We start from the raw sequence: 144,179 nt of genomic DNA on the forward strand, positions 1-144,179 counted from the left end.
ACCGTCGGTTCCTGGGAACTCCTGGGGATTGACTACTGCTACACAGAACGAAGTGCGTCAAAAACGTTGCGGACGGTTTTAGAGGATGGCTTTCTCAAAGCTGTTGGATTTGGAAAAAGCTCAGGCCCAAAGATTCAAGCTCCAGCAAATTACTCGTACAAAATGCTTTATGTTTCAGGTGTTCCTTCTGTTTCTAACTGTTTCCTCGTTATTGGCGGGTGGGGTGTATTATATGATACAGTCCTTCTTACCTTCTGCCTTACCTACCCCTACTTCTGAACCTAAACCTACCTCCACTGTTTCTCCTCATTCCTTCCACATCCTACCCCAACACGAGCAGGTTAGACGTGCGGAATTCATGAACAATTCCTTCGTTCAGCTCCTTCATCAGCATCAGTTAGTGGTGAACACTACCAATTGTTGGGTGTGTGGGTTAATGCCACATACCACGGATAAGGGAATTCCGTACTTGGTCCTTCCTTATAGTTCCCAGGGTTCAGCTCGAGCATTGCAAACAATGTTTCGAAGTGCACTAGATTCCTACCCCAATCGAGAGCCACGTCCTCCGCACTTTGGTCCCGGCCCGTACCATAAGTCTTTGGTGATAGCGATTGCTGATTTAGATAGGGATATCTATGAGTCTTCGCTCATCCCAGAGGAAGAGGTGCGAGCTTATAGGGATCTGAGTAAGGTTGTGTATAGTGCGCTCGTAGGCGATAGACAGCTCAGAAGTTCGTCTCCAATATGGGTCGTACCCCACCTTGGTAACTTCTGCTTGAAAGGCCGTGGCCGAAGCCCGAGAGCTTACCTTGGAGAGAGTGCTTGCTCTGAGACGTATGTCTTACCGATGCTCTCTTCCCCTGTTCTCCTGACTGCCAAGGGTACGTACTTTGTCTGCTACGACCGTGCGTATACATGGTTGCCCCTGGACTTCGCGGGCACATGTTATATTGTAAACTTGTTGCCACCGACGTTTACCGTTGATGCAGATTACCACAAGACTAGAGTTGTGAGGGGCGTGATTAGCAAAGAGGACACTGCCGGTCAAGAGGCAGGAGACTTTTTCAAGGGTTTCTTTCCGTTTTGGGGGCCTATGGTCAATAGTAGGAACCTGAGACAGTTGACTCGAGTGGTGGAATCGACTGCTAATATCACTGCCAGTGCCCTTGGCAACATTACGGCAGAGCTTCAGGCGGATAGGCTTATGACGTTGCAAAACCGTATGGTTTTAGACGTTGTCTTAGCAGATCGAGGTGGAGTATGTAAGGTGATCCATTCGAGTTGTTGTATATTCATTCCAGACAACGCTCCGACTGTCTATCAAGCCATCTCAAAGTTGCACAAGATCTCCGAGTCCATACACGTGGACGTAGGGGATTGGACGTTACTTGGGTGGTTTTGGGGCCTAATGTCGACCTGGGGTTGGAAAAATCTGATGATCGTCGGGGTTGTTGTAGCATTTCTGTTCACGTGTTGCCTTTGTGTGCAGTGTGGTCCTGCCTTATGTGGCCTCTGTGCTACAACGTGTATGAGACAGCCACCTGTTACCAAAGGAACTCTGATGGATAGAGTTATGTTGCAGCAACATCTAGATGGTCTGATGAATATCGAGATCGATTATGATTCCGACTAGTGCTTGCCTACATGAGGGCAAAAGGAGCGTCTGAGGTTCCGTGAAAATCGTAAGTGATGTTTTCGACTCGCACGAATATGGTCGAGTCTGGTATCTATGAACCGCAAATGACGAGTTTAGTGGGTGTACGCGTTTTCGCTGTGCTAGCCTAAACCGTTCGTCTGTTTCGTGGGTTTCTCCATCTGAACCCACGGGTTCCATCTTAGATACGGCATCCATTTTGTTTCTTGCCCTCAAGTAGCCAGCGAACGGACGCTGTCCGCTTCGCGACCCTGGGATTCCCAAGACTCTTGCGGAAGACACGTTTCCTTTGAAAGTGTCTTTATGATGAGGGGGATGGCACTGTAAGGCAGATGGCCCCGCTCGAGGCTCATCTTGCCGTGCCGGTCTATTGTCTTAGTTGTGCATTCATTAAGCACGTCCCCTTTGATGCCTGCAGCTCATGTTTCCCGATACCACCCCTTTTACACCCTTTTTCGTTCTGCTCGCTGTTTCTGTCTTCCTCTGCACCTGTTTCTGCCTCGATTTGTTTACTGCTGATTGGAATGTACTGATGGTGGGAAGAGGTGCTTTTACAGTTGGGAACTACCAAATGCCACTGTACTTATGTTCCGGGCCCTGAATACATGAAAGCGATCCCTTATGGTCTTTACGATGGGAACCAAGTTGTAAACCTTTGTGTACCATGTTAACTTGTGAGAGAAAACTGTATAAAAGGAGCGATCCACAGATACAATTCGAATCAGGCTCCACGAACCTACACTTGCTGTACTTCTTGTGACTTCTGTGTTCCCTGCAGTAATAAACCTCGAATCTTTGACTCCGAAGGAAGTGTCCCGTGTCTCTGTCATTTGTACGCCGGAACAGGTTACCCACGAAGGTTTTAGGTGTTATCCCTGGCACCGCTGGGTCTTAGAAAAACCCAGTCCTTCACACGATCGAGCTAATCGATGTCCCTCTCAGTACAACCTTGAAAGCCTCCCACTCCACGACTGGTGAGCAGGCCGTATTGGTATTGTCTGCAAAGTAGGTGTCCATGGTTTTGGCTAAGGTGTCATGGGAGATGCACGGAATACCCAGTCTTCTAATAGGCAAGGGTTAAGCCTCCATGTAGTAACAGGGGTGGGCACTCTGCCTCAGGGCATTGCCAGTTCCAAAGGATTGTGATCAGAAAGGGTTTACCCTAGATAGATGATATGTGTAACATGAGCAAGGAGTGAGGAGGTGCACAGTATATGGTTTAGTCACGTGTGTAATGCGCTTTATGAGGAAAAGAAGGAATATTCACTCATACCCCCATTTTGGCTGCGCCAGGCATCTGAAAGGGTACATCCCTGCACCCAGGATTGGACAGCTTTAGACTGCTAGATTCTGGGCTGTGCCTGGGAGGAGGGGGGTGAGCAGTCAAGATCAGTGTCTAACACTGCATTAAAATCCCCTCCTAGGATCAAAGGGTAGATCATCCAGTCTGCGAGGACCGATGAGAGATGTGCGAGAAATGCGTCCTGTTCCATGTTCGGGCATATAAACAACCGTGCACCACAGGCATGCCATCCAGTGTGCCCCGGAGTAAGGTATATCTGTCGTGTATGTCTATTCTAAAATGGGACCCCTGTGTGAATCCACACAGCTGCGTCGAATGAGCTGGGTGTACATTCTATGGGGGTTTATGTATGGAGCCCATCACCTGGGCATTCCATGGGAGTATATTATATTGGTAAATAGCAAACATGGGTAATTATCTCGTGGAGTGTTGAATATGCATACATGCGCTGACAAGTCATCATGTGACAGGTGATGCAGGTGGATGAATGTCAGTAGAACAGTAACACAAACATGAATATCCCCCAATGCACTGTCCAATGTTGAAACCCCATTTGACCAAACATACAAAGCAAAACATTTTAACATTGATACAAGTCATGCAATGTAATCAAGGCGGTAAGAAGACATACTGATAGTGCGAGTAGAGAGCGGAGCTTGGCTCTCTGTGCCTAGATCAATTCAATAAAATCCACAAAAGTTCATGCAAAACCTTTTATTTTATATTCTGACTCCAAAGTAAACAAATATTGGGTAAAAGCATGCCTCCTGATCTCTTTAACACTGTTTTCTCTCTTCTACTTCTTCGAAGATTAACATCGTGGAAAAGAAAGAGGGACACCAGTGTTCAACAGTGCAGGCTTTTGAGCAATGCCACTGGCACCGATTTTAGAGCACAAATGCCGCCCCCCTGACCTTGGCACACGGTGCGGTGGCACCACCCAAAAGCCCGCATTACGTGGGCCTCACCGCATAACTAAGCATTTCCCTGTCAGGATCACTCCTGCCGCTCCACCAGGGCTGCTCCTCACCTCTGCCGTTCGTAACAGCCCGATCCGGTAGCCAGTTTCCACCGACGGCGATGCGGCATGCATTTGGTTTGCAGCAGCGTCTGGTTCCTCATTCACGGGGCCACCACCACCATGTGGTATACTCCTCACACACGCTACATTATCTACGCCCTATATCGCTATCGCCTAATTGCTTCCCTTCATCTCATTTTCTCCCTGAAGGGCCTTTTTCGTGTAGGTCTTGTCATACTCAATTTGTGACATGTAACGCTTCACTCCAACAACGCTCTGATTACTTCTCGACTACTGTACCTCTTGGAGGTAGCAACCTACTGTGTAATGTTAGATCTTTAGTTAAGCATTCTACTGAGGTCTGGGATCTTATCTCCACTTATAAACCAGATTTATGTTTCCTAACAGAAACCTGGCTTAAACCACACACTACCCCCGCTATTACCCTTGGCATACCGGTGGGTTATAAGATTGTCAGACTGGACAGACCTAAAAAAACTGGTGGAGGACTAGCAATCATTTTTAAAGACGATATTTCTGTTTCAGTTTCGGACCAATGTTGCAGTCCTGATTTAGAAATGTTGACATTTAGGATTGATTCATCTTCTAAATGTGGTAGGAAAGGAGCCCTGGTTTACCGTCCTCCTGGCCCTTTAAAAAATATGTCCAAATTGTTAATGGAAGCTTTAGCGCCACACATAAGCCCTGATAAAGACTTTTTACTACTTGGGGACTTTAATATCCATAGTGAGGAGAAAAATAACAGTGAGGTACAATCCTTCATGACCGATATCTCTCTTCTGGGATTAAAACAAAACAATAATGGACCTACACATCAAGCAGGACACACCTTGGATATGATAATAACCAATTTCCCGGGCACCGAATGCAATGTACCTAAACAATATCCCTGGACAGATCACTTCATGCTTGAGTTTTTCATGCCAATAAATGGCCCTCGACCCACTCCACATGTCCATATTCCATCTAAACGAAGGCAGTGGCATAACATTTCTAATCCTATCTTTGAACAAACTTATCTCTCCCCTCCTGTTGTATGTACAGATGATATAAATAGCGCCCTTTCTAAGTGGGATTTAGCAATTAGTGATGCAGTACAACAAATTGCCCCGATAAAGACTTTTAAAACGAGTCTTACTAAGAAACATGAAGTCTGGTATTCGGAGGATTTGCGCAGCCTTAAACGAACAGCTAGGAAGTTCGAGAAAACCTGGAGAAAATCTCACTTGGAAGGAGACAAAACTAACTATAAGAGGGCTCTCTATACTTATCACAAAGCCATACGTTCTACTCGCAAGAACCACATCACCGCTCAGCTAGAGGCAGCTGGTAACGATTCTAAGACCTTATACCAGATTGTCAATACCTTTCTGAAGCCCACAGCTTGCGAAAGTGCTGATATGGCCTCACAACATCTCTGTGATAGTATTTCAACCTTCTTTACTGATAAAATTGATGCCATCTATAAGAAAATAGAGACAGCTATCATTGATAAAAGCAGTCAAGATAACTCTGCTTTGATACAAATGGCATCTACTAAAGTTACTAACTCTCATTCCTTTAATGAGTTTCCGGAAATATCACTAAGTGAGGTCCAAAGACTACTCACGGATATTAAAAGTGGAAGCCCTGCAGACCTGCTACCTGCCAGACTTATGGGTCCACTAGGGAGCACTCTGGGCCCTGACGTTCAGAGGCTAGTGAACCTCTCACTTACATCTGGAGTTGGTCCTCAATGCTGGAAAAAAGCTCTTGTTAGACCTATCAGGAAGAATACAACACTTCCCTGGACTAATTTGTCTAATCTCAGACCTATTTCCCTGTTACCATTCTTAGGGAAACTCATCGAAAAGCATTCCAATAAACACCTATCCACCTATCTGGAACAATCTGGCAGCCTCGATCCATCAGTCAGGCTTCAGGCCAAAATATAGTACAGACACGGCCTTGCTGTCGATAACAGACAATCTTAGGCTGTACCAGGACAAAGGCTACTCTGTGGTCCTGGTGCTGCTAGATTTATCGGCAGCGTTCGATACTATTTCTCATAACATCCTTATCGAACGCCTGTCTGGGAGTGGAATCGGTGGTACAGCACTGGAATGGATCAAAAGCTTTCTCTCCAACCGCACCCAATCTGTCACCATGGGTGATTTTAGGTCGGAGGAGGTTGACATCACCAAGGGGGTCCCGCAGGGTTCATGCCTAAGCCCGACCCTATTTAATACCTATGTGGCCCCCCTGGCAGATGTAACCAGAGCTTTTGGTTTTCATCCAGTGTCATACGCTGATGACACGCAGCTGCTCTTCCCGTTTAAACATCTTACTCCGGAGATAATACAATCTTTCTCCGATGGGATGAAGGCAGTTGCAAGGTGGATGTCCTCCAATTTCCTCCAATGCAACGTTGGAAAAACGGAGGTGATGCTTTTCGGGGAAGTAAAGGTCCAATGGTCTCCTGACTTGTGGCCTCTTGATCTGGGCCCAGTTCCCGAGCCCAAAACAGTAATCAAGAATCTAGGAGTCAGATTGGAACCGGAATTGACCATGAAACATCATGTCACCACTACTGTAGGAACATGTTTCCACGTAATAGGTCTCCTCCGGAGGATTTTTCCTGTCCTCCCTGACTCATATAGGAAAACCTTAGTCCAGGCTCTTGTTATCAGCCGTCTTGATTACTGTAATGGACTCCTGATAGGAGCTAACGAAGAGGTTCTGGACCGCCTACAGGTGGTACAAAATACAGCAGCTAGGTTGGTGCTTAATGCACCTCCTATGTCCCCTTCGAAACCACTTCTCCACAAACTACACTGGTTGCCTATTCGGCAACGAGTAAAGTTTAAGGCTTGCTGTATTATCCATAAAGGCCTTAATGAATTGGGACCAGAGTATCTGGCCACTAAATTTGTTCCATATGCTCCCACCCGTAGCCTCAGGTCCAGTGATCAGCTGCTGCTAAATATTCCTAAAATAACTAAAGCTAGGTTAGGAGGCAGGGCTCTGTCTGTGGTAGGCCCTAATCTCTGGAACTCTCTCCCGCTTTTCTTAAAGCAATGCAGGAATCATCTTAAGTTCAGAAAATGTCTGAAAACCTTTCTGTTCAGCTCATATTAATACGCATCCTGTTGGATCTGAATAGTCCCCTGATACATTCTCCATTACTGTGGCCTATTTCCTGTTTTATACCTGGTGTCACAAGCGCGGAGATACTCCTTCGGGAGTTTATTCATAGCGCTCTATAAACCAATAAATAAATAAATAAATCGGCAGGCCCCCAGGGAGTCAGATTGGGCCAAGCACGGCTGGGGCAGGTGCAGGCAGTCTCCCCCCAACTCAGGCACGGACTGAAATGTTTTCGGTGGGTTGCCCAGCACGCAGGCCGCACTCCGGATTTTTGGGCCCACCACAAGGCTGCCGTTATTACGGCCTAAGGGGTTCTATGCAGGCCTACCACCAAGGCCGCCGTCCGTGGCTGGAGGTCATCTCCTCCCCGGGCATCAGCGGACAAAGTTACACATTTTCACAGTCAGATGGTGTCCCAAAAATATAAAACATCACTAGCTCTCTATAAAAATGTATTATTAGGTACAAATCACTGTACTATGAGAGGAGGATTAGGGAAGCAACAAACGTCCAGAGAGAGACTTAACATACTCCAAGAACTGAGTCGCACAAAAGAACAAAATATTGTGGTACACCAAGCAGAATGCGAAAGGGTACAGGATTTCTTCCTAAACAAGGTGAAAAACATTTTCAGTGAAATAAACATTACTGGTATCACTCCCTGTCCCCTATTAGTAGCGGACCGTCCAGAACCCCTGGATACCTCGCTTTCTACCTTTCCGACACTCGATTCTAAGGCCCTAACCCACATTATGGCCAAAGTAAAGTCTGGGTCTCCCGAAGATCCCTGCCCTCCCCCGGTGTTTAAAAAGGTCGTCTCTGAAGTAGAGTCAGGAGTACTATCCTTACTAAATCTCTCTCTAACTACAGGGAAGGTACCTCAAAAATTTAAAGAAGCCACAGTTATCCCACTGCCAAAAAAAACTGGGGCAAACCTGAGCAACCTGAAAAACGTCCGACCGATTTCCCAGCTGCCTTTCATGACAAAGGTCCTGGAGCAACATGTACTTAAAACCCTTTCGACCTTCCTGGAAGAACATCAGCTGCTACATACACGACAAGCAGGCTTCAGGGCCCACAACAGCACTGAGCTGGTGATGCTCTCAGTGCTGGATGAATTGAGGCTAGCAGCTGACAAGAGGATCCCCTCGGCACTGATCCTACTTGATCTCTCAGCTGGGTTTGACACGGTGGACCATGCGCAGCTGCTGGCCCGTGTCCGGCGGCTGGGAGTCGGTGGGAGGGTACTTCAATGGATTACTTCCTTTTTGGAAAGTCGATCTCAAAGAACCCAACTTGGGGACTGCAGGTCCAGGTGAGGTGTCCTACCCTGGGGTGTCCCACAAGGCTCAGCGCTATCCCCCTTCTATTTAACATCTATCTTCAACCTCTGGGCGAATCACTGGTAAAAGTAGATTGCCAAGTGTTCAACTATGCTGACGACACCCAGCTAATAGTCCGAATTAATAATTGTCCTCAAGCTCAGCTCAATGTCCAGAATATACTACGGTTCACTATGAACTGGATGACCCTGAACTCACTAAAGGTGAATCCTGATAAGACAGACGTGCTGGCCCTAACTACAGAGACCTCACCCTGGTCAAACCTTTTCTGGCCCCTAGAGCTCAGTCCCACCCCAACACCAGTACCCGTTGTAAAGAGTCTCAGCATCAAATTAGATGCTAAACTTACCCTAAACAATCAGGTGTCAGCAGTGGTGGGGAGCTGTACAAATTTGCTGTGACAACTTCGAAAGCTGGGTGCCCTGCTGCCACTTTCTACCATGTGTACCGTTGTGACAGCCTTAATACTGTCACGCTTGGACTATGGTAATGCAATATACACAGGGCTCCCTGCAAAACTTCTGGAGAAACTTCAGGTAGCCTTAAATGATACAGCAAGTCTGATCTTTAAATCTCCAAGAAGAACATATGCCACCCCCCTGCTGAAACAGTTGCACTGGCTCCCTATTAGGCAGAGGATCAGGTTCAAGGGTCTGTGCATTGTGCACAAAGCCAAATATGGAATGGCACGGAAATATATCACAGACCGCCTGAAGCCCTATGTTCCTAGTAGGCATCTTCGGTCATCGGAGGCCAGCTTGCTGGCCTGTCCGCGTTTCAATAGAACCACCATGGGAGGACAGGCTTTCTCTGTCGTAATCCCCCAGGCCTGGAATAAACTCCCAGTTAATATACGAACGGAAACTATGTTACTGCCATTTAGGAAAAAACTCAAAACCATCTTGTTTACTGAGGCTTTCGGCTAAATCCACACAGTGCGCTGACTACTCCTGGGACCAATGGACCTCGGTCCATGCTACTAGCGCCTACAGACCTATTGTGATTGGCGCTCTACAAATATAAAATACCAATAACAACAATAACCAATGTCAGCAGTACATCGGGATTGCCCAGTCCAGGCCAGGGAGCTCTCCGATCAAGCGGGCACCGTTTTTGGCAATTAGCTACACCACTGCCAATAAAAAATGCTTTCAGTGCGCGCCGCCTTTAATCACCATGCCCTCCTATCCCAGCAGAGCCCTGAGCTCTAGCATGGGAGGCAGAACCAGCTGTGTGATGCCATTCACACTGTTGTCAGCAATACAGGTGAGAGGACAGAAAAGAGAAACAACATTGTCTCAACTCCCATGAAGGCAGCTCCCTCAGCACTGCAATAGCTATGCCACCTGCAGCAATCTAAGCACTGCAGAGATCACTGGCTAAGCTGGCCCATAAAGACAACAACCATTCAACAAAACGCCACACAATTAAGTGCTGCATAATTTCACAACACACAAATCCCCACCACATAATTCAACTACAAACAACACATTTAAGCATCTCATAATTGTACGCCACACAATTCACCTACACACAATTCCACTCCACATCATTCCACTTCATGCCACATAGTTGCAATACAAAATAGTGAACACCACATATTTGCAGTCTGCTCCATGCCACATAATTTCACTCCACTCCAAACCATATAATTACACTCCATGAAACACAATTCAACTCCAGATAATTCCATTACACATAATTCTAATCCAACCTACATAATTAAACTACACGCCACCTATTTACACTCCACATATATCCACTCAACTTTAAAACAGTTATACTCCACAAAATAAAACTCCACAACATGCCACATAATTCCACTCCACACCATGCCACCACAGAATTCCACACCACATAATACCTCTAAACACCACATAGTTAAATTCCACATAATTACACTCTTCTCCATACCCCATAAATACAGGCCACATTAATCCATTCTATGCCACATAGCAACACTCCACATAAATACACTCCACACCATGCCCCATAATTGCACTCAACATAATTTCACTCAATGCCGCACAGTTCCATGTCACACAATCCAACTTCACACAATTACATTCTACACCACAAAATTCCACACCAAACCAAATAATTCCACTCCACAACACATAATTCCTCTACACAACATATACAGCCAATCCACACCACAGAATTACACACCATGCCACAAAATTCAACACCACACCACATAATTCCACTCCACTACATGCCGCTGCACGACATACAATACCACTCCACATAATTCCACTCCATGACACACAATCCCGCTCCACATAATTCTACTCCACACCTTGTCACATAATTTTACTCCACATAACTGCACTCAACACCACACAATTCCACAACAATCAATTTCACTCCAACCCTCATGATTCCACTCCACATTACACATATCCACTCCATAACACATGGCTAAAAGACATTGACAACACCAATAGTTCTCGGATTGCCGAGACCTGGTGCCTTTGCCAATGCTTGTTAACAGGGTCACCTGACTCATGTCGCCTGTGTTTGATGGGTGTGGGGTGGGTGTAAGTACTGCCTCTAAGGAGTGGCTTCTGTATGACGAGTCTAGCAGGACACTGCACATATAAAAAGTGTCATATCCACTAAAGCATGTTTGTTGTAATCATATGGAGTTTGACATAAGACCACCAGAAGGACACAGACATCTTGGATGGGGAGTTTCAGAAGCGAACCTGAAGGTCACATGCTTAGACTCCGGTTTGGTTCCTGGAGCACGTTCTCTTTTAAACGTTTGTTTTTCTTTCAGACCACATCCCCTTTAGCATGCATATTTATAGGAGAGTATGTCACATGTCTCTTTTGAAACTTGAGTCTCATGTGATGTTTAATATTTTATACAATGTGCATTTGACTGCATATTATGAACATTACATCGCAGACTCCATCAGAATGCCGAGATAATGACATAGGCTGCACAGCTTGGTATCAAATCACCGTTTACGGCAGCAGTTGCTCCCTGGCATGCGTGTGCTCTGACTGGGAAATGTGAATACCCATCACACACCTACTTTCACCAGGGCTACTGGCAAGGTTACTGGGTGTAAGTTGTCAGGACAATGAGCTGGGCTATTTGGAAACAAGGGGAGAGTTCTTTGGACCGAGGACACTCCTTTTCCCTGGGCAGGGCCCTGACTGAAGATTGCAATAGTTAATTATATAGCACTTACTACCCCTGACGAGGTGTCGATGTGCATTTTAGCAAGTAGCATGCTACTCCAGAACCCAAAAATGATTACTGGTGGATTAGTGTAGGGAAATATGAGTTAATTTGAGCGGATGTCATGTGACTTTGTTAGATGGATTGAATAGGATAATGGAGGGATAGAAGAGGGAAAAACCTAGAATGTGTTTTTTTGGAGGTCATAGTAGTAAGATGAGGCTTGGGATGAGTAAATGGAAAGATGGAGGAGGAAAGATTCTCTAGAAATGGGTTAGGGAGATAATAGTAGTAAGATGAGGTTTAGGACGAATTTAGATAGAGAAGAGTCTAGAAAGGGATATCATAATGTCATGTGGTTAGGATAAGCTTGGTAAGCAAAACCACAATTTCTATGCTGATATTCCTTAATCTGCATTCTCTTTTACGCACAATAACTTTTGACATTGTGGGAGTGCGGGCTTGATAAACAGGCGGGAAGGCTGCAATAAGGGTTTAGAAACGGGTTTATTGATAGTAAGGGGAAGTGGAAAGGGTTGGGAAGTTTAGATTTCTTCTTCCTCTGACGATTCCTGGGATGAGCCGGATGAACTTGAGGCGTGCAAAGTTGTTTTCTTGCCCTCCGGTTCCTCTGGACCGGGTGGTTTTTCCGGGGGTTCATTGAAGGATATACATAGACAATGTAGGGGTATCGTCAAAATGGAATTCTTTATACATTTGGTTTCTTTTCCCTTCACCACACCGTTGTGACTTTGCAGGGATTATCACGGTTACAGGATGGTACCGAATTTTCCTATCTTAATACAGGAACGTGGGGATGGTGAATTTAAGTGCCTACGGAAGAATCTTGAAACATGAACGTGGGGATGGTGAGCTTAGGTGCCTAAGGAAGAGAGAACCATGTATGTTTGCCCGTGTAGTCTATCTCCAGGTATTCTGCCTTAGTACATTACACAGTACAGTACACAGATTCTATGTGATGCCCCGTTGTGCTTTACCCTCCCGCTATATCTTCTTCCGCCCCCTCCCTCTGTGTCCCCGAGCCGGTTACACTCACCGACCCCGCCGTAACTCTCCTCCGAGTTACGGCCACCTTCCAGCCTCCTCCGGACACCACCAATCCTCCGACCAGCTTTCCTCTCCGTCGTCCGGATTTTCGGGATCCTCCAAGTCGGGCCCTGCGTCTTCACCACCGGGTCCCGCGTCTTCTCCACCGGGTCCCGCGTCTTCACTACCGGGTCCCGCGTCTTCTCTTTTCTGCTCCGTCGCAAAACCTCGTCCTCCTTCCCCTTCCGCATCCGCTCTCCCCTTGTGCCCTGACCCAGCGCACTTATCATTGGCTCTCCTTTCTCCCTTCCGGGGTATGGGGGTTGGACTTCCAGGTCAAACCGATGACCGGCATCCTCCTGTGGAAACACGGGAGATGAACATGGGCGTTGTAGTCCCATGGAACTTTGTTGACACCACGGGCGCATCTGCATATTCCCGGTAAGTGCGGACTCTTTCTCACAGACATATATTTGCATGCGTGACAATGCTTGATAACATTCTCTGAATCGGCATTGCTTACATTTCTACTTCGTAGACACTTCGAACATTGAGTACAAGGGATAAAGTTCATTGCCCAAATTTCATTATTGTTATTGTCCAGTAGGCGACAACGCTATCTAACTAGAATAAACAATTGCCGCCTGACAGGGTTTGTGATATGACCACATGGGTGCTGTTTATTATATATACAGAACGACTTCCTTGTTGAGGAAAGAGGAGAACTCTGCTGACACCGCAAGGTCACTGCATGCTAGATTTCCAGCTCAGCTGATTCTTGTTTACCAACACAAAGGATGTCGGGCTCTACACCAAGACAGACAGACTGATAACACTTACCCGCAGGTAATGGGGGGATAGTCCACCCAGCAGGGATTTGGCAGATCACACACCCTAGGCAAGTCTAGGTGAGTGAGCGCTAGGTAGGAGTGCGCTATCACACAGTACTCATATGCCCACATATATTCAGTGTCTTACCACAGTGGTGGAAATGTTAACCTTTTTCACTATTCTTGCAATGCTAGTTACGCTAATCTGTTTCATTCTATTGATTATCAAAGCACACATATTTTATGCAAGTATCACAATGCTTCAATAAATATTGAAATGCCTTGCTGAGTATTTCTTGTGTGTTTATTTGGGTATGCAGGAGAGTCCAAACAAAATGGTTCTAGATCTGTTACCATGATTTCCTTGGGGATCAGTGTTGTCCTGTTCTAAGGTTACACGCACATTTGTTACCATGTAAGGTTAGGAGTGCAAATGGTGCACTGTGGGCTAGCAGGGATACAGGCTAATATATCCTGAGAGTGTGCACAGAATCAGTCTGGCATAATCCTAACTTTTATGTTGTCCAACAAACGCACAGTTTTACCGGAGAGGAACAAGCTGTACAACATAGCGCCCAACGTTTTAGCCTGGGCTCTTATTGAAAAGATCACCAGAGTAGCTTTATTTTGTGTATCCAAAGAATCCTTTTCACCTATTAACAGAAGAAGTCCTTGATGAGAGGGCAAAATCCTACTCAGCTGAATAGGTAAACTCTATTTATTGGCTGTAGGTTGTTCAAGCTTGAACCTTTCAAAAGATCCCCTCATAGGGGTACCCTCTCTGAATTCACAGCACATTCCTATGGTTGAACCAGCAGCATAAACATACCTAAGAATTGCAGGCATGCAGTTACTCAGAAGATGCTACAACATGATCTTATACGCACGTGTTGGGATGTTACTTTCATGGTTGAGGCACATTAAGCATTTAAGACAGGGATATTCTATTCATGTTTTACATTCCCAGCAGCAAATAACCGCACGTTTGTTCCACTCTTACAGTGCAACTGACGTTCCAAATAACTATACAGCTTACAAAGCTTTACAAATACCATTAACATACTAAGAACCTCAAACCTGGTTTGAAGGCACCCTACAGCACTTTATAGAAGAAGGTGGACTAGGTCCCCTTAGTAATGAGGGAGCATCATGTCCAGTCTTAGCCGGTTACACACCACATCCAAACATAGCTGAGAGAAAAGGAGCGAGAGTTATCTAAAATTATAGAAGAAACCTATGCATCCATAGGTAGAGAAAATTTAGAAGAAAGACCTACAAACCTCAAATTAAGAGAAATTCTAAAAAGGATAACTCAAAGTGTCATTTAGATATACTTTGCTTATAGGCTGTGTTAAGTTAGCATGAGCTTATTAGGGGTTTAAACGCCATTTTACCTTTCTTCTGCTTCTGCACACAACACATAGCTGTTGATTTAGCTTTGAGCCTAGTAGAATGTTTTGATTCATGCGAGAAAAATATGTTGTTACTCTGATATCAGCCTTGCCTGGTGAGCTGTGTCTGTACAGTGAGTGCAGAAACCTTCAAGGATATCTCAACACAGTGGTTGTTGTGAGGTCTGATCTTCACACGTTCCTAGACATAACATACATGCAGCCGCGGCCAAATTCTGGCTTTAGGCGCGTTTTATATTGATTTGCATGAGAGCATAGAAAACACTTGATGGTACTTTGCATGCAGAGAGCTGGTGGAAGATGATGTGATCCCTTACCACTAGGATCTTGAGGTATGGGGCCGCCCTGCAAAAAACCCAAAGAGACCTTCTTAGATAAAATATAATATACTAGCTAGGGAGGGTGAGAATCAGGTGTTGCTGAACCCTATTCGTTTTCGCATTTTACCATGCTTTCACCTTTTGTATTCTATGGACTAGTGACTATGCTGATTACTTTGTTTCTTATAATATGTTTGCTTGTATTAGCTAAGATACTTCATTTGAGAACACTGCATTAGTAAATAAACATTTCAAATGTGCACGCGTCCTCATTTACTCCTTGTTCTGGCTTGAAATGATTGCATAACGAAAGAGTGTTCATGTGTTCCACGTTACCTGAGGTGTACTAAGTCCATGTTCTGGTTTGTCTAAGCATTGGGAGTTTGTGATAACCAATGAGACACTGTAGCTAGTCTGGTAGGGGATTTTGGGTACTAAGGTGAGTTTTGATACACCCTAATTTACTGAGGTTCCAAGTCTCTATGCACAGTTCTGTATGAGAACGGAATCCCTGCGACATAGCACCCAACTTTGGTGGCCTTATTACATGACACTTGAGCAGTACAGTATTCAGTCCTTAACCCCTTCACTATTGTTTCCGGTTATTAGTGGTGTCGGACAAACCTACCTATATTTATATAGGTCTTTTCAAACTTGAATCTTTCTAAACGGTTTCCTTTAATTACTACTAAGCATGGGCGAATTTTGCGAATCTGGCGTTCGTGAATTTTGCGAATTTGCGAACTCGCAGTCCGCAAAATCCGCGAATTCTCGCAAATTTTTATTTTTTTTGTGTTCGCAAGGGTTTCTGCCAGTTCGCAAGGGTTTGGTACTAGTTCGCAATTGCGAACTTACTTGTCGGCTCGCAACGGTCGCGACTATGTTGTTTCTACGTCTGATTCATCATCACAGCCTCCCAGCACCCTCTGTTTCACCACTGCCACCCGCTTTCACCCACGCCACCCTCTGTTACATCAATGCCACCCTCTGGTTCATCATCACTGTAGATTATGGGGGGGGAAAGCAAGCACACCTTCAACTGACATGAATTAATTTGGGGTTAGTTTATTAATGTGTCACTGTTTTAAAATTCCAGGTCTGGCACCTGCTTCCTTATCAGTAATTTGCTTTCTGTTGCAGTGCAATTTTTTTTCCCAGGACCTTTGTGGCCTACTTCTAGCTATTCTATGAGCCTGCTGCGAGGGTCAGAGCAGGGTCATACAATTGTTGCAACTAGCAACTGAACTCTGGAGGGGCCCCAGTCAGGAAGCACTACAGGGAATGGTTACTAATGATGAGTTTGAACTCTTGCACCTGCCGAGTGCTTTCAGTTTTGCAAAACTCGTTTTTCTGCAATTTCGCGGGATTCGCGGGGTGCGAACTTGTGCGAGATCGGATTCGGAAGCCGCAAATTCGTGCGAATATGCGATTTCTTTTTTTGCGGCGTGTTAGTTCGCAAGGTTTTGTGCGTTTTCGTGAGCCGCTTGTAGCGCAAGGCGCGAAGTTACCCTCGCGGTTGTTCAAGGGCGCGGCCATCTTGTTTGTATGACGTATTTCCGTTTCCGGGCACGAAGTGTAATCTCGCAAAGTGTGCGGCTCGCCAGTACAATTTCGCGAGTGTTCGCGAGGAACATCTCGCGCGAACTTACCCGCGCGGTCGTGAACGGGCGCGGCCATCTTGTTTCTCATTCATTGCTATGGTTCTGGGCATGCTTCTTGTATCCTCTCTAAATCTCTGCCATCCTTTGCTTGTTTGAAGTTTTTTTTAATCTATTTTACTTATTATCTATCCCTCTATTTTTCTAGCCTTATATTTTTGTGTTTACTGCTACTTTTTGTTAATTTTAACTACTTTTTTAAACTCTTTTCTTCTCTTCCCTATTCTGTTTTCTTTATTCCTTTCCGCCCAGACCATGCTGAAGGGAGCCGGGAAGCATCCCGAGAAGGGGAAGGGTCCCGCACCCCGTGCCCGGCTCCCGTGCAGGTGTTTGAGGGGGGAGACAGTCGCACCCCGGGAGATTTTCAGCCCGGAGTAGGTGGGCGCACTAATGTTTTATGTACAGCGCCACCTCCCCAGGACCATAATGGCAGGCGGCAAGATCAGAGGCGGGTACGGGATGTGGGATCGCCGGAAGTGGTGGGATAAGGTGTGCCGGGCCATGTACCACTTCTCTCGGGTCCGGCGCACCTACAACCAGGCCACCCACCGCTGGACGGATGTCCTGACCCGTGAACGAGATCTGCTTGACCTGCTTGGCCTCGAGATCCCCGGGCTTGGTGAGTAGTAGTAGTAGCTATTTCTTTACTACTCTGTTTTCTCCTGCTGTTTTATTATATTGCAATTTTTTTTTTTTACCAAGAGCAATAATGCTGCTCATTACATTGTAGGTATATTATATTTCAAAATCTTCTGTGCATTTCAGGTGCACTGCTCTCCTTCTCAGTATGTTGCTACTATGCTTATTTGTTTTCGATTTTGTGTTCATTTCATTGGCCTGTGAAATTATGTATGAGTGTAGTTTAAAGAACTGCGTAATGCTACACACTAAGGTTCGGATGTTTAATTACCGGCGCATCCCTGCAAAGTAGCAGGGATGCGCCAGTAATTGTGCGCCACGCCACTATCACCCATGGTGCGCCGTATTTACAATGCGGCGCACCATGGGCCCAAAACGTCACCAAAGCGTTACTCATCTGTGCCGTAAGGGCGGCGCATTGCTGGAGTTGTGTCGCAACGATGGCGCAGCTCCATCAATGCTCTCGGGTGCCCTATCTCCCCAATGCTGCGTCAAGCCGTACGTCTGCTTCAAGCATGCGCAGGGTTTGAGTCACGCATCATTGTCGTTAAAGTGAGTGATTGAAATCTTGTAGATTTCCCTCAGCCACTTTTAGGATGCGTTCCTGCGCAGGAACGCCCTCCCTTGCGCCGGAACGCCCCCTGATGGCGCAGGGCTTTACAACGTGATGCATCTCCCATATGCGTCACGTTGTTAATATACGCCGCACCATTGCGCCTCTTTTGTGCTGCCGCTGCGTCACAGAAGTCACGCAACAATGGAGCAAAAGAGCCGCAAGGGGCTTCTAAATCAGCCCCTACAGACTCAAGTCCAGTCCTTCCTTTGTACACATGGCGATAAGAAGAAATAGTGGTGGTGCATTGATAGTTAGAGTATTTTAATGACTGGTTAATGTAGTAGGAAACTTTAGTGTTGTCGCTGATCTGCAATCACAATGGACTTTGGCTGTCACTTCGCGTGCTGCGGACTGCTGCCTGCCAATCCTAGGCAAACCTTTTTAGTACTTTGTGTAGTGAGTTACATAAGAAGTTTCCAATTCGAAGGTCCGCAAATCAAGCAATACTAATAACGTAGTAGACCACATGAGATTGGTCAATAATATATCCCGTGGAATAGTTGTCTATTTGCTATTTCGCCAAAATATTTTGTTAGTTCTTTTGAAATGTTTGATTTGGTTGACAAATATCATCCATGTTTTCTGTTTTTCTTTCTTTCATGTTGTACATCAGCTTCCCCCAGGGGCAAGAGGAGGACACAGGAGGAGGAGGAGGGTGCTGTTGAGGATGCAGGCCAGGATCGGGCAGACGAGGGCTCCTTTGCTGGCCCCAGTAAGTTTTAATTTTAATATAGAGTACTTATATTTTCCCAGCGTTCCTCATTCGATTTTTTTTCTAAATCGTCTTTGATATTCTTGTAGACTGGATCTAAATTCTTATCCTGCCTTGACTATGACTCCGTGTGGTATTACTAGATTATTCTTATTAGTCTGTCTGTGTAGCTAACTAAGATTGCACATTTGGCAATTCCATTGGACTCCCATTGTAGTCAGCAATAGCTCTATGCACAGAGTGCAGTCCTCTGGGATTGTCCATAATGTCTTTTCAAGTCCTCTAAATGTTTATGCTTTGACAATTGCCAACAATAAAAAGGTGAATGACCACCAAGAAAGAATAAGATACTACTTTACTTTTGGTTTGGATAGGAGGACAATCCATTCTACTACTGTTGCAGGGACAAATCTGCACAAACAGAACTATGGACACTAAATAATGCATTGCTTAGCTTATCAATTATAATAGGTGCTGTTAGACTTTCCACATACCTCAGTGATAACAGACTTTGTAGTTGAACCCCCAATCTCCTTACTGACTAGATAGTGTGGCAGAGTCATTTAGCTCCCAAAGTCACAGATGATTATTCCCCAATGATGTCAGAGGCACGGACTCATGCTTGCAAAAATTGCAAAACCTTTAGCTCATCCACTCTAGTCTGGAGGACCAAAAACCACAGTCTATTTAAGTTTAAAAGCTTTATTAAAAGTAAACACATTTATTAAAATCAAGTTTGTCATAAAAGTAAACGTTTAACTGAAAATGGAAAAGTGCTTAGTGCTGACGATTAATTTGACACATTTCTTGTGGTCGAGCCGAGCTCTCACCTGGTTTGAACTTGATCCTGCTCGTGTTCTTAGAAGTCAAGCTTCAGTCTGTTAGGAGAAAAAGTGGTGCGTGTTAAAAAATAAAAAGCAAGCATTCATCAGTTGTGCCAAAAAGTGCAGCAAGACAACAGCCTTCCCTGGAAAAAGGGACATTTTTACTTTAGAGTAGACAGTCACAAATTATTAAATTGTATACTGTTTTTTTCACATTTCTTTCTTCCTCCTAGACCAAATATTATATAGTAGTGAGTGGTGTATTCTAACATTATTAAATGTACTTTGTAGGTGGAACATCTGGAGGCGGGGCCAGCGCGGAGGTGTGGTGGCATTGGACGAGGAGGACAACTCTGGGGAGGAGGCGGTGGAAGTGCCGGACAATTCTGTGGGGGATGACACAGTGGTGGCGGGCAGAGGTAAGCTATATATTCCTTACTCATTGATTTTGAAGACTGCAGAGTGTGCTTTCTGCACGGGTGTATTTAAATAAACCAGGTAGTAGCCTCCTCTAAATGTACTTCGACTTAGCTGTGAAGTTTTTGGCGAGAAGAATCCCAATCAGATCTGAGATGAACTTGATGGATGAGATGAACGAAAAGCGAAAGAAGGGTGTAAGTAAGTGTGGAAGGACGAGAAATGTAATGATGACTGGCAAAGAAGAATGATATGTGTTTGCTTGGTCCCCGAGGTGGCTGGGAAGGAAAGAATATGGTATGGTGCATGGCTGGCTGGGTGAATGATGAAGCAAGGATGGGTGGAAGGAGAACAGCCTGGGTGGGTGAAACAAACTGTATGTGTGCATATACTTTGGATGGATGCCTGGATCATTCATGGTACTATCTGACTCTTAGATAGCATATGTGTATCTAGAGAGAGTAGACGGTCACTGGATGAACTAAGTGTTACTTTGAAGAGCATGTAACACCGCACCCGCACGTCTGTTCCAGTGTAGGAAAGGCAAGGAAAAGAAGTTGTAATTTTGTCCAAATACTACCATGAATAGTAGCAGTAGTTTGTATTGCAACTGCAAGCACAGCATATATCCGGTTATTACAGTGGACACTCCCTACCTCTCTTAATAACTTTAGTTTAGTAGTAGTACGTCATTCATGTGTGGGTGTATCACTGTTCACTCAATAATAAGCAAAGCACCTAAAGTCATCCCATATGTCATCAAATACATCCCATGTGAAGTGATAGATAATCAGATTATTTAGCTTCTTCATTTTCCTTTTCTAATACTCATTTGCACTGTAGGGTGAAAGCTAAATTAATTAAGCAGTAGCCCTTTTTAACAGAGTATTCTCAGTGCCACCCGTAATAGAAAAGTAAGAGCTTCACCACCTGCATGTACTGGACCGGTACAGTAACGCAAGTCTGTCTCACTCACCATGGTGCGCGTCTGTTTTTCTCGGGTGCAAGTTCACTGCGCTGGCATTATGCCGGCTTGCATAAGATAACGTACCAATTTTCCTAAACAAGAGAGAAGAAGAAGAAGAAGACTGGTGTACTGTCATAGTCGGCTGTAATGGAAGTCCATAGTGCTCGTAGAATTTGTTCCTTAAACTCCCACTAATGTTAGAGCAAGGATGAAGAAGTCGGAGGTTACATAGATACTGTCCTCAATAGTTATGTACTGTGCTTTCAATTTGCTACTTGTACTGTGACAACTTTCTGCTCAATCATTTTGTGTTAATCTTAAGGAGCATTGGTTACAGACTATGTCTTTCTTTCTTCATGTAGTTGCTCCTTCCAAATCCAAGAGACCATCAAGGAGGAAGGAGCTGGCTCGAATGGCCCGGCAACGGAGGCTGGATGCCACTGTCGCTAAATATCGGCGGCTGGTGGCCCTGGAGGAGGAGGAGACGCAGTCTGGTACTACAACAACGTCCACTGGGACAGCTGCATCCTCCTCCGTGCGGGCTGCCAGCCAGCGCAGTGCTCCAGCGGTACGGAACCGGGCTACCAAAGTCAAACGTCACCGCCGAGCAGCAAAGACAGCAGCTGACCCCCACAGGATTTGCAAGGCACGCCGGCGCCGGTTATCCCTCAGACTGTCCTACCTGGAGCAGGAGGTCCTGAACTATAAGAACTTGGTGGAGGGCCTCCGCTTCGAACATGCCACCCTCCGCAAGGAGCATGATGCCCTGGCTGCTAAAGTCAACAGCACCCTGCCATAGTGTCCCTTGCCCCTTTTTTAGAGACTTTTTGGGGGTGGGAATTGGGAGTTGGGTTTTTTGGGGACTTTTGAAGGACAATCGTTGGGGTTAGGGAGGGTCTTGCGGGAGATTATTTTGTTAGGGCTATAAAAATATACTTTTTGAAACTTTATCTGACCATACCTGTTTTTTACTGCTTTTGAGTCTGGTGGGTGGGGGTTTAACAGTAAGTTTGTTTTCCTGAATAGTCCTAGGACTTTAGTAGTACTACCGTCAATCTCTCGTCTCTCCTAATACTCCATTATACTACCTCCAACCAAACGCTTATCTTACCTGTAATTTCTGTTTGAAAGTAGGGCTAGGCCCAGGGCTGGCTCCACGGGAAATGGCAATTAAGGTTGCAATCCAGGGCGGCTGACATTTCCTCCTCATTGCGGTGGTACTAGTGGTGTGACACAGTGGCAGTTGCATGGCTATGGAAAAAAAGAAAATGAAACCTGGTTTGTCCTTACTGTAGCATTACAACGGTACGATAGAGAATATAGCAGGTGACAGTACACTAGACTACAACAGTGCCACAATGTAGCCTAACAAATGGTAAAGTATTTATAGTATAACTTGTACTTGTGTAGGATTTCTTTGACATTGGCTAATACTACAAGAAATAGTACTGAAGCTGAGTAAGTCTAGAATATATCCTCGGATTCCTTCACCAGCCTGTTGCTATGACCTTATCCTCCCCAGCAAGTGTGTGGAATTATTGATGTGATTTAGTCACACATCAAGCAAAACCACACAACCCGGGGGAAGAGGGTTAGGGTTTGTAAAATGGATAGGAATGGGGGTTTCTTTTTGTGTAGGTTTTGTTGAGAGAAAAAAAAAGCACAGCATGGACAAACAATAATTGAACAAAGAAATTTTTGGGTACAAAGCTAACCATAAATCTTTTACATGACATAAAGGAAGTGCATGCACTACTGAATGCATTGTTACAGAAAACTAAGTAGTACTTTCGACAACCGTGAATGACAGAATGCGACAGTACAGGGCTACATTAAATTAGGTTTAAAAAATAGCCGAAGTAAAACCTATAGAATGGCTGTAGGGATCAATTTAGAAGCAGAGAGAGATCCAAGAAATGCAGTCACACACACTCATTGAATAAAAGAATGGATACTGTATCTGTATTGTTGTAGTTGTCCTGTTGAATTTGGTAAGTAAGTTGCATGCAGCAAACAATTCCTCTTATTAGCGACACTCCATTCCAGCTGACGCTTCGTCCATCAATGTTGGTGACCAGAAGACACCCTGTCCACTGCCTGCCTGGCGGATGCTGAATTGCGGCTCGCTAATGTGAAGCCTGACTCCATCCTTTTTACCCCATTGCAGACTGAAACCCGGCCTGTAATTATTGAACGAAAAACAGCACTGATAAATAAATATAAGGTATGTACGCTGTGTAGGGCAAAAAGTCACACTTTGATTTTCCTAATAGACAGTACAACATTTTTGAAAGTGCGTACTCTGTCTGAGTCACCTTTTCAAGGATAAATAAGTAAGGGCAAATGAGAAATTTTTGCTGACCCACTTCAGGTTTAACATCTTTCATCAGCTTTTAATTAGACCCAAGTCGGACATTTTTAAGAAACCAGCAGCTCCCTGTGGCTGCGACGGGAAGTCTCCACAGGACATGCTGCATTTTATATTTTTATGTACATTTTATGAATATCCACGAAAGCGGTACCTGGTTACTCTTTTAAAGAAATTAAATTTTAACCAAATCAGACCCGCCCTTATGTACTTACAGTTGCTGCATTCGGACAGTGTCCTCCAGGTGCTAGAATTCTTAAAAATGACTATGAGACTAAGAAATTGTTTGGATGAGTAAATGTGCATTAACTGTAGTTTATGGCACTATTGCACTTTATTTCGTATATTCTGTATATGGACTTTACTTGCATCTCTTATTTTTAATTCTGTCAATGCACTCCCTTTTTTATGATATATTTGTACTGTGTGTAATTTAAGATTGACTTTGTGAGTATTGTGATGTTTTTATTATGAATTGTCTAAATTGTGTGTACTTTTATGGATTGCAATATATCCGAAATAAAGTCAATTTGAATTTGAAGTATGGGCAAATTAATTTAGCGGATCTTTCCCCTCAAGCTAGGTGTACTGTAAACTGTGTTTTTGAACAAAATTAGACCTTCCCAGCAGTGCTTCCACCCAGACCCTTACTAAAGCCAGTTGCAAAAATGTAGAAGACCCCCAATCAGATCTCAAAAAACGAGGCCTAGCAGAAAACTGGTGACAAAACGTACTTCGAAAGTGAAAGTAGGCCCAAATACCCCCTTACCCACCATGGATTGTATTCAAACCACTTGCAAGCAAGCAAAAGTGTCCATAGCCAGCATCGCTCCAAGACTCGAAAACCCCCCCACCCAAACACATGCAATAGAAATACTGCTAACCCTAACGAGCCCTAAGTTAAGAATAGTGGCAGAGGCTTTCTTTAACTATGCCAAATCCCCCCTTCCCCACCATGGATTTTCTTCAAATGACTTGCAACCAAAATTACACATTCTCACGAGTGCTCTAAGACCCCAGAACTCAGTTGCAAAAATCTAGAACACCACAAAACACATGCAATCCTGCTGCTAGGGCTAACCCTAACGAACCTTAAGTTACAAAAAGTTTCAAAAGTCTTTTCCTTATGGATTTTGTCCCAACCACTTCTATCCGGTATTAGACCTTCCCAGGAATGCCCCAAGACCCGCCAACCCACCCGCCAAAAAGCACAACACCCCCAAATAGCCCAAAAGTAAAATCTCATACTTACAATATTTCTCGGCCTTCGGTCCAAACTCGCTGTGTAGCTAGGCCTTAACTCCGGTTTACCACCACGGATTTCCTGAAAAGCAAATGCAATCAAGATTAGAGTGTCCCAGCAGTGCTCCCAGACCCCGAAACTCACCCACAAACAGCCGGAACCCCCCCAAAGAGCTCCTCAAAGGCAAACAAGTCAGAAAAAACACAAACAAATTTCCGCCTCCGATTTGGTTCAAACCACTTTTATCCGGTATTAGAGCTTCCCAGCAATGGCCCCAGAGCCGTCAACCCAGGAGAAAACGAGTAGAAGACCCCCAAACAGCCAAAGAGCAAAAGTACAAAAATGGGGACTTAGTCATTTTTTTGCCAATTTCCCAAATCACTCCGCGCGCGCTCTGCAGCTAGGCCCTAACTCTCCTCTGCCACAATGGATTTGCTTCAAACCTCTTGCAAAGTAAAGTATCCATAGCCAGCAGTGCTCCCAGACCCTGAAACCCACCCACTAACACCAGGAAGCCCCCCAAACAGGCCCCCGAAAACGCTACATTGAGCAAAATGTCAGAAATAGCAAAAACAAAATCAGCGTGGATTTTGTCCCAACCACTTCTATCCGGTATTAGACCTTCCCAGGAATGCCCCAAGACCCGCCAACCCACCCGCCAAAAAGCACAACACCCCCAAACAGCCCAAAAGCAAAATCTCATACTTACAATATTTCTCGGCCTTCGGTCCAAACGCGCTGTGTAGCTAGGCCATAACTCCGGTTTACCACCACGGATTTCCTGAAAAGCAAATGCAATCAAGATTAGAGTGTCCCAGCAGTGCTCCCAGACCCCGAAACTCACCCACAAACAGCCGGAACCCCCCAAAGAGATCCTCAAAGGCAAGCAAGTCAGCAAAAACACAAACAAATTTCCGCCTCAGATTTGGTCCAAACCACTTTTATCCAGTATTAGAGCTTCCCAGCAATGGCCCCAGAGCCGTCACCCCAGGAGAAAACGAGTAGAAGACCCCCAAACAGCCAAACAGCAAAAGTACAAAAATGGGGACTTAGTCATTTTTTTGCCAATTTCCCAAATCACTCCGCGCGCGCTCTGCAGCTAGGCCCTAACTCCCCTCTGCCACCATGGATTTGCTTCAAACCTCATGCAAAGTAAAGTATCCATAGCCAGCAGTGCTCCCAGACCCCTAAACCAACCCACAAACACCAGCGTGGATTTTGTCCCAACCACTTCTATCCGGTATTAGACCTTCCCAGGAATGCCCCAAGACCCGCCAACCCACCCGCCAAAAAGCACAACACCCCCAAACAGCCCAAAAGCAAAATCTCATACTTACAATATTTCTCAGTCCAAACGCGCTGTGTAGCTAGGCCATAACTCCAGTTTACCACCACGGATTTCCTGAAAAGCAAATGCAATCAAGATTAGAGTGTCCCAGCAGTGCTCCCAGACCCCAAAACTCGCCCACAAACAGCCGGAACCCCCCCAAAGAGCACCTCAAAGGCAAGCAAGTCAGCAAAAACACAAACAAATTTCCGCCTCCGATTTGGTCCAAACCACTTTTATCCGGTATTGGAGCTTCCCAGCAATGGCCCCAGAGCCGTCAACTCACCCGCAAAGAAGTAGAACACCCCACAAGTGCTGAGTCTTTCTTCATTGGGCGTAATCCAGTCCTCTGCTTTGATGGAAAATAGGAGTCTGGAGGAGGAGGATAGAGGAGCATGTTCTTTTGAACTTGTGAACCTGAGGAATGCAGACTGCGGCACCTTCAAATCAATAAGCAAACAAGTGAATACAGTTCTGCTGATGGGCTTGTTTTGTGATTGGGTGATTAAAGTTTGAATTATATTAACTGTGCACAACAAAGAAAGACAGACCTACAGGAATGAAAGTGGATAAGGAGGAAAAACAAAGTTATTGATTCATTGTCTCATTTTCAGGGCTCAGTGTTAAGGTCCAGGAATAAGAATAAGGCTTCGTCATCTTACTCTGCGAATTCAGGCAGGGTGAGCTCAGTGTCACCTGACAGGGTAGAAATTCCCTCATCTACGTTGCTGTCCACCTCGTCTTCATCCGGCGCGCTTTCTCGTACTCTGTAATCTGGTGGTATGAAGTGCTGATTCATCTTGATCATTGTTAACCTCTCCACATTTTTGGGCGAGAGGCGGCTCCGTTTGGGAGTTACAATGGCTCCAGCAGCACTGAAAACACGTTCAGAAGACACGCTTGCGAGTGGGCAAGACAAGTTTAAAGCCAGGTTGGAGAGCTGTGGCCACAATTCTTTTTTCCCATGCCAATACGCCAATGGGTCAGCATTAACATAGACCTCTGTTGAGTCATTCAGATAGTCCTTCACCATCGACTCAAGGTCCTCCTCCAAGGTTCCTCCACTTTGCTTAGCTGTTGCTGTGACCTTTTGAGAACCAAACCCAAGCCGAGCTAGCCAATCCTCTTCAGCCTCCAATGTTTCTGTTGGGTCTGGTGCAGATGATCCGGTTGCCGGTGTCTTTAACGGCTGAGAGGTCACTTGTGCCACAGCCACAGGTGCAGAAGTGGATTGTTTTGACTGGGGATGGCCTGCTGATGCTGATGTACTGCCTTTTCCTTCAGTTTTCTGCCGTTCTCTTTCAAACCTCTTGGCTGACAAGGCTAGCCAACGTTTGTACTTTGGAACATGTTCATCATCAAAAGGAAAGAATGCTCGGCCTGCCAGGGCCTTTTTGTACCGTGGATCCAGAATAGTAGCACAAATGTAATGCTGGTTTGAGTGGATCATTTTAAGACGTTCATCACCTTGTAGGCGCTCTAATAATTTCTCCGCCAAAACAAAAGGGTCTTTGTTTTTTTCATCTTTTTGAAACACAGAACACACCTCCTTCAGTTGGTGCTCCAGCATGTACAACAATGGGATAGCTTTTCCCAAATTACAGTCCTCCTTGCTGACTGCACGCGTGAAGAGTAGACCTCAAAAGGACGAAGCATGCGTGTAAGGCTTTTAACTATGTCCCGTTGCGCCGCACCCATCCTCAGGTCCTTCTGAGCTGTACCCTGTGTTAAGAAATAGTGATCGAGTACCGTATACTGCTCATACAGACGCTCAAGCATGTAGAAGGTTGAGTTCCAACGTGTTGCCACCTCCTGGATGAGTGCTTTCACTGGCATTCGACGTTCATGTAGCAGGCTCCTCAGATGCTTCCGGGCCTTAAAAGAATGGCTGAAATGGTTGCACATTTTTCGGTAGGTCTCCACTACCTGGTACGCTGGACTGTCTTTATCACTCAAGAATTTTTTGAAACCAGGTTTATACAGTGCGCCAAACACGGCACTCTGAAATACTGACCCAGCTCCATGGCCTTAACTACATTGGCGCCATTATCCGTGGAAACATAACCAATCTGGCGTTTTTTTGGGGACAGCCAGTCAAGGACCTTTGTGTTAAACTCATCCAAAATGTTTTGTGCTGTGTGACGTTTCTCCAAACCAAACATGGCTAGTGTTGCATGTTTCCGAGCAGCTTTAAAAACTTGGTCTGGGTCAACACCTGCGTTTAGCTTTGCTTTAACCCCTGAAAAAGAGACCCAGTGTGCAGTGATGCACATGTAATCAGCGCCTGCGCCACTGGTCCACATGTCTGTTGTCAGATGTATAGTGTGAACAGCACTCTTCTGCAAAGCTGCCCCAATCACCTCCAGCACATCTTCATGTAGTGCTGGAACCGCAACTCTGGCAAAATAGAACCGGCTATGAACCTTCCATTTAGGGCAGAGCGCTGCCACTAATTCTAGAAAACCAACCCCTTCTACAAAAGAAAAAGGGAGAAGGTCCAGAGCTAGCATTTTAGCCAGCTTAGTGTTATACAGACGCGTCAGTGGGTGGTTGCATTCATATTGCGCTTCTGTAAACAACATCTTTTTAATGTTGCCCTGGACCAAGCATTTACGGGATGATGATGATATCTTCGACCCAGTTACGCTCGCTGATGAACTTTTTCGCATTGGTGTTTCACTCTCTCCCACACTCTTAGTGTGGCTCACATGGGGTGTGCTGCTGACAGGGGTACTGGGTGTAAGTGAAGTGTTTGACACGTCTTCTTCCTCCTCGTCATCATCAGATGAAACAGCATTACGTGCAATTCGGGCTTCCTTGATCGCCTGTAGGTGCGCAAACCATTTGACAGCGTGCTTTCTTTCAAGATGACCTCTCTGGCCTCCGGTACCATAGTTTGAACCAAACTTACCATGACTAACTGCCAACTTACAAATGCTACAAATGGCAAAGTTTTCCTTTTTTGGGCAAACACTGAAGAAGTCCCAAACTGCGGACTTGAAATGTCTTTGGGGGCCGGAGGAGGCGGCGATACTAGTGGTGGTGGTCCTGCTGCTAATGCCAGATGAAGTGGAGGATGTGGATTGCCAAACTTCAGTACGTTTTGCACTTTCACCACCACTAATTGAGGTCGAGGTGGATGGAGGTCCCTTCTGGCGACTAAGAAATATGGAAGCGGTAGGTGTTGGTGTACTAGTTAACTCCAATGATTGTGGTGTTTCTTCCATTGCCTCCTCGTCGACAACATCATCACGCTCAGCAGCTTCTCGGGCTAGGGTCAAAATGTCTTTTTGCTGCATGCCCGCTGGGGCTGCAGTGACCTTTATGATGACTGCGTCGTCGTCGTGAGAGTCTTCATCAGCAGGAGTATCTGCCACTTCTTGTTGAGCCTCATCACACTCCATAACTATGAGTTTTTCGACGACCTTCCTTTTACGCTTAAGTATCTTTGTCAGATCATGGTGTGCCTCACTCTCAGACGGCAGTGGTGCTGGTTCCCAATTGGGATTCGTATCATCAGAAGGAGGTGGGCTTGAAGAAGATGTAGACACCAACCTTGATCTTTTCCTTGCTAGGGATGTGGAAGACAATGAATGATCATCAGGAGGAGTGGCTTCCAATGATACCTCGGCTTAATTGTCGATTTCCTGATGTGCCCCTACTTCGGGAGGAACAACTATTGTGGGCACCTGTGACCCTCCATGCACCTCTGCTTGCGCATCTCCTTGCGCTGCCTCTCCTTCCACATGTACTTGGGCTTGTACTTGCACATGTGGTTGTTGTTGCGGCTGTGGTTGTTCAACACTTGTCAGATGAGTTACAACAACCTGTGTTGATTCAGGGACATTGCTGCTACTTTCTTGCGATGAGCCAACATCACTGGTCGATGGTGATTGAAGAAGTACACTGACTGCCTCTGCAGCACTCAAGGGCTTGGACTTAAGTTGGCGTGGTGGTGGTGGTGGAGGCACTGAGCCCAATGGAGCGGGGGTGCTGCTCCCAGCTTGGTCCCCAGCAGATCCCGCTGCTGCTGCAGGCGTACTTTTTTTTTTACTCCCAAAAAACGCGGCGGCCGGCACACCAGCCTCCTTGGTAACTTGCTTCTTCTGCTCCTTACCGGCAACTTTCTTGCTAGAGTAGCTACGGAGAACTTTTTTTGGGGCCATCTTCTTCAGAGCAGGTCAGAACAGCAGGTCGCAGTTGCACGAGTTGCAGAGTTGTCTGTGGCCAGACGTGACGTCGCGTGACGTTATGCTGCAGACACACACCGCTGCAGGACTTCTTTCTGGCACTGGTGGTTCTCTTGAGTCTTGTGCACCTAAAAGCAATGGAAGACAGAGGAACATCAGTTCAGTTATACACCCCAAAAAAAACAGAACAATCAGCACAATCCCATGCCCTCCATGATGTTTAAATTCAAGACACCCCACAGAAAGACTAGGCCCATGCAACACTCACTAGTCACTACCCCTGGTGAAAAGGCCACAACAACAGGCCAAAAAAACGAAAATCACAGAAAAATCAGCAGAGTCCCAAGCCATCCAGCCCCTCCTTGATGTTTAAATTCAAGACAACACACAGAAAGACTAGGCCCATGCAACACTCACTACCCCTGGGCATAAAGGTTGAAAACTAGGCAAAATGGTTGCAGGCCTAACAACACTGCCTGTATTAAAAATGACCCCTCCCTCCCAGCACATGGCCAGGGCCTGTAGCAGCACTCAAAATGGCCCCCACCCACATGGCCTGTCCCCATGAACACCCCAAAAAAACGAAAATCACAGAAAAATCAGCACAATCCCAAGCCATCCAGCCCCTCCATGATGTTTAAATTCAAGACAATCCACAGAAAGACTAGGCCCATGCAACACTCACTACCCCTGGGCATAAAGGTTGAAAAGTAGGCAAAATGGTTGCAGGCCTAACAACACTGCCTGTATTCAAAATGGCCCCCTCCCTCCCAGCACATAGCCAGGGCCTGTAGCAGCACTCAAAATGGCCCCCACCCACATGGCCTGTCGCCATGAACACCCCAAAAAAACGAAAATCACAGAAAAATCAGCACAATCCCAAGCCATCCAGCCCCTCCATGATGTTTAAATTCAAGACAACCCACAGAAAGACTAGCCCATGCAACACTCACTACCCCTGGTGAAAAGGCCACAACAACAGGCCCAAAAAACGAAAATCACAGAAAAATCAGCACAATCCCAAACTATCCAGGCCCTCCATGATGTTTAAATTCAAGACACCCCACAGAAAGACTAGGCCCATGCAACACTCACTACCCCTGGGCATAAAGGTTGAAAACTAGGCAAAATGGTTGCAGGCCTAACAACACTGCCTGCATTCAAAATGGCCCCCTCCCTCCCAGCACATGGCCAGGGCCTGTAGCAGCACTCAAAATGGCCCCCACCCACATGGCCTGTCCCCATGAACACCCCAAAAAATCGAAAAACACAGAAAAATCAGCACAATCCCAAGCCATCCAGCCCATCCATGATGTTTAAATTCAAGACAACCCACAGAAAGACTAGGCCCATGCAACACTCACTACCCCTGGTGAAAAGGCCACAACATGCCAAAAAAACGAAAATCACAGAAAAATCAGCACAATCCCAAGCCATCCAGCCCCTCCATGATGTTTAAATTCAAGACAACCCACAGAAAGACTAGCCCATGCAACACTCACTACCCCTGGTGAAAAGGCCACAACAACAGGCCCAAAAAACGAAAATCACAGAAAAATCAGCACAATCCCAAACCATCCAGGCCCTCCATGATGTTTAAATTCAAGACACCCCACAGAAAGACTAGGCCCATGCAACACTCACTACCCCTGGGCATAAAGGTTGAAAACTAGGCAAAATGGTTGCAGGCCTAACACTGCCTGCATTCAAAATGTCCCCCTCCCTCCCAGCACATGGCCAGGGCCTGTAGCAGCACTCAAAATGGCCCCCACCCACATGGCCTGTCCCCATGAACACCCAAAAAAATCGAAAAACACAGAAAAATCAGCACAACCCCAAGCCATCCAGCCCCTCCATGATGTTTACATTCAAAACACCCCACAGAAAGACTCAGTGCACCCACCACTGAGTACCCCTGGGTAAAAGGCCCCAAAACAGCCCAAAAATCGAAAATTCCAAAATTGTAGTTGCAGCAGCTGTAATGCCCCAAACAAACTTACTTGTGGAATTTTTAATCCAAAAGTGATCCAAAGAAAGTCAAAAATCCAAATATCCAGCAGCATCCGCGAAAAGTAATCCTTCCAGCTCCAGATCCAAATGAAAAGTGACCAGGAGATGGACAAAGCACTGGGAGGAGCCTGCTGGACAGGAACAGGAAGTTGAAGACTGTGGGGCACTTCCTTCCTCCCACCCCCCTCCCCAAAATGGACTCCTCGCAAAAAAAGTGCAGGCAAATGTCAACCTGAGGAGTAATTCAGATAAAAATCATCATTTCCGGAAGGTTTATGCTGCTTGCTGGTGGATTTCTTGTGCAGAATTGCAAATTTTGTATTTTCCCGAGTGCGAGATTGTTGCTGTTTGCCGCATCTACAAGCTCGCAATTGCGAAGTCCCGCGATACGTGATCATGGCGTACTCGCGTTGACAAACTCTCGCTGTGCAAGTTGGCAAGCCGCAATGACGAAAACGCGCTCGCCAAATTCCCGCAGGATCCCGCAGCAAGATCCAAAATGGCGCAGCACTCGCAAAATATCGAGAAAAACAACTCGGCAAACGCTGAATGACGGTAAGTAAACGCAGCGCGCCGCAAAATTGTATCACCAAGAAAAAAAAATCCGCTGCGTGCGAATTTGCGGATTTTCGGTAAATTCGCGAGCGTTCGCGGATTGCGAATTTACCGAAAATCCACAAAATCCGCGAGCGGAACGGATTTTCCGCCCATACTTAATTACTACCCAGTTGTGCTACAAAGTTTACTTTGTACCTCTTTCTTTCTGTGTCGATATGGCCGCGGTGAACATTCCGCAACATAGTCGCATTGCAGTGCGCAATCATTTGCAGACTTATAATGTTCCCGTGGAAGGCATGGCCGTAATTATGGTAGTGAGTGCAGAGGTGGCTTACCCATACGAAATATTTTACTCGTCGGTGACCTTCCCAGCTGTGAACGCAAATACTAATGTGTTCGACACGTACACTCCCACGGCCATGCCACATGAATATGCTCTATATAAGGCACAGGAAATTCCTATAGATAATTGGCAGCACCTCGTTTGGTTTGATGGCGCCCTACCCCATTCTTTGGCAGCTCCGAGGTTAGGTCCTTTGTCCATTCCAGGCACAAATTGGCCTGTTTTGGCTGGATTTACACCTCATCCTCAACACGGGGCATGTACCGTGGTTGAGTTAAGACGACTACATGTAGTCGCAATTAGCGTGATTAGGTCGTTAGTGCAATACATAACCCGTAATCTCCCAGGCGGGGCCCCGGGTGGTGCTGCGCTTCCTCCCGGACAGGGCAGAATGAAACTCAGTCCCGTTATGGTCAACGCTGTGATGGGCAAGCGCCCCCAGGAAAAGGATGATTTTCCTTTCTGGCTTGCCTAGAAGTTTGACCAGCCTGAAGCAGTATTTTCTAACACAACTCCTGGTGAAAAACACAGGATTCTGACAATTAGCTTACCGAAAGACTTGACTCCTGAAATCGGTGACTGTGAGACCAGGGGTAAAACATTTGCGGCGGTCTATAGGAGGTATTATGGCACTCCGTCTATCACTGTCCTGCCGACGGTCCTTAAACGGGTTCAAGATGAGCAAGGACCTGAGGCTGCTGTTGAATTGGGTATGCGCCTCTGTGGCTCCTTTGATGTGGTTTCCGATCTCATACTTGCTAATGTCAAGGGGGATGCGGTTTCAGGTAGCCAATGCTTTTCAGGCAATTCCCGATGCCGAAAAACCCCGACAGTTGGCAAGGATTATTGTGGCGGCTTATAAAACCGTGGTCCGCAATAGTAGGGGTCTCAAGCCTTTTTCTACTAAAGAGAAAAAACAACCCCAAGGGCAGAAGTCAGAAACTGACAAACAGCCCAAGACCAAAAAACAGAATTGGCCGAAAAAACAAAAACAGGGAAAGCAACAACAGAAACAGGAGTCTCGTACTGCGTCTCTATTGCCTGCGCCCCCAGAACGTGTTTATGATTTGCCCAATCGCGCGATGATAAAATCACCTGATCGATTTCAGGTTTCTGATCAATGCTCTCCTTGTTCTTTTCAGGAGTTATCGGCCTCATCGACCGGTGGTGGAGGAGGCGGCAGGGGTCAGGGTGGCCAGCAAGGACGCGACCAGCCCAGCCAGAAAGACGGTAAAGTCAAGCAGGACATTTCTACACCGAAGAGACCCCAGTTTCAGAAAAAGAAAGTTGCCGCTTTATCAGCGAGATATGCCACAGATAGTGAGAACGCAGCTTTGGAATCAGACATAGGCTCTGACCTTGCTGGACAGCGCGGCGGAGATTACCATAGTGCGAGAGGCCCTGCGTCCACTACTGAAGGTGACAGCGACTGACCGTTAAGTTGTTATGGAGACAGCTGACACTAGAGTAGCTCCCCCGACAGACTTTATGAAATGGTCTTGTTCATTGAAGGTGACATACAACGTACCATAAAAGGGGTATTTTGGGAGAATCTTACAACTACCTATGACATTTTGTTAGCGGAGGCTGACTGGCCCCCACCTTTTGTTCTCGCAGCTCCAAGAGGGGAGAAGGTGATCCTCCCTAGTTTCGCGCACACTGTCTCGAAGGAGCATGCGCTGAATTTTGCAGAAGAAAAGGTTAAAGCCCTCGTGCCAGTTCTGTACCGTACACACTCTGGTTGGGATACATTTTCCCCACACAACGAGATTCCTTTGCGGTCTATGCCACAGCCTCAACCTCAATATCCCATAAGACGCGAAGCAAAGGCTTCCGTTGCGGAAATCCTTGAACAATTGGAATATCAAGGAGTGATTGAAACTTGTGTGTCACCAATGAATAACCCTCTTTTTACTGCGACCAAGCCTGACGGTTCATATCGTTTGGTATTGGATTACCGGCATTTAAACTCGCATTGCCGTACCTGTGCAGTACAGAATACACACGGCTCTGCATTAGTGGATAGTCTTGTGCGTAATCAGTTTATAACTACGCTTGACATTTCCAACAAATTTTTTGCCCACCATTTGGATGGTCTGAGTTCCCAATGGACCTTCTTTACTTGCAGCAGTGTCTAAAACATTTCAATCAATCAATCAATCAATCAGTGACACTTATAAAGCGCGCTACATACCCGTGGGGTCTCAAGGCGCTGGGGGGGGGGGGAGCCGCTACTGCTCGAACAGCCAGGTCTTCAGCTTCTTCCTGAAGGAGAGGTGGTCTTGGGTCAGGCGCAGGTCGGTCGGGAGGGAGTTCCAGGTCTTGGCGGCCAGGTGGGAGAAGGACCTTCCTCCTGTAGTCGCTCTTCGGATGCGGGGGACGGCGGCGAGGGCGTGGTTGGCTGATCGGAGGTGGCGTTTGGGAGCGTAGAAGTTGACTCGGCTGTTGAGGTAGCTCGGGCCTTGGTCGTGTAGGGCTTTGTGTGCGTGGGTGAGGAGGCGGAAGGTGATTCTTTTGTTGACGGGGAGCCAGTGAAGGTCTCGCAGATGTCCGGAGATGTGGCTGGTTCGTGGGATGTCGAGGATGAGTCTGGCTGAGGCGTTCTGGATCCGCTGGAGTCTCTTCTGGAGCTTGGCGGTGGTCCCGGCGTAGAGGGCGTTGCCGTAGTCCAGTCGGCTGGTGACGAGGGCCTGGGTGACGGTCTTCCTGGTCTCGGTGGGGATCCACCAGAAGATCTTCCGTAGCATGCGTAGGATGTTGAAGCATGCCGAGGAGACGTTGTTGACTTGCCTGGTCATGGAGAGGGAGGAGTCCAGGATGAAGCCCAGGTTGCGTGCATGGTCTGTCGGTTTGGGTGCGGTGCCCAGGGCGGGAGGCCACCAGGAGTCGTCCCAGGCGGAGGGAGAGGAGCCCAGGATGAGGACCTCCGTCTTGTCTGAGTTCAGTTTCAGGCGGCTGGTCGTCATCCACTCGGCTACCTCTTTCATCCCTTCGTGCAGGTTGGCTCTGGCGGCGGCGGGGTCGTTGGTCAGGGAGAGGATCAGCTGGGTGTCGTCGGCGTAGGAGATTATGCTGAGGTTGTGTTTGCGTACGATGGCCGCGAGGGGGCTCATGTAGACGTTGAAGAGGGTGGGGCTCAGAGATGATCCTTGGGGGACGCCGCAGATGACTTCGGTGGCCTCTGACTTGTACGGTGGTAGGCGGACTCTCTGTGTTCTCCCGTCGAGGAAGGAGGTGATCCACTCCAGCGCCTTGTCCTGGATTCCGACGTTGCTGAGGCGCCGTACTAGGGTGCGGTGGCAGACCGTGTCGAATGCCGCGGAGAGGTCTAGGAGGATGAGGGCCGCTGTTTCTCCATTGTCCATCAGGGCTCGGATGTCGTCGGTGGCGGCGATGAGGGCGGTCTCGGTGCTGTGGTTGGCTCGGAAGCCGGACTGTGAGGGGTCGAGGGATCCGTTCGTCTCGAGGAAAGCGGCCATCTGCTTGTTGACGGTCTTCTCGATGACTTTGGCTGGAAACGGGAGGAGCGAGATGGGGCGGTAATTCTTGAGGTCGGTGGGGTCCGCTGTTGGTTTCTTGAGTAGGGCGCTGAGTTCGGCGTGTTTCCAGCTCTCGGGGAAGATGGTGGTGTCGAGGGATGTGTTGATGATGTCTCGCAGGTGGGGTGCGATGACAGCGTCGGCTTTGTTGAAGACGTGGTGAGGGCAGGGGTCGGTCGGTGATCCGGAGTGGATGGAGTTCATCGTGCGGATGGTGTCTTCGGTGCTGATCGGGGTCCAGGCGTGGAGGGTGGTGGTGGGGGGTGGTTGTTCGGTCATGGTGTACGTTGGTTGGTTGTTGAAGCTGTTGTGTATGTCCGCGATCTTGTTGTGGAAGTATGAAGCCAGGGAGTTGCAGAGGTCTTGCGATGGGGTGATGTCGTTGTTTCCTGCGCTGGGGTTGGAGAGCTCTTTGACGATGTTGAAGAGTTCCTTGCAGTTGTGTGCGTTGTTGTCCAACCGGTCCTTGAATGCTGTTTTCTTGGCGGCGCGGATCAGCTGGTGGTGTTTCCGGGTGGCAAGTTTGAAGGAGGTCCTGTTGTCCGGTGTCGGTTCCCTTCTCCAGACTTTCTCGAGGGCTCGGCAGTTCTTCTTGGAGCTCTTGAGTTCGTCGGTGAACCATGGGGCTTTCTTGCTGCCGGGTCTGCTGGGCGGGGTCCTCAGTGGGGCGAGTTCGTCCGCGCAGTTGCTGATCCACTTCGTGAGGTTGTCAGCGGCCTGGCTGGGGTTCGCTGAGCTGGCAGGAGGGTGCTGGCTCAGGGAGGTGGCGAGCTGGTCTGCTGTGATCTTGTTCCAGCTTCTGCGGGCGGTCTGTTGCTGGTGGTGGTGGGTCGTTGTTTTCTTGAAGGTGAAGTGGACGCAGCTGTGATCCGTCCATTGAAGCTCTGTGGTGTGGCTGAAGTTGATGTCCTTGCTGGATGAGAAGACAGCGTCGAGTGTGTGTCCGGCGAGGTGGGTGGGGGTGGACACCAGTTGCTTGAGTCCCAGGTTGGTGAGGTTGTCGAGCAGGGTGATGGTGTTGCGGTCGTTGTTGTTCTCCAGATGGAAGTTGAGGTCTCCCAGGAGGATGTAGTCAGCGGAGGGGAGGGCATGTGGGCTGACGAAGTCGGCGATGTCCTCGCTGAATTGTGTGCGTGGTCCAGGGGGTCGGTAGATCAGGGTGCCTCTGAGGGTGGTGTTCGGGTTGGTGTGGATCTGGAAATGCAGGTGTTCGGCGGTGGTCAGGGAGTTGTCGGTGCTGGTCGTGAGACGGATGGTGCTCCTGTGGACGATGGCGATGCCTCCTCCCATCTGGTTGGCGTTTCGGTCCCTCCGGACGATCTTGTAGCCCTCTGGGATGGCGATGGCGATGTCGGGAGCTGAAGAGGCGTTCATCCAGGTCTCCGTGAGGAAGGCAACGTCTGGAGCTGTGGTGTCGAGGAGGTTCCAGAGTTCGATGGCATGTCTGTGGATGGAGCGGGTGTTGAGCAGGATGCACTTGAGGTGGGTACTGCTGGTGTTCGGCTTGGTGGGTGCTGGTGCGAGGCAGGTCCGGATGCAGGTGAACTTGCAGGCGTGGCAGCTGAAGGGTCCGTGGGTACGTCGTGGAGAGGCTTGATGGCATTCTGGGGGTCGGCCGGTGTTGAGAGCGGTGAGGGTGGCGGCGGAGTACGTCAGGCGGGTCGGTCGGGGTCTTCGTGGGCCAGGGGTCCTGGCGCTGGTCGCGATCCGGTCGCGGACGGGCGCAGACGGGCTTACCTTTGGCGCGCCTTCGGCGCGCCCGCTGCGCGTGACCGCTGCGCGTCCGCACGGTCGCCATTTAAGGCGAAGTGCGCGGGTGGGCGGAGCAGCTGGGAGGCGGGAGCGGGGAGGGAACAGAAGAGAAAAAGGGGCGGGGCCAATGGCGGTGGCGGGAAGCGAGAGCGGAGGGCGGCGAGGTAGGCGGCCAATCAGGAAGGAAACTGGACACGGCACAGGGGATACAAAGAAATTAACAGGCACAAATTACGGGCAAAACAAGGAAAAACAGCAAAATACGCGAGCAGACGGCAGAAACAGACAAGCACAAAATACGGGCAAAACAAGGAAAAACAGCAAAATACGCGAGCAGACGGCAGAAACAGGCAAGCACAAATTACGGGCAAAACAAGGAAAAACAGCAAAATACGCGAGCAGACGGCAGAAACAGACAAGCACAAATTACGGGCAAAACAAGAAAAAACAGCAAAATACGCGAGCAGACGGCAGGAACAGACAAGCACAAATTTAGGGCAAAACAACTGGGAAACCAGAGGGGAGTGACCACGGCGTCAGCGAGGCCGGCGGCGAGGCAGAAGGCAGGCAGAGGGGAACACACGCAGCAGCTGGTGGCCGTGCGGCGCGGGGGTGTCCCATTTCAAACGTTTACCGATGGGCTATAAGAATAGTCCTGAGGTGTTTGCTGCCCGCATAGTCTCTCTCTTGGAGAGAGTTGACCCAGATGCTTCTTCGTATGTGGATGACATTTATCTCAGAGATGACGATCTTTGGGAGCATCTGTGTCGAGTTGACCGCTAAATTTGTAGCTTTTCAGACTTAGGTTACAAATTCAACTTTGCAAAATCGCACATTGTGGAGTACACAGTGTTGTTTCTGGGCTACGAGCTCAACAATGAAGGTCGAGGATTAGCTCCTCACTTCTTGGAGAAATGCGCACAATTGCGCGCTCTGACAACTCTGAAAAAATTACAGGCTTTGCTGGGATGTTTGAATTTCGGGAGGACATACATACCTGAATATGCCCAGCGTATCAAGCCTTTGTATGCTTTGATACAACCAACTTTTACCAAACCAAACTGGCTGCCGGAGCACTCCGCTATCCTGCAATCTTTGCAAGCTGATCTGCTCACTTCTAAATACTTGTTGACTCATGACAACCACACCTACCTGGTGATAAGAATCATCCCTGGGACGGTGAGTTTCACATACCTTACTTTTAACGAAGGAGACACAGTACCTATTGCTTACAAGTCGCACTTGTACACTTCATCTGAATTGCGATTTTCCACTGTGGAGAAAGTTTTGACGGCTGTACAGATGGCAATTCTGAAGGAATGCGCTCTGTCACAGGGAAAACGCTTGTTGGTTGTTACCCCGTGTCCTGCTTTGGAAGCATTTACGAAAGCCAGTGTACCTAATTCTAAAGCTTTGCACCCTCGGTGGATACAATGGGCAGCATCAATCACGTCTCCGGATGTCACGTTTATTTTTGATGCCTTCTTACGGTCGCAGGAGTTTTTGCAATATGAATTTGTTCATCCTGCACCTTTGGCTATGCAGCCTTTGGAGGATTTCCATTGCATCATATACACTGATGGTTCGGCGCAGGTTGCGCATGGTTCTAAACACGCCTACGTTTCCGCATGCGCCATTGTGGTAGTTGCCATGGTGAACGCTGAGTTCAAGTCCAGAGTCGTGCACACGCAGACTCTAGGGGACTGCACCGCACAATTAGCAGAGCTTCGTGCTCTGATGCTTGCATTGGAGTACGCAGATCCTAGTGTGACGACACTTATTGTAAGTGAGTCTTACTACTGTGTCCAGTCTTACAATGAAAACTTGTTCTTTTGGATTCAGAATGATTTTCGTGATTCCAAGGGTGGCACAATAAAACATAAAATGATCTGGGTCCGAGTGGCTGAGCTTAAAGAGCAGTTGCCACTCGTGTTTGTAATTCATGCTCTCGGTCATCAGCGCGTGGGAGTCCACGCTGTTGGCAACTCGCTTGCTGATGAAGCAGCGTAATCAGCAGTATCGACATATTTAGTTGCAGCAGTCACACGGTCCAAAAGTAAGATTGATGATGATATCTTGGCGGCTGTTGCTGCCACTGAGAAGGGAAGTAAATATCCTACGGGGTTCCCTTTGAAGTACACATACCACTTAAGTCCTGATAAGGTTCCTTATGTGAAAATTCCTGAAGTTGAGGAGAGATTGATTCCCAACTCGGAATGCAGACATACACTGATCACAGCGGCCCATGAAGGTGTTGCGTCTGCGGATGCGGGCGTTTCAGCCACTGTGTCTCAATTATAACAACGTTTTTGGTGGTGGGGACTGTACAAACAGACGCGTGACTATGTCCTTCAATGTGACATTTGCCAGCAGATTAAGCCTTCAACTGCTACGCGTCCGCCCCAAACACAGTTGTTCATTTCTAATAAACCATTAGGTTGTGTTTTTTTAGATCACTGCGGTCCTTTTTCTTTTGATACTGCATATTAGTACATCTTAGTAGCAGTTGATTCATGCACACGCTTTGTATGGGTGTGGCCCCACTGCAGTGCTGATTTACGGACTGTCATAAGGGATTTGCGTGTCTTTGTAGGGATTTTTGCCTGTGGCACCTTCCATTCGGATCAGGGTCCTGCTTTCACCTTTAAGACGTATAAGGATGCCATGGCTTCGATGGGGGTCCAAGTCAAGTTTTCGTCTCCGTACCGACCTGAGGGTAATAGTGTTGTGGAAGGAATGAACCGTGACTTAAAGCAATCATTGACAGCTCGAGTTATAGGCACTGGGAGGAACTGGCTTGCCCATCTCAATGGCGTGCAGCGTGCTCTTAATAATCTCCCTAGAAGGTCTCTGGGTTGGCGGACCCCATACGAAATGCTCTTTGGTATCAAGATGTATGTGCCGGACCTTGACGGTCTAGACTCGGTGGCTGTTGCTGCCTCCTTTGACGTAGATTAACATTGCAATGTTTTACAGACTCTACAAAGGACAAGAGACAGTCTCGCAAAGGAACATTTGCTCTCCACTTCCGATAATGCGTTGCAGATCCCGGTAGTTGGCTGGCTACCCCAAGTTGGAGAACTGGTTCGGGAGAAGATCGACAACAAGAAGGAATTTGGTCCCTCATACCGTGCTCCAGTTCCTGTGCTTGGTGTGAAGGGCACAAGAACAGTCATTTTACCACCACTTCCAGGTCATAAAGAAAACAGGTATATCTCCATTGACAATGTCAAGATACACATAGTGGCCGATTCTTTTTAGCATGGCATCGACAGTCTCATGTCCTTCGATGGTGAGAAATTCTGTATTGGCCACTGCTTCGGATCATGCGCCGGAGGTGGCCCTTGAGATGCCTGCAATTTCTAGTCCTTTATTGAGTGCATTGCCTGGTACTCAACTTGATGAAACTGACTAGACCTACCCAACTGACTTATCGATGCCTGATTTGCAAACTCGTTTGGCCACAGAATACAGATTTTCATTTGACACTGTTTCACGCACTTCAGGAAATCCCACAAGGATTAGGGCCTATGCAACATTGTTTAAAAAACATTTTTTGATTCCCCCTTGGACTTACATTTGGTTGGGGCTTTTTTCACTTTACCTTTTTATGTCAATTGGTTTTGTATTTTATTTTTCCGATTCATTAATGGACACTATGTTGAGGAGAGAACATGCATTCAACATCTGAATGGAACATTGGCACCCCATTCCTCGTCACATTCTGCCCACAGATTGAAGAGAGACTTGGCTTTTGTTAACATCACTGCTTGGCCGGTCTTGGATGGGATAGTCTGGGATTGTTAAATTTCAAAACCATGGGCCCACTGAAGTCTTAAATGTCCCTAATGTGCTTAGAGTTAACATGGGGGCTGTGGTTAAACAAAACATATGTTCTGATGATTGGGATGTTCAAGCCGTAGAGGCTTTGTTTGCTGATTTGAAATATTATGCTGCCTTTGATGCTGAAGATTTATATTTAGAATCTGCTAATTATGGTGCTTTGTTTTGCTTCCAACATTTTGGCAATCACTACCTACATAAAACTAATTCCAGGAGGAGTACTGTAAATTATACACAGTGGGAGCATTGCCCAGCTCCTTTACGAGGCAGCTTAAGTACATTTTTGAAAAAGTACACTTATTTTACTGATTTTAATCAGTCCAATCCCACTTCATTTTATTTTAGAATGACAGAAAAATCCATGTCCAAAGTTAGACTTACCGATACTAAGTTATTGTACCTGAAGTCCTTTCTATACCAGCTAGCTGTTGGAGGCTACGAGTTGTGGAAGGAAACCATTGACCTTAAATCAGTTTAGGGTTCTAAAAGTTGGCAAGTGCAAGGCACTGAGGCTTTGCACTGTGCATGTCTCATCCCGAATCATATGTTGTTTTTGAATTCTACCATCTCACAGACAACATGCTTTGGATCGGCTACTTCTAAAAAATTAAATACTCCTTCCTTCTCTGATTTGGAAGAATATTCAGGTTGAGAAAATTCAACAAAATTTTCGATTAGAGAGTTGCAAACTCTATTGCAAAATTCGTCCAGTTTGGATCCCAAGGGTTGGTTGATGTGGCATAGAAGTGCAGATTCGTGCCAGCATCGTTTTTTGGGTCTGGCTGATGGCTCTACACAGGTCAGGGTAGATTCCCATTTTGAGAGTGACCATTCTGTAACCACTTATTCAGTAGGCAAATTGTGTCAGAATTGGCTCAAACGCTCTACATTGGCGTCAGTCAAACTGCATTTGTCTAAACTGGCTGACGATGTTGATTTGAGTGATTTTATAAAAGGCCCGGCAAGAGGTAGATCTAGAAGATGGATATATGCCGTTTATAATGAACTCTGGAAAACATCACAGATTGAGGCGGCTACCCACCTTAGGGTTATTGATCAAGCTAATTTAGAAAAAGTGCTTGCAGTAGTGGATAATAGCATTAACACGCTTTCCTCCCGCATCTACACATTGGATAATATTGTGCCATCTGTTGTTGATATAGTGCAAGATGATGAGTCTGTATTATACCATGGTCAAAATCAATTGCGTTCTATTATGCAGTTTGCATGGACCCTGCAGACGCTAAAGGCCGGGAAGGTGCCTTGGAGTTACATGAATGTGTCGTCCCTTTTTGCCCCGTTTAATTTGACTGATAAGCAACGTTTGCTTTCAATGCGAGATGCATCTTTTTCCATGTTACACATTTAACGATTGGAGTCTTTACCTTTCTCAGTGGCAGAGGCCACTACTGCAACGTGGCTTATCCATGGGTTAATAACTTTACCGTTTGCACTTTTCCAGTTTACAAATTGTATGAAATATTTTGCCATTGGTAGATACGAGCCTCTTGGTAGCTCCTATATACATGAAGCCTGGTCGCTTTGACGTAAATAATTAATTTACTCTCTTAATTTCTATGCAGGTAGGTACTTAATCAATAATAACTCAATCAAAATGAAGGAAAACAGAGTCCGTGGTGTAAGAGTTTCTAAGGGGTTTATTCCTCATAAAGGAATCAGGATATCATGTTCTGACCACCACACAGGGTGTCAGAAGGGATAGAGCGCTACATTTTATTAACAGTACATAGCTTATATACTTATTTCATTCCATAAGTCACAGTGCAAGAGGCGTAACAGCTGAGAGAAAACAAGATAACAATATTACACGTGGTACATGTACGTAATCAAGAGGCGTGAACTAGAGGTGTGTTCTGGAAAACGTCACTGATAGGTGTCACAAAGGGGTGGCACTAACAGAAAATGTGGCAATGTCAGCAGAAATCGGAAGCTTGGATGCGCGCGCAGCTGGATGACGTATAACTGGAGGGGTGCAGGGGACTTGACATTTACACTGACGGAAAGAGACAGAAGTCTGGCATGTCAGATCAACTTGTGCTTCTATCATATCTGATACCTGATGTTTGGGAACTAAGCTATCTGGGCAGAAAGGTCTCTAGAGCAGAAGCTATTCTATACTTGCTGTGAGTGCGTGTATAAGCGCCTGGGTGTCTGTATGAGAAGCGTGGGGCAAGGGGCCTTCCATGAAAGCATGGCAACGGAGCTATGAATTACTTGCACAGAGACAGGTCGGCCCTTTAGCCCTGTAGCTGAGGAAGGATGTTTACTGAAACTAGCAGGAAGGAATGTATTTTCGGGGAGGGAAACAGATAACTCGAAGGTTATAGTCAATCTTGGCAGGCAGCAGGCTGAGCTGAGCACGGAGGGCCGCGCTAGAAGTAAGTCAGAGTTCACGGATACGGGGGCTGCCTGGGCAGAGATTTCTCGGAGTCAGAAGCCAGAAAAGAGGCTCGGTGGCAGAGATTCAGGGCCTACTTCAGCCAGGGCTGAAAAACGTAGGAGTACACTACAAAAAGACGTTGGCATAGCATACTTAGGAACGGACCATCCAACCCATTCATGGTGGGTCTGAAAGAGGACAAGTTAACGTTGGACGCAAATGTATTTGCGTCTTCATAGCTGGTACAGGAGGGAAGTTTACATGCACTTTAACTCGTACATGGAGTCGGTGGGGTACGCGCTAGGGAACATAACTTGACCATAAAATTTATATTACCTCATTCCCTCCTTGTTCCCTACGGACCCTTCATGATATATCGATCCTCATGAATCGATCAGTCTGTTCTTGTAACATTATATGTTCATCTTTCTTTCTTTGACTGTTTGAGAGACAACTGGAATGCTCAATGCAGGATGTGGCACACAGTCCACAAATCGCTGGCCCACACTGTAGGCACAGGCAGCAGCTGAATACTATAACAAGGCCAATGCCTAGGAAGGATAAGATCTTCCATCCCCAAGCTGTTAACGTAGTCCAGAACCAACCGGACCAAGTCCAGGTGCCTGGATTCTGATGTATCTGATTTGCGATTTTATGCAGACGGGTAATAGCTTGATAGACAGATGGTGCATTTTGTGGAATGAAAACACAGCAACTTGACCCGATGACCTTACAGGCTCCACCTCTATCTGCCAAGATGACGTCAATTACAAGACGATTTTGAAGGACAACAACCCGCATAGCAGATTGCTCCTCAGTTAAGTTACCTAAGGCGGAGGCAGTTTCATGTACTACTGCTTCAAGTGTTCTGGTTAATCTGCGTATCAATTTACTGTTTTGGACAGGTCCTAGGAAGAAAAAGAATCCTTTATTGAAATCAGTGTACTGTTCCCATGCCGTTTCTGTGTAGTCGACAAGGGGAATATCTCTTTTGGGTCTATTCGGTGCTAGATTCGTATTTCTATGGTAATCAGGGGGAGCTAGAAAAACAGGTGGCAGAAGGAATGCAATGTAACAGGTACCATCCCAATCTGGAGGCAAACGTATGTATGCGGTATGACCACAAACAAAGTAGGAATGACTGGTAGCTTTAAAGGACGATTTACCATGGTCACTGAACTCGACCACAGTAGTGCATTTACTATGACCCACGTGTACTGAACCTTTCTTGCTAACACATAATTCACCTGTGACTGGTAATACTAACATATGGGGCAAAACTGGAGCAGCTTCGGATTCAACAGTAAGGATCATAAGGCTAATTGTGTAATTACCTAATCCATATACTTCATTTTCTAGATCAGTTCCTATTCGAGTGGGAAGTCCCTCTTTATCAGGGTAACAGACGTTGAGCAGGACTAAGTTCAAGTTTCCCCAAACCCAGCCCCCATCGAAAACAGCAATATCAGGATCTAAGGAATTAATTATTTTAAACCATGCTCCACAGGAGCCATTGTGAGTGAACGGGTACGGAAAGAGGGGCAGAGCTCCCTTGTAATTCTGGTAGGGAGGGAGTCGGCCACATATCCAACAGTCCGTAGCATTATTTGTCTGATGGGAGTGATGTAACATACTAATGAATGTATTGTTGCGCAGCGCAAGTCGGTAAGAGAGTTCATGTGCAGGAAGTTCACTAAAAGTGTGTTCAGCAGAGACATTGTAAGCAGATTGTTCACGCCTGAAAATAGGCCAATATATAGGTAGCAGAATGCTGGCAATAATAATTAGAATACTTAGAAAAAACATTATTAACAACGTCACTATACAGTGACTACGCAGTGATTTGTAGTAAGTACGTTTCTTTGCTTCTCTCTCTCTCTCTCTATCTCGATCTAGGGGATACATGTCAGAAACTATTTAACCGATTCACCTAGGGGAGGACTTAAACAATTAAACTGTCTGACTTGCTAGATCGGAGCTTCATTCGATATAGTTCTTGGGGAGTCTTTTCTCGTTTGCTAACGGTAAAATCTTTCGTTTCAACACAGTCTTTGGTGGGGGTGGACGAGTCAGAGTCCTGTTTCAGTCCGTTTTTTAGTTCATTGCAAAGTTTGATGTGACTCGTATGGACCCACCCCTTTCTCCCCTCGATTTTCACAGCGGTCCTGGTGGTGAGCAGAACGGTCTTTGGGGACTTCCAGCGGGGCTCCAGCGGACTTTTCCGGTCGAAATTCCGGACGAGTACCAGGTCCCCAGGACGGACCTCATGCGCCTTCACATCGGTATTGTCAGGGAAGGCTGCGGCAACCTGTGAACGACATGATTGGAGTGCAGACATCAAGGAGGCAAGGTAATCTGTCAACATATTACAATCAACATCTGTGATTTTCTTCGGAATGGGCGTCCCCCACATATTCGGTGGTCTGCCAAAGACCACTTCGTACGGGGATAGCCCTGATCTTGAGTGGGCGACCATTCTCATGTAGAATAGTGCCACGGGCAGGGCGACTATCCAGTCGACCCCTTTTTCCTGACAGATCTTGGCAAGGCGGATTTTTAGTGTCTGATTATGCCTTTCTACAAGGCCTGCTGCTTCGGGATGTCGGACACAGTGGAACCTCCACTGATATCCTAGCAAAAGGGAAACCTGTCTCATCAACTCGGACGAGAACGGCTGTCCGTTATCTGAATACACGACACGGGGCAAACCGTACCGTGGGAAGAATTCACGAACCAACTGTCTGGCAGTGGTCGGAGCAGTGTAGTCTGGGACTGGGTATGCTTCGGTCCAACGGGACAGAGCACAAACAATTACAAGGACATATTTAAAACCTCGACAGCTATTCATCTGGATATAATCCATCTGGAGGACTTCAAAAGGGTGATCGGGAGGATGAAATCCTCCTTGCTCAACAGGGACGCTTTTACCTGGATTGAACTGACAACAGATCATGCAAGTACGCACTTTCTGTTTTGCTGCTGCTCGTAAGTGTTTGTTGTACCAGAGATTCTGTAAACTGTCTAACATCGCCTTCTCTCCTAGATGGGCCGGGCTATGTGCTGTATTTATCATGACTTGAACCATTGCGTCAGGGAGAAACCATATAGATTTTCCCTTCGTCACCCAACCTTGATCTGTCTGAATCCCTCCTAGTTCAGTCCATTTCTTTATCTCCTCTGGAGTAGCATGTGTCTGGATATCAATTACGTCTAGGGCGGGATCTCTAACTGCCATACACTTTGTTGGTACTATTGTTTTTGTTATGTCAGTAATCTGGGTGTGAGTTAGTGCTGTATGTTTTGCTGTCTGGTCTGCCAGGTCGTTACCCTGGGAAACAGAATCTGTGACTTTAGTATGTGCCTTACACTTCATGACTGATATGCCCGAGGGCAAATGTATTGCTTCTAACAGTGCTTGAATGAGGGGGCCATGTTGTATCTTGGCCCCATGGGAAGTCAGAAAACCTCGTTCTTGCCAGAGGACTCCGAAGTCGTGTACAACTCCGAAGGCATAACGGGAATCAGTATATATGTTAACATTTCTGTTCTTGGCTAGAATACAAGCTCGGGTCAGAGCGATGAGCTCGGCTGCTTGAGCAGACAGTGTATCAATACGATGTGTTTCTTTAACTTCGGTTTCAGTGGTCACGGCATACGCGGCCACTAATTCTCCTGTACTTGTTCTCATGCATGAACCGTCCACATAAAGTGTCAGATCTGGATTTGTCAATGGGACATCTGTTAAGTCTCGTCTAGGCTTAGTTACTGCATTAATTATTTCTATACAATCATGTGGAGCTGGATCTGTCATAACTGTAGGTAACAGTGTTGCTGGGTTCAAGATACTGCAGCGTCTGATTTCTATGTGTGGCTGGAATAGTGTTAATTCATAACCTGTCAATCGCGCTATAGTCAAGTGTTGAGTCTGGGTTCTGTTTAACAAAACCTCTACAGAATGTGGAACTTGTACTGTTAATTGATGACCTAGAACAATTGAATCGCTCTGTCTGATTGCTAACGCTGTTGCTGCTACTGACTTTAAGCACGCAGGGAGTGCTTGGGCTACTGAATCCAATGTACTAGAAAAATAAGCACAAGGCTTATGTGAACCTGCTTGATCTTGAGTGAGGACAGACAATGCTGTACCATCACGTTCTGTAACAAAAAGTGTAAACGGTTTGTTGTAACATGGTGTCGCTAAAACTGGTGCTTGACATAAGGCTTTCTTTAAGTCTTCAAAAGCTTGTGTGTGTTCCTGAGTCCAAGGGAGGGCAGTCGAAATCGCTGCCTCCTGTGTCGTTAACTGGATGAGTGGCTTGGCTAGAAATGCATACTGGGGAATCCATTGTCTGCAGTACGAGGTGAGGCCTATGAAGGCCCGCACTTCCTTTTGTGTCTGGGGTTGTGGCATATTTGCAATTAACTGAATGCGATCGGGAGTGAGCTGTCTCCCCACTTTGGACAGCAAGTGACCCAAGTACACAACTTGCTGAACACAGAATTGTAGCTTCGAAGGAGACACCTTGTGTCCCTTGTCGGCCAGAAAGTGTAGAACTGTCAATGATGCTTTTTCACATTCGGGCTCACTTCGTGCGGTGATCAGCAGATCATCGACGTATTGTAGTAAAGCGGTGTTAACTGGCATTTGAATACAATCTAGTTGTCTCTTCAGTGCTTGACTATAGATGCTGGGGCTTTCTGTGAATCCTTGAGGTGCGCGCGAAAATTTGAAACTGCGTCCATTTAAACAGAATCCGAAGAGATATTGGCTCTCTGGATCAATAGGCACGCTGAAGAAGGCGTTCTTGAGATCAATTACAGTGAAGAACGTTGCTTCTGAATCAATAGCAGTCAATAAGGATGAGATATCGGGGACCACAGGATACTGTGGGATAATGCATTTATTCAATTCTCGAAGATCAATCACCAGCCGATATACTGGCGGTGCATTGGGATCTGTACGTTTAAGAATCGGAATGATGGGCGAGTTACAGATATTGGAGTCGGTCTCGACGACCACTCCTTGGGCAATGAGCTCTTCAATGATTTTCAGTAAAGCCACTACAGCATCGGGTGGTAACTTGTATTGTCTGATTCTGGGTAATACAACACCTGCCTTGAGTGTAACGCGGTATGGTGTAATGCGCATACATCCTACATCTGTTGGGCCTTTTGCCCATAAGTAATCAGGTACATTTTTTAATCTGACGTCAAACTCACGCAGAACATAGTGACCCTTGAAATCCCGCAGAAAGAGTCTAACTCCCTCCGGGGAACAGCAGATTATAGCTCCTAGAGCCTTCAATGTTTTAATTCCTAATAGATTTTCTGGACATGATTTCGTGAGTAATAAGTCTGTAACACGTGATAATGGACCCACAGCCAGGGGAACTGGTTCGGACACTTCATTTACAATAGGCTGTCCCGAAAAACCAAGGGAAACATTTTGTGAGCCTGAGAGGGGTGCCCCTGGAACTTCGTCATGACTTATTGTAGTGCGACTTGCCCCTGTGTCAATTAAAAATTTTCTGTCTTTTCCCAATACTTGACTGTGTACATAAGGACCTTCTTGATCTACAGGAATCTCAATAAGAGGCAAGCCACCTTCCCTCTCTAGGCTGTTTCATGTATATCGGGAATATTCGGGGTAAGCAGACTGGGCATACTGGTACATCTGTTGTGAAACTTGCTGAGTTGCAGCAATGGGCTGTGGCTGTGGTACTGCTACGGTCTGTGCTGTCTGTGCGGTCTGTGCATGCATAGGCTGTGTATTCTGTGTAGACTGATGCTGGTTATGGTCTTGTCTAGGCGGATGCGGTCTTTCTTTGGTTTTACCTGTCGCTATGTTATGTTTCAGAACTGGGCATTCGTGTACGTAGTGACCTGGCTGCTTGCAGTAGTTACATGTCCCTTTAACGGGAGCCGTAGTGTGACTTGTCTGGGTCGTACCTTTTCTGTGACTGTCGGATGGGACCGTCTGAGCTACTAACATTTTCATTTTCGTGTCTTTCATGCGTTTTTGTTCCTGATCTTGTTCTTCCCTAATTCTATTCTGGTGATATTGTAACATTTGTAACATCTGAGATGGCGTGTTTGCTTGCCATGTACTCTCAACCTTGTACACTCGATTTTTAACTAACGGTAGGGCGTTCTCGACTAATTTGGTTACAAAAAGGTGTGGATATGACTCGCTACTAGTTTTTAGACCACTATTTATAATAAAACATTTCTCGAATCTTGAATAAAAGTCACTAGTGTCTTCATCTTGTTTCTGTTTACAGGATGAAATTGCGTCCCAATCTTCTTTTCTAGTTGTCAACAATCTGGGCAGGACCTGTACTATCAAACCTGGTAATGCTTTAGTTTTGTCCCCAAGGCCTAACCCTGGAACCCGTTTTCTTTCTTCGTCCTCTATTTCTGCCCATGCTATCTTTGTGTCTCCCACCTCCCATTCCTTTTCCTTTAATTTCTCGAATATTCCCGTAGGCAATAATACTTTCAACATTTTCATGATGTCATCATACGTGTAATCTCCCATCAGTAACATGTCTTTAAGCTCTCTGTGAAAACCTGCAGGGTCTTTATCATGGCATGGTACTAGTTTCTTCATTTCTAACAGTTCTAATTTAGTCAGAGGCGTGTGTACATACACGCGTTTCAAAATTTTATCCTCACCCATAACAGGGTGCACTTCTCGTAAGGGGTTCTGACTTTCAATACCACCCCCGCACTGCATATGGTACATTTTCCTTTCTGGAGGTGGGGCGGGAACGTATTCAGAGCTTACAAAGGTATCATATCTGTGTCGATGTTCTAGAATTATTTGAATTAATTTAGTGCTTAAGCCTCTCCATCTATCCATCAGTAGTGCTTCTAGTGTTTCGTGTAAAGGACCTGGATCAGAATAGTGTTTCCTGTATTTGATAAGAAGGTGCTGAATCATGTATACACCTGCTAATTTCTGTTCGTCGGGGGAGAGGTTCAGAAATGTCTGCGCTACTGTGTCATCATTATATATGTCTGCATTTTCGGCCCATGATACAGCTGATCGGGCTAGTTCTTGTTCATCCATAGAATTGAGTACATGGTACCCAACTCGATCTCGAAGCCGTTTATCAGTTTCCTGGAACTGATGCTCAGCAGAATTCGGATTTGTTAAGGCAGAGAAGAAAACTCTCTTGCTCTCCGGACGGATACCCTTCCTAAGGTAAGTTCCCTTACCTACATATGCTATTGTTCCTATATCTCTTTCGGATTCTTCCTGTACTTCTTCCTCCTCGGAGGAAGCCTTTTCTTTCTCTTTCTGGTGTACTGCTATCACTGCTTTCTTAATCTTCTTATACATAGACTCTATGCAATTTTGTCTGTCATGTTTTCCATCAGCTATATTTTGACCCCACTTGTTCAATGCGTCTAATTCACTCTGATCTGTTCCGGGCCTGTCTCGTTCTCTTATTAGACAGTTTATGAAAAATCGTAGTATCAGTGCTTGCATGCCAACTTTCTGTTTCTCCATGGCATCCTTAATACTGTCAGAGTCCTTTCCTGTTTGAACAAACTCATATATTCTGTCTAGACGATCCTTCATTCCTGCATAGCATAACAAGCTATCAGTAGCGGATCTTAACCGTAATGATGCCAATATCATTAAATCGTCCTTTCCGGGTACTGGATCATATCTGCAGACTGACATGTTTTCTTTCAATGCGTCGAGGCGGGATGAATTAGAGGAGTGGGGAGACCTGTAGGTGAGAGGACTCTGCGTATCTTTGAGATTGAATCTGTGAGTTGGTGGCGGGGTCTGAGGACCCGCGGTCGCACCTCCTGAAGCGGAAGCTTGTACATTACCTCCCTGGGGAGTCTGTATCTGAACGTGAACTTGTCGTTTAGGTGGATCAGGCAAACGTGGTTTCGGTAGGTCAGTTTTGGGTACGGGAAGTGGCGGGGCTGGCGGAACAGGAGAAGTCTGTTGTGGTACCGGCGGAACGTGACCTGGGGGCGGAATACCACCCCCGTCCCTGTCTATAGGCAGGGCACGAACAGGCAGATTGGTGTAAGCTGGTGCTACATCGTCTAAGTATGAATTTAGGAATATGTCTTTAGTAGTCTTATGCATTACTTTAGTTGGAACTAATGGTGACGGCAAATTTTTCGGTATTTCTGAAATGGCGTCAGGGGTACCTTCGGCCAAAAGATACATGTTGTTCACTTGGCTATTTCGGATGCGATCTATTTGTTCTGATTTTACTCGAATTCCTTCAGTAACTAATTCGTTTTCTTGAGCCTTTTCTGATTCTTTAAGTCTGTCTTCTCTACGGAGTGCTCTTTCAGCACGTTTATGTGATTCCTTACGCCAAAATTCTATGGCGTCTTTCTGAGATTGTCTGGCTTTCTTTTTCCGTAATACCTCTTCTACCTTTATGATGCACTCTGCATCCCATGTTCCGTTAACTGGCCATCGGTATCTTTCCTCTAAGTGCTTGGTATAATCGGTCCATAATTCTAGATACAGGATGGCGTCTATGCCATGCTTATTATACATGAAATTACCTGGAGTGTCCCTAGGGGGGATTGGAATCTCTTCCTCTAACATCCCTTTCCTAGTTCCTATCTGCTTTAACTTGTTGAAAAACGGCATTGTGCCTACTTGATACTGAAATGCTTGATCCTTGATATTCAATTTCGACTGTAACTATTTATACAAAAAACACAATAATGCACAAAAACATTCACATTCATACCATGACATTAATTACAAAAAACATTTAAAACATAGATGGCTACCCCTCTATACTAGATGTACTGCTCAACAGTACAGATACACTGTTGTAACAGTGCAGAATTTCAGAAATTCGGAATACTAGATATACTGCTAAACAGTACAGATACACTGCCTAAAAACAGTGCAGACCGGACTTGCGTACCCAAACCCGTCTAGATACGACCCAGCAATGGTACTCACCGGGAAGCACGGAAAACAGAAGGCCTCGGAAAACTCGACTGGACTCGACTCGGAACTTCGGAAAACTTCGGAAAAACTTCGGAAAACTTCGGAAAACTTCGGAAAACTGGTGGGCCTCTTCACACCTCGGACCTTGCTTCTTTCGGCTGGGCTCTGGTCGGGATCCTCCGCACTCCTCACCGCCTCGTCTGGGCACTGATTGCAGTCTTCGTCACCTCCGTGGGTCAGAGGGAGATGCAGGAAATCCTGCCAGTACACGTGTGTTCCATCTAACTGATGGCAGGGGACACAGTATGCAACGCGCCAACCGGCGCGTGAGGTGGGGGAGGGGTCCCTGTTCGGGCGCCAAAATGACGTAAATAATTAATTTACTCTCTTAATTTCTATGCAGGTAGGTACTTAATCAATAATAACTCAATCAAAATGAAGGAAAACAGAGTCCGTGGTGTAAGAGTTTCTAAGGGGTTTATTCCTCATAAAGGAATCAGGATATCATGTTCTGACCACCACACAGGGTGTCAGAAGGGATAGAGCGCTACATTTTATTAACAGTACATAGCTTATATACTTATTTCATTCCATAAGTCACAGTGCAAGAGGCGTAACAGCTGAGAGAAAACAAGATAACAATATTACACGTGGTACATGTACGTAATCAAGAGGCGTGAACTAGAGGTGTGTTCTGGAAAACGTCACTGATAGGTGTCACAAAGGGGTGGCACTAACAGAAAATGTGGCAATGTCAGCAGAAATCGGAAGCTTGGATGCGCGCGCAGCTGGATGACGTATAACTGGAGGGGTGCAGGGGACTTGACATTTACACTGACGGAAAGAGACAGAAGTCTGGCATGTCAGATCAACTTGTGCTTCTATCATATCTGATACCTGATGTTTGGGAACTAAGCTATCTGGGCAGAAAGGTCTCTAGAGCAGAAGCTATTCTATACTTGCTGTGAGTGCGTGTATAAGCGCCTGGGTGTCTGTATGAGAAGCGTGGGGCAAGGGGCCTTCCATGAAAGCATGGCAACGGAGCTATGAATTACTTGCACAGAGACAGGTCGGCCCTTTAGCCCTGTAGCTGAGGAAGGATGTTTACTGAAACTAGCAGGAAGGAATGTATTTTCGGGGAGGGAAACAGATAACTCGAAGGTTATAGTCAATCTTGGCAGGCAGCAGGCTGAGCTGAGCACGGAGGGCCGCGCTAGAAGTAAGTCAGAGTTCACGGATACGGGGGCTGCCTGGGCAGAGATTTCTCGGAGTCAGAAGCCAGAAAAGAGGCTCGGTGGCAGAGATTCAGGGCCTACTTCAGCCAGGGCTGAAAAACGTAGGAGTACACTACAAAAAGACGTTGGCATAGCATACTTAGGAACGGACCATCCAACCCATTCATGGTGGGTCTGAAAGAGGACAAGTTAACGTTGGACGCAAATGTATTTGCGTCTTCATAGCTGGTACAGGAGGGAAGTTTACATGCACTTTAACTCGTACATGGAGTCGGTGGGGTACGCGCTAGGGAACATAACTTGACCATAAAATTTATATTACCTCAGCTTCCTTTTACTTACAGAAGCCTTAGGGAGGGAAAGGAAGTTTATCTGAAAGGTGAAGAGTGCACCGAAACACCAGATCACTCATTAATGTGTAGAAATATTCAATTGCACGGCTCTTGTAATCAGGAACGGCCTAATTTAGCATGTGTTTTGAAAGGTACACCTGTGTCCGCTATCATCCCCACTTTCACTTTACTGGCAAACGGTAGTTATTTACTTTTAAATAATGAAGATTGCTGTGGGTTATTAAGCCTCTGTGCACTCAAAGGCACTCGCTCTGTCCAAACTTCCCAGTGACCGCTGGACTCTCCGAAACAGAGTGAATAATTACTCCCGGCACACCCCTTCACTCCAAAGCTTTTCAACCGGGTCTCCTCCCCTCACCTGTCCTCCAATTCGGGACTCCTCCGTTACCTTCAGATCAGGTCCCAGCCTCGCCCTGCGGCCCCAACAGTCCTTGATTCATTCTGTTTTCATTAATCAGCAAAGACTACTGCCAGAAGTAAAATGGCAGCCAGAAACACGTCACTTGCCCGGGTCCCTACCTTGCTACCCATTGGAGCAGGCGGTTCACGGGAGCGGCCTATCGTCACCAGTATTGGGAGCAGCTGCCAATGACACGCTAGTGACGTCACCAGCCCGGAAGAGCGGCCCGATGCACTTCAATGGCAGGAAGAAACAAAAGTAACTGTAACATAGGATCTTCTAAAGTCCGAGTTCGAAATTCATTATTTTAAAACGTCACCAGGACGTGCATGCAACATTTGGGAAAGCACAGAATGGAAATGAATGTAGGCGATTATTTCATGGCTGCTCTGTGCTCCCCTTCCATATCCAGCAGCACCGCCTCCCTCGGGTCCCTGCCGGTCTCCCACGGGCCCCAGGGTCACCTCACTGCACACGGATGGGGACAGGATCAGATGCATTAGGGAGATCTGAAGAACCGAGCAGTCAGGAATGAATAATTCCAATATTCAGCTCTTGATATTACAAATACCTGTAGTTTAAGGATCGGCATTTTAACTTAATTTGGGCACACAAATGTTATGTTTAATTAGAAGAGGCACTTCCTCAAGGAGCTTTGTTTTAAATTAACGTTTCAACTTTGAAATAGGTTCATGAAGTGCAAAGAGAGAGAACATTGTTTTTTGTTATCTAGTCATCCAAAGGAGGGAAACAAGTCTGGAACAGAGCAACAGGTCGTTTCGGGATTCGGGGGCGTGTTTGCGTGCTCTCCCCTTCTCATTGGCTGGAAGGTAAAATTCCAGCCAATGGGAAGAGGAGAGGGCAGGACTTAAAAAAAAAACCAGAAACGCCCCCAAATCGCGTTCTGACTGGGAAAGACTGATTGACAACGATGTCTTCCAATGGCTAGCCTCCATTTATGGAGCTAGCCAATGGAAAAAAGGGCGGATTCAAGTCCCCCATGCTGTAAACAAAAGTTTTCGCCTGGGCGGAGCACTGCTTCGCAGTGCTACGGCCAGGTCGAAACCTAAAAAAGTGGCAAAGCAGATGTCAGTCTCATGCTATAGATGGCTGATACAGACAGGCAAAATGTTCTGTATACGAATTAAAATATGACTGGACTAAATTACGACGGATCTAATTACAACACAAGCAGAATTCCAGGGCTTCCGTTGGCAGTCTGAGTCTAACAACAGTATCAAAATATTCTTGAGCTAGTTTGTACAACAGATACAATGATCTCTATCTTATTTTTTTTTTTAAAGCTGTCCGGTGAATATGTCTACGTGAAGAAAGTAAAGGCCAGATCATAGCAGCACTCAAAATGGCCCCCACCCACATGGCCTGTCCCCATGAACACCCAAAAAAATCGAAAAACACAGAAAAATCAGCACAATCCCAAGCCATCCAGCCCCTCCATGATGTTTACATTCAAAACACCCCACAGAAAGACTCAGTGCACCCACCACTGAGTACCCCTGGGTAAAAGGCCCCAAAACAGCCCAAAAATCGAAAATTCCAAAATTGTAGTTGCAGCAGCTGTAATGCCCCAAACAAACTTACTTGTGGAATTTTTAATCCAAAAGTGATCCAAAGAAAGTCAAAAAGGCCTCAAATCCAAATATCCAGCAGCATCCGCGAAAAGTAATCCTTCCAGCTCCAGATCCAAATGAAAAGTGACCAGGAGATGGACAAAGCACTCGGAGGAGCCTGCTGGACAGGAACAGGAAGTTGAAGACTGTGGGGCACTTCCTTCCTCCCACCCCCCTCCCCAAAATGGACTCCTCGCAAAAAAAGTGCAGGCAAATGTCAACCTGAGGAGTAATTCAGATAAAAATCATCATTTCCGGAAGGTTTATGCTGCTTGCTGGTGGATTTCTTGTGCAGAATTGCAAATTTTGTATTTTCCCGAGTGCGAGATTGTTGCTGTTTGCCGCATCTACAAGCTCGCAATTGCGAAGTCCCGCGATACGTGATCATGGCGTACTCACGTTGACAAACTCTCGCTGTGCAAGTTGGCAAGCCGCAATGACGAAATCGTGCTCGCCAAATTCCCGCGCGATCCCGCAGCAAGATCCAAAATGGCGCAGCACTTGCAAAATATCGAGAAAAACAACTCGGCAAACGCTGAATGACGGTAAGTAAACGCAGCGCGCCGCAAAATTGTATCACCAAGAAAAAAAAATCCGCTGCGTGCGAATTTGCGGATTTTCGGTAAATTCGCGAGCGTTCGCAGATTGCGAATTTACCGAAAATCCACAAAATCCGCGAGCGGAACGGATTTTCCGCCCATACTTAATTACTACCCAGTTGTGCTACAAAGTTTACTTTGTACCTCTTTCTTTCTGTGTCGATATGGCCGCGGTGAACATTCCGCAACATAGTCGCATTGCAGTGCGCAATCATTTGCAGACTTATAATGTTCCCGTGGAAGGCATGGCCGTAATTATGGTAGTGAGTGCAGAGGTGGCTTACCCATACGAAATATTTTACTCGTCGGTGACCTTCCCAGCTGTGAACGCAAATACTAATGTGTTCGACACGTACACTCCCACGGCCATGCCACATGAATATGCTCTATATAAGGCACAGGAAATTCCTATAGATAATTGGCAGCACCTCGTTTGGTTTGATGGCGCCCTACCCCATTCTTTGGCAGCTCCGAGGTTAGGTCCTTTGTCCATTCCAGGCACAAATTGGCCTGTTTTGGCTGGATTTACACCTCATCCTCAACACGGGGCATGTACCGTGGTTGAGTTAAGACGACTACATGTAGTCGCAATTAGCGTGATTAGGTCGTTAGTGCAATACATAACCCGTAATCTCCCAGGCGGGGCCCCGGGTGGTGCTGCGCTTCCTCCCGGACAGGGCAGAATGAAACTCAGTCCCGTTATGGTCAACGCTGTGATGGGCAAGCGCCCCCAGGAAAAGGATGATTTTCCTTTCTGGCTTGCCTAGAAGTTTGACCAGCCTGAAGCAGTATTTCCTAACACAACTCCTGGTGAAAAACACAGGATTCTGACAATTAGCTTACCGAAAGACTTGACTCCTGAAATCGGTGACTGTGAGACCAGGGGTAAAACATTTGCGGCGGTCTATAGGAGGTATTATGGCACTCCGTCTATCACTGTCCTGCCGACGGTCCTTAAACGGGTTCAAGATGAGCAAGGACCTGAGGCTGCTGTTGAATTGGATATGCGCCTCTGTGGCTCCTTTGATGTGGTTTCCGATCTCATACTTGCTAATGTCAAGGGGGATGCGGTTTCAGGTAGCCAATGCTTTTCAGGCAATTCCCGATGCCGAAAAACCCCGACAGTTGGCAAGGATTATTGTGGCGGCTTATAAAACCGTGGTCCGCAATAGTAGGGGTCTCAAGCCTTTTTCTACTAAAGAGAAAAAACAACCCCAAGGGCAGAAGTCAGAAACTGACAAACAGCCCAAGACCAAAAAACAGAATTGGCCGAAAAAACAAAAACAGGGAAAGCAACAACAGAAACAGGAGTCTCGTACTGCGTCTCTATTGCCTGCGCCCCCAGAACGTGTTTATGATTTGCCCAATCGCGCGATGATAAAATCACCTGATCGATTTCAGGTTTCTGATCAATGCTCTCCTTGTTCTTTTCAGGAGTTATCGGCCTCATCGACCGGTGGTGGAGGAGGCGGCAGGGGTCAGGGTGGCCAGCAAGGACGCGACCAGCCCAGCCCGAAAGACGGTAAAGTCAAGCAGGACATTTCTACACCGAAGAGACCCCAGTTTCAGAAAAAGAAAGTTGCCGCTTTATCAGCGAGATATGCCACAGATAGTGAGAACGCAGCTTTGGAATCAGACATGGGCTCTGACCTTGCTGGACAGCGCGGCGGAGATTACCATAGTGCAAGAGGCCCTGCGTCCACTACTGAAGGTGACAGCGACTGACCGTTAAGTTGTTATGGAGACAGATGACACTAGAGTAGCTCCCCCGACAGACTTTATGAAATGGTCTTGTTCATTGAAGGTGACATACAACGTACCATAAAAGGGGTATTTTGGGAGAATCTTACAACTACCTATGACATTTTGTTAGCGGAGGCTGACTGGCCCCCACCTTTTGTTCTCGCAGCTCCAAGAGGGGAGAAGGTGATCCTCCCTAGTTTCGTGCACACTGTCTCGAAGGAGCATGCGCTGAATTTTGCAGAAGAAAAGGTTAAAGCCCTCGTGCCAGTTCTGTACCGTACACACTGTGGTTGGGATACATTTTCCCCACACAACGAGATTCCTTTGCGGTCTATGCCACAGCCTCAACCTCAATATCCCATAAGACGCGAAGCAAAGGATTCCGTTGCGGAAATCCTTGAACAATTGGAATATCAAGGAGTGATTGAAACTTGTGTGTCACCAATGAATAACCCTCTTTTTACTGCGACCAAGCCTGACGGTTCATATCGTTTGGTATTGGATTACCGGCATTTAAACTCGCATTGCCGTACCTGTGCAGTACAGAATACACACGGCTCTGCATTAGTGGATAGTCTTGTGCGTAATCGGTTTATAACTACGCTTGACATTTCCAACAAATTTTTTGCCCACCATTTGGATGGTCTGAGTTCCCAATGGACCTTCTTTACTTGCAGCAGTGTCTAAAACATTTCAAACGTTTACCGATGGACTATAAGAATAGTCCTGAAGTGTTTGCTGCCCGCATAGTCTCTCTCTTGGAGAGAGTTGACCCAGATGCTTCTTCGTATGTGGATGACATTTATCTCAGAGATGACGAACTTTGGGAGCATCTGTGTCGAGTTGACCGCTAAATTTGTAGCTTTTCAGACTTAGGTTACAAATTCAACTTTGCAAAATCGCACATTGTGGAGTACACAGTGTTGTTTCTGGGCTACGAGCTCAACAATGAAGGTCGAGGATTAGCTCCTCACTTCTTGGAGAAATGCGCACAATTGCGCGCTCTGACAACTCTGAAAAAATTACAGGCTTTGCTGGGATGTTTGAATTTCGGGAGGACATACATACCTGAATATGCCCAGCGTATCAAGCCTTTGTATGCTTTGATACAACCAACTTTTACCAAACCAAACTGGCTGCCGGAGCACTCCGCTATCCTGCAATCTTTGCAAGCTGATCTGCTCACTTCTAAATACTTGTTGACTCATGACAACCACACCTACCTGGTGATAAGAATCATCCCTAGACGGTGAGTTTCACATACCTTACTTTTAACGAAGGAGACACAGTTCCTATTGCTTACAAGTCGCACTTGTACACTTCATCTGAATTGCGATTTTCCACTGTGGAGAAAGTTTTGACGGCTGTACAGATGGCAATTCTGAAGGAACGCGCTCTGTCACAGGGAAAACGCTTGTTGGTTGTTACCCCGTGTCCTGCTTTGGAAGCATTTACGAAAGCCAGTGTACCTAATTCTAAAGCTTTGCACCCTCGGTGGATACAATGGGCAGCATCAATCACGTCTCCGGATGTCACGTTTATTTTTGATGCCTTCTTACGGTCGCAGGAGTTTTTGCAATATGAATTTGTTCATCCTGCAAGTTTGGCTATGCAGCCTTTGGAGGATTTCCATTGCATCATATACACTGATGGTTCGGCGCAGGTTGCGCATGGTTCTAAACACGCCTACGTTTCTGCATGCGCCATTGTAGTAGTTGCCATGGTGAACGATGAGTTCAAGTCCAGAGTCGTGCACACGCAGACTCTAGGGGACTGCACCGCACAATTAGCAGAGCTTCGTGCTCTGATGCTTGCATTGGAGTACGCAGATCCTAGTGTGACGACACTTATTGTAAGTGAGTCTTACTACTGTGTCCAGTCTTACAATGAAAACTTGTTCTTTTGGATTCAGAATGATTTTCGTGATTCCAAGGGTGGCACAATAAAACATAAAATGATAAATGATCTGGGTCCGAGTGGCTGAGCTTAAAGAGCAGTTGCCACTCGTGTTTGTAATTCATGCTCTCGGTCATCAGCGCGTGGGAGTCCACGCTGTTGGCAACTCGCTTGCTGATGAAGCAGCGTAATCAGCAGTATCGACATATTTAGTTGCAGCAGTCACACGGTCCAAAAGTAAGATTGATGATGATATCTTGGCGGCTGTTGCTGCCACTGAGAAGGGAGGTAAATATCCTACGGGGTTCCCTTTGAAGTACACATACCACTTAAGTCCTGATAAGGTTCCTTATGTGAAAATTCCTGAAGTTGAGGAGAGATTGATTCCCAACTCGGAATGCAGACATACACTGATCACAGCGGCCCATGAAGGTGTTGCGTCTGCGGATGCGGGCGTTTCAGCCACTGTGTCTCAATTATAACAAAGTTTTTGGTGGTGGGGACTGTACAAACAGATGCATGACTATGTCCTTCAATGTGACATTTGCCAGCAGATTAAGCCTTCAACTGCTACGCGTCCGCCCCAAACACAGTTGTTCATTTCTAATAAACCATTAGGTTGTGTTTTTTTAGATCACTGCGGTCCTTTTTCTTTTGATACTGCATATTAGTACATCTTAGTAGCAGTTGATTCATGCACACGCTTTGTATGGGTGTGGCCCCACTGCAGTGCTGATTTACGGACTGTCATAAGGGATTTGCGTGTCTTTGTAGGGATTTTTGCCTGTGGCACCTTCCATTCGGATCAGGGTCCTGCTTTCACCTTTAAGACGTATAAGGATGCCATGGCTTCGATGGGGGTCCAAGTCAAGTTTTCGTCTCCGTACCGACCTGAGGGTAATAGTGTTGTGGAACGAATGAACCGTGACTTAAAGCAATCATTGACAGCTCGAGTTATAGGCACTGGGAGGAACTGGCTTGCCCATCTCAATGGCGTGCAGCGTGCTCTTAATAATCTCCCTAGAAGGTCTCTGGGTTGGCGGACCCCATACGAAATGCTCTTTGGTATCAAGATGTATGTGCCGGACCTTGACGGTCTAGACTCGGTGGCTGTTGCTGCCTCCTTTGACGTAGATTAACATTGCAATGTTTTACAGACTCTACAAAGGACAAGAGACAGTCTCGCAAAGGAACATTTGCTCTCCACTTCCGATAATGCGTTGCAGATCCCGGTAGTTGGCTGGCTACCCCAAGTTGGAGAACTGGTTCGGGAGAAGATCGACAACAAGAAGGAATTTGGTCCCTCATACCGTGCTCCAGTTCCTGTGCTTGGTGTGAAGGGCACAAGAACAGTCATTTTACCACCATTTCCAGGTCATAAAGAAAACAGGTATATCTCCATTGACAATGTCAAGATACACATAGTGGCCGATTCTTTTTAGCATGGCATCGACAGTCTCATGTCCTTCGATGGTGAGAAATTCTGTATTGGCCACTGCTTCGGATCATGCGCCGGAGGTGGCCCTTGAGATGCCTGCAGTTTCTAGTCCTTTATTGAGTGCATTGCCTGGTACTCAACTTGATGAAACTGACTAGACCTACCCAACTGACTTATCGATGCCTGATTTGCAAACTCGTTTGGCCACAGAATACAGATTTTCATTTGACACTGTTTCACGCACTTCAGGAAAGCCCACAAGGATTAGGGCCTATGCAACATTGTTTAAAAAACATTTTTTGATTCCCCCTTGGACTTACATTTGGTTGGGGCTTTTTTCACTTTACCTTTTTATGTCAATTGGTTTTGTATTTTATTTTTCCGATTCATTAATGGACACTATGTTGAGGAGAGAACATGCATTCAACATCTGAATGGAACATTGGCACCCCATTCCTCGTCACATTCTGCCCACAGATTGAAGAGAGACTTGGCTTTTGTTAACATCACTGCTTGGCCTGTCTTGGATGGGATAGTCTGGGATTGTTAAATTTCAAAACCATGGGCCCACTGAAGTCTTAAATGTCCCTAATGTGCTTAGAGTTAACATGGGGCTGTGGTTAAACAAAACATATGTTCTGATGATTGGGATGTTCAAGCCGTAGAGGCTTTGTTTGCTGATTTGAAATATTATGCTGCCTTTGATGCTGAAGATTTATATTTAGAATCTGCTAATTATGGTGCTTTATTTTGCTTCCAACATTTTGGCAATCACTACCTACATAAAACTAATTCCAGGAGGAGTACTGTAAATTATACACAGTGGGAGCATTGCCCAGCTCCTTTACGAGGCAGCTTAAGTACATTTTTGAAAAAGTACACTTATTTTACTGATTTTAATCAGTCCAATCCCACTTCATTTTATTTTAGAATGACAGAAAAATCCATGTCCAAAGTTAGACTTACCGATACTAAGTTATTGTACCTGAAGTCCTTTCTAGACCAGCTAGCTGTTGGAGGCTACGAGTTGTGGAAGGAAACCATTGACCTTCAATCAGTTTAGGGTTCTAAAAGTTGGCAAGTGCAAGGCACTGAGGCTTTGCACTGTGCATGTCTCATCCCGAATCATATGTTGTTTTTGAATTCTACCATCTCACAGACAACATGCTTTGGATCGGCTACTTCTAAAAAATTAAATACTCCTTCCTTCTCTGATTTGGAAGAATATTCAGGTTGAGAAAATTCAACAAAATTTTCGATTAGAGAGTTGCAAACTCTATTGTGAAATTCGTCCTTAAACATATCCAGTTTGGATCCCAAGGGTTGGTTGATGTGGCATAGAAGTGCAGATTCGTGCCAGCATCGTTTTTTGGGTCTGGCTGATGGCTCTACACAGGTCAGGGTAGATTCCCATTTTGAGAGTGACCATTCTGTAACCACTTATTCAGTAGGCAAATTGTGTCAGAATTGGCTCAAACGCTCTACATTGGCGTCAGTCAAACTGCATTTGTCTAAACTGGCTGACGATGTTGATTTGAGTGATTTTATAAAAGGCCCGGCAAGAGGTAGATCTAGAAGATGGATATATGCCGTTTATAATGAACTCTGGAAAACATCACAGATTGAGGCGGCTACCCACCTTAGGGTTATTGATCAAGCTAATTTAGAAAAAGTGCTTGCAGTAGTGGATAATAGCATTAACACGCTTTCCTCCCGCATCTACACATTGGATAATATTGTGTCATCTGTTGTTGATATAGTGCAAGATGATGAGTCTGTATTATACCATGGTCAAAATCAATTGCGTTCTATTATGCAGTTTGCATGGACCCTGCAGACGCTAAAGGCCGGGAAGGTGCCTTGGAGTTACATGAATGTGTCGTCCCTTTTTGCCCCGTTTAATTTGACTGATAAGCAACGTTTGCTTTCAATGCGAGATGCATCTTTTTCCATGTTACACATTTAACGATTGGAGTCTTTACCTTTCTCAGTGGCAGAGGCCACTACTGCAACGTGGCTTATCCATGGGTTAATAACTTTACCGTTTGCACTTTTCCAGTTTACAAATTGTATGAAATATTTTGCCATTGGTAGATACGAGCCTCTTGGTAGCTCCTATATACATGAAGCCTGGTCGCTTCATTTTACTTACAGATGCCTTAGGGAGGGAAAGGAAGTTTATCTGAAAGGTGAAGAGTGCACCGAAACACCAGATCACTCATTAATGTGTAGAAATATTCAATTGCACGACTCTTGTAATCAGGAACGGCCTAATTTAGCATGTGTTTTGAAAGGTACACCTGTGCCCGCTATCGTCCCCACATTCACTTTACTGGCAAACGGTAGTTATTTACTTTTAAATAATGAAGATTGCTGTGGGTTATTAAGCCTCTGTGCACTCAAAGGCACTCGCTCTGTCCAAACTTCCCAGTGACCGCTGGACTCTCCGAAACAGAGTGAATAATTACTCCCGGCACACCCCTTCACTCCAAAGCTTTTCAACCGGGTCTCCTCCCCTCACCTGTCCTCCAATTCGGGACTCCTCCGTTACCTTCAGATCAGGTCCCAGCCTCGCCCTGCGGCCCCAACAGTCCTTGATTCATTCTGTTTTCATTAATCAGCAAAGACTACTGCCAGAAGTAAAATGGCAGCCAGAAACACGTCACTTGCCCGGGTCCCTACCTTGCTACCCATTGGAGCAGGCGGTTCACGGGAGCGGCCTATCGTCACCAGTATTGGGAGCAGCTGCCAATGACACGCTAGTGACGTCACCAGCCCGGAAGAGCGGCCCGATGCACTTCAATGGCAGGAAGAAACAAAAGTAACTGTAACATAGGATCTTCTAAAGTCCGAGTTCGAAATTCATTATTTTAAAACGTCACCAGGACGTGCATGCAACATTTGGGAAAGCACAGAATGGAAATGAATGTAGGCGATCATTTCATGGCTGCTCTGTGCTCCCCTTCCATATCCAGCAGCACCGCCTCCCTCGGGTCCCTGCCGGTCTCCCACGGGCCCCAGGGTCACCTCACTGCACACGGATGGGGACAGGATCAGATGCATTAGGGAGATCTGAAGAACCGAGCAGTCAGGAATGAATAATTCCAATATTCAGCTCTTGATATTACAAATACCTGTAGTTTAAGGATCGGCATTTTAACTTAATTTGGGCACACAAATGTTACGTTTAATTAGAAGAGGCACTTCCTCAAGGAGCTTTGTTTTAAATTAACGTTTCAACTTTGAAATAGGTTCATGAAGTGCAAAGAGAGAGAACATTGTTTTTTGTTATCTAGTCATCCAAAGGAGGGAAACAAGTCTGGAACAGAGCAACAGGTCGTTTCGGGATTCGAGGGCGTGTTTGCGTGCTCTCCCCTTCTCATTGGCTGGAAGGTAAAATTCCAGCCAATGGGAAGAGGAGAGGGCAGGACTTAAAAAAAAAACCAGAAACGCCCCCAAATCGCGTTCTGACTGGGAAAGACTGATTGACAACGATGTCTTCCAATGGCTAGCCTCCATTTATGGAGCTAGCCAATGGAAAAAAGGGCGGATTCAAGTCCCCCATGCTGTAAACAAAAGTTTTCGCCTGGGCGGAGCACTGCTTCGCAGTGCTACGGCCAGGTCGAAACCTAAAAAAGTGGCAAAGCAGATGTCAGTCTCATGCTATAGATGGCTGATACAGACAGGCAAAATGTTCTGTATATGAATTAAAATATGACTGGACTAAATTACGACGGATCTAATTACAACACAAGCAGAATTCCAGTGCTTCCGTTGGCAGTCTGAGTCTAACAACAGTATCAAAATATTCTTGAGCTAGTTTGTACAACAGATACAATGATCTCTATCTTATTTTTTTTTTTAAAGCTGTCCGGTGAATATGTCTACGTGAAGAAAGTAGAGGCCAGATCATACGATATCAGAAACTTCTGTCCGCAAATTGGTTAAAAAGATGTTATCATTATTATTCGATTTACCTGTCTGCTGACATCTGGACAAATGTTAAATGGTCCACTGATCTCAACCATTAGGTTCCTAGGAATCAAGTATCAGTATTTTATTTTTTAAAGTAGTATTGACTTCCTAATGATATATACAACACAACATCTCGGAGAGAGGGAGGAACTTTGTATAAAAGGGTGCCTATTTCCTCTTCAGGGGCACTGGTCTGGCCCATCTCCCTGCATACTTACTCACTGTCAAGATTTAAGTTGTTTTGCAATAAACTAGAACGCTATAGTCAAGCCCTGCGTGTGAAACTATTGTGTTGCAGTCTTGGTGACTATAATAAGATTTGTTTTTACATTACTGAGTGAAACCCGGAATATATTTTCTTTATCCACGGAGTATCTATTTAATACGTTATTATATCACCCATATTAAATATTTGCAGGACTATATCAGCAGTAGATGGCAATGAACAGTTACCCACGTCACTAGCTCTCATTTGATTGATGGGAATATGGGGGCACTATCATGGTTCAGACATGTTGCCTTCAAGAATGCACCCCTCAGAAAATCAAAAAAATGGACTAAACGATCTTTCTGGCGAAACCCATTATATTTTCAGTCACTGTAATATAATTATTTTATATCAGATTTCAGGGCAATATCTAGTTCAGAAACCTTTCGCTGTACCATCAAACTCTGAATGATTGTAACTCTCCTCATAGAAGACATAGGTGTCTAACTGTATCCTATCTATTTGCATGTATGCAACCAAAGTAATGATGAAATAGGCAACAACAGCAAGCAAAATGCCTTCAACACGAACTACAAGAATATTAACAAAAATCAACATGCCATTTATAACCAACAGAGGCAACGCATTTTTTTACAAATCCGCTGAAATGTAGAACATAAGCTTGTAGGCTAAAGGATACTGGCTTTTACAAACCTTTCCAATCCCCTCTGACATACTGCCTCCCTCCAGGTGCCTTGGATTCAGATATAGACTCCCGAGCTAAGATGACTGTTGTGTTAAATATAGTACCTGCAGCAGCGGCGGCGTCTGGGCTTTGCTTGAACTGCTGTCTTTCTGCTGCGATGGGAAAGCCCCTCAGCACCGCCTGCTCCATCGCTTCTGGCAGCATCAGGACCACAGACTCAAGCACACAGATAGCGACTCAAGCACACAGCTAGCGATTCAAGCTGAAATGGGGCTCAGGCGATCGCCGACTCTGTCTCTGTACTGCTCCTGTGTACAGCGTGCACAGAGAAAGATACCCGCAACAGCGCGCGAACCCTCAGATGACAGCCGCAGAACAGCACTCTTCCTATGCGCAGCTCACTTTACCCATGTGCAACAACCTGCTCCAGTGGGCTGCCATGACAGTGACGCGACTGTGCCTACAACGCATGCGTCAAGGAAATAAACCAGCAACTGTACTGCCCGTCACCCGTGGTTAAATGAGTGGCCATTTTGAAGTAGGTGTATGTGTTTCGAATGTAAAACAAGATCCACAATTGAATTACTTTTTTAAGCCGTGTTTCCACAAATGTATCCAAAATATTATGTTTTTGGAGTTTAAGGGACATAATTATTGAACTATTTTTATATGTATTAAAAAAACGCAGCTACATTATATCACGTAGAGTTATTTTGTAAAACATTACTTTTCAATTGCAAAAAACAACAAACAAGTCTGGAACAGAGCAACAGGTCGTTTCGGGATTTGGGGGCGTGTTTGCGTGCTCGCCCCTTCCCATTGGCTGGAAGTTAAAATTCCAGCCAATGGGAAGAGGAGAGGGCGGGACTTAAAAAAAGACCCAGAAACGCCCCCGAATCGCGTTCTGACTGGGAAAGACTGATTGACAACAATGTCTTCCAATGGCTAGCCTCCATTTATGGAGCTAGCCAATGGAAGAAGGGGCGGCTTCAAGTCCCCCATACTGTAAACAAAAGTTTTCGCCTGGGCGGAGCACTGCTTCGCAGTGCTACGGCCAGGTCGAAACCTAAAAATTATCATACACAAATAAATATGTACAAAAGAAATAGCACAATATACTTCAAGGAAACAGCACCTGATATCATACACATGGGCGTGAGCACCTGGGAGTTTGAAGTGGAGGTGTTGGTTTTTGGACACTTGACTGTCCACTTGGTGAGCGTAACTCGTGGGGCGCGCTGCCCCATTTTGCATGGCACTCAGAGATGCATACAAACTATGAACTTCGTGATTAATTGGCATTTAAGGAACAATGACAGATCGAGTTTGCGTGCACTTGTCTCCCTTATAGCCATTAAACCTTTTTGGTTCTCCCCCTTGATGACACACCTACCGGGTACTGTTGACACCCATGCTCCTTGACCTTTAGGTGAGTAACTGAGTACCCCACTGTAGGTTGTTAATTAGAAACTATGAAGAAACTGCTGCTGTTTTTAGAAAAACTCCTTGGTTTTATAATGTTATCCTTTGAATGTTGTGGTATGTTGTATTGTGATTTTAGTCAATACATGCTGGTCACTGTGCACAATATGTCACTACTATAGAGTCACTTGATCCACACAAACCACAGCGTGTTCACGGTCATAAAGGGCGCTTGTTGTCTCTGAATTATGGTAATGTTCTCTTTTGTTTTCTTTAGGCAAGAGCAGTCCAATTCAGGTAGTACAACAGGTAGTAAACTGTATTATTGGTTGACACTTTACTAGGTCATTCCCTTGAAATAGATGTAAATTATTAGGTCCTGAAGAATCGCAGCCAGAGTGCATAAGCGAGAAACATGTCGACCTCACGATACGAATTGTAGTCCTAGATCGTGATACGGAATCCTAATTTCTGGCGATCATAGGCTACCCACTGTTTTTATGTATAGCAGGGGACCACCAGAATAAATTGATCTCCAGTACCTTGTGCTATATTTTAATTCACTTGCCTACACTATCCATTCTCTTCCTGGCCCCTCACTTGCACTTCACCCACAGGCCGTTGGAAAAAAGATCTCCGATAAAGAGCCCCTCCCAGAGGTGAGCCCGTAGGGCATTGCACCGCCTGCCCTACGAGGAGCGACCGCCAATGATGAAGCATGACACTCGCAAGAGTGTGTGAGGCCATTAATTCCAACAAATTGGATACCCAGGGTAGTCCTTCACTGAGCACTACCTCATTTCCCCCCCTTTCTTGACCGTACCTTCCTTTCTTTCCAGGAACAGCCGAGTCCGTTTTTGTTAATCATACACACAAACTCAAAATACTACCACATTCACACCCATACTTCATTCAAACCACACCATCACAAGAAAAAGGAAGAACTGAGTCTGAGTCGGCAATATCTTCACGCCAATTTGTGGGTCTCAAAAACCAGTATGAGACCCCTGCACCAGGTCGACGTGCGTTTCGGCGGCTCTAGGCCACCTTCCTCAGGACCTCTTTCGTACAATCTAATCCAAGATATCAGGGGACCTAAAAATATGTATAAAAAGATACTGTCACCATATAATCTCTCATGGAAGTGAGAGAAAACAACTAAGCTTACACAATAGGAAAAATTGTTTGGATTAACACAGCAGCTCTTCACATGAACAAACGTTGCAGGAAAAGTGCATGAAACAGGTTTATCAAACATATATGTGAAATTTAATGACTTATCGTAAAGACACCTAATATTGTACTAGTCAAGGAGACAATATTTATGATAGTTCCACCTTTCTACGGAAACTGCTACAGTACATATCTTTTTTAGAGAAGGAAGAAGGGAAATCCATTTCTATAAGATTCCAACAAAGGGGATAAAGCATAACATGTTATGACAAAACATGGGTCTACTTACGATTAAAAACAAGCTATTGTTCCCATTCCATAAATCATGTTCTCATGTGAGACAACCAACTTGAATGGTCAATCGTAAAGATTGTTTACGAGACACCTAAGAAACAAAAAGAGAAGCCCTACTCTGAGTAATCATAAGATGACATAGATTCATCCGAAGCCAGCCTTTCTTTTTATGGTTTCTGCAGCCTGTTCTTACCAAGTTTGAGAGCAACGAGGGGCCAGGTCTTAATGTCAAAACGATTCTTTTTGATCAAATATATCTGATCTTCAACGAAACAATCCAGCGGGAACAAAAATATGCCAACATTTCAGATTATGTAACTTTATCTCAACCGCTTTACTGTCCTATATGGCCTAATGACATGTAATTGGAAACACACCTTTTAGCCAGCCCGTCAGAAATCTAAAACGTAAAGACAAGATATATTTCATAAAGCGCGAGAAAACGTGAAGTCAGAAGCAAGAATCGCACTAGTTGTTTAGAAACATGTCTAAATCCGGCAGAGAAATATAGTTCCAACTGAACGGTAGTGTATCGCGCAAAAGTGCTGCTTACCAAAATATCGTACGTATATCAGTTTCAAGGTAATGTTCCAAAATGTGTTAGGTTGATAGGGATAAGGATGGTTTGCTCTGCCCGTCAAAAATCTAGAACGTGAAGACAAAGTATGCGTCATGAAGGGCGTACAATCAGGGGCGAGGGTCGCACTAATCATTTAAAAATATGTCTAAATCCAGCAGGAAAGTATATTTCTAACTATCTGGTCTATTACTGCGCAAGGGTGCTACTTACCGAAATATCGAACGTCGTGCAAATCAACACTCTCCTCTGCCTGACCTCCTCGTTACAAACGGCACTCTAGGTTGAGTCTCAGGTTTTTAAGCCCTGGACGGAAACGTGTATTCACGCAATACTACCTAGTTACCTGACGCGATCTCGAGCTTGAGAAGAAACTAAAAATAAATGAAGGACTACAATTCACCTCCATGTCATCACAAAGGTATCCGCAGATACGATATAATGTGGGGCAATGTCGGTTGTCATTAAAGAAACAACAAGATGATATATAAGTGTCCTAAATCACCTATTAACGGCTTCTAAGAAACCATAACGACCATGTTGTCATTAATTAATAAGAGAAGAGTCTCAAAATGCCATTTGTTAATATAAGGCTATATGGAGCGGGACTTACGGATCTAATGTACAACCCAGAAAGCTAAATATATTTTGGATACACTCGTGTAATAATAAGTGTCCAGAAGCGCTACTAAACAAAAAAGCCACTCTAACTATAAAAGGTGCACAATAAAAGTGAGGGCAAGATCAAGTTGACAATCATATTAACATAGCTCACAAAGGAGCCAAGATGACTCATGTGAGTTCGAATTCATAAATATATGCTATGTATAAAGAGATGGCCTCTTATGTAAGTTCGAATTCCAAATATTGGCTATGTATAAAGAGATGGCCTCTTATTTTGTAACGTACCAGGATATCTCCTCATTAAGTTGTCAATCATATTAACATAGCTCACAAAGGAGCCAAGATGACTCATATAAGTTCAAATTACAGATATTGGCTATGTATAAAGGGATGGCCTCTTATTTTGTAACGTACCAGGATATCTCCTCATTCGGCCACCCTTAACACAATCAAGATGGTAAATCCAAAAGGTTTCACGCTTCTTCCGGATACTTTCAGTTGATTGGCCTGTTCTTGGTAGAACTTTTTCCAGAATAGACCATTTAATTTCTTGCTCACTGTGGTTCCTATCCAGGCAATGTTGAACCAAGGGTGCCATCAGTTTCTTAGTTCTGATGGCAGACTTGTGTTCACTGAATCGGAAACTGAATTTGCGGCCTGTTTCTCCCACATAGGCCAGACCACAACTGCAGAACAAAATGTAAATGATATTGCTGCTACGGCAATTTGTCAAGTGACGCAGTTTGATTTCCTTATCATTACATTTAATGACCTTAGATATGATGGCTGAATCACAAGCGTGGCAAGAGCCACATCTGTGATTACCTAAGACAGCTGGTAGGCCCGTAATTGAACGCAAGCCATCTGATGGAGAACTTTTTACCTGCCGGGTATGTACCAGCATATCCCTGAGGTTCTTATTCCTTCTATAAGCTAGCAAGGGTAATGGCAAAGGGGGAGCATTGTCATCAGAGTTCAGGATTCTCCAGTTTTTATTAATAATGTTTCTAATTTTGAAATTCAAAGTATAGTGATTGATCACACATGTTATCCGATTCTGGTTTGAACGTTTCGACCCCTGGAGTAGTGCAGTTCTGTCATAATATTTTGCCCTCTTATAGGCATGCCGTACAAGGCGATGGGGATAACCCCTCTTGGGAAGCCTATCTTTAAGTGCATCTCCATGTTTATGGAAGGCACTCATATCCGTGCAATTGCGACGGATTCGCAAAAATTCCCCAAAGGGGATGGACTCCCTTTGGCAGTTAGGATGGTAACTATCAAACTGGCCCCATTCTTAGCTGTACTCTTCCTGAAGAGACTCACTTCCAAATGACCCTCAATACCTTCAATGCTGATATCCAGAAAATCCACTTTATAGTTGTTATAATTCACTGTGAACCTTAGGTTGGTATCACTGGCATTCAGCCAAAGAACAAATGCCTTCAACAATTCAACTGGACCATTCCAAATAAAAAAAAATTGCCTATGAAACGCTTCCAAACAGAGACATTTTCAAAAAATGGGGCCAGTTCATTATAGATATTCTGTAGCTCCCACTCTCTCCCATAAAGATATTTGCCACACTCTGGGCACAAGAAGCCCCCATTGATGTACCCTTGATTTGTTTAAAGAGGCGGCCATCATATTCAAAGAAGTTGTTCAAAAGAACAACCTCCAAGCATTGTAAGATAAAAGCATCTGGGCGGTCCTCTGGGTATCTCTGTGGTAGGGCTGAGACCGCCTGTAACGCTCAACACTGAGGGATATTGGTGTATAGCGCCTCAATGTCGAGCGTCACAAGGATGTCTGTATCTGGGTTGAATGGCAAACCCTCTATCTCGTTGATTATATCACCGGTGTCACGGATATAGGAAGCATACTTTTGTGTAAGAGGACACAAGAATGTATCAACGTATTTTGATAAGGGCTCCGTACAGGACCCAATGGTGGATATTATCTGTCGCATAGGTGGGTTTGTTTCCGACTTATGTGTCTTTGGTAGCCCATAAAGGGCGGAAATCGATGGAAAGGATTTATTTAAAAAAACATATTCATCATCACAGATGAACCCATCTGTGAACGCCACTTGTGTTATTTCTTGAATATGCTTATGCAATCTTTCCAATTCTTTCCGATGTGCTGGTCTATAATGGTCTGTAACTGACAGCATCTCAGACATCTTTTCATCATATATGGTCCTGTCAAATACAACAATCCCCCCACCCTTGTCACATGGTTTAATGACAACGGAGGGATCCGATTTCAGTTTATTAAGAGATGCAATCTCTAATCTAGAGAGGTTCGACTTTGGTTTATAAGGATTCTTAATGACTCATGCAATATCACAAAGGACACTCCGTTCAAAGATACGCACATCAGTGCCTACCATGTCCAACGTCGGAGTAAAGGTTGATGGGGGTTTACACCTAGATAAGTTGTTCTCTTCCTCATTTAGGGGTCGATCCAAAAAGAATTTGTTCAATCTAACCTTCCTAAAGAAGGCAAATAAATCCTCATGCAACTTAAATTTATTCAAGTGTACACTTGGAACAAATGATAAACCCTTACTCAACACTTCTATATCCTCAGGTTCAAGTGACATGGATGAGAGATTATAGATCGGTAATCTTTCTCCAATAGTAGAAGTAGATTCCAATGTACCTCCTACCACCAATACTGGTGGTTGCGTGTCCTCACGTACTGTTGTGGAGGTTGAGGGTTCATTTGTGCTTGAGCTCCTTGGTCTTGCCACTGTACATTCCTTCCTCAGTATTGGCCCGGGGTAAAAAACCCCTTCCATGAAATGGTCTTTGAATGGACCTACCTCTGAATGGTCTAGAATTATATTGACCATTACTCATATCCTGATAGTTGTCTCCATCTGATCCAGAGGAACCAGAGTCTGAGAAATTGGTGTACCTCCTACCTGAATAGCCATTAAAGTTCGGGTTGTAATTCCCTTGTGCTCCCTCCTGATAATAACTAGGAGTAAAATAAGGGTAGATCTTTTCTTTAGTGAACCATCTCACATCTTTTCGTAGCTTTTCTGTCTTTTTATTTGTAAGGTAAGTGTCAAAATCTTTTATCTCTGTTTGAATTTTTTCAAGACTGCTTTTGGCTTCATCCACAGCCGTGGATGTATTGAGTTTAGCTTCTAAGTCATTTATTTCCTGCAAAAGGGTGGATGCTATTTCCTTGGCTGTCTCAATAATCAACATCATCCAGTCCCTGGAGCAGCGGTTAGAAATGATTGACCACCGCTCCAGGAACTTTCTGATGTCGACAAATAATGCAGGAGCATTACATACTCTTAGTCCTGAGGGGATTACACCCACCTTACGGTACTCAAACATATAATATGCATGAGATTCTATGCGTTTTAATTTTTTCCGCATATTTAGTACATTTTGCTAATCACTATTATCCAATTGGTGAGTGGGGCGGGGACCACTATCTCCCGTGACTCTGCCCATCAAAGAATTGAAATCATCATCGGAGAACCCAAACGTTTGGAAGTTGTCCATTATCAAAAAATGTCCAAATCCACTATGTATATACACTAGCAGTCCGTCCCGACGTTGTCCAGGAGCAATTAGGCTTCAGGGCCCCCGCCCGCCCCGACGTTGTCCGTGGGTCCCCCAGAGCCTTCCTCCATATATTGCAGTATTATACCTTTATGTTTACTTTGTACGCTTTTGTAACCTGCACATGTAACTTTTTCCTCCTGTAATGCACCGTTTGGCTCACTTTTTTAATGCTCCGTTTGCTTCCTCTTGCTATTGTGTAATGGGTTCAGAAGATATCACCCGACACGCTGTTTGAGGTCTGCCAGTCAGAATCTGCTCATAATCCTTCGATTCAAGCTGGCAACAAAAGGTGGCAAATCCCTTTTTGTGCTGGGCGCCAAGGCCTGGAATAAGCTCCCGCCCTCTTTACCATCATTGTCCCAAGAAACTCAAATCAGGAAAGCATTAAAAACCTGGGTCTTTTCTTTAACTGATGTTGCCTGCAGAGCGCTGGTGTAATGTGTAGTGCAAAGTGTAAGCTATCTCTTTTCCCTCCAACCCTTCCATCTGGGTTCGGTGAGCGCCAAGATACTCCTTGGAGTGATAGGAGCACTATAAAAGTGTCCTTTACATTACATTACCTGCATACGTCACTTTTTCCTCCTATACCTCTATGTTTACTTTCCACGCTTTTGTAACCTGCACACGTAACTTTTTCCTCCTGTAATGCACCGTTTGGCTCACTTTTTTTTTAAAACCTTTATTGCACCTGTATAATACACAGCGGAATGCCTACAACCCTGTGGGCCGGCCGCTAACACAGTTCGTGATTCAAAATGCAGCATTTCAAAATAGTCATTGAAACCATCAGTCTCTGTATAAATCCAAATAAGGCCGCTGCGAAGGAAAGGTGCATCTCAGAGATCTGTATCGACGCTGGAAGAGGTTTTTGATTTTACTTTTTTTTTTTAAACAACAACATTCAACTTCAAACATTAGGAATAGTATTACGATCTTGCTTGAATCAACACAGTCTGAGTTACAAGTACCTCTTGTGAGAGGCCTACTCTAGTCCCATGTCCATTTACTCGATCACTTCGCACCAATCTTACCATTACATCCACCCCCTGCCTACCCACTTAGTAATTCAAATAGGAGATCCCGTGCAGTAACCTCGGCTTCCCTTCTCCCAACAATTCTCACTTAGCTTTACCCCTCTTCCTCGTCGGAGACATCTTGATCATCTTCCAGCAAAGGGTCACAAATTTCCCCCCTGTACACATTCCATTTCGTCCAAATCTTATTCCACTTCCCCAGGCAGGCCCGGTTAGAATATACTGCCCTTTCCGTTATCATCACCCTGTCCATATTTAGACACCATTGTGACTTGGTCGGCACTTCTGCCACACCCCAGCGCTGTGCGATGTCTCGTTTTGCCACAATTAATCCTACTGTGACCCAGAGCTGTTCATATCTGGAGAGGTCAGCAGGCTCCCATACGTTTAGCAAGCACCTCCTTGGGTCAGGCAACAGCGACAGGTCCAACGTTTGCGAGATTGTGCGGAGTATCTGTTTCCAGTATTCCCGAATCTTGGGGCATTCCCATATGGTGTGAAAAAATGTTCCTTCCTCCCCACACCCACGAAGGCAGTAAGGATGTGGTATCCTGTGGATGCGGTGTAGCATGGTCCTAGGGTAGTAAACTCTGTGTAGTATCTTGAGTTGTACTAGCCGCAGTCGGGCCGAGATGCCTACTTCCTTAGGGGACCCAAGCGCCTCATTCCACTCATGCTCGTCCATTTCGTTAGTGTCACCCTCCCATTTCACCTTTAATAGGAGTGTCGGGTCTGGGAAGTTATTGAGCAATTTCCGGTATGTGAGTGATGTTGCCCTTTCCATCATAAAATCAGTGAGGAGGCGGTCCTCTAACGGCGAGGACTCAGGCAGTGTTGTGTCGGGGGGCAGGGCTGTGAGCAATGCATGTTGTATCTGGATGTACCTATAAAGTTCCCTGTCACCAAGGTCATATAATTCTTTTAGCCGGTTAAAGGGTATCACCCCGTTCCTCTCCCAGAGATCACCCACCGTGGAAATCCCTATAGTGTCCCAGTGTGCAAAGCCCTTACTGTTTCTCATGTTGCCCAACATTCGAGAATCCCATAGCGGGGTCATTTTGGTGATCTTCCCCTTCCAACCCAGCGCTGCTGTTGCTGTATGCCACATCTGTACTGTCAGTCTAGTGGACCCCAGTAAGGCGCGAACTTTACAGTGATCATATAATGGACCCAACAGGCTGTTCGTGCCCAGTTGCGCCCTGTCAGACTGGAACGCTGGCTCAGCTTGAGGTGCGTGAATCCACTGGTTGATCGGCTTAAGATGTGCTGCCCAGTAGTACAGTCTTAAGTTAGGTAATGCGATGCCACCGTCGTACCAGCCTCTGTGCAGCTTGGATTGTGCAATGCGTGCAGGGAGGTTCACCCATAGAAGGTTAGAAACCAGCGCTGCCACTTTTTGGAAAAACCTAGGGGCCACAGGATAGGGTGTATTTTCGAGGACATATAAAAAACGTGGCAGCGCCATCATTTTATAGAGTGCAGCTCTACCCAGGGGTATTAACGGAAGACCCAACCAGAACGTAACATCTCGTTTAAGTCTATCCAGGTGAGGCTTCAAATTCTTATCCATGAATTCCGTTGGGTCCCTAGTGACTTGAATGCCCAGATATTTGAACGACGAGCCCGCTATCGCTAGTGGGCACGCCTCGCCAAGGTTCGGGGCCTGTCCCTGCAATACATACAGTTCTGACTTTCAGCGTATAGCCGGAAACGCTGCTGTGTGTGTCACAAATCTGCAATAAAGCCGGCACCCCGCATTCGGGGTCTATTAGATAAATCAACATATCCTCTGCATATAAAGACAGTCGGCCCTCCCATCCCTCACTCCATGATATGCCCTTGAGGAGAGGCGAGGTCCTTTTGAGGGTCGCGAGGGGTTCCAAGGAGATAGCGAACAGCAGGGGTGACAAGGGACAACCCTGCCGTGTGCCCCTCCCCAGCGGGAACGTGCGCGAGATATGTCCATTAGCTACCACGTATGCCACCGGGTCAGTGTATAATAGTTTGACCCACGCAATAAAACGGGGCCCGAATACCAATCGCTTCAGTGCCTCAAAAAGATACGCCCATTCCACCAGATCAAATGCCATCTTAGCGTCAAGTGCTAAAATCACCGCTGGTGCGCTGATAGAATCTGCTCTAGCCAGCACACCGTGCAGCCTTCGCAGATTCAACGCTGTGTTTCTGTGTGGCATAAATCCGGATTGATCCGGGTGTATAATCGACGACAGATGGGGTAGGATTCTGGTCGCTAGGAGTTTAGCCAAAATCTTAACTTCGGCATTTAGCAAGGATATGGGGCGATAAGAGGAACACTCATCAGGTGGTTTGCCGGGTTTAGGAATAGTTACAATGGTCGCCACTCGCTGGTCCGGCTGAAGGGAACCCTTCTCTAGACATTCCCTAAACATTCCCAGTAGATGTTCACTGAGGGTTCCGGGCACTGGTTGGTACCATTCAATGGGTATGCCATTGGGTCCCATTGCTTTGCCCGGGTTTAGTGCCTGAATCGCCAGTTGGATTTCATCGGCGGTGATGTCCGCTTCCAGCTCATGTGATGCTTCCGTTGACAATGTTTGGACCTCGATCGGAGCTAGGATATCTTTGGCCATCTCAGGTGTGATCACACGTTCCGGGGTGTACACCCGTTCAAAATAGGTCGCGAGTAGTATGTGATATGTCTTGGGTCTGTGTGTACCGCCCCTTGGTCGTCTTTCAAGCGTTGGATCCCCCTGGAATTACCCTCCCGTTTATCAAGCCATGCCAACATTTTCCCGGCTTTTTCACCCACCTCGTAGATTCTATTTCGAGTGTCGGTTATGTGCCCTTGTACTTGGATGCGCAGGTGATCGTTGTATAGTTGTTGTTGAAGGGTAAGTGCGTGAAGGGTTGATGGAGAGGGGTGTTGTTCATGGGCTGCGGTCCGTTCCTGTAAAGCCACCTCCAGATTAACTAACTCCTGTGACAACTGTCTTTTATGACCCGTGATGGAGTTAATGGCTTGTCCCCGCAGGACCGTTTTATAGGCTTCCCAAAGTGTCTCGGGGGAACGCACTGAGTGTATGTTTTCCTGGAAGTATTGCTTTGTTGTTTTCTTAAGGGCCTTGCGAACCTGTGGAACCTTAAAGTAGGTAGCGTGAATGGGGTAAATGCGTTTGCGTGATCGTGCCTGAGAAGAAAGTGTTAGCATGAGTGGCGAGTGGTCTGAAATCCCTCGAGGGTGAATTGCCATTGCATCTATATGTTGGAGGCCTTCTCCCAGCGTCAGGAAGTGGTCAATGCGAGAGAGACTGCCGTGCACAGCGGAGTGAAAAGTGTATTGTTTCGTACCAGGGTGCAGATGTCTCCAGATGTCAGTCAGTCCCATGGCCGTTACAAACCGCTGGAGGTAGGGGACCCCACCCGCATGAACCGGTGTGGGGTATCTATCAAGTTGTATGTCCAGAACTGCATTAAAGTCCCCCCCCAGGATGATCTCGCCCTCGGGGAGAGTCAGAAGGAAGTCACCTAATTTTGGGAGGTGAACCGAGTGCAATGCCGGTGGGATATATACTGAGACCAAATTAAAAAGTTTCCCTTCCCATTGCCCCTGCAAGGCCGCGAAGCAGCCCTGGTCATCAGTCTTAGTCAGTAAGGGGATGAAACGTGTGTTTTTCTGTATCAGGATACAGGTCCCCCTGGAACCGGACGTGAACTCAGAGTGGACCAACATTTTATACCCTCGTGTATCCAAGGCCTTGGTAGCCCCCCCTACCAGATGAGTTTCTTGCAGTAGTGCTATGGTGGGTTTTTGTCTTTTAATTGCAGTCAGCACCAACCCTCTTTTGACCTTGTCCCCAAGACCTCTCACGTTCCAAGACAGTATACGTAAGGAGGGGCACTGTGACTCAGGGTCCACTACCCCCCTTACCAGGACAGAATTATCAGCCATTAGGTACTATGGGATTCATGGTGTATTGGCCAAGAAGTGGATCAGGTATGGTGGCTATGCCGGCGCATAGCGAAGGGCTGAGGGACATCACGGGGTTTATGATCGTTGTCCATCCCACCCATCTTGCATTGACTTATACAGAAATTCAAACATTGTCCTCGACCGTATATATACATTCCTAACTGTAACAATACAACCCCCCCCAACCCCCCTCCCTGCTACCCTGCCTAACGGACTTTCAACTGCCCGCCCCCCCCAACTGAGCAGAGTGCTTAACCCATCCCGTAACCAGAGTACTTGCGTGTAGGGGGGGAGCGTCTCCCCGAGCAGGTGGCATCCCTGCGTGCCGTTGGGGTGTTCGTGCCAGTGTCCAATTGCAGCTATAAAACAGTGTGTGAATGGTCAGCAATTGCCCTGTCCATGAGAATTGGAGTATGGGGTTCATTCTTCACCGCCGGCCCCGCGAAACCACGGGATGGAGAGCCTTCCGCTCCTCCACGCCCTGAAGTCTGTGAGCCAGTTCTGCTGTCACCTCTGCGATCCTGGTTAGACCTGTGTCGCCTCCGCTGCCGGTCCACAGTATGCCACCCCTCAAGCCAGTCCCGGGCTGCTTCTGGAGAGTCAAAAACCATACTTTTTTGTCCGCCACCACTCGCAGCCGGGCCGGAAAAAGCATTGAATACGGCAGTTCCTTTTCCCTCAAAGTTTTTTTTACCTCCAGGAATGTTCTGCGCTTTCTAGAGACCTCTGCCGTGTAGTCTGGGAAGAAGGCAATTTTCGAGTTCTGTATTTGGATCGGCGGCGCCACTCTCGCGGCCTGCAAGATGGTGTTGCGGTCTCTGAAATTGAAAAGTCTTGCCAGTATAGGTCGAGGTGAACCACCTGTCTTTGGTTTGCCCCCCGGCACTCTGTGGGCCCGCTCCACTGAAATTTTTTTCGAGAGGCCTTTGGGCTGGAGTCTGGTTTTAATTATTTCTTCCACATATAGGTCCATGGCGCCCTTGTCTTCAGATTCCAGCACTCCTAAAATTCGAACGTTATTGCGCCGGGAGCGCCCTTCTTGGTCATCCAACTTTTCTCTGAGTAGTTTGTTATCAGTTTGTAGCCGTTCCATCGCCGTTTGTAACTCAGACACGTCTTCGACTAATGATTTAGTGACAACCTCCACCTGTTTTACCCTTTCATTCATTTTCTGGAGGTCCGCCCATATCAGGGTGACCTCCGTGGCTGTCGCTCCTACCGTTGCCTGCACCTGAGCCAGCGCCGCTAGAACGTCCTCTAGTGTGGCCTTCTTCGCCCCCTCGGACTCCGACGTTTTCCCCGCATTCTTGCGCTGATCTTGGGGAGGAGTTTGTCTCTCGTAGGCGAATTTGTCCAATTTGGCCTGAGTAGTGCTATTCCTGGGGCCTCTGTTGGACATGGCTTTGATCTTGCGGTCTTCTCGGACCAGCGTTAGTCCGTGATCAAATCAAGGAGGGCCGGTGCTGCGTTATCCTGCCGTCGTCTGTGGGTGGTCACAGTAGTTGACCGTTTCAGTAGTAGCCACCTGGGAGGTCTCCAAGACCACAGGTCTTTATCGCTCCGCCATGGCGGGCGGCTCCGCGGGGATGGTTGCTGGAAGAGCCCGGGGCACGATGTGTAGCCAACGCCCAAGATGGCGGGTCTGGTTGCCCGAGACCTGGCACTGTCCACGGCGCCTCCAGGCATGGTCACACGAATATCCACCGCCACTGGCCGTCTCGGGGCCCCGCTTGTATCACCGGGCCGCCGGAGGATGTTTATGGGTTGTTCTGGCAGTGCGTCCCGGACACCGGTACATCCGGCCAACCTCTGCCGCCAAAAGTTTATTTCCGGCTGGGTCCCAAGTATACGCAACTCCGCTGCCTCCAGGAGAGCGCTAGGCCCCACCTCTCGCCGATCTCTGCCAAGCGATGGCACGCTGTTTCAGGGTCTTCGCCGCCGTGAAATTGGACAATCGGGTGCTGCACGGCCTCTGGGTCCGATCCACCCTTTTAAGCACCTCGAAAATCAGGATAAATATGACGGATTTCAGTGGGAAGCCGCCTCGTCACGGGAGCCTCTCTAAGCTGCGGCCGCCATCGTTGGCTGCTAGCCACGCCCCCCTTGGCTCACTTTTTTAATGCTCCGTTTGCTTCCTCTTGCTACCTGCACATGTCACATTTTCCTCCCATACCTCTATGTTTACTTTCTACGCTTTTGTAACCTGCACACGTAACTTTTTCCTCCTGTAATGCACCATTTGGCTCACTTTTGTAATGCTCCATTTGCTTCCTCTTGCTCACGATGTACGCTTTTGTAACCCACACACGTAACTTTTTCCTCCAGTAATGCACCGTTTGGCTCACTGTTGTAATGGTCCGTTTGCTCCCTCTTGCTCGCGATTTTCATTTTTGCTTCATTTTTCCGCCTCTCACCGCTCATAAATAAATAAATAAATAACCAACTTCATCCGCCTGTCCGCTGCTCCTCCCCGCCTGTCCGCCGCTCCTCACCGCCTGTCTGCCGCTCCTCACCGCTCCTCCCCGCGCGGTCCTCCTCGCGCTCCTGGACGCCGCTCCTCCCCCCGCTCCTCACGTCGGGCACGCACGTCCGACCGGCGCTTCTTCCAAGGGAAAACTTTTTTTTTGCGGTAAATTTTTTAAATAACATATATTTATTACGTTTATATAGCCTATGTCCATCTGCACACCCTGACGATTACAACGATGTATCGGTTGTGTGGATTGGCGCTGTGGTTCCCGAGTTTACCCGCCTCAAAGGTTCAAAGTTCTTCCTTTATAATAGTAGTATAGATGTAGATGATACTCACGTATCTAGATGATGTATACACAAGAAATCTGAAAAAGAGAAAACATTGAAAAAAGAAGAAATAAACAATAAAAATAAGAAATCCCCCAAATGTGCAACAAAAATAGTAAAAAACAACGTAATGGTCATGCGAGAACAACCTATGAACAATCCAACAAAGTAATCACTTACAAAAGAAGAAATTCAACAATAAATGAGCAAAGAAATCCCACGGTTAAAAAACCACGAATGCTGATAGCAGATATGATGGGACCCCCTCAAAAGGTTAAATGTGGCCAAGGAACAGAGGGGAAAAGAAAGACATCACTACAAAGGGATAGTTCCAGCACTGGCCATAATCTTCAAATACTAGTATGCATCCTATTATTAATCTAAACTAGGCGACAGATATATACCAATCATGTTTTATTTTGTAACTTATATTATTTTCAATTTATCCATCATTTTATATCATTCCTCATTTTTTAAGTTGTAAAAAACATTTTATCACAAATACAATTTTTATAGTCATTTTCAAAATTTATAACAAAAACAAAAAATTATCATACACAAATAAATATGTACAAAAGAAATAGCACAATATACTTCAAGGAAACACCACCCGATATCATACACACAAACTCAAAATACTACCACATTCACACCCATACTTCATTCAAACCACACCATCACAAGAAAAAGGAAGAACTGAGTCTGAGTCGGCAAGATCTTCACGCCAATTTGTGGGTCTCAAAAACCAGTATGAGACCGCTGCACCAGGTCGACGCGTGTTTCGGCGGCTCTAGGTCACCTTCCTCAGGACCTCTTTCGTACAATCTAATCCAAGATATCAGGGGACCTAAAAATATGTATAAAAAGATACTGTCACCATATAATCTCTCATGGAAGTGAGAGAAAACAACTAAGCTTACACAATAGGAAAACATTGTTTGGATTAACACAGCAGCTCTTCACATGACCAAACGTTGCAGGAAAAGTGCATGAAACAGGTTTATCAAACGTATATGTGAAATTTAATGACTTATCGTAAAGACACCTATTATTTTACTAGTCAAGGAGACAATATTTATGATAGTTCCACCGTTCTACGGAAAACTGCTACAGTACATATCTTTTTTAGAGAAGGAAGAAGGGAAATCCATTTCTATAAGATTCCAACAAAGGGCATAAAGCATAACATGTTATGACAAAACATGGGTCTACTTACGATTAAAAACAAGCTATTGTTCCTATTCCATAAATCATGTTCTCATGTGAGACAACCAACTTGAATGGTCAATCATAAAGATTGTATACGAGACACCTAAGAAACAAAAAGAGATGCCCTACTCTGAGTAATCATAAGATGACATAGATTCATCCGAAGCCAGTCTTTCTTTTTATGGTTTCTGCAGCCTGTTCTTCCCAAGTTTGAGAGCAACGAGGGGCCAGGTCCTAACGTCAAAACGATTCTTTATGATAAAATATATCTGATCTTCAACGAGACAATCCAGCTGGAACAAAAATACGCCAACATTTCAGATTATGTAACTTTATCTCAAACGCTTTACTGTCCTATATGGCCTAATGACATATAATTGGAAACACACCTTTTAGCCAAGCAGTGAATTCCATACTCTATTTCAGATTCGGGATAATGTTTCAAAATGTATCAGGTTGATAGGGATAGAGATGACTTGCTCTGCCCGTCAGAAATGTAAAACGTAAAGACAAGATATATTTCATAAAGCGCGAGAAAACGTGAAGTCAGAAGCAAGAATCGCACTAGTTGTTTAGAAACATGTCTAAATCCGGCAGAGAAATATAGTTCCAACTGAACGGTATTATATCGCGCAAAAGTGCTGCTTACCAAAATATCGTACGTATATCAGTTTCAAGGTAATGTTCCAAAATGTGTTAGGTTGATAGGGATAAGGATGGTTTGCTCTGCCCGTCAAAAATCTAGAACGTGAAGACAAAGTATGCGTCATGAAGGGCGTACAATCAGGGGCGAGGGTCGCACTAATCATTTAAAAATATGTCTAAATCCGGCAGGAAAGTATATTTCCAACTATCTGGTCTATTACTGCGCAAGGGTGCTACTTACCGAAATATCGAACGTCGTGCAAATCAACACTCTCCTCTGCCTGACCTCCTCGTTACAAACGGCACTCTAGGTTGAGTCTCAGGGTTTTAAGCCCTGGACGGAAACGTGTATTCACACGATACTACCTAGTTACCTGACGCGATCTCGAGCGTGAGAAGAAACTAAAAATAAATGAGGGACTACAATTCACCTCCATGTCATCACAAAGGTATCCGCAGATACGATATATTGTGCATCCATTAAGGGCAATGTCGGTTGTCATTAAAGAAACAACAAGATGATATATAAATGTCCTAAATCACCTATTAACGGCTTCTAAGAAACCACAACGACCATGTTGTCATTCATTAATAAGAGAAGAGTCTCAAAATGTCATTTGTTAATATAAGGCTATATGGAGCGGGACTTACGGATCTAATGTACAACCCAGAAAGCTAAATATATTTTGGATACACTTGTGTAATAATAAGTGTCCAGAAGCGCTACTAAACAAAAAAGCCACTCTAACTATAAAAGGTGCACAATAAAAGTGAGGGCAAGATCAAGTTGACAATCATATTAACATAGCTCACAAAGGAGCCAAGATGACTCATGTAAGTTAAAATTCCAAATATTGGCTATGTATAAAGAGATGGCCTCTTATGTAAGTTCGAATTCCAAATATTGGCTATGTATAAAGAGATGACCTCTTATTTTGTAACGTACCAGGATATCTCCTCATTAAGTTGTCAATCATATTAACATAGCTCACAAAGGAGCCAAGATGACTCATATAAGTTCAAATTACAGATATTGGCTATGTACAAAGGGATGGCCTCTTATTTTTTAACGTACCAGGATGTCTCCTCATTCGGCCACGCTTAACACAATCAAGATGGTAAATCCAAAAGGTTTCACGCTTCTTCCGGATACTTTCAGTTGATTGGCCTGTTCTTGGTAGAACTTTTTCCAGAATAGACCACTTAATTTCTTGCTCACTGTGGTTCCTATCCAGGCAAAGTTGAACCAAGGGTGCCATCAGTTTCTTAGTTCTGATGGCAGACTTGGTTCACTGAATCGGAAACGAAATTCGCGGCCTGTTTCTCCCACATAGGCCAGACCACAACTGCAGAACAAAATGTAAATGATATTGCTGCTACGGCAATTTGTCAAGTGACGCAGTTTGATTTCCTTATCATTACATTTAATGACCTTAGATGTGATGGCTGAATCACAAGCGTGGCAAGAGCCACATCTGTGATTACCTAAGACAGCTGGTAGGCCCGTAATTGAACGCAAGCCATCTGATGGAGAACTTTTTACCTGCCGGGGATGTACCAGCATATCCCTGAGGTTCTTATTACTTCTATAAGCTAGCAAGGGTAATGGCAAAGGGGGAGCATTGTCATCAGAGTTCAGGATTCTCCAGTTTTTATTAATAATGTTTCTAATTTTGAAATTCAAAGTAGAGTGATTGATCACACATGTTATACGATTCTGGTTTGAACGTTTCGACCCCTGGAGTAGTGCAGTTCTGTCATAATATTTTGCCCTCTTATAGGCATGCCGTACAAGGCGATGGGGATAACCCCTCTTGAGAAGCCTATCTTTAAGTGCATCTCCATGTTTATGGAAGGCACTCATATCCGTGCAATTGCGACAGATTCGCAAAAATTCCCCAAAGGGGATGGACTCCCTTTGGCAGTTAGGATGGTAACTATCAAACTGAAGAATAGTATTCTTAGCTGTAGTCTTCCTGAAGAGACTCACTTCCAAATGACCCTCAATACCTTCAATGCTGATATCCAGAAAATCCACTTTATAGTTGTTATAATTCACTGTGAACCTTAGGTTGGTATCACTGGCATTCAGCCAAAGAACAAATGCCTGCAACAATTCAACTGGACCACTCAAAATAAAAAAAATGTTGTCTATGAAATGCTTCCAAACAGAGACATTTTCAAAAAATGGGGCCAGTTCATTATAGATATTCTGTAGCTCCCATTCTCCCATAAAGATATTTGCCACACTCGGGGTACAAGAAGCCCCCATTGATGTACCCTTGATTTGTTTAAAGAGGCGGCCATCATATTCAAAGAAGTTGTTCAAAAGAACAACCTCCAAGCATTGTAAGATAAAAGCATCTGGGCGGTCCTCTGGGTATCTCTGTAGTAGGGCTGAGACCGCCTGTAACGCTCGACACTGAGGGATATTGGTGTATAGCGCCTCAATGTCGAGCGTCACAAGGATATCTGTATCTGGGTTGAATGGCAAACCCTCTATCTTGTTGATTATATCACCGGTGTCACGGATATAGGAAGCATACTTTTGTGTAAGCGGACACAAGAATTTATCAACGTATTTTGATAAGGGCTCCGTACAGGACCCAATGGTGGATATTACCGGTCGCATAGGTGGGTTTGTTTCCGACTTATGTGTCTTTGGTAGCCCATAAAGGGCGGAAATCGATGGAAAAGATTTATTTAAAAAAACATATTCATCATCACAGATGAACCCATCTGTGAACGCCACTTGTGTTATTCTTGAATATGCTTATGCAATCTTTCCAATTCTTTCTGTTGTGCGTTCCGTTTACGTTGGTAAGATCAGGCTACAGATACCATAAAAAGAAAGGCTGGCTTCGGATGAATCTATGTCATCTTATGATTACTCAGAGTAGGGCATTTTGTTTCTTAGGTGTCTCGTATATAATCTTTACGATTGACCATTCAAGTTGGTTGTCTCACATGAGAACATGATTTATGGAATAGGAACAATAGCTTGTTTTTAATCGTAAGTAGACCCATGTTTTGTCATAACATGTTATGCTTTATGCCCTTTGTTGGAATTTTATAGAAATGGATTTCCCTTCTTCCTTCTCTAAAAAAGATATGTACTGTAGCAGTTTCCGTAGAAAGGTGGAACTATCATAAATATTGTCTCCTTGACTAGTACAATATTAGGTGTCTTTACGATAAGTCATGAAATTTCACATATATGTTTGATAAACCTGTTTCATGCACTTTTCCTGCAACATTTGGTCATGTGAAGAGCTGCTGTGTTAATCCAAACAATGATTTCCCATTGTTTAAGCTTAGTTGTTTTCTCTCACTTCCATGAGAGATTATATGGTGACAGTATCTTTTTATACATATTTTTAGGTCCCCTGATATCTTGGATTAGATTGTACGAAAGAGGTCCTGAGGAAGGTGGCCTAGAGCCGCCGAAACGCGCGTCGACCTGGTGCAGGGGTCTCATACTGGTTTTTGAGACCCACAAATTGGCGCGAAGATCTTGCCGACTCAGACTCAGTTCTTCCTTTTTCTTGTGATGGTGTGGTTTGAATGAAGTATGGGTGTGAATGTGGTAGTATTTTGAGTTTGTGTGTATGATATCAGGTGGTGTTTCTTTGAAGTATATTGTGCTATTTCTTTTGTACATATTTATTTGTGTATGATAATTTTTTGTATTTGTTATAAATTTTGAAAATGACTATAAAAATTGTATTTGTGATAAAAAGTTTTTTACAACTTAAAAAATGAGGAATAATATAAAATGATGGATAAATTGAAAATAAAATAAGTTACAAAATAAAACATGATTGGTATATATCTGTCACCTAGTTTAGATTAATAATAGGATGCATACTAGTATTTGAAGATTATGGCCAGTGCTGGAACTATCCCTTCGTAGTGATGCAGGCTTTCTAGTGCTATTTTGTTTTATTAAAAATGGATGCCCGTCCTGTGTTCCAAGACGAGCAGTCGCGGTTAGCACTGTTTCGCAACAGGGTGCTTGAATACTATGGTACGCTGCCACTCGCCACCTTAAGTGCAGCATATGGATTATCGTTTCGATTTTCCTATTTCACCTGTGTCCGGCCTGTCTTTCATTGGCTGAGCTGCGATTTGGACTGGGCCCTGGATTTGTGTCTCTGTAATATGGTGTCTCCTGAAATAGATTTTAATCATCTCATGAGCCCCTTAGTTGCTCATGAATTGCTTTGTTCTGATGGAGGGATTATGGCCTTTGCAGCGATGCATGGAATACTGGGTCGTTGGAATATATTTGCAGCGGCGCAAGATTTCTTGGCACACAGCTCCATTGAGAACCCGCTGAGTTGTCCTCTGATGGTACTAGAGGCTCCGGTAATTGAAGAGCATGTATGTTCTTTCTCACTATTAAATTGGATGGCTGGGTTATTTTCAGATAATAAAAGTGACTTCCTTTTGGAAGCTGTTGCTGCTTATTTTGCATACTCAGTGTTAGGCTGACTCCTATCGAGGCCTTTGATATCATGAAACTTTTTCCATTTTTTTTTTTTAATTATGATGGACATTTTTGGTATCGGACCTATTGACTTTAATTACAGTGGACACTAAATTGTCATGTTGGTGAGATTTTTTTCTTGTTTTGACAAAAATATTTTTCCTCACCTGCTCGAATTTGAACTGACTACATCATTGAACTCTGCATTTCAAAATTGAGTCCCTTATCTTATCTCATCTCATCTCATCTCATCTCATCTCATCTTATCTTATCTTATCTTATCCGTGCTCGGATCATGGGAGGGTGTCATATAGATATACTTTGCTTATAGGCTGTGTTAAGTTAGCATGAGCTTATTAGGGGTTTAAACGCCATTTTACCTTTCTGCTGCTTCTGCACACGACACATAGCTGTTGCTTTAGCTTTGAGCCTAGTAGAATGTTTTGATTCATGCGAGAATAATATGTTGTTACTCTGATATCAGCCTTGCCTGGTGAGCTGTGTCTGTACAGTGAGTGCAGAAACCTTCAAGGATATCTCAACACAGTGGTTGTTGTAAGGTCTGATCTTCGCACGTTCCTAAACATAACATGCATGCAGCTGAGGCCAAATTCTGGCTTTAGGCGCGTTTTATATTGCTTTGCACGAGAGCATAGAAAACACTTGATGGTGCTTCGCATGCAGAGAGCTGGTGGAAGATGATGTGATCCCTTACCACTAGGATCTTGAGGTATGGGACCGCCCTGCTAAAAAACCAAAGAGACCTTAGATTTAATATAATATACTAGCTAGGGAGGGTGAGAATTAGGTGTTGCTGAACCCTGTTCGTTTTAGCATTTTACCATGCTTTCACCTTTTGTATTCTATGGACTAGTGACTATGCTGATTACTTTGTTTCTTATAATATGTTTGCTTGTATTAGCTAAGATACTGCATTTGAGAACACTGCATTAGTAAATAAACATTTCAAATGTGCCCGCGTCCTCATTCACTCCTTGTTCTGGATTGAAATGATTGTATAACGAAAGAGTGTTCATGTGTTCCACGTTACCTGAGGTGTACTAAGTCCATGTTCTGGTTTGTCTAAGCATTGGGAGTTTATGATAACCAATGAGACACTCTGTAGCTAGTCTGGTAGGGTATTTTGGGTACTAAGGTGAGTTTTGGTACACCCTAATTCACTGAGGTTCCAAGTCTCTATGCACAGTTCTGTATGAGAACGGAATCCCTGCGACAAAAGTAAGTGCTCAAATCTTCAAAAAAAAAGTGGGATAATAATAAGAAACATAAAGAAAAGACTATGTGATGGGGTGGATCTTTGCAACAGGAGACCACTGAAAAGAGCTATAATTTGTGTAACCTTGGTAATATTAAAACACCTGACAAGTATCAGGATACTAATACACATTCATCTCGTTTCTTTCAGGTGTCATCTGAAAAATTATTGGAGAGAGGTGGACAACCAGATCACAGATCAGAGGACTATGTGAAACCGAAGAAGAACTCACAACGCTCATCTGACATAATAATAAAAAAGGAAGACAAACCTAAACAGTCAATGCCTCAATTCAAAAAGAAGATGGTAGTAGGACTTAAAGGCAAGCATGCCGGGAATATTGATGATACTGCTTCTGAGCAAGGAGTGGGCTCTGACCATGCTGGACAGCGCGACAGAAGTCACGATAGTTCACCGGAACCCGGTGGATTGTCCGATGACAGTGGCTTTGGGTGACTATTTCCAGGTGGAAATACTGGATACATGGGTGAGCATCCCACATCATTTATACAAGATGCAACTCCAATTGAAGGGGGATGTACCAAGATACATTGATGTTCTCTTATGGGAGAACTTGTCATTCGGCTAGAATATTCTTGTGGCCGAAAAGGACTGGCCACCTGAATTGGTGATGAATTGCCCAGAGAGAGAAACTGCAATTTTGTCTGCTTTTTCTGACCTCATCCTAGAATCAGTTAAATATTCATTTGCCACGGAGTGGGCATTAGCACTAGCTCCTGCGTCATACTGCAACCATGTGGGGTGGGATGATAGTTCCACTTTACATGTAATTCCAGTGAGGTCGACCCCACAACCTCAAAAAGAATACCCCATTACAAATTAGGCCAAAAAACGAGTTGGAGAAATTCTAAAAAATGTTAAATACCAAGGTGTAATATAAAATTGCACCGCTCCTATGAATAAACCCTTGTTTTCAGTTATGAAATCAGATCATTCATATCATCTGCGTATAAAATACAAAGCAACACTAGATATCTCAAATTGATTTTTCTAGCAAAATAAAGATCCTGAAAGCAGGTACTTGACTGCATTATGTGTGCTCGGTTCTCAAAAACAATTTGCCCTCTGGGTATAACAATAGCCCCGGGCTGTTCTCAGCAGGCGTCATAGAACTTCTACAAGAATTTGACGACCTGGCATTGTTCTATGTCGATGATGACCTTTCTACACACTTGATGAGAGTAGAGTTCTTGCTTATGCAATGAAATTGTCGTAGGCTTCAGCTGTCTTAGAAGGGGTACCTGGACATTGCAATTGCACTCTTGAAAAATAGTCAGCAGGATTTTGATCTTTCTATGGACAGCGCACAATTGTATAGTCGAACTCTTGTACTCTTAGACCCCAACGTTCAATGTGAGGAGGCATCTCTGCCTTTGGAATTCCAAGGATGGCCAACAATGCTTTATGATCAGGTACTAGTGTGAAAGGCTTTCCGTATAATACGTGGCAATGTTTGCTAACCCACACCACTACTAAAATTATCTTTCAGGATGCCAATAAGCATGTTCAGTTTGGGACAGCCTTATACTTGCTCATGCTACTATCTGCCTTTGAGCATTTGGGTCTCCGCTGTGCTATGCAAGAATAGCGCCTAGCCCCACTAGGCTAGCGCCAACAACAAAATCTGTATGAAGTTTTGGATCAAAGTATGCCGTTTCAGGGGCGTTCTATATGGCTTGTTTAATTCTTGCAACCAATAAAATGAAGCATTCTTTTTCGTCAAGTCTCTTAAGGGTGGACTGACAGTGGCAAAGTCTTGTATGTATCTCGAACAGTACCTGCCCATGCCAAAGAATGAACGCAACATGGAAAAGTCTTGTGGGAATTAGCAGTGGACAGCCATTGCACTTTCTCTGGATCAGGTGTCATGCCCCATTCAAAAAAGATATGCTCTAAAGAATTTCAGTTTTGCTATATGGTACTCAAATTTATCAGCATTCACAGTTAAACCTGCATCAGCTATCAAACAACACACTTGTGTGAGAGCTTTGTCATGTTCCTTCTGGGTAGCTCCGAAAACCAATCATACCCCACAGGATATAGCGGCATGGATAAGCACACCCACCCCCCCCCAGCTCTCAACAGCCCCCTCGCCTGCCAGACTTCAGTAAGAGGCTCAAGACCTGGCCCTTCAATAGAGATCATGTGCCCAGATACCCCTAGGGGTGACAGTGTTGTGGTTTACAAATGCTGTTTGACTGTAACTATCAGACCACATCATTCAAGCAAGCCATTTGGGGGGGCAAGATGGCCGCCAGGCTGCTGTAGAGAGCAGTAGCACATATCCCTTCTCCTGGACCCAGGGATTGAGCAGCTGGACATGGAGTAAAATATGCTGAATTCACATGGTATATTCTGGTCTAGTGGCGGCATCGGCATTAAGTCATTACAAAAGGCGCTTATGACTTTGGGATCCTACTATTGTGAGCATTTCAAGAAGGCGATTGTGGATGGTATTAATATAGCCTTAAGAATGTCTCATCGCACAGGCACGATACCAAAGGTCACATTAAATAAACGTGCAACATCGACGACTACTGCATCAAGTGGCGCGACCCAGAAAATCCAGTCCAAGAAAAGCGAGAGATCGGCAAAAGATAAAGAAAAAACTGACCCCAAAGCGGAGACTAAGGCAGCGCCACAAACAACACAATCAGAGACTCCTGGAGTTAAAGGACAACAGAGGCGCTCTCACTCGGAGACCGGATCAACAAAGCAGGCGAGTACAGTACCTTCTACCGGCAGAGACTTGCGCCAATCCACGGTCACGGAGGCATTCGCAGGGAAAAACCAACAGGTAAACTCGGCTGCTGGAGGTGCTGAGGGAGTTACGGAGCGAAGCTCGAAGCTGAACGCGGAAACGGACCGCGAGGACGCAGGCACGGCGGTTGCCAGGCAACCAGGGTCCGAGACGCTCACGCCTCTAGCGGGAAACACGCAGAAAGCCGAGTATGTTGCAGAGCCTGCCGAAGACGCCAACTTGAGCAAGGACGTGAATGCAGACAGCGAAGCAAGCGGTGAGACAAGCCTAGAGACGGTGAATAACACAAGTAAGCCTGGCAAGGGACACTCGATGGAAAAGGCCGTGACGGCAAATGTTAATAATGCCCAAATGCTTGAGGCACTGATGGAAGTTGAATTAGCGCCAACACCAGGGGAAAGGAACGTATTGGCTCAGTCTAACTGGGGCAGTATAAAAAGCATTCAGAGTCACACAACAAAGGGGGTCAAAGGGAGGAGAGTACGCTCGCCGGAGGGAGAAAAATTTTACTCAGTAACTGAGGGGTCAGACTCTTCTTTGTTGGGGTCAGAGGAAGAGGAAGAGTGCACTACCACAGACCTATCATCAGGGTCAGAATCTGAAAGATCTCTCTCTAGCGAACATAGAAATAAGGAGACACAAAAAAGAAGAAGAAGAACAATGATAAGGCGCGATAGAGAGACGGATAGAGCAGCGACAAGCACAAATCGCAAATTGTTGTGGGATTATGGTAGCGCCTCCAAGATATATCAGGACCAAGATTTGGGGGCTGCATCCGAGAGCTATCCCCTTAATGCCTCTGATAACTTAAATGATAACCCGCCTCAAGCAACTCTGGATGGTATGTTCTCTATGCTGAAGCAAATGCATTTAGAAGCTCGCTTAGAAAGCAGACGAGCAAGGCAGGATACAAAGAAAATACAAGCGAGCATTAGGAAAATGAACAGAAAATATCAGGAAGTTGAAAGTAGAGTCGAACAAGTAGAAGAAACTATCAGACCACATATTTGAATTCAGGCTTCAGTTAACCTGGCCTATATTCACCTACTCTCCTATTGTGAACAGATGCAGGAACGGTCTGTCTAGAAGAGCAACCAGGAGTGGGCGGCTTTAAGGGGGGATTATTCTACTCTTTTTTTAAAAGAAATATTTCCATAGAAATGGTTGATGTGACAGGAGTCGTCCCTCCTACCTTCCTGAAGCCTGTTTGCTTGACTTTCTTTCTCACTGGAGTATAATTTAGGGTGTTGTGTCTGACGTAACCAGAGGATGTGAACAGTCAGTTGATCTTAAAAATGTCAGACCTGTACTTGAATCTACTCTCCCCCACTGGACCCCCACTGGACCAATTTGTGTGACCCTTGGCAAATCGCATCCACCCGTTTCTCAACTCCTTTATCCGCCAAACACTACAAAGGCTTAGAAGCAGGTTAAACGCCAGGTAGCCATACACTTCATATATATTTAATATCCTGGATGGATTCTTTTGATCATTAGACTTCACTTAGTGTGCCCTACTTGAACCTTTTAGGAAGGAGTGTTGGGAAGAGGCTTAGAATCCTGCAGGAGCCGCTGCACCACAAGAGAGCTGGAATGTGTGGTGCAAACAGAACCAGCTTTTCTGACCGTGGCTTTCTATCCCTGGCTTTGAACAGGTGCAGGATTGAATGGTTGAGGTAAATATTTCAAGGTGATCGGTGTGATGTTGAACTCCTAAAAGCAGAACTGCAGATCCAGGTTAATTTACAGAATGTATGCTCAGATTTATGAATACCAATTTAACACTCAAGTACATCAATAAGCAACAGAAAGATGGCCAGTTGAGCTTTGTTAAGACCTGTCCAATGAGCAGGAACATGTCACCATCTTTTTAGTAACTTTTGAACCCTTTAGGATAGAAGCTTTTTTTCTTAAAATCTGCAAATTATGCAGAAAACTATGGCTCGGGTAGCAAAACTATAATTATTTGAAAACAGCCCCAGAATTGCATAATACAAGTGCACCTGGTGTTAGGTACCAAAGTGCCCAGTGTGAAGAATATTCAGGTACAGCTCAGTGTGCGATCAGATCATGCCTCTATGTCTACTGCTAAAAGAGAGGAGTGTGAATTGGGATTTGTCAATCCACAAAACTGTGTTGCCTGAGTCCGAGCTGGTTCAACCCCAAATCTAATCTAATCTATCTTGAATTTTGATTTATGAAAAGGCGTAGCTCTTGAACTAATTTTACAGTCACTGTACGTGCAATTAAATATAATACTATACAATATATTATAATCTTGAGGTTGTTCTGTCCTTAAGCATTTAGGGGCATATTTACACTGAAGTGGCGAAGCACGTTGTTAGCCTCCTTAGCTTAACGCCGCACGCTTCGCCACTTCTGGAGCACCGGACTGCACCGTATTTACAAGGATACGGTGCAGCCCTGTGTTCCCCCCTGTGCCGGCGCTACTTGCAGATGCTTAGCGTCAATGCAGGCACCCCTGCACCATAGTGCAAGAGTGCCTGGGCTGCGGGGAAAGATTGTTTATGTGCAGTAAGGCGTCCCTTCCTGCACACAAACAATCTTTAAATTGTGTTTTGTAACTTCTATGTGGCCTGCTTAATGCAGCACACATAGAAGTTACAAAACGTCATTTTTAAAAATGATTGTTTATGTTCAGGAAGGGACAACTCCCAGCAAATAAACAATTAATTGCTTTTTGCTGTTTCTATGTGTGCTGCACAACGCAGCACACATGGAAACAGCAAAAACCAGGAGAAAGTAAACATTTCACCTCATTGCGCCAGGGTAAGACCAGGTTTTCCATGGTCTTAATTTTGGCGCTGCCCCATCTGTACGCCATCCTTGTAAATATGGGGCAGCGTAAAAATCAATGGGTGTTGCAGTAGAACACCCAATGCAACACCCATTACCCTCCCATTTCACTCTAAGTATAGCGTGAAAGGGTGCCTTATTTACAAGGCAGCGTTAAGCCACGTGTCTTGGAAATAAGGCGAAGCCCCTATCACCACCACAACGTCGTGAAAAGTGAAGCTGTGGCGGCGATAGAGGCTTGTAAATAAGCCCCTTAGTTTGTAGGAAATGTCTTATCTCTGTCTAATAGATTCGAGGAGTCCTGCAAAAAAACAATTCGTCCCAACATTAGCAACAAAATGACGAAGATCATTATGGTGATTATTGTTAATATTAATAATTATCATTCGTAATCTAACAGCTCCGGGTGTTTAGCAACACATTGTACTTTTAAAAAGATAAAAACACAAAAGCTTTTCCTTCTCAGTGCAATCCCACATTTACTCTTCTAATGCAGTTGTTGTCGGTCCAAACCAATTCCTCTTTTGTTAAAAGAGTTCTCATTCAGCAGTTTACACAGAGATACTTTTATTTTAACAACTATAAATCACACGCATGATAGCAGCAGTCGATACAAATTAAGATTTTGGGAATAAAAGTGAAAGCTTGGGTGGGGGGGGGCTAGAATGTAAAGGCATTGAAGGGCCATGTGAGAATACTATTGAAGGCGACTTCTGAGGTGGGCATCTTGGTGAAGGAGTGTCCAGATGGCAGTCTTGCAAGAGATAGTGGTGCTACCTTGCTAGATGTTCAACGGCTGCCAGGGGGGCTCTGCCATGGAGATGTTAATGCCCTGTGAGCGGATTTTTCAAAAGTGCCGATTTCGCGGGCACTTTTGAAAAAATCGCGGCATTTTTCAAAAGTGCCGATTTCGGGCAAACCGGGAAATCGCAAAATCGCAAAATCGCAAAATCCTGGAGGGTCTGACCAATATGTCATCACTTTAATAAAAAGCATTTACGACAGGCTGCAGGACACTTCGAGAGACATCTTTGAAAAGTTCTGCAGCAGATGACACACCAAAACGTAGGGGCATATTCTCAAGAACGTGTGATCACCGTTGCATAAGTAACTTAATGCAACTTCCAACATCACATTCTATCGCGGGAAAATTACGCTGTGTTAACGAAGCATTCTCAACACGGCGGTACCATGCGATAATCTCCAGATAGCACGCCTCTCTATCGAAAGACACAAAAGATATATACAGACAAAAACACAGGCTAAATTTTATGAGGAAAAATTAGCCACTACAGCAAATTCTCCCAAAGAGATCTTTCGAATAGCGAAAACTTTGATTAATCCGACCCAAACATCCCCCACTAAAGAAGGAGCCCTGGAACGCTGTAACAAACTCGCAGCATTCTTTAAAGAAAAAATAGAGACTATATACAACACCTTTCCCCCCACCCAAATTGATACAGACAGTCAGCATCTTACAAACTTAATCAGAGTGCCTATCTTAGACCATCTGGACCCTCTGACGCCAGAGACACTCAATACAATCATTGGTAAAGTAGTCTCAGGATCTCCGACAGATGCTGCACCGCCCAAACAGCTAAAAGCAATCATTAATTCTGTCCAAACTACCATAATGGACATATTAAATCTTTCTCTTTCGACCGGTATAGTCCCCATATTATGGAAGTGCGCAATGGTGAAAGCATTGATTAAAAAGCCTAGTCTGGATCCCTCCATTCTATCCAATTATCGGCCAATTTCCCTCCTGCCTTGGCTTAGTAAATTGGTCGAGAAACATGTAAACAACATTCTCACCAATCATCTCGAATCAAACAGTCTGTTGGATGACACCCAGACCGGATTTCGATCTAACCATGGTACGGAGACTGCACTGTTGCTAGTAACGGAAGAGGCAAGGAAATTGGTAGACAAAGGAGGAAGGGCAGCTATCATCCTGTTGGACCTCAGTGCAGCGTTCGACACTGTCAAACATTCCATCTTGACTAACCGCCTCAGAATGAGCGTGGTGTCGGGCGCTGCACTGAATTGGATTGCCTCCTTCCTCAGTGATTGCCATTTACAAGTCTTTGAGGGAGATACAGTCTCATCTGTTCAGCTGTTAGAATGTGGGGTTCCTCAGGGTTCAGCATTGAGTCCAACACTATTTAATATTTACATGAAGCCGCTGGCAGCTGTGGTACATCCTTTCGGCATTAAGATCGTCAGCTACGCAGACAATACCCAACTGGTGGTATCGTTGGGCCAAGATACGGGTTCGTCTGATAGGCTGACACCCTGCCTTGAAGCAGTAGCCGGATGGATGGATGCCAAAAACATATGCTTTGTAAAGTGAATATTGGTAAGTATTAACACTATATATACACACACACACCTATACTCACTATTAATGTTATAAAATCCCTTTCCACCCAAAAAACCTACACCCACCCCACATCTTTAAAATTCCCTTTCCACCCAAAAACCTATACCCACCCTAAACCCTACAAATTCCTTTTCCACCCAAAACCCACACCCACCATGCACCCTAAAAATACTCTTGCAATCCCAAAAACCCATACCAACCATAAACCCTAAAATTACCCTTGCCACCCAAAATCCATACCCACCCTAAAATTAGCCTTGTCACCAAAAAGCCCTTAACCCTAAAAATTAACAGCCTGATTCATGAAAGACCCGTTTTGCGAGTCTTTAATAGCGATTCATAAGGAATCGCTATTACAGGCTCGCAAAACGGGATTCATGTAGGAATCGCAAAAAAAAATGCGATTCCTACATATTCCTTATTTGCGATTAGCAAATTGATAATCGCAAATAAGGAATAACTCCCCATTCATTCCTACGGGCCAAAAGGTCCATAGGAATGAATGGGGAGTATTCCTTATTTGCAATTAGCAAATAGCTAATCGCAAATAAGATATCGATTTTTAAAGGGTGCCAGAGGTGTCCAAAGGACACCCTGTAGCACCCCTTAAATGCAAATTTAAACAGGTGTTGCGCACACACATGTCCAAAGGACATGTGTGTGTGCAACATGCAACTTAGAAAATGCTTTTAAAAGCATTTTTCTAACTTTTCGCTATTTACAACGAGGTTTGAACTCGCGGTAAATAGCGGGCCGAAATTGCGAATTCGCAAGTTTAAAATGGATGATGGATTGCATTTAAGGAATCTCAAATAGAGATTCCTTAAATGTAATTCCTCGCAAAATAGCGAAATCGCTATTACCGATTTTTGCATTTGGGATGATGAATCCCAAATGCAAAAATCGCACTCGCAAAGGGCCAGATTCTCAGATTCTGGCCCTTTGCGAGCGCAATACAGCATGATGAATCAGGCTGATAGTTATCACCCAAAAATCCACACCCACCCTAACATTACCCTTACCACCCAAAAACCCATACCCACCCAAAACCTTAAAATTACCCTTGCCACCCAAAAACCCACACTCACCTGAATCTCTAAAAAATCAATTTCCACCCAAAAACCCACCCCTACCCTAAACCCTAAAAATACCCTTGCAATCTCAAAAACCCATACCCACCCTAAATCCTAAAATTAACCTTGCCACCCAAAAACTATGTCCACCCTTAACCCTAATATTACCCTTGCAATCCCAAAAACCCACACCCACCCTAAATCCTAAAATTACATTTCCCACCCAAAAACCATACCCACCTTAAACCCTAAAAATACCCGTGCCCACCCAAACCATAAAAAGTAACTTGGCCACCCAAAAACCCATACCCACCTTAAATCCCAATATTACCCTTGCCACCTAAAAACCCATACTCACCCTAAACCCTTAAAAATGCCTTTGCAACCCTATATATACATATACATATATACACACATATATATATATTTTACACATAATACTTACCTTTGTTATTTACCAAAATACTTACATGTTAAAGTAATTTTTTTTTACGGTGAGTATGCCTTTACCTTTAATGTATTTCAACGGAATTCAAACACGTTTTCACATAGTAAACACTATTTTAGAAAACGGTTTCCTAATCTTATTCTGTTAGGAAACAAAACATCCACTCTACAAAACCATATAAAATACAGCCATGCATCATTTTAGCGCAATAGTAATACATCTTTCATATACAATCCAAGAGTGCCATCTACTGGCCAGAGGTAGTTGTAAATGCATTAGTGGTAAAAGACTCGTGATTCAGGTTCAGTCGTTCTTAACCCCTTCCATGCTCATGACGAGCTCAGCTCGTCATGAGGCACAGTTGAGTTGTGCTGATGACGAGCTGAGCTCGTCACGACACCAGCAAAATGGCAATTTCCAGCACAGGGGAAAAATAACCACAGCAGCGATGTGGTTAAGGAGTCGTGGTTCAGGCCTTTCGTTGTGAATGAGTCGTTGTAAAGGTCGTTTACCATCATTTTTACAACAAAGTACCTGAGATGCATCAAAATCAAAGACAAAAACAGGCGCAGGAGAGGTGAGGCGCTGGAAAAGCACATCGATACATCTGTTCCTTAATCTCAGGATTAGGGGATGCTTCTTTTCCTTACTGCTAGGGGAGGTGATGCATCGGTTCCTTACAGCAGCGCAGGGGAGGTGATGCGTTGGTTCATTACTGTCAGGTTAGGTGATGCGTCAGTTCCTTACTGTGAGGGGAGGTGATGCATCGATCTCCGGACACGCGGCCTCAGTTTCTTACTGCTGGGCCACGTCAATGAAGAACTTGCCACACAGGGACGATGTGTTGAAAATCCGGGCGCGCTGTGTCGATGAGGTGGAACAGGTGCTCTGTCGATTTTCCAGCCACAAAAGAGGTGATGTGTGGATTTCTTCAGCTGCACAGCAGGGCCCACGTCACATTGGAGCGTGCACCATGGGCGTCGGTGACACAGTGCACAGGACTGGGGTTGCGGCGATCTTTCCGCCACATGGCAGGCACTGCGTTAATTCTGTGGCCGCACAGTGGCTATGCGTTGGTTTTTTAACCGCTCAGCGATGCTGCGGTGAAAAAACAAAAGAACCACAATTGATGGATAGAATGCAGAATAAATCAAAACATTCACCCCCAGTCAAAAGATCTGGGTTAAATCAATCATTCTTTGCTCACCATGCCACCCCAGTATAGACCTGTCCATATGCAAATCAGTCTTGACCCTGTGCCTCATAGGAACAGTCCAGCCCGAACTGCCAAGCCTGGTCCTCCTTGGACCAGAAACAAGCATCCTAGGACCGGTTTCGGGTGGTGGAAAAACAGGCACTGTGTGGCGATGCGTCAATTTTCTTGTTTCTTAGCAGCAAAACTACCTCCAAGTGCCCAGAGCTGGAATTGGCACCACTTGTCAGATCAGAACGCTCGGCAGAGGGAGTTCAGGGGCTGCAGATGAAGTATTTGATCGCCCTGAGACTTCTTAACCGGATGCAAGCATACACAAGCCTTTGGAGAACCTTGGAGGCAGGATGTAGAAAGAAAAGTCCAGTCCTTTCAGTCCCAGGACAGAATTAGCAAGCAGCAGGCCAGCACAACATATCAAAATAGAGAGTGGCAGTTCCCCTCCTAAAGCATCCAGCTCTTCTTCCTGGCATAACGTCCTCTTAGTCCAGCAGTGTTCTGAAGTTATGGTGTCACAGCCCCAGTACTAATGCAAGCTTCTGCCTTTGCAGTAAGCAAACTTCAAAGAACAGCATTTGTAGTGTAGAATACCCTGCCTTTCCATGACCTTGCTCCAGGTACACCACAGGGGTGTGGAGACAGCTTTTTGTGAGGACAGGCACTGCCCTATTCAGGTGTCAGTGACAGCCTTTACCACCCCTCCTGCTCAGGAAGACCCATCAGCAGGTGATGGGCCATCAGGATATGTAGGGCACATCTCTGCTACCTTTGTGTGACTGTCTAGACTGAAGCCCAACTGTCACGTTCCCACAGATGTGGATTCCACAGGCAGGCAAAGGTACACTTTCTAAAAGTGGCATTTTCAAACATGCAATTTAAAAACTAACTTCATTAAAACATGTATTTTTAAAATGTGAGTTCATGGACCCCAAACTCCAAATCTCTATTTCTTCACAACTGGACAGATAGACTTGTAACACATGTAAGAGGTTACAATGCATCTCCAATGTTAACGAATGGGAGAGATGATCCTTGCAACAGTGAACAACACCATTAGCAGTATTTCACCATCAGGACATGTAAAACACACCAGTACATGTCCTACCTTTCAAATACACTGGACCCTACCCATGGGGCTACCTTTGGCCTACCCAAGGGGTTACTTACATGTAGTAAAAGGGAAGGTTTGGGCCTGGCAAGTGGGTGCACTTACCAGTTCTAGATGGCAGTTTAAAACTGCACACAGACACTGCAGTGTTAGGTCTGAGCATGTTTGCAGGGCTACATATGTGGGTGGCACAATCAGTGCTGCAGGCCCACAAGTAGCATTTGATTTACAGGCTCTGGGCGCATGTGGTGCACTTTACTAGGGACTTACTAGTAAATCAAATATGCCAATCATTGATAAACCAATCACCAATACAATTTACACCAGAAAGCATAAGCACTTTAGCTCTGATCAGCAGTAGTAAAGTGCCTGGAATCCTAAAGCCAACAACAATTGGTCTGAAATAATACAGGAGGAAAGCAAAATGTTTCGGAATAACCTGACAAAAGGGCCAGGTCCTACAGCCTTTAGTACTAAAATATAGCAATAAGCAACAGAAAGGTGACCAGTCCATCTGTGCAAAAGGCCTTCCATTGCACGGCACCAAGTGTCTCTGCATTTCTAGTAACTATTGAACCCTTGGAGCTAGAAACACATTTTTTGTTTGTTAAAATCTGCAGATTAAGGGGACAATGGTAGATTATGTGACAAATGCAGCAAATCTATAATTATGAGAAAATTGTTGCGGCCTCACAATTGCATAATTCCAGTGACCCTGCATATGACTGGGCACCTCCCTTCTCTCAGGAAATATTCAGTACATTTTAAAAAATCTTGGTCACTAGCCGTTTTTACATTGAATCAAAATTCTCCCAATCTTGCCAAAAAGGGAGCAGCAGAGCAATAAGCAGGGCCACTGGATTTATGCAGCAGGGCAGGGTCAAATTATGCGGCAGGGATGAGTAAATTATGCACGTAGAAAAGACTTATTATGCTGTGTAATTCAGCACATTTTATATAGTATTACTTCACTATATTGTCACTTTTGCAATTATTAACACTTGTGGAAATGTGTAATATTTTATTTAGCATAAGCTACAGCCATTTTGGCTGTGGTGTCCATTTTGTTTCCTCCGTAATTCACCCGTCCTCTGCTGCTTGTCTTTTTACTGTGCTTTTGTTATATATTTTAGTTAAACTTCCTGACTCAACTAAAAGTAATGTACGTGCTGTGGGTTTGTAGCTGCCAGTGCACCTGTTAACTTCAATCATTTACTGCTGCCATAAGCATTTCTGCTCCCCCTCCCACTTTGCTGACCAAGTGGTTATTCATCTGCAATTGTTTGCTGATAACTATTTCTAAAACTTGTATTTCCAATTTCTGTTCACATGCTTACAGTGCAGAAAACTAGCATAAAAGGGACAACGGTTTGTTAAGTCAGTGTACTACCTCCTGCAGCACTTGAGAGTGCTGTGTGGATGCGGTCCCACTCATGAGTGATTAAAAGACTTGTTATTTATTCCAACTCCAGTTCTGTTCTCTATTTTGTTGGTCTTTGAACCCATGGACAAAAGGGTGACCCTGCACCAGTGTACCCCTAAAAAAGGTACATTTCCACACACTGACTCGGCATTGGTTGTGCTTAATTAATACCAGTTTAACATCCAAATGTAGCAAAATAAACAACAGAAATGTAACAAGTCAAGCTTTGCAAGGGATCTTCGGCTGAACGGCAACACGTGCCATGGTGTTATGAGGAACTTTTGAACCATCTGAGCTAGAACAAAAATTGTTTTTGTTAAAACCTGCAAATTATGCAGCAGACAAATTATTATGTGTAAGCCTGGGCGGAGCGTGCAGAGTTGTACTCTGCGGAATTCCACAGAGTTACTGAAAAACTTTGAAATTCCGCGGAGTTCTGCGCCCTAGCGGAGTAACTTGAACCGAGATTGTAGTAGTGTGTAGACCAGTTATACTCAAAGTACGGCCCAGGGCCCACATGCAGCCCTTCTGACCTTTTCATGCGGCCCCCTGAGCAGCAGCAGCACTGGGCTGCTATTTACTCGATTAAGCACTAAAGTTAAAAAGTTTTTATACATATACAGCAAGCACTTATTTAAAGGTCAATTGCAGTTATACAAAAGGAAGTAACTAGGCCATTAACTTTAGGAACATCTTAATTTTTAAAGACATCAAACGTTTAAAAATAGGATAGTCTTATCAAAAGTCAAGAAGTATATTTCATTGACCTGTACAACCATTTCAACTTAGTAAATCAAATTACAGTAGTGCATTCAGCAGTAATATTTTAACCCGTTGGGTGCTGGTGACAGAACCCCTCCATCACCAGCCTCGGACGGGCTGTGCTAATGACGGAGTGGTTCAGTCACGGCCAGGCCGCCACGCCTGTGGGACAGTGATTTCGAGCCTGCGCTGAGCGTTCCATTGAGCGGGCGGGGCAGTGACGGAACCACTCCGTCACAAGCACAGCATGCCCGAGGCTCGTGATGGAGGGGTTCCATCACGAGCATGGCGGCGCCGCGCGTCCCCCCTCCCCCTAACTCTGCGGTTGAATTACCGCCGCATCCAAGGGGTTAAAGTGATGGTTTCAAACATGAAGTTAGAAACATTCATGCTTTCCATCCCACTCTGACAACGATGCCATTAGTGATTACATCCAAGCACAGGAGACATTTTGTACAGCACGCATCCTGAAGTCATGTATTTCGAGGTCCTTTTATATGTGATAATGAAGAAAAAGGAGGGAAATTGAAATAAAACAATTGCCCATGGTCACACAATTTGGTCAAGTGGAGAAGCCGGGATTCATCCCAGGTTTTCTGGTTTCACATTGCGCAATTGATATAAATGCTTCCCTTCCCCTACACCCACTTTTCAACTCCCCGATCCCGCTGCCATCAGTGCGGCCCTCGGTCACACCTAATTGTTCGTAATATATTGACTACCTGCAGAGCTACACTAGTACCACATGTTGCCAGTAGATGGCGAAATTGAGTTAAAAATAATATTCAGCATTGGAGATTTTTCCTGCAGACTTGGGCGCACTCATATTCAATCGATCCTGGAAATTTACAGGGCCAAGTGTATCCCAGCAGTGAGTTATGGCAGTGGAATTCCACTTCAAGTAGCCAAAAAAACCTATTTAAGAGGCCTTCTGGGAGTTCCACAAAGTGTACCTTATGAAATTGTCCACGAAGAACTAGGTTTAGATTTTATTATAGACCAGCTTCTCGTTTGTCCTCTAAAGCTTTGCAACTCAATTTGGCTAAACGAGGAACTTAGTCTTAATAGACTAATTTAGCAGGATTGCAGGTTTAAAATTAGGAAAATCTACCCTGATCCCATGGCTGGCGTATGTGGCGCGAAACCTGCGGGCTCTAGGGAGGTCTGACCTATATGGTAATCCTTCTGTCATAACTGGCTCTGATGCTATAAAGGACTAGGGAACACAATTCGATTGGTCAGAGACCTTGGAGTTTTAAACACAATGGTCCCTAAACAAGGACGATAATCTTTAGAAAAGATGAATATAGAACCGGAGTCAATACTATATTTGAAGCTGTCCAGCTGGACAGAATTGCTTTAAATTTGTAAAATTGACACAAAAACAATAAAGTGGGACACAAGCCTGCATCCTACTCAGGGTGTACATACAGTATATACAAAAAAACAGAGAAAGAAACAGGGAGGCTCTTTTGATCACTTTTAAACAATTTTGGGATCATCATCAGGATATAGTGTTACATGCCTGAGTAAAAATTGCCTTTAAAAAGATAATAAAAGAAAGGGAAAAATGGGAACGACAGTTAGGATGAGTAAAAAACGGCGTGAGATGTCATGCAAACGCAAGTGAGCCGGTGAGAACTTCGGCGAAAAAGTCAATCGAGCTGTGTGCTGGATCAGAGGTGGAGTGTCATGATGTGACAAGGGCCACTTGTGTCAAGGTGATCCGGTAAGGAGAGAAGCCGTGTTTTCTGTGACCAGGGTACACAATGTAAATAACATACGGGCCAGTGGCTGTCGGAGGCCATGTAGGTGTAAGGGAAATTAGACCAGATTGATATGGTAAGCTAGTGCCGAGTGAGATACCGTGTGTCCTACAGCACACAATTGTGATACATAACGGTGGGTGGCCCTGGAGTTGTTGGCCGTAACAAATGGTTAATTAAACGTGTAGAACAAAGGCCACTAATTAGACCGCCTCAGCGGGTCCTTTACGGTGAAACAAGGTATGTGAGCCAATTACCTCGAGTGACCTAAAAGTGAAGAGTCAATGCGTTTAATCTCACGACTGCCTGGAGAGCTTCAGCTCTCAACCAACGCACGCCACGACTGAACCACTGCCCCCCACCACCACCCTCCGCGCCTGGACCCCGATCAGCACCGAAGACACCATCCGCACGATGAACTCCATCCACTCCGGATCTCCGACCGACCCCTGCCCTCACCACGTCTTCAACAAGGCCGACGCTGTCATCGCACCCCACCTGCGGGACATCATCAACACCTCCTTCGACACCGCCACCTTCCCGGAGAGCTGGAAGCACGCCGAACTCAGCGCTATACTAAAGAAGCCATCAGCCGACCCCACCGACCTCAAGAACTACTGCCCCATCTCGCTGCTCCTGTTTCCTGCTAAAGTCATCGAGAAGACCGTCAACAAGCAGCTGGCTGCCTTCCTCGAGACAAACGGATCCCTCGACCTCTCGCAGTCTGGCTTTCGGGCCAACCACAGCACCGAGACCGCCCTGATCGCAGCTACCGATGACATTCGAGCCCTGCTCGACAACGGAGAAACAGCGGCCCTCATTCTCCTAGACCTCTCCGCGGCCTTCGACACTGTCTGCCACCGTACCCTAGTACAGCACCTCAGCAACGTCGGAATCCAGGAGAAGGCACTGGAATGGATCACCTCGTTCCTCGCCAGAAGGACACAGAGAGTCCGCCTCCCCCCGTTCAGATCAGAAGCCACCGAAGTCATCTGCGGCGTTCCTCAAGGCTCCTCGCTCAGCCCAAACCTCTTCAACGTCTACATGAGCCCTCTTGGAGACATCGCACGCCAACACAACCTCAACATCATCTCCTACGCCGACGACACCCAGCCTCACCAACGACCCCGCCACCGCCAGAACCAACCTACACGAAGGGATGACAGACGTAGCCAAGTGGATGATGAGCAGCCGCCTGAAACTGAACTCGGACAAGACGGAAGTCCTCATCCTGGGATCTTCACCCTCTGCCTGGGACGACTCCTGGTGGCCCCCCGCCCTGGGCAGCGCACCCAAACCAACAGACCACGCACGCAACCTAGGCTTCATCCTGGACTCCTCCCTCTCCATGACCAGACAAGTCAACGCCGTCTCCTCGTCGTGCTTCAACATCCTGCGCATGCTACGTAAGATCTTCCGGTGGATTCCCACCGAGACCAGGAAGACGGTCACCCAGGCCCTCGTCACCAGCCGTCTGGACTACGGCAACTCCCTCAACGCCGGAACCTCCGCCAAATTCCAGAAGAGACTCCAGCAGATCCAGAACGCCTCAGCACGACTCATCCTGGACATCCCCCGTCGCAGCCACATCTCCGGACACTTGAGAGATCTTCACTGGCTCCCGGTCAACAAGAGAATCACCTTCCGTCTCCTCACCCACGCACACAAAGCCCTGCACAACCAAGGACCAGCATACCTCAACAGCCGCCTCAACTTCTACGCTCCCACACGCTATCTTCGATCGACCAGCCACGCCCTCGCCGCCGTCCCCCGGATCCGAAGAGCCACCACAGGAGGAAGGTCCTTCTCCTACCTGGCCGCCAAGACTTGGAACTCACTCCCGACCCACCTCCGCCTGACCCAGGACCACCTCGCCTTCAGGAAGCAGCTCAAGACCTGGCTGTTCGAGCAGTAGCGGACCCCCCCTCCCCTAGCGCCTTGAGACCCTCCGGGTGAGTAGTGCACTATATAAATGCTGTGATTGATTGATTGATGGGGACTGGTTGGTGGACATATCGTGTTCCAGTAGAGATTGAACTGGAGAAGTTGTGAACCGCGTCCACGGTTACACAACGTGTAGGTTTCAGCGATGGACCTGATGGGAACGAGGTAAAGGAGCGTTCCAAGGTTGATAGACCTAAAAAAGAGAGTGTAAAGTCAATGCGGTGAACTGCATCACTGCCCGGGTTGGATGCAGAGTGTTGGTTGAGAAACATATAGTTTTCCAGTAAAGATTAAACTGAAAGGTGAACCGTGTCTACGGTTAGCCGCCCTGAAGGCTTGAACGGAGGTCTCAGTGGACCTAAAGGGAACGGGTAGGTGAGAGTAAATGCGGTGTAACGCATAACCACTGGCGGAGACAAGGTGATTACGGTGAAGGGCTTACCTGATGTAATGAAGTGCTGTAATCAGGGTGTCTTCAATGCGAAGGAGGTGAGCGAGAGAGTGAGAGACCCGCTATGTAAAAATACCTAAATACCGGAAGTGGAGTGTCATGTGAGGGGTCACATGACCATCGTGAAGGGTATGCGGTGTACTGTGCTTAAAACAGGAGCCATATTGGAAAGGTGAAGGTGGTGAAGGGGAGACCGGAAAGCCGTGGCAGAACATATAGGAAGCACCGATTATTCTAAAGCCAGATGTGAGATACATCCAAGTGGGAGCACAGAATACATTCAAAACAATATTGCGGTTTGCATGATGACAACATTTAAAGAAAAATCCACAGGGGACATAGTCCATGGAGTATATAAGTCATTACTTGGATGAGTTATATACAAAAGTAGGTAAAACAGTTGGGGCGCCATTTCCATTTATTGGTAATACAGTAGAGGCACCATTTAGATTGCATTAAGCCAAGGTGATAGAACAATATCACAAGGGTCGAGGCCCAGAGTGCCTGTGACAAGAACACTGAATATTCAAAAGACCGGCAAGAAAAGTCAAATGAGGTAGAATAGCAGAATTAAAGAAGGTCTATAGGCAGATCCATGGCATTGATAGAAATGACAATTACAGTATAATTTACAGCAGAGTTGTCCAATCCTCAAGTCAGTTGAGTCCTGTTCGTATGCTGCCAGTGCGTAGGATACACTTGAGTTCTTCTTTGTTGAGGAGTTGCGCAATGTCCGCACCTCTTGGTGGAGGTTTGATCACACAGATAATGGTCCACCTTATGTCGTCCTCATTTTGTCCAGTGGCCATGAAAAGTTCTACAAGTGGTGCATTGGGCATTTTGCAGCGTAGACGGCTAAGATGCTGGCAAATCCTGATGGGTGCTTTCTGGGATGTCTGCCCAATGTAAATTTTGTCACAGGGACATAGAATGGCATAGATAACATTACAGGTGTTACCGTTAGAAAATTGCTTTAACTGTGTCTTGATTTTACCGAAACAAAATTCTTTACACTCATTTGTAAATTTGCATGCTACGCAGTTACAATATTTTACATGGCTCATGAGTGGTTCATGTCCCCAGTGTTCATTCAATGTTCCAGCAGGTTTAGGAGCGGGTAGTGCTGCTCGTACCATATGGTCCTTTATGTTTTTGCTCTCACGAAACGAGAAGAGTGGTAGTTCCAGTTTAAGGCTGCATGCGTTTAGGACTTCCCAGTGTTTCAGAATGCTCTTTGGCACGGTGTGTGACACAGGTGAGAAGGTGGTTAGACACACTAGCTGGTTTTGGGGGGATTTGGCCTTTGGTGATAGAAAACAATACCATGCCCTTTTCAATGAGTTGCGTATCAGTCTGCGCGGGTAGCCCCTGGCTGTGAGTTTGTTGGACAAAACCTTTGCTTCACGGAAGTAGTCTTCCTTTAGAGTGCAATTTCTCCTAATGTGCAGAAATTGTGAATAGGGGAGTTAATCTCTATGGGCACGCGGGTGGTTACTTTCATATCTTAGAAGTGTGTTCCGCTCAGTGGGTTTTCTGAAAAAGCTAGTGATTAATTCTCCATTTCTATGTTGGATGTTAAGGTCTAGGAAGGGAATCTCACTTCTGCTATGTGCCAATGTAAAGTTTAACTCTTGACAGTTATTGTTGAGCTAATGTAAGAACTGTGTGAGGGTGTTTTCTGAATCTTGCCATATTAAGAGAATATTGTCAATGTACTGTTTCCACACGGAAATCCCAGTGTGGAAAGGGTTACATAGAGTCAAGATTCTTGTTGTTTCTAAATGGTCCATATGCAGTATGGCCAGATTAGGTGCAAAGACAGCGCCCATTGAAGTACCTTTGACCTGTTGGTAGTATTGGTCTTCAAAAAGGAAAACATTTCTGGTGAAGCATATTTCAAGCAGTTGTAGGATAAAAATGGTGGGAACTGCATGGGGACGTGGTTTGGTCCTGAGGACTTTTTCTATTACTCGAAGCCCCTCAATCTGGTGGATGTTCGTATAAAGAGATTCGACATCTAGTGTACACAGGACGTCTGAATCTGAATCGAAGGGATGGTGTTCGACCAGATTGATCATTGACCTGCTGTCCCTTATGTAGCAGTGTGTAACTGGGACAAAATCTTTAATAAAGAAATCTACGTATTGCCCTACCAGAACCAGAAACTATTCGCCGTCCAGGGGGATTTTCAGGGTTTTTATGTACTTTGGGTAATGTGTAAATGACAGGGGTACGTGGCGACTTAGTGTTAAGGAAAATATACTTTTTGTTGCTCAGAGACTCTTGTTCTCTTGCCTCATTTGTAAATTGGAGAATGAGCTGTTGAAGTTACCTGGTGGGGTTAAGGGGTAATTTACAATGGTAATCCGTGTTGGACAGTTGCCTCAGTTTTTCGTTTTTGTACAGATCTTTTTCTTGGATGACTATGCCCCCCCATTATCAGCAGATTTGATAATAAGGGTTTGGCTAGCCTTGAGGTCGGTGAGGGCGGACTTCTCTTTCAGTGATATATTGTGAGGGATGAAACGGCGGGTAGTCTCCAGTTGTGAGACTTCATTGAGGACCATCTTCACAAAGGTCAATACCTCACCTGGTATCATGCTGAGGAATGGTGAGAAGGTGGATGGGGGATGTAGCGGAGTGTTGGCTGTGTTACCTGGAGGGGGGTTGAGGAGGATATAGGTGTGTAAGCGGATTTTCCGAAATAACCTCAGTATTACAGTCTGGTGGTCCAAAAAATGTGGATGTATGGTTGGCACAAATGAAAGGCCTTTGCTGAGTAACGATTGCTCTGATTCAGAGAGGGTATGTTTGGAGAGATTAAAAATAGGTATGGTCATACTGTTGCAATGGTCAGCTGTGGCAGCTAGCTCGTCTACCCCTGATAATGCTTGTGGCGGGTCTGGTGTTCCCCTGGGCGGTTGTACCAATGTTGTTGCTGTTTTACCCTGCCTCATTTGGGGGGTCGTTCTGGCCTCGTCCTAAAAAAGGTTAATTTGGGGTTTTGGTTGAGGCACTGGGACCTTTGCCCTGATCAGAGTTGTCTGATGATTCAGTGGATGTGTCTGAGAAGCCTACCCGATGTTCACATCTATTGAAACGTCCCTATGGGCGTGTGTTATGAGGATTATTATAGGATCTGTTCAAATAGAAGTCCTTTTGTAAATAGTGTTTGTCCTTTCTAGTTTGTAGGACTTTAAACATTTTGACTTTAAGAGTTTTCTTATTTTGTTCTATTCGGTGAAATTCATCTACTGTTTTTTGCAATTGTTCCAGCAGTTTCTTGCAATCAGAGACTGGACTATGCATTTCTAATTTGTTTCTCTAAGTCATTGATTTCTTCTGTCAATTTGTGTAGTGTCTCTGTTGCATTGTCAATCCCCAGCACGATCCAGTTCAGAGAACATGTGGTACCAATGTAGCTGAAATATGTCACATACTTATTGTCACTTACTCATTATTGTCAGTAAATGCCCCGGGGATGTTCCTGACCTGAAGGCCTACAGGAATAATATTTGCTTTGAGGTATTTCTGTCAACAAGAGGATTATTAATTGTAACCCGACGTACTTCTTTTTACATTTCCCTAACTGTTCAGTTAGAGAGGCATTTGTGTTTATTGGTGTCTCTGTGGATAACTACTGGTAACACGGCCAACACTCTGCTACATCCCCCATCCACCGTCTCACCATTCTCCAGCATGATACAAGGCGAGGTATTGACCTTTGAGAAGATGGTCCTCAATGAAGTCGCACAACTGGAGACTACCAGCCGTTTCATCCGTCACAATATATCACTGGAAGAGAAGTCCGCCCTCACCGACCTCAAGGCTAGCCAAACCCTTATTATAAAATCTGCTGGTAAAGGGGGTGGCATAGTCATCCAAGAAAAAGACCTGTACAAAAACTAAATACTGAGGCAACTGTCCAACACGGACCAATATTGTAAATTACCTACTAACTCCACCAGGGAACCTCAACAGCTCATTCTCCAAGTTACCAATGAGGCAAGAGAACAAGGGTTTCTGAGCAAAAACAAGTATATGTGTCTTAACACTAAGTCGCCACTTACCCCTGTCATTTACACATTTTTTTTAAATATTCTGTTTATTAGTTTCAAGTTACATACAAAAGCAAAGTCAACAGTTATCCAAATGAAAAGCGTGCTCGTGTTCTCTGTTACATCATTTCCGTACAATATAGGCAACCTTTTATGTCATTGGCAGTACAGCTTCAACGTATTAGACACATTTCTGTTAGGGTGCAAATTTTATCCAACATTATAACCAGGTATATGCACACAACAGCCCTAGTCCTGTAGTTACTTTGCTTTACCTCTCAACTCATGTATCGTGCCTAGCCCATTCCAATTAGCATGTATCAAGCTGTGCTTCCTGTTCCCATATTTATAGGCTATACATCTTTCACCATACACCTCACGTTCCAAGCAATCTTGAGTTAGTGCACATTGTTTCATGACGTTTCAATGGGTCTTATTTCTCACCACTCGGGCAGGTAATCAGATAGCATGTCAGTGGATGCCATATATCATTAGGTCTGGATCTCACGAGTAGCAATTCCGCATATGTCATTAGTTTCTCTTGGCATGTTATCAAGTCGTCTAGCCATATCTTGAATTTAGGCGTACGCCCCCTGCCCCATCTGCAGGCGACCCTCCTCTTGGCCAATAATATCTTAGTAAATCAAATTACAGTAGTGCATTCAGCAGTAATATTTTAACCCGTTGGGTGCTGGTGACAGAACCCCTCCATCACCAGCCTCGGACGGGCTGTGCTAATGACGGAGTGGTTCAGTCACGGCCAGGCCGCCACGCCTGTGGGACAGTGATTTCGAGCCTGCGCTGAGCGTTCCATTGAGCGGGCGGGGCAGTGACGGAACCACTCCGTCACAAGCACAGCATGCCCGAGGCTCGTGATGGAGGGGTTCCATCACGAGCATGGCGGCGCCGCGCGTCCCCCCTCCCCCTAACTCTGCGGTTGAATTACCGCCGCATCCAAGGGGTTAAAGTGATGGTTTCAAACATGAAGTTAGAAACATTCATGCTTTCCATCCCACTCTGACAACGATGCCATTAGTGATTACATCCAAGCACAGGAGACATTTTGTACAGCACGCATCCTGAAGTCATGTATTTCGAGGTCCTTTTATATGTGATAATGAAGAAAAAGGAGGGAAATTGAAATAAAACAATTGCCCATGGTCACACAATTTGGTCAAGTGGAGAAGCCGGGATTCATCCCAGGTTTTCTGGTTTCACATTGCGCAATTGATATAAATGCTTCCCTTCCCCTACACCCACTTTTCAACTCCCCGATCCCGCTGCCATCAGTGCGGCCCTCGGTCACACCTAATTGTTCGTAATATATTGACTACCTGCAGAGCTACACTAGTACCACATGTTGCCAGTAGATGGCGAAATTGAGTTAAAAATAATATTCAGCATTGGAGATTTTTCCTGCAGACTTGGGCGCACTCATATTCAATCGATCCTGGAAATTTACAGGGCCAAGTGTATCCCAGCAGTGAGTTATGGCAGTGGAATTCCACTTCAAGTAGCCAAAAAAACCTATTTAAGAGGCCTTCTGGGAGTTCCACAAAGTGTACCTTATGAAATTGTCCACGAAGAACTAGGTTTAGATTTTATTATAGACCAGCTTCTCGTTTGTCCTCTAAAGCTTTGCAACTCAATTTGGCTAAACGAGGAACTTAGTCTTAATAGACTAATTTAGCAGGATTGCAGGTTTAAAATTAGGAAAATCTACCCTGATCCCATGGCTGGCGTATGTGGCGCGAAACCTGCGGGCTCTAGGGAGGTCTGACCTATATGGTAATCCTTCTGTCATAACTGGCTCTGATGCTATAAAGGACTAGGGAACACAATTCGATTGGTCAGAGACCTTGGAGTTTTAAACACAATGGTCCCTAAACAAGGACGATAATCTTTAGAAAAGATGAATATAGAACCGGAGTCAATACTATATTTGAAGCTGTCCAGCTGGACAGAATTGCTTTAAATTTGTAAAATTGACACAAAAACAATAAAGTGGGACACAAGCCTGCATCCTACTCAGGGTGTACATACAGTATATACAAAAAAACAGAGAAAGAAACAGGGAGGCTCTTTTGATCACTTTTAAACAATTTTGGGATCATCATCAGGATATAGTGTTACATGCCTGAGTAAAAATTGCCTTTAAAAAGATAATAAAAGAAAGGGAAAAATGGGAACGACAGTTAGGATGAGTAAAAAACGGCGTGAGATGTCATGCAAACGCAAGTGAGCCGGTGAGAACTTCGGCGAAAAAGTCAATCGAGCTGTGTGCTGGATCAGAGGTGGAGTGTCATGATGTGACAAGGGCCACTTGTGTCAAGGTGATCCGGTAAGGAGAGAAGCCGTGTTTTCTGTGACCAGGGTACACAATGTAAATAACATACGGGCCAGTGGCTGTCGGAGGCCATGTAGGTGTAAGGGAAATTAGACCAGATTGATATGGTAAGCTAGTGCCGAGTGAGATACCGTGTGTCCTACAGCACACAATTGTGATACATAACGGTGGGTGGCCCTGGAGTTGTTGGCCGTAACAAATGGTTAATTAAACGTGTAGAACAAAGGCCACTAATTAGACCGCCTCAGCGGGTCCTTTACGGTGAAACAAGGTATGTGAGCCAATTACCTCGAGTGACCTAAAAGTGAAGAGTCAATGCGTTTAATCTCACGACTGCCTGGAGAGCTTCAGCTCTCAACCAACGCACGCCACGACTGAACCACTGCCCCCCACCACCACCCTCCGCGCCTGGACCCCGATCAGCACCGAAGACACCATCCGCACGATGAACTCCATCCACTCCGGATCTCCGACCGACCCCTGCCCTCACCACGTCTTCAACAAGGCCGACGCTGTCATCGCACCCCACCTGCGGGACATCATCAACACCTCCTTCGACACCGCCACCTTCCCGGAGAGCTGGAAGCACGCCGAACTCAGCGCTATACTAAAGAAGCCATCAGCCGACCCCACCGACCTCAAGAACTACTGCCCCATCTCGCTGCTCCTGTTTCCTGCTAAAGTCATCGAGAAGACCGTCAACAAGCAGCTGGCTGCCTTCCTCGAGACAAACGGATCCCTCGACCTCTCGCAGTCTGGCTTTCGGGCCAACCACAGCACCGAGACCGCCCTGATCGCAGCTACCGATGACATTCGAGCCCTGCTCGACAACGGAGAAACAGCGGCCCTCATTCTCCTAGACCTCTCCGCGGCCTTCGACACTGTCTGCCACCGTACCCTAGTACAGCACCTCAGCAACGTCGGAATCCAGGAGAAGGCACTGGAATGGATCACCTCGTTCCTCGCCAGAAGGACACAGAGAGTCCGCCTCCCCCCGTTCAGATCAGAAGCCACCGAAGTCATCTGCGGCGTTCCTCAAGGCTCCTCGCTCAGCCCAAACCTCTTCAACGTCTACATGAGCCCTCTTGGAGACATCGCACGCCAACACAACCTCAACATCATCTCCTACGCCGACGACACCCAGCCTCACCAACGACCCCGCCACCGCCAGAACCAACCTACACGAAGGGATGACAGACGTAGCCAAGTGGATGATGAGCAGCCGCCTGAAACTGAACTCGGACAAGACGGAAGTCCTCATCCTGGGATCTTCACCCTCTGCCTGGGACGACTCCTGGTGGCCCCCCGCCCTGGGCAGCGCACCCAAACCAACAGACCACGCACGCAACCTAGGCTTCATCCTGGACTCCTCCCTCTCCATGACCAGACAAGTCAACGCCGTCTCCTCGTCGTGCTTCAACATCCTGCGCATGCTACGTAAGATCTTCCGGTGGATTCCCACCGAGACCAGGAAGACGGTCACCCAGGCCCTCCTCACCAGCCGTCTGGACTACGGCAACTCCCTCAACGCCGGAACCTCCGCCAAATTCCAGAAGAGACTCCAGCAGATCCAGAACGCCTCAGCACGACTCATCCTGGACATCCCCCGTCGCAGCCACATCTCCGGACACTTGAGAGATCTTCACTGGCTCCCGGTCAACAAGAGAATCACCTTCCGTCTCCTCACCCACGCACACAAAGCCCTGCACAACCAAGGACCAGCATACCTCAACAGCCGCCTCAACTTCTACGCTCCCACACGCTATCTTCGATCGACCAGCCACGCCCTCGCCGCCGTCCCCCGGATCCGAAGAGCCACCACAGGAGGAAGGTCCTTCTCCTACCTGGCCGCCAAGACTTGGAACTCACTCCCGACCCACCTCCGCCTGACCCAGGACCACCTCGCCTTCAGGAAGCAGCTCAAGACCTGGCTGTTCGAGCAGTAGCGGACCCCCCCTCCCCTAGCGCCTTGAGACCCTCCGGGTGAGTAGTGCACTATATAAATGCTGTGATTGATTGATTGATGGGGACTGGTTGGTGGACATATCGTGTTCCAGTAGAGATTGAACTGGAGAAGTTGTGAACCGCGTCCACGGTTACACAACGTGTAGGTTTCAGCGATGGACCTGATGGGAACGAGGTAAAGGAGCGTTCCAAGGTTGATAGACCTAAAAAAGAGAGTGTAAAGTCAATGCGGTGAACTGCATCACTGCCCGGGTTGGATGCAGAGTGTTGGTTGAGAAACATATAGTTTTCCAGTAAAGATTAAACTGAAAGGTGAACCGTGTCTACGGTTAGCCGCCCTGAAGGCTTGAACGGAGGTCTCAGTGGACCTAAAGGGAACGGGTAGGTGAGAGTAAATGCGGTGTAACGCATAACCACTGGCGGAGACAAGGTGATTACGGTGAAGGGCTTACCTGATGTAATGAAGTGCTGTAATCAGGGTGTCTTCAATGCGAAGGAGGTGAGCGAGAGAGTGAGAGACCCGCTATGTAAAAATACCTAAATACCGGAAGTGGAGTGTCATGTGAGGGGTCACATGACCATCGTGAAGGGTATGCGGTGTACTGTGCTTAAAACAGGAGCCATATTGGAAAGGTGAAGGTGGTGAAGGGGAGACCGGAAAGCCGTGGCAGAACATATAGGAAGCACCGATTATTCTAAAGCCAGATGTGAGATACATCCAAGTGGGAGCACAGAATACATTCAAAACAATATTGCGGTTTGCATGATGACAACATTTAAAGAAAAATCCACAGGGGACATAGTCCATGGAGTATATAAGTCATTACTTGGATGAGTTATATACAAAAGTAGGTAAAACAGTTGGGGCGCCATTTCCATTTATTGGTAATACAGTAGAGGCACCATTTAGATTGCATTAAGCCAAGGTGATAGAACAATATCACAAGGGTCGAGGCCCAGAGTGCCTGTGACAAGAACACTGAATATTCAAAAGACCGGCAAGAAAAGTCAAATGAGGTAGAATAGCAGAATTAAAGAAGGTCTATAGGCAGATCCATGGCATTGATAGAAATGACAATTACAGTATAATTTACAGCAGAGTTGTCCAATCCTCAAGTCAGTTGAGTCCTGTTCGTATGCTGCCAGTGCGTAGGATACACTTGAGTTCTTCTTTGTTGAGGAGTTGCGCAATGTCCGCACCTCTTGGTGGAGGTTTGATCACACAGATAATGGTCCACCTTATGTCGTCCTCATTTTGTCCAGTGGCCATGAAAAGTTCTACAAGTGGTGCATTGGGCATTTTGCAGCGTAGACGGCTAAGATGCTGGCAAATCCTGATGGGTGCTTTCTGGGATGTCTGCCCAATGTAAATTTTGTCACAGGGACATAGAATGGCATAGATAACATTACAGGTGTTACCGTTAGAAAATTGCTTTAACTGTGTCTTGATTTTACCGAAACAAAATTCTTTACACTCATTTGTAAATTTGCATGCTACGCAGTTACAATATTTTACATGGCTCATGAGTGGTTCATGTCCCCAGTGTTCATTCAATGTTCCAGCAGGTTTAGGAGCGGGTAGTGCTGCTCGTACCATATGGTCCTTTATGTTTTTGCTCTCACGAAACGAGAAGAGTGGTAGTTCCAGTTTAAGGCTGCATGCGTTTAGGACTTCCCAGTGTTTCAGAATGCTCTTTGGCACGGTGTGTGACACAGGTGAGAAGGTGGTTAGACACACTAGCTGGTTTTGGGGGGATTTGGCCTTTGGTGATAGAAAACAATACCATGCCCTTTTCAATGAGTTGCGTATCAGTCTGCGCGGGTAGCCCCTGGCTGTGAGTTTGTTGGACAAAACCTTTGCTTCACGGAAGTAGTCTTCCTTTAGAGTGCAATTTCTCCTAATGTGCAGAAATTGTGAATAGGGGAGTTAATCTCTATGGGCACGCGGGTGGTTACTTTCATATCTTAGAAGTGTGTTCCGCTCAGTGGGTTTTCTGAAAAAGCTAGTGATTAATTCTCCATTTCTATGTTGGATGTTAAGGTCTAGGAAGGGAATCTCACTTCTGCTATGTGCCAATGTAAAGTTTAACTCTTGACAGTTATTGTTGAGCTAATGTAAGAACTGTGTGAGGGTGTTTTCTGAATCTTGCCATATTAAGAGAATATTGTCAATGTACTGTTTCCACATGGAAATCCCAGTGTGGAAAGGGTTACATAGAGTCAAGATTCTTGTTGTTTCTAAATGGTCCATATGCAGTATGGCCAGATTAGGTGCAAAGACAGCGCCCATTGAAGTACCTTTGACCTGTTGGTAGTATTGGTCTTCAAAAAGGAAAACATTTCTGGTGAAGCATATTTCAAGCAGTTGTAGGATAAAAATGGTGGGAACTGCATGGGGACGTGGTTTGGTCCTGAGGACTTTTTCTATTACTCGAAGCCCCTCAATCTGGTGGATGTTCGTATAAAGAGATTCGACATCTAGTGTACACAGGACGTCTGAATCTGAATCGAAGGGATGGTGTTCGACCAGATTGATCATTGACCTGCTGTCCCTTATGTAGCAGTGTGTAACTGGGACAAAATCTTTAATAAAGAAATCTACGTATTGCCCTACCAGAACCAGAAACTATTCGCCGTCCAGGGGGATTTTCAGGGTTTTTATGTACTTTGGGTAATGTGTAAATGACAGGGGTACGTGGCGACTTAGTGTTAAGGAAAATATACTTTTTGTTGCTCAGAGACTCTTGTTCTCTTGCCTCATTTGTAAATTGGAGAATGAGCTGTTGAAGTTACCTGGTGGGGTTAAGGGGTAATTTACAATGGTAATCCGTGTTGGACAGTTGCCTCAGTTTTTCGTTTTTGTACAGATCTTTTTCTTGGATGACTATGCCCCCCCATTATCAGCAGATTTGATAATAAGGGTTTGGCTAGCCTTGAGGTCGGTGAGGGCGGACTTCTCTTTCAGTGATATATTGTGAGGGATGAAACGGCGGGTAGTCTCCAGTTGTGAGACTTCATTGAGGACCATCTTCACAAAGGTCAATACCTCACCTGGTATCATGCTGAGGAATGGTGAGAAGGTGGATGGGGGATGTAGCGGAGTGTTGGCTGTGTTACCTGGAGGGGGGTTGAGGAGGATATAGGTGTGTAAGCGGATTTTCCGAAATAACCTCAGTATTACAGTCTGGTGGTCCAAAAAATGTGGATGTATGGTTGGCACAAATGAAAGGCCTTTGCTGAGTAACGATTGCTCTGATTCAGAGAGGGTATGTTTGGAGAGATTAAAAATAGGTATGGTCATACTGTTGCAATGGTCAGCTGTGGCAGCTAGCTCGTCTACCCCTGATAATGCTTGTGGCGGGTCTGGTGTTCCCCTGGGCGGTTGTACCAATGTTGTTGCTGTTTTACCCTGCCTCATTTGGGGGGTCGTTCTGGCCTCGTCCTAAAAAAGGTTAATTTGGGGTTTTGGTTGAGGCACTGGGACCTTTGCCCTGATCAGAGTTGTCTGATGATTCAGTGGATGTGTCTGAGAAGCCTACCCGATGTTCACATCTATTGAAACGTCCCTATGGGCGTGTGTTATGAGGATTATTATAGGATCTGTTCAAATAGAAGTCCTTTTGTAAATAGTGTTTGTCCTTTCTAGTTTGTAGGACTTTAAACATTTTGACTTTAAGAGTTTTCTTATTTTGTTCTATTCGGTGAAATTCATCTACTGTTTTTTGCAATTGTTCCAGCAGTTTCTTGCAATCAGAGACTGGACTATGCATTTCTAATTTGTTTCTCTAAGTCATTGATTTCTTCTGTCAATTTGTGTAGTGTCTCTGTTGCATTGTCAATCCCCAGCACGATCCAGTTCAGAGAACATGTGGTACCAATGTAGCTGAAATATGTCACATACTTATTGTCACTTACTCATTATTGTCAGTAAATGCCCCGGGGATGTTCCTGACCTGAAGGCCTACAGGAATAATATTTGCTTTGAGGTATTTCTGTCAACAAGAGGATTATTAATTGTAACCCGACGTACTTCTTTTTACATTTCCCTAACTGTTCAGTTAGAGAGGCATTTGTGTTTATTGGTGTCTCTGTGGATAACTACTGGTAACACGGCCAACACTCTGCTACATCCCCCATCCACCGTCTCACCATTCTCCAGCATGATACAAGGCGAGGTATTGACCTTTGAGAAGATGGTCCTCAATGAAGTCGCACAACTGGAGACTACCAGCCGTTTCATCCGTCACAATATATCACTGGAAGAGAAGTCCGCCCTCACCGACCTCAAGGCTAGCCAAACCCTTATTATAAAATCTGCTGGTAAAGGGGGTGGCATAGTCATCCAAGAAAAAGACCTGTACAAAAACTAAATACTGAGGCAACTGTCCAACACGGACCAATATTGTAAATTACCTACTAACTCCACCAGGGAACCTCAACAGCTCATTCTCCAAGTTACCAATGAGGCAAGAGAACAAGGGTTTCTGAGCAAAAACAAGTATATGTGTCTTAACACTAAGTCGCCACTTACCCCTGTCATTTACACATTTTTTTTTAATATTCTGTTTATTAGTTTCAAGTTACATACAAAAGCAAAGTCAACAGTTATCCAAATGAAAAGCGTGCTCGTGTTCTCTGTTACATCATTTCCGTACAATATAGGCAACCTTTTATGTCATTGGCAGTACAGCTTCAACGTATTAGACACATTTCTGTTAGGGTGCAAATTTTATCCAACATTATAACCAGGTATATGCACACAACAGCCCTAGTCCTGTAGTTACTTTGCTTTACCTCTCAACTCATGTATCGTGCCTAGCCCATTCCAATTAGCATGTATCAAGCTGTGCTTCCTGTTCCCATATTTATAGGCTATACATCTTTCACCATACACCTCACGTTCCAAGCAATCTTGAGTTAGTGCACATTGTTTCATGACGTTTCAATGGGTCTTATTTCTCACCACTCGGGCAGGTAATCAGATAGCATGTCAGTGGATGCCATATATCATTAGGTCTGGATCTCACGAGTAGCAATTCCGCATATGTCATTAGTTTCTCTTGGCATGTTATCAAGTCGTCTAGCCATATCTTGAATTTAGGCGTACGCCCCCTGCCCCATCTGCAGGCGACCCTCCTCTTGGCCAATAATATCTTAGTAAATCAAATTACAGTAGTGCATTCAGCAGTAATATTTTAACCCGTTGGGTGCTGGTGACAGAACCCCTCCATCACCAGCCTCGGACGGGCTGTGCTAATGACGGAGTGGTTCAGTCACGGCCAGGCCGCCACGCCTGTGGGACAGTGATTTCGAGCCTGCGCTGAGCGTTCCATTGAGCGGGCGGGGCAGTGACGGAACCACTCCGTCACAAGCACAGCATGCCCGAGGCTCGTGATGGAGGGGTTCCATCACGAGCATGGCGGCGCCGCGCGTCCCCCTAACTCTGCGGTTGAATTACCGCCGCATCCAAGCGGTTAAAGTGATGGTTTCAAACATGAAGTTAGAAACATTCATGCTTTCCATCCCACTCTGACAACGATGCCATTAGTGATTACATCCAAGCACAGGAGACATTTTGTACAGCACGCATCCTGAAGTCATGTATTTCGAGGTCCTTTTATATGTGATAATGAAGAAAAAGGAGGGAAATTGAAATAAAACAATTGCCCATGGTCACACAATTTGGTCAAGTGGAGAAGCCGGGATTCATCCCAGGTTTTCTGGTTTCACATTGCGCAATTGATATAAATGCTTCCCTTCCCCTACACCCACTTTTCAACTCCCCGATCCCGCTGCCATCAGTGCGGCCCTCGGTCACACCTAATTGTTCGTAATATATTGACTACCTGCAGAGCTACACTAGTACCACATGTTGCCAGTAGATGGCGAAATTGAGTTAAAAATAATATTCAGCATTGGAGATTTTTCCTGCAGACTTGGGCGCACTCATATTCAATCGATCCTGGAAATTTACAGGGCCAAGTGTATCCCACCAGTGAGTTATGGCAGTGGAATTCCACTTCAAGTAGCCAAAAAAACCTATTTAAGAGGCCTTCTGGGAGTTCCACAAAGTGTACCTTATGAAATTGTCCACGAAGAACTAGGTTTAGATTTTATTATAGACCAGCTTCTCGTTTGTCCTCTAAAGCTTTGCAACTCAATTTGGCTAAACGAGGAACTTAGTCTTAATAGACTAATTTTGCAGGATTGCAGGTTTAAAATTAGGAAAATCTACCCTGATCCCATGGCTGGCGTATGTGGCGCAAAACCTGCGGGCTCTAGGGAGGTCTGACCTATATGGTAATCCTTCTGTCATAACTGGCTCTGATGCTATAAAGGACTAGGGAACACAATTCGATTGGTCAGAGACCTTGGAGTTTTAAACACAATGGTCCCTAAACAAGGACGATAATCTTTAGAAAAGATGAATATAGAACCGGAGTCAATACTATATTTGAAGCTGTCCAGCTGGACAGAATTGCTTTAAATTTGTAAAATTGACACAAAAACAATAAAGTGGGACACAAGCCTGCATCCTACTCAGGGTGTACATACAGTATATACAAAAAAACAGAGAAAGAAACAGGGAGGCTCTTTTGATCACTTTTAAACAATTTTGGGATCATCATCAGGATATAGTGTTACATGCCTGAGTAAAAATTGCCTTTAAAAAGATAATAAAAGAAAGGGAAAAATGGGAACGACAGTTAGGATGAGTAAAAAACGGCGTGAGATGTCATGCAAACGCAAGTGAGCCGGTGAGAACTTCGGCGAAAAAGTCAATCGAGCTGTGTGCTGGATCAGAGGTGGAGTGTCATGATGTGACAAGGGCCACTTGTGTCAAGGTGATCCGGTAAGGAGAGAAGCCGTGTTTTCTGTGACCAGGGTACACAATGTAAATAACATACGGGCCCGTGGCTGTCGGAGGCCATGTAGGTGTAAGGGAAATTAGACCAGATTGATATGGTAAGCTAGTGCCGAGTGAGATACCGTGTGTCCTACAGCACACAATTGTGATACATAACGGTGGGTGGCCCTGGAGTTGTTGGCCGTAACAAATGGTTAATTAAACGTGTAGAACAAAGGCCACTAATTAGACCGCCTCAGCGGGTCCTTTACGGTGAAACAAGGTATGTGAGCCAATTACCTCGAGTGACCTAAAAGTGAAGAGTCAATGCGTTTAATCTCACGACTGCCTGGAGAGCTTCAGCTCTCAACCAACGCACGCCACGACTGAACCACTGCCCCCCACCACCACCCTCCGCGCCTGGACCCCGATCAGCACCGAAGACACCATCCGCACAATGAACTCCATCCACTCCGGATCTCCGACCGACCCCTGCCCTCACCACGTCTTCAACAAGGCCGACGCTGTCATCGCACCCCACCTGCGGGACATCATCAACACCTCCTTCGACACCGCCACCTTCCCGGAGAGCTGGAAGCACGCCGAACTCAGCGCTATACTAAAGAAGCCATCAGCCGACCCCACCGACCTCAAGAACTACTGCCCCATCTCGCTGCTCCCGTTTCCTGCTAAAGTCATCGAGAAGACCGTCAACAAGCAGCTGGCTGCCTTCCTCGAGACAAACGGATCCCTCGACCTCTCGCAGTCTGGCTTTCGGGCCAACCACAGCACCGAGACCGCCCTGATCGCAGCTACCGATGACATTCGAGCCCTGCTCGACAACGGAGAAACAGCGGCCCTCATTCTCCTAGACCTCTCCGCGGCCTTCGACACTGTCTGCCACCGTACCCTAGTACAGCACCTCCGCAACGTCGGAATCCAGGAGAAGGCACTGGAATGGATCACCTCGTTCCTCGCCAGAAGGACACAGAGAGTCCGCCTCCCCCCGTTCAGATCAGAAGCCACCGAAGTCATCTGCGGCGTTCCTCAAGGCTCCTCGCTCAGCCCAAACCTCTTCAACGTCTACATGAGCCCTCTCGGAGACATCGCACGCCAACACAACCTCAACATCATCTCCTACGCCGACGACACCCAGCTGATCCTCTCCCTCACCAACGACCCCGCCACCGCCAGAACCAACCTACACGAAGGGATGACAGACGTAGCCAAGTGGATGATGAGCAGCCGCCTGAAACTGAACTCGGACAAGACGGAAGTCCTCATCCTGGGATCTTCACCCTCTGCCTGGGACGACTCCTGGTGGCCCCCCGCCCTGGGCAGCGCACCCAAACCAACAGACCACGCACGCAACCTAGGCTTCATCCTGGACTCCTCCCTCTCCATGACCAGACAAGTCAACGCCGTCTCCTCGTCGTGCTTCAACATCCTGCGCATGCTACGTAAGATCTTCCGGTGGATTCCCACCGAGACCAGGAAGACGGTCACCCAGGCCCTCGTCACCAGCCGCCTGGACTACGGCAACTCCCTCAACGCCGGAACCTCCGCCAAATTCCAGAAGAGACTCCAGCAGATCCAGAACGCCTCAGCACGACTCATCCTGGACATCCCCCGTCGCAGCCACATCTCCGGACACTTGAGAGATCTTCACTGGCTCCCGGTCAACAAGAGAATCACCTTCCGTCTCCTCACCCACGCACACAAAGCCCTGCACAACCAAGGACCAGCATACCTCAACAGCCGCCTCAACTTCTACGCTCCCACACGCTATCTTCGATCGACCAGCCACGCCCTCGCCGCCGTCCCCCGGATCCGAAGAGCCACCACAGGAGGAAGGTCCTTCTCCTACCTGGCCGCCAAGACTTGGAACTCACTCCCGACCCACCTCCGCCTGACCCAGGACCACCTCGCCTTCAGGAAGCAGCTCAAGACCTGGCTGTTCGAGCAGTAGCGGACCCCCCCTCCCCTAGCGCCTTGAGACCCTCCGGGTGAGTAGTGCACTATATAAATGCTGTGATTGATTGATTGATGGGGACTGGTTGGTGGACATATCGTGTTCCAGTAGAGATTGAACTGGAGAAGTTGTGAACCGCGTCCACGGTTACACAACGTGTAGGTTTCAGCGATGGACCTGATGGGAACGAGGTAAAGGAGCGTTCCAAGGTTGATAGACCTAAAAAAGAGAGTGTAAAGTCAATGCGGTGAACCGCATCACTGCCCGGGTTGGATGCAGAGTGTTGGTTGAGAAACATATAGTTTTCCAGTAAAGATTAAACTGAAAGGTGAACCGTGTCTACGGTTAGCCGCCCTGAAGGCTTGAACGGAGGTCTCAGTGGACCTAAAGGGAACGGGTAGGTGAGAGTAAATGCGGTGTAACGCATAACCACTGGCGGAGACAAGGTGATTACGGTGAAGGGCTTACCTGATGTAATGAAGTGCTGTAATCAGGGTGTCTTCAATACGAAGGAGGTGAGCGAGAGAGTGAGAGACCCGCTATGTAAAAATACCTAAATACCGGAAGTGGAGTGTCATGTGAGGGGTCACATGACCATCGTGAAGGGTATGCGGTGTACTGTGCTTAAAACAGGAGCCATATTGGAAAGGTGAAGGTGGTGAAGGGGAGACCGGAAAGCCGTGGCAGAACATATAGGAAGCACCGATTATTCTAAAGCCAGATGTGAGATACATCCAAGTGGGAGCACAGAATACATTCAAAACAATATTGCGGTTTGCATGATGACAACATTTAAAGAAAAATCCACAGGGGACATAGTCCATGGAGTATATAAGTCATTACTTGGATGAGTTATATACAAAAGTAGGTAAAACAGTTGGGGCGCCATTTCCATTTATTGGTAATACAGTAGAGGCACCATTTAGATTGCATTAAGCCAAGGTGATAGAACAATATCACAAGGGTCGAGGCCCAGAGTGCCTGTGACAAGAACACTGAATATTCAAAAGAGGGGCAAGAAAAGTCAAATGAGGTAGAATAGCAGAATTAAAGAAGGTCTATATGCAGATCCATGGCATTGATAGAAATGACAATTACAGTATAATTTACAGCAGAGTTGTCCAATCCTCAAGTCAGTTGAGTCCTGTTCGTATGCTGCCAGTGCGTAGGATACACTTGAGTTCTTCTTTGTTGAGGAGTTGCGCAATGTCCGCACCTCTTGGTGGAGGTTTGATCACACAGATAATGGTCCACCTTATGTCGTCCTCATTTTGTCCAGTGGCCATGAAAAGTTCTACAAGTGGTGCATTGGGCATTTTGCAGCGTAGACGGCTAAGATGCTGGCAAATCCTGATGGGTGCTTTCTGGGATGTCTGCCCAATGTAAATTTTGTCACAGGGACATAGAATGGCATAGATAACATTACAGGTGTTACCGTTAGAAAATTGCTTTAACTGTGTCTTGATTTTACCGAAACAAAATTCTTTACACTCATTTGTAAATTTGCATGCTACGCAGTTACAATATTTTACATGGCTCATGAGTGGTTCATGTCCCCAGTGTTCATTCAATGTTCCAGCAGGTTTAGGAGCGGGTAGTGCTGCTCGTACCATATGGTCCTTTATGTTTTTGCTCTCACGAAACGAGAAGAGTGGTAGTTCCAGTTTAAGGCTGCATGCGTTTAGGACTTCCCAGTGTTTCAGAATGCTCTTTGGCACGGTGTGTGACACAGGTGAGAAGGTGGTTAGACACACTAGCTGGTTTTGGGGGGATTTGGCCTTTGGTGATAGAAAACAATACCATGCCCTTTTCAATGAGTTGCGTATCAGTCTGCGCGGGTAGCCCCTGGCTGTGAGTTTGTTGGACAAAACCTTTGCTTCACGGAAGTAGTCTTCCTTTAGAGTGCAATTTCTCCTAATGTGCAGAAATTGTGAATAGGGGAGTTAATCTCTATAGGCACGCGGGTGGTTACTTTCATATCTTAGAAGTGTGTTCCGCTCAGTGGGTTTTCTGAAAAAGCTAGTGATTAATTCTCCATTTCTATGTTGGATGTTAAGGTCTAGGAAGGGAATCTCACTTCTGCTATGTGCCAATGTAAAGTTTAACTCTTGACAGTTATTGTTGAGCTAATGTAAGAACTGTGTGAGGGTGTTTTCTGAATCTTGCCATATTAAGAGAATATTGTCAATGTACTGTTTCCACACGGAAATCCCAGTGTGGAAAGGGTTACATAGAGTCAAGATTCTTGTTGTTTCTAAATGGTCCATATGCAGTATGGCCAGATTAGGTGCAAAGACAGCGCCCATTGAAGTACCTTTGACCTGTTGGTAGTATTGGTCTTCAAAAAGGAAAACATTTCTGGTGAAGCATATTTCAAGCAGTTGTAGGATAAAAATGGTGGGAACTGCATGGGGACGTGGTTTGGTCCTGAGGACTTTTTCTATTACTCGAAGCCCCTCAATCTGGTGGATGTTCGTATAAAGAGATTCGACATCTAGTGTACACAGGACGTCTGAATCTGAATCGAAGGGATGGTGTTCGACCAGATTGATCATTGACCTGCTGTCCCTTATGTAGCAGTGTGTAACTGGGACAAAATCTTTAATAAAGAAATCTACGTATTGCCCTACCAGAACCAGAAACTATTCGCCGTCCAGGGGGATTTTCAGGGTTTTTATGTACTTTGGGTAATGTGTAAATGACAGGGGTACGTGGCGACTTAGTGTTAAGGAAAATATACTTTTTTTTGCTCAGAGACTCTTGTTCTCTTGCCTCATTTGTAAATTGGAGAATGAGCTGTTGAAGTTACCTGGTGGGGTTAAGGGGTAATTTACAATGGTAATCCGTGTTGGACAGTTGCCTCAGTTTTTCGTTTTTGTACAGATCTTTTTCTTGGATGACTATGCCCCCCCATTATCAGCAGATTTGATAATAAGGGTTTGGCTAGCCTTGAGGTCGGTGAGGGCGGACTTCTCTTTCAGTGATATATTGTGAGGGATGAAACGGCGGGTAGTCTCCAGTTGCGAGACTTCATTGAGGACCACCTTCACAAAGGTCAATACCTCACCTGGTATCATGCTGAGGAATGGTGAGAAGGTGGATGGGGGATGTAGCGGAGTGTTGGCTGTGTTACCTGGAGGGGGGTTGAGGAGGATATAGGTGTGTAAGCGGATTTTCCGAAATAACCTCAGTATTACAGTCTGGTGGTCCAAAAAATGTGGATGTATGGTTGGCACAAATGAAAGGCCTTTGCTGAGTAACGATTGCTCTGATTCAGAGAGGGTATGTTTGGAGAGATTAAAAATAGGTATGGTCATACTGTTGCAATGGTCAGCTGTGGCAGCTAGCTCGTCTACCCCTGATAATGCTTGTGGCGGGTCTGGTGTTCCCCTGGGCGGTTGTACCAATGTTGTTGCTGTTTTACCCTGCCTCATTTGGGGGGTCGTTCTGGCCTCGTCCTAAAAAAGGTTAATTTGGGGTTTTGGTTGAGGCACTGGGACCTTTGCCCTGATCAGAGTTGTCTGATGATTCAGTGGATGTGTCTGAGAAGCCTACCCGATGTTCACATCTATTGAAACGTCCCTATGGGCGTGTGTTATGAGGATTATTATAGGATCTGTTCAAATAGAAGTCCTTTTGTAAATAGTGTTTGTCCTTTCTAGTTTGTAGGACTTTAAACATTTTGACTTTAAGAGTTTTCTTATTTTGTTCTATTCGGTGAAATTCATCTACTGTTTTTTGCAATTGTTCCAGCAGTTTCTTGCAATCAGAGACTGGACTATGCATTTCTAATTTGTTTCTCTAAGTCATTGATTTCTTCTGTCAATTTGTGTAGTGTCTCTGTTGCATTGTCAATCCCCAGCACGATCCAGTTCAGAGAACATGTGGTACCAATGTAGCTGAAATATGTCACATACTTATTGTCACTTACTCATTATTGTCAGTAAATGCCCCGGGGATGTTCCTGACCTGAAGGCCTACAGGAATAATATTTGCTTTGAGGTATTTCTGTCAACAAGAGGACTATTAATTGTAACCCGACGTACTTCTTTTTACATTTCCCTAACTGTTCAGTTAGAGAGGCATTTGTGTTTACTGGTGTCTCTGTGGATAACTACTGGTAACACGGCCAACACTCTGCTACATCCCCCATCCACCGTCTCACCATTCTCCAGCATGATACAAGGCGAGGTATTGACCTTTGAGAAGATGGTCCTCAATGAAGTCGCACAACTGGAGACTACCAGCCGTTTCATCCGTCACAATATATCACTGGAAGAGAAGTCCGCCCTCACCGACCTCAAGGCTAGCCAAACCCTTATTATAAAATCTGCTGGTAAAGGGGGTGGCATAGTCATCCAAGAAAAAGACCTGTACAAAAACTAAATACTGAGGCAACTGTCCAACACGGACCAATATTGTAAATTACCTACTAACTCCACCAGGGAACCTCAACAGCTCATTCTCCAAGTTACCAATGAGGCAAGAGAACAAGGGTTTCTGAGCAAAAACAAGTATATGTGTCTTAACACTAAGTCGCCACTTACCCCTGTCATTTACACATTTTTTTTAAATATTCTGTTTATTAGTTGCAAGTTACATACAAAAGCAAAGTCAACAGTTATCCAAATGAAAAGCGTGCTCGTGTTCTCTGTTACATCATTTCCGTACAATATAGGCAACCTTTTATGTCATTGGCAGTACAGCTTCAACGTATTAGACACATTTCTGTTAGGGTGCAAATTTTATCCAACATTATAACCAGGTATATCCACACAACAGCCCTAGTCCTGTAGTTACTTTGCTTTACCTCTCAACTCATGTATCGTGCCTAGCCCATTCCAATTAGCATGTATCAAGCTGTGCTTCCTGTTCCCATATTTATAGGCTATACATCTTTCACCATACACCTCACGTTCCAAGCAATCTTGAGTTAGTGCACATTGTTTCATGACGTTTCAATGGGTCTTATTTCTCACCACTCGGGCAGGTAATCAGATAGCATGTCAGTGGATGCCATATATCATTAGCTCTGGATCTCACGAGTAGCAATTCCGCATATGTCATTAGTTTCTCTTGGCATGTTATCAAGTCGTCTAGCCATATCTTGAATTTAGGCGTACGCCCCCTGCCCCATCTGCAGACGACCCTCCTCTTGGCCAATAATAGCTTAGTAAATCAAATTACAGTAGTGCATTCAGCAGTAATATTTTAACCCGTTGGGTGCTGGTGACAGAACCCCTCCATCACCAGCCACGGACGGGCTGTGCTAATGACGGAGTGGTTCAGTCACGGCCAGGCCGCCACGCCTGTGGGACAGTGATTTCGAGCCTGCGCTGAGCGTTCCATTGAGCGGGCGGGGCAGTGACGGAACCACTCCGTCACAAGCACAGCATGCCCGAGGCTCGTGATGGAGGGGTTCCATCACGAGCATGGCGGCGCCGCGCGTCCCCCCTCCCCCTAACTCTGCGGTTGAATTACCGCCGCATCCAAGGGGTTAAAGTGATGGTTTCAAACATGAAGTTAGAAACATTCATGCTTTCCATCCCACTCTGACAACGATGCCATTAGTGATTACATCCAAGCACAGGAGACATTTTGTACAGCACGCATCCTGAAGTCATGTATTTCGAGGTCCTTTTATATGTGATAATGAAGAAAAAGGAGGGAAATTGAAATAAAACAATTGCCCATGGTCACACAATTTGGTCAAGTGGAGAAGCCGGGATTCATCCCAGGTTTTCTGGTTTCACATTGCGCAATTGATATAAATGCTTCCCTTCCCCTACACCCACTTTTCAACTCCCTGATCCCGCTGCCATCAGTGCGGCCCTCGGTCACACCTAATTGTTCGTAATATATTGACTACCTGCAGAGCTACACTAGTACCACATGTTGCCAGTAGATGGCGAAATTGAGTTAAAAATAATATTCAGCATTGGAGATTTTTCCTGCAGACTTGGGCGCACTCATATTCAATCGATCCTGGAAATTTACAGGGCCAAGTGTATCCCAGCAGTGAGTTATGGCAGTGGAATTCCACTTCAAGTAGCCAAAAAAACCTATTTAAGAGGCCTTCTGGGAGTTCCACAAAGTGTACCTTATGAAATTGTCCACGAAGAACTAGGTTTAGATTTTATTATAGACCAGCTTCTCGTTTGTCCTCTAAAGCTTTGCAACTCAATTTGGCTAAACGAGGAACTTAGTCTTAATAGACTAATTTAGCAGGATTGCAGGTTTAAAATTAGGAAAATCTACCCTGATCCCATGGCTGGCGTATGTGGCGCGAAACCTGCGGGCTCTAGGGAGGTCTGACCTATATGGTAATCCTTCTGTCATAACTGGCTCTGATGCTATAAAGGACTAGGGAACACAATTCGATTGGTCAGAGACCTTGGAGTTTTAAACACAATGGTCCCTAAACAAGGACGATAATCTTTAGAAAAGATGAATATAGAACCGGAGTCAATACTATATTTGAAGCTGTCCAGCTGGACAGAATTGCTTTAAATTTGTAAAATTGACACAAAAACAATAAAGTGGGACACAAGCCTGCATCCTACTCAGGGTGTACATACAGTATATACAAAAAAACAGAGAAAGAAACAGGGAGGCTCTTTTGATCACTTTTAAACAATTTTGGGATCATCATCAGGATATAGTGTTACATGCCTGAGTAAAAATTGCCTTTAAAAAGATAATAAAAGAAAGGGAAAAATGGGAACGACAGTTAGGATGAGTAAAAAACGGCGTGAGATGTCATGCAAACGCAAGTGAGCCGGTGAGAACTTCGGCGAAAAAGTCAATCGAGCTGTGTGCTGGATCAGAGGTGGAGTGTCATGATGTGACAAGGGCCACTTGTGTCAAGGTGATCCGGTAAGGAGAGAAGCCGTGTTTTCTGTGACCAGGGTACACAATGTAAATAACATACGGGCCAGTGGCTGTCGGAGGCCATGTAGGTGTAAGGGAAATTAGACCAGATTGATATGGTAAGCTAGTGCCGAGTGAGATACCGTGTGTCCTACAGCACACAATTGTGATACATAACGGTGGGTGGCCCTGGAGTTGTTGGCCGTAACAAATGGTTAATTAAACGTGTAGAACAAAGGCCACTAATTAGACCGCGTCAGCGGGTCCTTTACGGTGAAACAAGGTATGTGAGCCAATTACCTCGAGTGACCTATAAGTGAAGAGTCAATGCGTTTAATCTCACGACTGCCTGGAGAGCTTCAGCTCTCAACCAACGCACGCCACGACTGAACCACTGCCCCCCACCACCACCCTCCGCGCCTGGACCCCGATCAGCACCGAAGACACCATCCGCACGATGAACTCCATCCACTCCGGATCTCCGACCGACCCCTGCCCTCACCACGTCTTCAACAAGGCCGACGCTGTCATCGCACCCCACCTGCGGGACATCATCAACACCTCCTTCGACACCGCCACCTTCCCGGAGAGCTGGAAGCACGCCGAACTCAGCGCTATACTAAAGAAGCCATCAGCCGACCCCACCGACCTCAAGAACTACTGCCCCATCTCGCTGCTCCCGTTTCCTGCTAAAGTCATCGAGAAGACCGTCAACAAGCAGCTGGCTGCCTTCCCCGAGACAAACGGATCCCTCGACCTCTCGCAGTCTGGCTTTCGGGCCAACCACAGCACCGAGACCGCCCTGATCGCAGCTACCGATGACATTCGAGCCCTGCTCGACAACGGAGAAACAGCGGCCCTCATTCTCCTAGACCTCTCCGCGGCCTTCGACACTGTCTGCCACCGTACCCTAGTACAGCACCTCAGCAACGTCGGAATCCAGGAGAAGGCACTGGAATGGATCACCTCGTTCCTCGCCAGAAGGACACAGAGAGTCCGCCTCCCCCCGTTCAGATCAGAAGCCACCGAAGTCATCTGCGGCGTTCCTCAAGGCTCCTCGCTCAGCCCAAACCTCTTCAACGTCTACATGAGCCCTCTCGGAGACATCGCACGCCAACACAACCTCAACATCATCTCCTACGCCGACGACACCCAGCTGATCCTCTCCCTCACCAACGACCCCGCCACCGCCAGAACCAACCTACACGAAGGGTTGCCTGTCGTAGCCAAGTGGATGATGAGCAGCCGCCTGAAACTGAACTCGGACAAGACGGAAGTCCTCATCCTGGGATCTTCACCCTCTGCCTGGGACGACTCCTGGTGGCCCCCCACCCTGGGCAGCGCACCCAAACCAACAGACCACGCACGCAACCTAGGCTTCATCCTGGACTCCTCCCTCTCCATGACCAGACAAGTCAACGCCGTCTCCTCGTCGTGCTTCAACATCCTGCGCATGCTACGTAAGATCTTCCGGTGGATTCCCACCGAGACCAGGAAGACGGTCACCCAGGCCCTCGTCACCAGCCGTCTGGACTACGGCAACTCCCTCAACGCCGGAACCTCCGCCAAATTCCAGAAGAGACTCCAGCAGATCCAGAACGCCTCAGCACGACTCATCCTGGACATCCCCCGTCGCAGCCACATCTCCGGACACTTGAGAGATCTTCACTGGCTCCCGGTCAACAAGAGAATCACCTTCCGTCTCCTCACCCACGCACACAAAGCCCTGCACAACCAAGGACCAGCATACCTCAACAGCCGCCTCAACTTCTACGCTCCCACACGCTATCTTCGATCGACCAGCCACGCCCTCGCCGCCGTCCCCCGGATCCGAAGAGCCACCACAGGAGGAAGGTCCTTCTCCTACCTGGCCGCCAAGACTTGGAACTCACTCCCGACCCACCTCCGCCTGACCCAGGACCACCTCGCCTTCAGGAAGCAGCTCAAGACCTGGCTGTTCGAGCAGTAGCGGACCCCCCCCTCCCCTAGCGCCTTGAGACCCTCCGGGTGAGTAGTGCACTATATAAATGCTGTGATTGATTGATTGATGGGGACTGGTTGGTGGACATATCGTGTTCCAGTAGAGATTGAACTGGAGAAGTTGTGAACCGCGTCCACGGTTACACAACGTGTAGGTTTCAGCGATGGACCTGATGGGAACGAGGTAAAGGAGCGTTCCAAGGTTGATAGACCTAAAAAAGAGAGTGTAAAGTCAATGCGGTGAACCGCATCACTGCCCGGGTTGGATGCAGAGTGTTGGTTGAGAAACATATAGTTTTCCAGTAAAGATTAAACTGAAAGGTGAACCGTGTCTACGGTTAGCCGCCCTGAAGGCTTGAACGGAGGTCTCAGTGGACCTAAAGGGAACGGGTAGGTGAGAGTAAATGCGGTGTAACGCATAACCACTGGCGGAGACAAGGTGATTACGGTGAAGGGCTTACCTGATGTAATGAAGTGCTGTAATCAGGGTGTCTTCAATGCGAAGGAGGTGAGCGAGAGAGTGAGAGACCCGCTATGTAAAAATACCTAAATACCGGAAGTGGAGTGTCATGTGAGGGGTCACATGACCATCGTGAAGGGTATGCAGTGTACTGTGCTTAAAACAGGAGCCATATTGGAAAGGTGAAGGTGGTGAAGGGGAGACCGGAAAGCCGTGGCAGAACATATAGGAAGCACCGATTATTCTAAAGCCAGATGTGAGATACATCCAAGTGGGAGCATAGAATACATTCAAAACAATATTGCGGTTTGCATGATGACAACATTTAAAGAAAAATCCACAGGGGACATAGTCCATGGAGTATATAAGTCATTACTTGGATGAGTTATATACAAAAGTAGGTAAAACAGTTGGGGCGCCATTTCCATTTATTGGTAATACAGTAGAGGCACCATTTAGATTGCATTAAGCCAAGGTGATAGAACAATATCACAAGGGTCGAGGCCCAGAGTGCCTGTGACAAGAACACTGAATATTCAAAAGAGGGGCAAGAAAAGTCAAATGAGGTAGAATAGCAGAATTAAAGAAGGTCTATAGGCAGATCCATGGCATTGATAGAAATGACAATTACAGTATAATTTACAGCAGAGTTGTCCAATCCTCAAGTCAGTTGAGTCCTGTTCGTATGCTGCCAGTGCGTAGGATACACTTGAGTTCTTCTTTGTTGAGGAGTTGCGCAATGTCCGCACCTCTTGGTGGAGGTTTGATCACACAGATAATGGTCCACCTTATGTCGTCCTCATTTTGTCCAGTGGCCATGAAAAGTTCTACAAGTGGTGCATTGGGCATTTTGCAGCGTAGACGGCTAAGATGCTGGCAAATCCTGATGGGTGCTTTCTGGGATGTCTGCCCAATGTAAATTTTGTCACAGGGACATAGAATGGCATAGATAACATTACAGGTGTTACCGTTAGAAAATTGCTTTAACTGTGTCTTGATTTTACCGAAACAAAATTCTTTACACTCATTTGTAAATTTGCATGCTACGCAGTTACAATATTTTACATGGCTCATGAGTGGTTCATGTCCCCAGTGTTCATTCAATGTTCCAGCAGGTTTAGGAGCGGGTAGTGCTGCTCGTACCATATGGTCCTTTATGTTTTTGCTCTCACGAAACGAGAAGAGTGGTAGTTCCAGTTTAAGGCTGCATGCGTTTAGGACTTCCCAGTGTTTCAGAATGCTCTTTGGCACGGTGTGTGACACAGGTGAGAAGGTGGTTAGACACACTAGCTGGTTTTGGGGGGATTTGGCCTTTGGTGATAGAAAACAATACCATGCCCTTTTCAATGAGTTGCGTATCAGTCTGCGCGGGTAGCCCCTGGCTGTGAGTTTGTTGGACAAAACCTTTGCTTCACGGAAGTAGTCTTCCTTTAGAGTGCAATTTCTCCTAATGTGCAGAAATTGTGAATAGGGGAGTTAATCTCTATAGGCACGCGGGTGGTTACTTTCATATCTTAGAAGTGTGTTCCGCTCAGTGGGTTTTCTGAAAAAGCTAGTGATTAATTCTCCATTTCTATGTTGGATGTTAAGGTCTAGGAAGGGAATCTCACTTCTGCTATGTGCCAATGTAAAGTTTAACTCTTGACAGTTATTGTTGAGCTAATGTAAGAACTGTGTGAGGGTGTTTTCTGAATCTTGCCATATTAAGAGAATATTGTCAATGTACTGTTTCCACACGGAAATCCCAGTGTGGAAAGGGTTACATAGAGTCAAGATTCTTGTTGTTTCTAAATGGTCCATATGCAGTATGGCCAGATTAGGTGCAAAGACAGCGCCCATTGAAGTACCTTTGACCTGTTGGTAGTATTGGTCTTCAAAAAGGAAAACATTTCTGGTGAAGCATATTTCAAGCAGTTGTAGGATAAAAATGATGGGAACTGCATGGGGACGTGGTTTGGTCCTGAGGACTTTTTCTATTACTCGAAGCCCCTCAATCTGGTGGATGTTCGTATAAAGAGATTCGACATCTAGTGTACACAGGACGTCTGAATCTGAATCGAAGGGATGGTGTTCGACCAGATTGATCATTGACCTGCTGTCCCTTATGTAGCAGTGTGTAACTGGGACAAAATCTTTAATAAAGAAATCTACGTATTGCCCTACCAGAACCAGAAACTATTCGCCGTCCAGGGGGATTTTCAGGGTTTTTATGTACTTTGGGTAATGTGTAAATGACAGGGGCACGTGGCGACTTAGTGTTAAGGAAAATATACTTTTTGTTGCTCAGAGACTCTTGTTCTCTTGCCTCATTTGTAAATTGGACAATGAGCTGTTGAAGTTACCTGGTGGGGTTAAGGGGTAATTTACAATGGTAATCCGTGTTGGACAGTTGCCTCAGTTTTTCGTTTTTGTACAGATCTTTTTCTTGGATGACTATGCCCCCCCATTATCAGCAGATTTGATAATAAGGGTTTGGCTAGCCTTGAGGTCGGTGAGGGCGGACTTCTCTTTCAGTGATATATTGTGAGGGATGAAACGGCGGGTAGTCTCCAGTTGTGAGACTTCATTGAGGACCATCTTCACAAAGGTCAATACCTCACCTGGTATCATGCTGAGGAATGGTGAGAAGGTGGATGGGGGATGTAGCGGAGTGTTGGCTGTGTTACCTGGAGGGGGGTTGAGGAGGATATAGGTGTGTAAGCGGATTTTCCGAAATAACCTCAGTATTACAGTCTGGTGGTCCAAAAAATGTGGATGTATGGTTGGCACAAATGAAAGGCCTTTGCTGAGTAACGATTGCTCTGATTCAGAGAGGGTATGTTTGGAGAGATTAAAAATAGGTATGGTCATACTGTTGCAATGGTCAGCTGTGGCAGCTAGCTCGTCTACCCCTGATAATGCTTGTGGCGGGTCTGGTGTTCCCCTGGGCGGTTGTACCAATGTTGTTGCTGTTTTACCCTGCCTCATTTGGGGGGTCGTTCTGGCCTCGTCCTAAAAAAGGTTAATTTGGGGTTTTGGTTGAGGCACTGGGACCTTTGCCCTGATCAGAGTTGTCTGATGATTCAGTGGATGTGTCTGAGAAGCCTACCCGATGTTCACATCTATTGAAACGTCCCTATGGGCGTGTGTTATGAGGATTATTATAGGATCTGTTCAAATAGAAGTCCTTTTGTAAATAGTGTTTGTCCTTTCTAGTTTGTAGGACTTTAAACATTTTGACTTTAAGAGCTTTCTTATTTTGTTCTATTCGGTGAAATTCATCTACTGTTTTTTGCAATTGTTCCAGCAGTTTCTTGCAATCAGAGACTGGACTATGCATTTCTAATGTGTTTCTCTAAGTCATTGATTTCTTCTGTCAATTTGTGTAGTGTCTATGTTGCATTGTCAATCCCCAGCACGATCCAGTTCAGAGAACATGTGGTACCAATGTAGCTGAAATATGTCACATACTTATTGTCACTTACTCATTATTGTCAGTAAATGCCCCGGGGATGTTCCTGACCTGAAGGCCTACAGGAATAATATTTGCTTTGAGGTATTTCTGTCAACAAGAGGATTATTAATTGTAACCAGACGTACTTCTTTTTACATTTCCCTAACTGTTCAGTTAGAGAGGCATTTGTGTTTACTGGTGTCTCTGTGGATAACTACTGGTAACACGGCCAACACTCTGCTACATCCCCCATCCACCGTCTCACCATTCTCCAGCATGATACAAGGCGAGGTATTGACCTTTGAGAAGATGGTCCTCAATGAAGTCGCACAACTGGAGACTACCAGCCGTTTCATCCGTCACAATATATCACTGGAAGAGAAGTCCGCCCTCACCGACCTCAAGGCTAGCCAAACCCTTATTATAAAATCTGCTGGTAAAGGGGGTGGCATAGTCATCCAAGAAAAAGACCTGTACAAAAACTAAATACTGAGGCAACTGTCCAACACGGACCAATATTGTAAATTACCTACTAACTCCACCAGGGAACCTCAACAGCTCATTCTCCAAGTTACCAATGAGGCAAGAGAACAAGGGTTTCTGAGCAAAAACAAGTATATGTGTCTTAACACTAAGTCGCCACTTACCCCTGTCATTTACACATTTTTTTTAAATATTCTGTTTATTAGTTTCAAGTTACATACAAAAGCAAAGTCAACAGTTATCCAAATGAAAAGCGTGCTCGTGTTCTCTGTTACATCATTTCCGTACAATATAGGCAACCTTTTATGTCATTGGCAGTACAGCTTCAACGTATTAGACACATTTCTGTTAGGGTGCAAATTTTATCCAAAATTATAACCAGGTATATGCACACAACAGCCCTAGTCCTGTAGTTACTTTGCTTTACCTCTCAACTCATGTATCGTGCCTAGCCCATTCCAATTAGCATGTATCAAGCTGTGCTTCCTGTTCCCATATTTATAGGCTATACATCTTTCACCATACACCTCACGTTCCAAGCAATCTTGAGTTAGTGCACATTGTTTCATGACGTTTCAATGGGTCTTATTTCTCACCACTCGGGCAGGTAATCAGATAGCATGTCAGTGGATGCCATATATCATTAGGTCTGGATCTCACGAGTAGCAATTCCGCATATGTCATTAGTTTCTCTTGGCATGTTATCAAGTCGTCTAGCCATATCTTGAATTTAGGCGTACGCCCCCTGCCCCATCTGCAGGCGACCCTCCTCTTGGCCAATAATAGCACAATGGCCATGAATTTACGGTGTTCGGCTCGTAGGGGCTTAATATACCCCAGCAGGGCCATCAACGGACCAGGGTCCAATGGAGTATCAATCATTATTTGCAATGCTTTAAAAACCTGGACCATAGGCATTCCCACGCCAGATGTAGAAAGCCCGCCCCCCTCAGCATGGCATCTGTCACATCTGTCATTATCTCTAAGGCTATATTTATACAACTTAGCCGGGGTGTAATATAGACTATGTAAAAACTTGTAGTGTATAATCCAGAGTCTACTGCTCGTGGACACGCATTCCTTCTGCAGGCAACAGGCCTCCCATCGGTCATCCGTTTTGGCAGTTCCTAATTCCTCCTCCCACCGCATGCGCGATAGTGTGTCCGGACGTTCCCTGTATGTACTGTTTTATATATCAGGGATACTAGTCTTCTGGCCGTAACCTTGCCCAGAATTAGCTGCAGGGGGGCCAGTACTTGGGGATCCTCCGAGAAGTAAGGCGTGAGCGATCTTATGCCCTGCGGTAGTCTGATGTACAGAAACACGTCAAGTGGTGTCGTCTACTTCGCTTGAAACTGCTGGTCAAGGGTGCGAAATCGGCCTTCAGTATACAAGTCACCCCAATTAGTGATATGGGCCCGGTCCTTAAACTTATGAAAGACCGCCTCCTGCAGCAGCGGCATATCTGGGTGATAGACATGGGGCAGCAATGGCGGATACAGGTACGGCACATCCAGCATGCATCCGAACCGCCGCCATGCTGTTATCGTGCATGCCAAGGCGTCGTGCTGTTTATCTCTGTTGCCTATCGGTATGAAGAGAGCCTCCTCTAGGGGCACGGGGTGTGCCAACCAGTGCTCCGCTGCCACTTGCGGCATATACTTCGGTTGCTGCACCCAAAACCAAGCATAATGGGCCTGCGCAGCAGCAAAATACAGCTCAAAATCCGATATTCCAAATCCACCTTTAGCGTAAGGCCGCGTCAGCACCTCCCACTGCAATCTAGCATGTTTGCGTCCCCACACTAGGCGTATCATCTCCGATTTAATCGTCCTAAAAAAGTGCGCACCCGGATAATAGGGTATGTTTAAAAATAGATAAAGCAGTTGGGGGAGTATCATCATTTTTATCAATGACGCACGTCTTGCCATGGACAGAGGCAAAGCCACCCATCGTGTTATATTCTCTGCAATCCGAGTCACAGCCGTCACATAGTTGAGTCTCAGAAGTTCCTCCCTATCCCTAGTGACTCTGATCCCTAGATATTTCAGTTCATCATCGCACCACTCCAGGGCGTAGTCCATCGAGAAGCGCCCAGTAGCCTCAGTTAGCGGAAAACAACTAGACTTCCCCCAGTTTATTTGGACCCCCGAAAGCCGTCCAAACACTATGAACTCCCGCAGCACTGGGTTCATGTTGTGCTGCGGGTCACGTATATATAGGCTAATATCGTCTGCATAGAGGGATATAAGTATTTGATGCTGATAACACCTCAGGGCCTTATCATTATGATGTTGACGTAATTTCGCCGCAAGCGGCTCTACAGCGATGGCAAATAATAAGGGTGACAGTGGGCACCCCTGTCGAGTCCCCCTGGTTATACTGAAAGTTCGTGAGGTATGCCATTAATAAGAATCTTCACTACTAGCAAGGTGTATAGCAATTTAATCCATGACAGAAACAGCGGTGGGAACCCCATTCTCAGCATCACCCCGAAGATATAGTCCCATTCTATAGTGTTGAACACCTTAGTGGCGTCTAAACAAATTGCAGCAAGAGGGAGGTCCTGGGACACATTGTTCAGTATAGCAAATAACGTCCTGAGGTTGTAGAACGTAGCTCTCCTGGGCACAAAGCCTGATTGATCGGGCAGGATCAAGTGCTCCATCAACAGGCTCAGTCTTGTTGCGATTAGTTTGGCTAAAATCTTGGCGTCGCAGTTAAGGAGCGAGAGAGGCCTATACGAATCACAGTGTTCAGGCGCCTTCCCTGGCTTCAACAGCGACATTATGACAGCTTCCCTCATAGTGGGAGGTAAATGTCCCACATCTAGTGCATCCTCATACACTTCCCTGAGAATAGGAGCCATCAGATCAATGTACGTTTTGTAAAATTCAGCAGGAATCCCATCTGTGCCTGTTGCTTTGCCCGATTGCAAAATCATTATGGCCTCCCTTACCTCATCCACCTCAAACGGCGCACACAGAAAGGCTCTCTGTCCGTCGCTGAGCCAGCCCAAAGCGACATCCCCAAGAAAGTTGTCCAAATCCAGGTCATTCTGCCGTGTCGTGGTACAAAGCTTACTATAATGTCCCACAAAGGTGTTGAGTATGTTATTTGTGTCTCAGCAGACCACCCCTCCAAATCCATCACCCCTGTTATGTAACTGGAGCAGCGGGCCGCCTCACCTTCTGCGCTAATATTTTGCCAGACCTGTCTCCCTCTCCATAATTCCTCGCAACCCAGTATTTCCCCTGAAACCTCGTCTCTCTCCGTGCTTACTCCATGTATGCTGTAAGTTTCTCCTTAAAGATGGCTTGGGTTGCACCCTTCGGATCCTCAGCAATCTCTGATTCCAGTGTTTTGAGCTTCAATTCCAATTTCCTCAAAGTAGTCTGTATATCCCTAAGGACCCCAGCCCCCTTCGCTATGCAGTATCCCCGTATTGTTACTTTAAATGCCTCCCAGATGACCTCCACACTATCAACAGAGTCCTTATTTTGCTTAAAAAACTCTCTTATCTCCAACTGTGAATGCCTCACCTATGTATCACCATTGCAGTCTTATATACTCGCCATATCCAAGTCCGGCTCCTCTTGAATCCTAGCGGTGCCTCTGTGCAATATCATTGCGGATCATCTTCGTCTCACGGCGAAGAAGATTTCTGGGAGCTTCCTGGGCTGTCGCCGCTGCAGCGCATCCGCTTCACTGTGCAAAGGAAGTCTTCCGCTTGTTGAGGGTTGGTAAAAAAGCGCTGCTTTCCTTGATGCGTGACTCGCAATTTCGCTGGATAGAGTAGTGCATAGTCAATTTGTGCCGCTCGTAACTTTTTCTTCACCTCTATAAACTTCCCCCGCTCCTCCTGCACTATGGGAGTAAAGTCTGGGTACACCGAAAATGTGTTGCCTTCATAAGTCAGGGTCTGCTTGTTCCGTGCTGCTCGAAGGGCCACATCTCAATCTCGGTAATTCAGCAGACGTGCAATGATGGGCCGTGGAGGATTACCCGGCGTTGGTCGTGGCCCAAGGTACCTATGGGCGCGCTCTACTATGAATTGTGTGGAAAACGCCTCCGACCCAATGGTTGTCAATAACAGTTTTTCAATGTAGTCCTCCATCCTGCCAGTGTTGGTGGACTCCGGAATGCCTATTACCCGTATGTTGTTCCGTCTGCTTCAAGCTTTCAAATCCTCATTTTTGGCTGCTATACCTCTCAGGAGTTCATCCATATGCGTGATCTGTGCTGTATGGCCAGCGGTAATGTCGTCATTATCATATATTCGCCTTTCAGTTTCTTTGATCCGTTCCTCATGCGCATCCAGTTTGTGTGCAATGGCGTCCATTCTAGACGACATGTGGTCTACTTTGTCCACTACTATAGCAACTCCTTGCCTCATTTCTTGAAGGATATGATACATGTCCGCAGCATGTGACGTGGCGCCCTCATCTGTCCTCAGCCCTTCCGCAGTATCCCTTTCAACTGTCACCTGTTTGTTCCCCTTTTTGGCAGGTTCAAAGTTTATTTTAGGCTGTCGGGTATCGGGCTTACCCATTTTGCTACTATTGCCTTTCCGCTACGGGGTAGAACGATTCCGCTGCCGAATGTACTGTCCACGGCCAGACCTAAATTGAACCAGGGAACAGGGGTGTCCTGGTCTTTCCGCCCTCCTGTCTCTCAGCCAAACAGAGGCGCAGGATTCTCG

The sequence above is a fragment of the Lissotriton vulgaris genome, chromosome 6 (assembly GCF_964263255.1).
Source record: "Lissotriton vulgaris chromosome 6, aLisVul1.2, whole genome shotgun sequence".
Classification (NCBI taxonomy): domain Eukaryota; kingdom Metazoa; phylum Chordata; class Amphibia; order Caudata; family Salamandridae; genus Lissotriton; species Lissotriton vulgaris.